The sequence below is a fragment of the Fundulus heteroclitus genome, chromosome 7 (genome assembly GCF_011125445.2).
Source record: "Fundulus heteroclitus isolate FHET01 chromosome 7, MU-UCD_Fhet_4.1, whole genome shotgun sequence".
Taxonomy (NCBI): domain Eukaryota; kingdom Metazoa; phylum Chordata; class Actinopteri; order Cyprinodontiformes; family Fundulidae; genus Fundulus; species Fundulus heteroclitus.
Window position 1 is genome coordinate 23,393,858 of NC_046367.1, and position 125,887 is coordinate 23,519,744.

Consider the following 125,887-nt stretch of genomic DNA (forward strand, 5'->3'; position numbering starts at 1 on the left):
TCATCGATTACAAAATTATTGACATCAGTATATTTTATTGGAATTGTAAATGCTGGTGAAGTGGATGCCCATATGATCCGTGTTTCATATTTTTATTAAAACTTTTTAAAAAGTAGTATTCTTATACAACCCCTTTACTTTAACATAAAATAATCTAGCAAGCTACTTACTTTACCAAATACAGTCAGACTTTGTGCAATTTCATTTCAGTATAAACTAGGGATGCACCGAGATGAAAATTTTGTCATGAAACGGAGGCAGGGGACCCAGAATTCAGCCAGACCAGCAGAGGTTCAGATCAGGTTCTTTATTAACAAAAATCAAAGACTGAGGCAAAAACCAAAAAAGACCTCACAACCAAAAGACGGCACCAAAATAAACAGACTAACGGGGCAGGCAGGACAGGAACCGACAGGAACAGGATGGCTCAGATAACTGGAGACAAGGGGGTCAAAAATCCAAAAGCAAACCATACAGAACTTGCAGGAGGAGACTCACCCATACTCAACAAGACAACCTGGCACTGATGTCTGGTCTCAACAGTTTATATGGAGGTGGAAGCAGGTGAAACCGGTCAGAGATGATTGCAGCAGGGGTGGAGTAAGGCAGGTGTGCAGAGTAAGTAATTAGACCAGACATCAGTGCTGAGGCTCAAAACAAGAACAGACAATATTTCCCTCATTGATTAATTTTGTAGTCTTCCAAAATTGTGCACTCCACACTCCAGATCAGTAGGTGGCGGAAATGCACCTTTTACGTTGGCCTGCCAATCCGCCATAAAACAACAACAGAAGAAGAAGAAGAACAGACAAATCTAAAAAGCTGACAAGCCAAGAGGACAGAAACAAACTACACACACAACTTACAAAGAAACAAAATCACTCTAAAGAAAAAACCTAAAACAGAAAATAAAGCTTAGACTAAAACAGATGACAAAACCAGATAACCTAACAGTAAATAAAAACCCAGACAGGACAAAAACTCAAAGCAAGCAGAGAACCTAAAGCAGGAGAGTAAAATGACTCAAAAATAAAACCCGAACAGAAACCAGAATATTACAAATTTGGGCCAATATCGATATCTGATATTAAAATACCTGTTATGTGCGATAACAGAGTGTTACGGCTGCAGTCAGTCCTGGCCTTATTTTCCTTGTAGGGTTCGAGAGACAGGCCTTCTGCAGGTGGTATGCATTTCCCTTATTGGTGCGCTGCTGCTTTAAAGCTGCTATGAATGCAGCAGACGGAAGGCTCTCTTCCTGCTCTCCCTCCTCAGATCCCCATTTGGTTTGGTCTGGTTTGTAGATTGGGTTTTGTTAGGTTTGTTTTGCATTTGCTTATTTCTGGTTAGTTATGGGTTTTGCATTAATCCATTTTGGTTTCTTATTTCAGGTATTCTCTCTTCAGGTTCTTATTTCTTTAGTATAATTTAATACATTTAATTTTAATTTAACCAGTAAATCCTTGTGTGGTCTCCTTTAATGTTACCCCACCAAACGAGCCTGGTGGACGTAACATTTGTGGGGGCTCATCCGGGATTTATGTGGACTAATTAGGCTTAATTGGGTTCATTGTTGTATTCAGGTTGCAGTTACATGACCCTGACTTTGTTTTTCCTGTTTACAGGTTACTGGTAGACATTTGGGCTAGTTTAAGGTGTTTGGAGCCTTACTTGATTTTGGACATTTTTAATGTTCCATTTGTATGTGGTTGGAGGTCCATGAGGATTTTGGCACATTTGTTGGAGGGGGGAGAGCGAAGTCTCTTTGTTTTGTTAGGTAAGTGCTGTGTGGTGTTGGTTGTTTTGCCAACTCCATTTTAGACCACCCTGTTTATTATTTTAGTTTGTTACTTTTGGGCTGGACTCTGGGCTGAGGGCACCGTCGTGGTTTGCTGCCTGAGAGGTTTTTGAACTGGAAGGATTTACTGCCGGCGGTATCTTGGTGCTTCAAGTGCCTTGGCTCTTGGAGGAAGGCCTGAAGACTAGGCTAAGGTTAGGCAGGGTTCTGGTCACTCAGTTAGCTGCAGGAAAATGGAGATTTGCCATTTGTTTGTACCACTCATGCACTTCCTGACAGTGTTTAATTTAAGTATTTGGTATTTTCTGACAAGTTTAAGTTGGTTTGTTGGATTATTTTGTTCAAAAATGGATACCGTGTTTTTTTTTTTTGTTTTTTTTTGTTTTTTTTTGTCTTCGCCCACTGTAGAGCTACTGGGAAAAACTTACAAAGGAGCAGATCCGTATAGTAGCTGAACACTTTAAAACTGATTTTGAAGCTGCGAGACATGTTGTGATAAACCTGTTTTCCGAGATGTCTGTCTTAAAAGTGTCTGTCTTGTGTTTGTATTGTGACCTTTGGTGTTGTGGAGAGGTTAGCCTACTTGTGGTTGGATCACATCTTGTGATGCTAGCTTTCTGAAGCAGTAACTTTTGAGTGTGGTGGTGGACCATGCTGATGGTGATCCTTTTTGTTGGCCTAGCTCTCCATATTTTGTTGATCACATGTGTTTAGGTGACTTGTTGTGGTATTAAACCACTTGATGTGTGACCATTTGTGTTGTGGTTTCAACTTTGTGTAATAATCCATTTGACTGTTGTGTTCCCTTTTTGGGTCACATGTCGCCATCATCTAAGTCATTTGTGTTTTGTCTTAATGGGTGTTTTTTTTTTTTTTTTTTTACATCAGGTTAATTGGTTTTTCAACAACTTGCATTTAGTTTTGTTTCAATAGTTCAGCTCCTTCTAGTGACTCCTTTTGCTGCTCCTTAGAGCATCCTTAGTGATAGACCAAACATAACAAGGGAAATGGTTACAGAGGTCCTAGGTAGGATCCTCTGTTTTAAGGGGGGAGGTGTTACGGTTGCAGTCAGTCCTGGCCTTATTTTCCTTGTAGGGTTCGAGAGACAGGCCTTCTACAGGTGGTATGCATTTCCCTGATTGGTGCGCTGCTGCTTTAAAGCTGCTATGAATGCAGCAGAGGGAAGGCTCTCTTCCTGCTCTCCCTCCTCAGATCCCCATTTGGTTTGGTTTGTAGCTTGTCTTATGGTTGGGTTTTGTTAGGTTTGTTTTGCATTTGCTTATTTCTGGTAAGTTACGGGTTTCGCATTAATCCATTTTGAATGGTAAATGGTAAATGGACTGAACTTATATAGCGCTTTTCCAGTCATGTTGACCACCCAAAGCGCTTTTGGTTTCTTATTTCAGGTATTCTCTCTTCAGGCTTTTATTTCTTTAGTATAATTTAATAAATTAAATTTTAATTTAACCAGTAAATCCTTGTGTGGTCTCCTTTAATGTTACCCCAGCAAACGAGCCTGTTGAACATAACACAGAGAAACTTTTTAAAACGTTTCTCTCCACCACTCATCCTCCTGAGCAGGGTGGGTGGCTCTCCATTTCTCAAGCTCGGGTTCTCTACCAGAGGCCTGGGAGGTTGAGGGCTCTTCTTCGGATCTTAGCTGTTCTTAACTGTACTTCCGAACAGAAATATAATTAGACCACCCCAAAAAAAAAAACTCAGATTTTCGAACACACCTGCAGGTAGTGCAACAGAGTGTCCTGCACTTTGAAGGAAGGCTCAAACCCACTGAGCAAACCCATGACCCAGAGGCAGGAGGCTAAGGAGACTAGGGAGAAAGAGCCTCAACCACAGCTTCCTCCTAAATGCTGCAAGACTGTAGAACTCACTGCCTCACCAAATTTATTTCTCTTTCTTGTTTTTCCACTGAGCTTCTTCCCCAGCTGTTACTGCTTGTTACATAATATTTTATATGATATTTCCTTTTTTTACTTTTCGGTGTAGGTGTAATTTTGGGCCACTTTCTTGATTTCAGAAAATAATGCTGCACTTCTGGGAGGAGACAATTATTATCTATATTTTTTACTTGTTCTGAAACAAGCATTCTTTTTCAGGTGTGTTACACAGCTGCAGAAAATATAACGATGATACTACTACTAAAACTAACAATAATAATAATAATAATGATGATGATAATATTAATAACTTAGATTAATAATTAAGAATAGCAATGCAAAACTAGCCTAAAAGTAAGTTATTGGAAACTGAACGGATCATTGCTACTTTTACAGTTTGCTTATTTATGGCTTCTACAAAATAAAATTGATCAATCAAGTAAAGTAATACAGCTCTCTAAAGAGCTTTTTAGTTATATGCCGACTTTAAGATAACACATACAAAACGACGTAAACAACCACAGCAGCAACTATCTAATATCCTACTCACCACAACGTAGAAATAAAGCCAGCGAAATCAGTAAAGTGGGGCTCCACAGGACAAATCCAGAGACCCTCATTGTGAGCGGCTACAGCGAGGTGTTCTCAGCAGACGCTCCAGACAAGGTACTGTGTGCCTTTTCAAATTAATTGAAGTGGTTCATTCTTCCTGATTGAAGGTGTTGAACAAGAGGAAGTGACTCTCCAGTAACTACAGTAATAAACTATTGTGACCTATACTATATGTGACCTATAATAGTTTTCTATTGTGATATTATATTTGATATTGTATTTTAGAATATTTAAACAAATATAAAAAAAAACCACATCACTAATATGTTGTTTTTTTCCTTCTTAACTTTTATTTAAAAAGAATAAGTAAGAGCTATATGCTACAGTTTGTGTGTCTGTGTTTTAATCGTATATGAACTGAAAAGAGTGAAAATCATTGCAGATATGGAGAGTGGTGTGGTCCGGAACTTCAGCTACACCTTTTCTGCAAAGTATTTGTGTCAATGCAAACACGTGCATTTAAATGTCATGAAACAATTTATGATTATTATTATTTTTTTTAAACAATGTATTAACCTGTGACTGCCTGGAAGTAGGCAGTAAATCTGTATTTGGTTTACAAGATTTTTGGATCATTCCTTCCATCAAGATGCTGTTTTCTCAATGTTCTCTAAAGAACTTCTGAGGCTCCTACAGAACATCTTTATACACACCGGTATTAAACATTTAGTCTATTTAGTAAATATGTGATGTCTGAAGGCTGATGGTTACACAGGAATTCACTTTGGGGTAAGAGTGGGCTGAATAAAACTCCATGCCAAACATTTTTAGATATTTATATTTTACAGTGTTTCCATTTTGGAAAAAGAAATTAATCTCTTTCAAAATATGACCCTATATGTGTTGGTCTGTCATAAATAAAACGTTGTAGTTTGTGTTTGTACAGTGACAGCATGTGACAAACAATAACAGGGCATGAATTCTTTGTAACTGCCTTGTTTTTTTTAATACTCACGGAGAAATATTTGCTTACTAAGCTTTTTTGTAGCAGCATGTGATAACAGCATTTGCTGAAAAAGAAGGGACCGAAGACATTTCATGGTCTGAGAATTTCAGAGAAGATGCAACAAAGTCAAAGCAGGAAACCCTGTGGCTTAACTTTGCTTACAGAGCAACAGCTCTTGCATTTTTGAGAAACAATAGCTCCATCTGGTGCTCATAAAAGTTATGAAACTTAAAAAAAAATAGAAACTGGCTCCTTTTCATACAAAGAACACTGAGCAGGAGTAACATGTCAGGCTTTGTACTAGAGTGAAGGTAACATCAGGGGGCGAGATAACCCCGTGAGGAAGCAGAGGGCGATCTGAGGTGATAAAGAAACCGGGTGAGCTGAGGTAAGAGCAGGCAGCGCCAAGGAGAAGCACTGTTACTGTCTGGCAGACATGTTATGTAATTCATGTAGATAACTTTTTTTTTTTTCATCTCTGAATGTTATATGAAGTCTGCCAGGACATATTATGCTCTTATTCAGAGTGTTTTAGGGTAAACTTTGATAACTCAATTAATTAATCTTTATTTATGTAGCACTATTACACTATATGAGAGACGTAGTCCCTCCAAGGAATTATGGGTCATCCCCCCCAGGGTCTGACTATTTTGATGTGCAAAAGCTTTCCTTTGAGCTCCTCCTGAATGACGGAGCCCCTCATCTAATTTAAAGGCTCAGTCCGGCCTCCCTCAAGAGGAAACTAAGTTCAATTTATGTCAACGATATCGTTCGTGTGGGGATAATCCATGTCTCATGGCCGCAGGTGAGGGTTGAAAAGTAGACGAGCAAGTAAAAAAGGAGTTTTGCTTTTTGGCTCAGCGCTTTCTTCCCAACAATGTCCGGATCTGCCGTAATCCAGAGCATCAGCCGGTTTCCTGCAGATGTAATCCATCTCTGGTTTTTGTCATCCACAATCAACTACTTGCAATAAACTCTCAAAACCAGCTCTGTGTGTGTGTGTGTGTGTGTGTGTGTGTGTGTGTGTGTGTGTGTGTGTGTGTGTGTGTGTGTGTGCGTGCTCTGTCCAGGTTCATCTAAGACGAATCATGACAGTTACCAGACGCCGACGGAGAGTGAAGAGTGCAGGAACTGCCTGACGGGAAACGGATCGGAGATGACAGACGGGAACTGGACTTGACAGGCTTGGTGTTGAATTGACTGAAGACGAGCCGGCGACGAGGAACAAACTGAGGTGAGTCTTATAGCCAGGTGAGGAGGTGTAGCTGGTCCATAGTTAATTAGAGCCTGACAGGTTTGCCTAATCAGGGCTGCACAGAGGAAGAAGGAGCCAGGAAATGCTCAGCAAGGCTGCACCATGACAAATACCACGTTGCTCTTCCTGTATCTACGTTTTGATCATCATTTGCATCAACAACCTAGAGCAGGCTTTCACTGAGAGGCTAAGTGACTTAGCTGGAACGTACTATACCAGGACTATTCAAATGGTGGCCCGTTAGCCACTTCCAGCCAGCAAATGGCTTCCAAGTAAATAAATAAAACAAAATTAGGAATAATCTGTGAAAAATACCCTAGGCCAGCAACATGGTTGAACAATGGTTGTTGTTCATTTACTGCGCTGTAGTGTCCAGATATGAGTTAGGTTTCACTTTTGTCTTCACCATTCAAGGGAGTGTTACAGCTGGCACAGAAACAGCCACCAGCATTATACTTAGGCGTTTAACCACCTCAGGCAGCTACTTCTGCTTACAGTTTCTGTTGTTGCCTAACAAAGAGCTGTTTGAAAGCAACTTAGTAACAAAGGAACAAAAGGAGGTCTCACAAAACAGAACTGACACTTCACTCACGGTGCATAACTGTTTATCTAACTACGCCCTTCCAGCACCCCTACACCAATTACCAGATAGTAAAAAGTACAACAGGTTAAATTGAAAAATAGTGAAAAAATGAGCAGTCCCATTAAAACTCCAGCCAAACAACAGACCAGTTATCCAAAGATAGAAACAGTAAGGGAAAAATGCACACCTACCGCGTTATGACAGTCCATCTATGGCCAGGCAATACCTAGAGAAGCAGTCAAGAGCTCTGTGATAACTCTGGAGGAGATACACAGGTGTGCTGCTCACGTGGGAATAATCTGTCATCTATTAGTAAAACTCTCCACAAGTCTAACATTTATGAAGGAGAAAGCTAAATGAGAGCCCTCGCTGCACAAAAGCCTTAAGAAGTCCCATTTACCACAAAACATGTGGGGACAGTAAACATGTGGAAGAAGATGAGACCAAAACTTATTTTTACCAACATGGAAATCTCTGTGCCTTCCAGAAAGTAAACTTAAAGACACTGTCTCCTGGTGGAAATATGGTTGTGGCAGGGTTTTACTATGGGAAGGATTTCCTTTAGCAAAGTATAGAAATAGTTTTAAGTCTTTTTCAGTCTTATAATAACCGTGTCATGTCTCTTCCACTTTATGTGTGTCTATCTCATAAAATCCCCTCAAAAATGCATTAAAGCTTTTTGTTGCACTGTGGCAAAATGTAAAACAGCTCAACAGGTGGGAGTGTTATGAGGTTCCAAATTACATGCAATTGACAAATGTCTTTGCATGACTAAACACTCACATTTTAACAAAACAGACGTGCCATTGGGTTATCATCCAAGGATTTAGCATCAGTTAGTGGTAAATCATTGGGGTATTACCACTTTAATAGAAGCAAACTATGATTTTTCTGGACTGTGGAGGATACCAGTGCAGTGTGCAATGTATCCAATAACTGTTCAGTCATGTCTTTGACAGAAGAAACATTTTGCTTGTATGTGTCTTGCTTATATCAGTTCACCCAGGGTTGCCTTTAGGATGGAGATGTTTCCAGTTTTGCCGCCTCAGAGCAGGAAGGTACCGGACACAAATCTTGTCTTGAAATTTTCTAAATGGATTTTCTAAATTTTTTGCTCTCCTCTGTTCTTATTGTCTTTGTTTTGCCCTAAGATGGACTTGTCTACTCCAAGTACCAACTAAACATGGACATGGTAAATGAGTGGAGGAACAGACAATCTTTCCAATTATTGCCGAGACATTTCAAACTGATTCACCACATGGTAGCTCATGGTAGAAAAAGGTATTAGTTTAATGGTAAAAAGGAGAAACTGTTCATTTCACCTTCCTATCAGGTGTGCCTGTAAACCAGACAGACAATTTTCAAAGCAAATCGAGTAGCCATATGTCACGTAGTTTAGTTTCGTTTCTTCTCACTCTCACTTATTATGTATGAAGTAATGTTACTGTTTTCCGCTTGTGGGTCATAATCAGCAGCAGTGGTGGTAAAACTGCAGATCAAATTAGAACATGGAGATTTTGTTTTTAGATTTACTATTGAGCATAATTTTGGTCTTAACATTGAATCTGCTAAAACTGTTTTTGTGTATTTTGTATCTAGGTAGGATTTGATCATTTGATATCTCTCTCTGCTACATTCCTGAAAGTTACGTGGATAATCACATAAATATATGACAATATAAAATTATACAACACAAGTTGTTTTTCTTAAAGTTCAGCTTAACTATATGTGCGGCCTTCTCTCTGATTGAGCATAAAACCAAAGGTGTGTCTGTGAAACGATGGGTGTGTCCCGGATTACATTCGCCAGGGTGACATGGACAGACTTGAAAAACTGAAAACAAAACCAGCTTCTCGATCCCAACTTGGAAAATATTTGATTGCAGCTTTAACTCAAGTTGGATCACAGCCCACATCAGGGCAGAGCACCAAGCCGATTATGTCAAATCAGATCTGGAATAAGATCAGCACAGATAACCAGTGCAAAGTACCCTAGCTACGCACTGGAGACACCCACGGGTTTGCTGGTAAGACGGCTTTTACAGATACAGGGCTTTGAACAAGTAAGAGCTTTGTTTTATCTGTTGTCGCTTTACAACCAGAAATGTCAAAGTTTTTTTATTTTTATTATTGAGATTCAGTCTGACAGAACAACAGATAACTGTGTACAGTTATTAACGGGAAGTAAAATGGTCTACAGTTTTATAACATTTTTCATAAACAAAAATATGAAAAGTGTGGCGTGCCTTTGTAATCAGCCCTCATCTCAGGCTGTGAATCACAGAACTGCCTTCTTTGTGCCGGGAGGTGATCTCTGGCACAGTCTCAAGCATTTTGCAGCCTCTAAGACCTTTTCATCCAGGACTGCCCTCTATCTCACTCCATCCATCTTCACATCTACTCTGACCAGCTTCCCTGTCCCTGCTGAAGCAAAAGCCTCTTCACGGCGTGACGATGCCACCGCCATGTTTTATTTTCACCAAACGTACGGTATGTTCTGTGTACAGATTCGAGCAAAGACAGCGTTTTTTACAAGTAGGCCAAATGGTTTGATTGTGGTCTTATCTCACACAAGCACTTTTGTCCCACATGTTTGTCGTGTGCCGCCTGAGCTAGATCCTTCAGAGATGTGACAATGTGACGGATGAACACAAGCAGAACGTCATTTGGAAGTGGAGAGAAAACGATGATTTTATGCAACACTTTTTGTTGGTCCACCTAAGTAAGTCTCAGTAAAATATATTAAAGTTTGTAGCCATAATGTTACAAAATAGGAAATAGTTTAACAGGTATGAACACCTTTTACACTTCACTCTACACCCATATAACTCTTAGGTTTTACAACACACAAACACAAATAAGATGATGATGTCACTGGGCAAAATCAGCATCAGCCATGTAAGCGATCAGCAACAATTTTACTTCCTCCTAACTTGCAAGTTTTGCATTTCCTTGTTTGCTGTGACAAACATCCCAGTGGAAGTAAGAAGCAGGGTGAGGTGGAGTCACAGGAGGCCGGCAGTCAACATCTCTATGAAGAATTGATACAAATGAACAAAAAAATCAGCACAACACCATCTCTTCCCCACAAAAAAGTGTGTTTTATTTTACTTATAATATTCAAAAGTGCAAGCAATAGTTAAACCATTTTACTTCCTCAAACAGCTAAAATGGCATGCATTGATAGAGATGGCATAAGGAGAAATCAGGAAGGGAACTTTATTCTTTACTTTTTTTTATGCCACATTATGCAGCATCTCCATAGAAAGCAGGTACAGATGCATGCTCACATTTGTGTGCATGCAGGAATGTGCAACATAAGAAAATAAATTCAGGGATTGACTTCACAGATCACATGCATTTACTAAAAAGGGAATGTGACGGGGTACAATAAAATAAAATAAAAAATTCTATGACATTTAAATGAAGTTCAAATATGAGACCTTTTTCAAGTTGCTGACAAACAATATTCAACCAATGATTTTAATCTGCAACGGAAATGCAAACAGGTCTGTACACTCCCTTTGAAACACTTCAGAAGTGTCTCCACCTTTAATGTGAGCTAACCTGTACAACTCCATCTAAAAAGATAAAAAGGAAATATTTAATGGGAAAATAAAAAGCCTAAAAGCACGTGGTCGTATACATGTATAACACAACCCATGCACCTTGCAGAAAACACCTTTTGATTTTAATATAGCATTCAGGGTTTTTACGAGGCGTCTATCAGCATGCCAAATCTTTACTTGGTGATTTCTACTCTCTCTTCTTCTCAGAAATGCCACAGGTTGGTCAAGTTTTGAAGAGCATTTCTTGATGTAGATTTCATGCTGGATTTAGGTTCTTTCTAGCACTTTGACCCTCTTCTGATGAAGCCATTGTTTTGTTGATTTGGATGTAAGCTCTTGGTTGTTGTGCTGAAAGACGACGTTCGTTTCTTTCTGCTGTTCAAAACTCTACCTGCATTGACTAAGACAGAAGTTTCAGCTAAAGAAAGCCAGCCCCAAATGCTGCCATCACCATGTTTCACTGTGGTTATGGGGCTCTTCTGCTAACATACTCAAGATCAAGACAAAATATGTTTAGAAATTAACTCCAAGAGGCTTAATCGGTTTTGTTAAGACTATAACATATTTTCAAACAGGCTTTTGAGAGACATTGAAGGTGTTTATGCACAATTTTATCAGGCCAGGTTGTATTTCCTAATTAGAAAAGTACTGCATTTTGCCAACTTACCTACTAGGATTGTTGGTACATGTACTACAGCCAGTACTTTCCACGTGTTTCAGCAGCTCCTTCAATGTTGCTGTAGGCCTCTTGGCAGCTTCCCTGATCGCTTTGCTTCTCGCATTTCCATGACTTTTCTACTCAAATCCAGTTTCTCATTAAGTGTTTTCTTCATTTCATGTTGACAGTCTTCACTGGTCTGCCTAATGTCTTTGGATTTTTTTATAGCATTCTCCTGACTGATACCTTTTTACATGGAGGACCCTCTGATATTTTGGAAGTTCTCTGTAGACCATGTCTTTTTTTTTTTTTTGCTGTGAGATGCAACTGGGAACCTGTCAAGGAAAAGCTTACAGGACTAATTTACTGTCACTTTAATTGATGGCTGGTCTGTAGTGACTCATTTTTAACAGGAATGTGAATGTGACACACAGACAAATTGCTTAGGCATAAGTGGGTTTGCGCTCCTAAAAATGGAAAAAAAATGTCTTTAATCAGGCATCATGGTCTCTTTTATTTACATTTATTCCACTTCAGTTAAAAATGAAGGATGCAAAAACATACAATGACACGTGCAATGTGTCACTGAAAAAAGACAATAAGCACACACAGAATTTTACAGTCGCTGTTTTCAAAATAAACTCAAGTTAGAACAAGGCCACGAGAAACAGGTTACACGGACGTTCACTCTCAGTTTCTCAGCAACGCGACCAACTGAATGATGTAAACTGGAAATGTTTCCAGCATCAAGTTTGAGCAGCAGGGTTGCAAAACTAATTTTTGCATGGGTAGATTTTACCTAACACTGCAAGCTTGCGTCTCAACAAAAGAAAAAAGGAAAAAAAAAGTCTGATTGTGAGAACGTCTGCCACATACCCAGATTTACACATATCAGCAGTCAGCCTGTTCACAACCGCAGAGAACTTCCTGGTTTTGTTCTTTTTTTGTGTGTGTTGTACAAAAACAGTTTCAGATCTCATGACATTTCATGTCATGATGCTGTCCTGGACACGCGAGAGGTCTCAAAGATAAAGTATAAATATTCTTTTTACATGCTGTAACATAAAACAGAAATGTTTTCAGAGCTGTGCTACCAAAAAGGTCACTGCTGATCTCAACTTTCAGTTTGAGGTTGAAAGAAAATATACAGTCGGTGGTTTTGCAAACTGCTTTTAGCTGCAAGCTAAAAAATGCTTGTTTAATTTCAGTTGATGAACTAATTTAAATAATGTATAAAAACTAAGATATTCTCAACGGCAAAGAAAGCAAACCGATTTTTTTTCCTTTTCTGTAAAAAAAAATGTAACATATTTTATAAAAAAAAAAAAATAACAGTAAAATGAACATTGCAATTTTTTACATTCTAAAACATTTCTTCATGCACGTCCCAGAGTTTAAAAAATAAAAGCATTTATTTTCCTGTTTATTTTTCTGCTTTGAGTGATTCAGAGCTCAGCTTTTGCCGTTCAGGGGGACTTGTTCTACCCAGAGAGTTGAATTATTTCCTCCTGACGTCTTTTTCTTGCACATCCTCCACACCAGAATCATTATGACGAAGAGCAAGGTGAGGACAGTCATCGCAAATATTGCAATCCATATGGGAGCCATGCATTCAGGCCCAGACAAGGCATTGACTCTCCCTGCAAAGATGTGGCAATAAAAAAAAACATGTCTCAACATTAGTGATTTCACAACAGTCCTGAGGAGAAAGTAGCTTGGCGGCGAAGAGAGCTTACCTTCTGCATCGACGTTCACAGTCAGATTTCCAGACTTCTCAACCGCAAGCTTCCTCCACCCATAAGGATGAGAGTAAAGCCACTCCTCTACTTCACAGAAGTACACGCCGCTGTTTTCAGCATCAGTCTTTACTTTAAGGTCGAATTGGCCAGGGAGTGGGTGGCCGTATCTTACAGCGATATTCTCTGTGCTGGGTTGTAAGGTAGAATTTCTGTAAGCTGTATATATGGGTTTAGCTTCAGCGCCTTTCTGCCAGAACCATGTGACCTGGAACTGGGACTCGTTGCTGGACTGTTCGGTGATGACGCAGGGAATGGAGAAATCCTCTGCAATGCTTACGTTCACCTCCAACTCTTTCTTGTCAATGGACAAATTTGTATCTGTGAGAAAATGAAAAAAAAGAAAAGAAAAGGTTAATTTGATTAAAAATTAGCTGATTAAGGCTAAAGAATCAATGAGGCAGAACTTTGCTTGCTGGTGAAACAGCTAAAGAGGGGGAATCGATGGTTTAGCAACAGGGGACATTGCAACGTAGTAGGGAATATTGCTGCTAAACTATCAGGGCAAGAAGAACTAGCTTGAAAAGTGTTAGAGACAGTGGTTAAAAGGGAAGTAGCCATATGCAGATGCAGACACAGAGAAGTTAGGTAAAACCGAGTAAAACTAATTCACACTGACATAAAGATGTAGAGATATGATGAGTCTGTGGAAGCACACTTCTAAACGATTGTTAGAAGTAAACTCAGTGTTACTCAATGTGTGAAACCCCTATCATGTCCAAGTCATCTTAGAGAACAAGGGTAATTAATATATGTATTATTTAGGTCAGGGGTGTCAAACTCATTTTGGTTGAGGGGCCGCATACAGCTTAATCTGATCTCGAGATGGCCACACGAGTAAACTCATTGTAAGATTAAATAGAACTAATAAAAGTGGACTTGTTGTTGATTTTTATATTAAATGAATTTCACTTTTACACAATATATTATGAATAACGTCAGCGTTTTTAAGAAAAGTATGTGCAATTTCAACAATACTTTTACTCAGTTAAACATTTACTTGTGCATAATGCATAAGAACTGATCACATTGGAGCACTATGGCAAAAGCAGTACTGCTCCACTTGTGAAAGTCAAATCTGATGAGCTCTTTTTGGCATTAAGACAACAATTCTTATTGGCACATTGCCAGACAGGAAACTGCAAAAAAATAAATAAAAATAAATAAATAAATAACCGGCCCCTGGGCCGTATGTTTGACACCCCTGATTTAGGTACATCTAGTCATATATTTCAGCTAGAAAATGTGCAGGCACCTGCCAAAATACTTTTACCACATTAATATAATCCCTTTTTGTATCATTACAACTACAAACCTCCCTACATTTTAATACCACTTTATGATTGACCAACAAAGAGAAGAGCATAACTGTGATCAAGAGGGTACACAGTCAATTGTTTAGTAATTTTGTTTCGAAACGGAAACCTATAAAGTGTGTCATGCACTTGTGTTCTGTCCTCTTTACCCTGAAACCCCTAAAGAAGCAGCCAAGAGGCCCAGAGTAACTCTGGAGGTGCAGCAGAGATCTACAGCAGAGATCGCATTCAGCTGTGGTTTCCCTTCACAATTATGCACTACTTTTTGGTCTGCCAAAGTAAATCCCAATAAAATACATTGAAGTTTGTTTTTGTTATGTGATGAAATGGATAAAACCATGGATGCCATGTATTCGTCTGAAAGGTGTTTGTAATTTTCTTAGTCTAAAATAAGGTCATTGGCTGGAAAAAGAAAGGCAAAAACGAAAGAGGGTGTTAAAAAGAAAACAAATATGATAATGTTAATCAAAATGAGCCAGATTTTTTTTTTTAATATTAAGAAAATATTAATTTACCAGGTTCAGTAACATCCAGGTTTGTGGTCGTAGTTTTGTCCGAGAGGAAATACCATTCTCCCTGAGGATCTTGTAGATATTCCACCACCTTGCACACATAAAGGCCTTTGTCTGAGAGTCTGGCTTGTCGAATGGTCAGCTCGAAAGCAGGCTCAGCGGTGCGTCTCATGCTGATCCGTCGGCTGTCATTCTCCTCAATCTGGGTCCCGAAAGTGACGAGAGCGTTACGGTCTGAGCTCAGAACGGTCTTATTTCCAGCTTCTTGTTGGAGTTCCCAGAGGACCTCGTAGAGAGACGGCTTAGGTGTTGCTGATGTGACTTTGCAAACAATTTGTATGTCAGTGTTGATGCTTTGTGTAATGGTGGGCTTGGAAACTAGGGCGAGTTCGCTGACTAGAAGAGGGAGAGAGAAACATGTTATGATGGGACAACGGTGAGAGGCAGGGGGAAAAAAATAGTTGCACCAAGTCAAGTATCTGCATTACCTGGATTGTTCACCATCACCTTCAGCTGGTTGGACGGAGGAATCTTTTTGTGGACCTTACCCAGAAAAACTGACACCCTACACTGGTACGTTCCCGCCTCCCTGTGGCTGGCACTAAGGATTTTCAGAGAGTGCATGACGTCCAAGGTGTTCTCTTGGCTGTTTACCTCCACTTGGTAACGATGCTGGTCCCCGGACCAGCTGATGGAACCATTTGAGTACAGCACCACAATGGTGTTTATGTTGGAGTCCTCTTTCTGCACGCTCCAAGTCAGAGTCATTGGCACCCGGGGACTGGTGACTTTGCACATTAAATGTGCGTTTTCTCCCACAGTCACGCCATGGTCCCGGCTCTTCAGTATGACCCTCACCAGGGATTCTAGGACAGAAATGAAAATGGCAAGATAAATGATGGCCTTTATTAACATTATATTTTGATCATACCCATGGAATCATCCCAGTAATGACATTTTTAGTGTGCTATCAGATTTCTGTCACTCGGTTCTATACTTTAGGATTGTGTGTGATGGAATGGAATGAAGCTTTAATATGTCAATAACACATGAAAGGGGTTTTCAGAGGCTCTCAAACTTAAATAGTAAAATGTTTTCAGTGGTATCTTTCCAGTAATTTGTTTTTTTTTACATTTTCTTCCACCTAACATAAAAATTGACCAGATGTTGACCTACAGTAGAGTAGTTGTCAATAATCGAGGTAAGTCACCTGGGAACTCTGACCAAATGTTTAAAGCGTAATGGTAATCTTGTAACTAGCCATCCTAGTATCCAAAGAGGTTGTGATGAGGTCGTGATGCCCACAGCATGACAGCTTCTTCACAAATTAATCTTCTATTGCACAACAGAACAATCTGGAGTGTTAGTAAAAAGAGTTGATGACCACTAAAATTCACCATTTCCTCCGACAGCTTGTCTTGTTTGTCATATTTTAAACTGTTAAATTGTTGACCAGACTTTAGATGAGGGCATCTTAATGCAGGTACTGTAGCTTTTTCCTGATTGGTAAGCTCTATATAGTAACATCTGCCTTACTTGACTGACACGTTCCACTGGTTCCTTGTTTTGTTTTGTGTTTTCGTTTTGAGATTGGGTTAGAGAAACAGGTCTCTGTGGTCATTTATATTCTAATTAACCAGGGTGTTGTCTAATAATAAACGTGGGTAAATGTGGCTCAGTGGGAGGTGTAGTCCTTTTGCGGTCAGAATGGTTCAATTCTAGCTTTCGCTCCAATCACATGTCAATGTACCTCACATATTTCACTTATAACTCGTATTATTCTGACTATAAGGCACACTTAAAATCCTTAAATTTTCTCACAAATTGATAGTGCACCTTATAATCCGATGTTCCTTGTATATGCTTACTGACCGATTTTATGTGGTACCATGCGCTCAGAAATCTGTCAAAATGTGTAAGTACGACTTTGGTTAGCAAGGAAGCCGCTCCACTCAATGTATATTCGAAGCATTACGATACACTGTGTCACTACCTGATCGGACCCGTGACAGGACCCCTGAGCAGTGGTTGACTTCATAGCTGTTTTGACATGAGGCTACCTTTAATTACTGTTGTTTTGACAAATTTAGATCGTGTTTCATACATGTGCATATGTAATCCTTTAATAATGCTTGTCCTGGACCTGTCTATGTCTATTGTTTGTTTGCTCATTTTAGTTTTCTCTTTGTGTTTTTGTTAATACTACAACATTTAGAATAAAAAAAAAACAAATCTAAAAAGAATCCTTTAGTATTTCCATGGGTATTGTTGTTGGGGGTGGCAATATATGAAAATTTTTGCTAAAAACAATTGGTCTCAATGTAACAACCCCCCACCCCCCACCCCTCCCCCAATTAATCCTTGTACTTAAAATAAAAGTATGGTCTTTCTACCTTTTTCAGTATGTGGTTATACCACCACAATAAAAGGGTCATCTTTTTCTTTTTTATTGGCTTTTCTACACACGTTTTCATACATTCACATTCACATAAAACGAGACGCAGAGTGTCACACCTTAACATTAATCAGCCTGTCTGACTAATCTGTAAAACAAAACATGCATTTCTTACCGATAGCTTTAACAGTCACGTTGGCACTTTGAAACTTGCTGTGAGTTTTGCCGTTGGCTTGCTTTTCAGAGACGACACACTCATAGATACCCGAATCAGTCGGAGCAACTTGATCCATCTCGAAGACGAAGGTTTCCATCTTGGAACGGGTCACTCTCACTTCACGCCCCGCAAAAGCTTCTGCTTTCTCTGTGACTCCATCCTCACTTAGATCGATGATGGTGGAGAACAAAGGTGACCGCACGGACTTGTGTTGCCAGGCGACAGAGAGCGGACCTTTGAACCCGTCCACTGTACAGGTGAGCCTTAATTTCTCTCCTTGGGAAATTATTTGCAACGTGTTCTCCATTTTGACCGACAGCCCACTCTCTGTAAGCAGATAAGGCAGCAGACATGAGTGGGTTTGACAAGATGCCAAAATCCTATCAATACCGTCATCGGTAATCTCTCATCATCAAAATATAATTTATACTCATCCACAAAAGTATTTATACTCCTTGAACACTATCACATTGTGTCACTTTACAACCAGGAATCTTGATTATTTTGTTGGGATTTTATGTGATTGTCTTGGACAAAATTGGACAGATTGGGAATTCACAGGAGATTAACATGCCCTGGTATTGCGCTCCTGAGTCCTGACTCTGCAGAACCAGCTTTTCCTGCAAGTCTTACGGGTTCTATTTATACCTGCTGTGCATATCTACTGACTGTAATATTCCCTTTGAGTCTTAGCAAAACAATTCAAACAGAGTCAGAATGGATGGAGAGCATCTTATATCAGCAGTTTTCACATCTAGCACAATTTTTCTCATTAGATTTTAGTCTGGACTGCCATTGGTTCTGGCTGTATGTTTAGGGTTGTTATCCTGCTGGAAGTTTAACGTCTGCTTCAGACACTTTTGTTGCCTCTAACATCTTCAACCATCTGCCCAACCTACTTTGACCAGCTTGTCTGTCCCTGCTAAAGGAAAGCCTCTCCACGGCATGATGCTGCCACCACCCTCCTTCACAGTGGGAATGGTGTGTTAGGAGGATGTTTACTACCTAGAGCCTTGTGCATGTAGGCAAGAACAGTTGATGTTGGTCTCGTCTGACCAGAGCATCTTTTGACACATATTTGCTGCGTATGAAAGTCAACTGGGGTCAGGACAAATGTCGGCCACACTTTTCGGAGTTCAGTTGGTAAGAAATTCTTAAAGCCATGCAGCACATTCAATCAACATCACGGTTAACTATTACTTTGTCTTACCATCTAAAATCATGACAAGATATATTGAAGTTGTTGAAATGCAACAAGACAAAGGAAGCATGGCGTGTGAAGGACTATGAATACTTTTGCTAGACATTGTCTAGGAATTAAGATTACTATACGCAAAGGTTTATTTCAGACAGTATGAGTGCTTTTCAACCAACCTGCAGTTGAGACGCGGACCACCTGGGGCTGGGAGTCCTGAGCTCCTCCTTGTTTAAAGTTGCCTTCTTGGTCTCTCTCTTCCGGCCAGGCCCTGCACACATAACTCCCTCCATGTGTTGTTCTCACAGGCTTTAACCTGAGTTGGTATTTGCTGTTCTCAGTACGCGTGGCTCTTAGCTCCCCATCTCTCTCTTGGTCACTGTATGCCGCCGTCACGGTCAGAATGCCCGTAGGGCCGATTCGGACCAGCTCATTTCCTTCCCAGAGCCACGCGACGGAGAAGAACCGGCCTGCGAGGTTCTGTGCGCTGATGCTGCAGGACAGCAACAGCTCCTTCCCCTCCTGCACGGCATTCTCTGCAGAAAGACTCACCGCCAGGGCCGACGTCTCTGTCACCATTACACAGGGGAAAAAATTATTTAAAAAAACCAAACACGCACTTCTTGTCGAGAAGTTCCAAATTCGTGAAAACAAGCGCTAGTTTATTTAAAGGGCCCTAATTAAAGTAGGTTGAATGATTGCTTCATCTTACCTTTAGGTTTGACTGTCAGAGTAATTTCCTCTGCATCCTTCTCAGCGATCTTGTACCAGGAACGATCTGGATCTTGAATCCATTCCTGAGCTTGGCAGTAGATCTGACCCTGGTCTGACAGCTCAAGCTTAGTCATCTGAAGCCTGTAATCAGCATCTCCTAATTTATCTAAGCGAATGGCTTCCTCCCTGTAACGCTGCTCAAAGCCCTGGCCAGGAGTCAGTGTGAAATCTTTGTCCAGAGAAATGATCGGTTTAGCTTCTTCAGCCCCATCTTTACGCAGATACCAGATGAAAGACAGATGGACGTGCTGGATGGTGTTGGTGGATGCTTGGCACGTCAAAGTGAGAGCTTCGCCTTCGTTACGGGGCAGCGAGGTGACGGACTCACCAGATGTAACGCTTAGGGAGTTGTCGATCACTGTGTTATTGCAACAAAAAAAAAAGAATGATTGTAGCATTTAGATTTTATGGACATAGCTTAAAAAGAAGAAGTGGCAACTAAAATGATCATTTCTTACCTTTAACAACTGCTTTCACAGAGAAGACTCCATTTAAAATAGATCTTGGCTTGACTGCGGAGCATTCATATTCCCCTTCATCCTCCTTGCGTAGGTTTTTTATTTCAAATATGACTGAGTTGGGACCAACGCGTGTGAGGGAAATATCGCCTGCTTCTATGCGTCGCAGAAAACGAGCATAACCAAAGTCTGGGTCTTCTGTGCTGATGATGTTGAGGAAATGTGTTGGGCGTGCAGGACTCGCCATGTAGAATTTAAAATCCTTATCAGAGTTTTCATTGGGGAAGCCGCTTGTGCTGCAGGAGATGGAGAGCCGAGAGCCAACCACACGGTACAGGGGCCCAGGCTGCATCTCAGTGTTCACATCAGCCTCTATGGTGCAAAGCAAAGAGAAAACACAGATGGGGAGGTTAGCAATGGGTAATAAGTGATCAGGCTTTTGAAATAACTGGTAACAGAGACGTTCTCCTGGCAGCATTGGCTATTAATATAGACTTATTGAATAGACAAATATGAGGCAAACGTAGAGAAGACAAAGCAAACACTTCTGGGCTTTACAAGAAGTGGTCATCGGTTACAAAATTAGTCAGTGTATTTTATTGGAATTTTAAATCATGGTGACACAGGCGCCATATGATCCATGTTTCTAATTTTTATAAAAACATTTACTCAAGCACCAAAACAATCTGTTGGGCTACTTAGTTTAGCAACTACAGTCAGACCTTCTGCCATTTCAGTATAAACCCATCTGCTCCGTTACGGTCTCACAGGTCTGTTAGAGAACATAAAGAACAAACAGGAACAGGAAGTCCAGCGAGCGCACCGGACAGGTCATGGGCAAAGTGGTGGAGAAGCTAAACGCAGGGGATTGGGTTATAAAACAACCCCCACCGAAACTGGAAAGCATACGGCACAACGTAACAAGACATGGTCGTCCACATAAACTTAACAGGCCCATGGAAACTCTAGAGGAGCTGCAGATATCCACAGTTCAGTCAGGAGAATCTGTCGACTGAGAAGCTATTAGCCGTGCACTCCACACACATCTGACTTTAATGGAAGATTGGCGAAAACAACCCCGTTACTGAAACAAAACCATGAAAAGTCCAGTTCATGTCCAGACTGAAGGTGCTGTGGTCAGATGAGAGCAGAGCTGAACTTTGCAGTCTACATAAAAACCACTGTGTGGCAAATAATAATCAATGCACTTAATGCACGTTGCCCTGGTGGAAAGATCATGCTGTGGGGTTGCTTTTCTACAGCAGGGACAGGGAAGCTGGTCAGAGTTTATAGGAAGAAGGATGGAGATGTTAGACGCTGCAAGTCATCTAAAGCTTGAGGTTTGTTTTCCAGTAGGTCTCTAAATTTACACACAGAGACTTCCCAGCAAGCATCATAAATGACACATATCAGTGTCTGTGTTTCAACAGGAGTCTGAATCAAGCCTGACTCATGCAGAGCCTTTTACTAGTGTGTGTGTGTGGTGACAGGTATGGATTACATCACCAGACAGGAAGTGCTCTGGTGCAGAACAGAACTGTAACTGGACCACCCCAACAAAAAAAAAAATCACTGACTTTCCGAAGCTGAGTATTAGGAACACACCTGCAGATATTGCAGCAGAGTGTCCTGCAATTTGAAGGAAGGCTCAAACCCACTGAGCAAACCCATGACCCACAGGCAGGAAGCTAAGGAGACTAGGGAGAAAGAGCCTCAACCACAGCTTCCTCCCAGATTGCTGCAAGACTGTAGAACTCACTGCCTCACCAAATTTATTTCTCTTCGTTGTTTCTCCACTGAGCTTCTGCCCCAGTTGTTACTGCTTGTTACATTATATTTTATATGATTTTATTATTTTTTCCTTTTTTTCACTTTTCGGTGTAGGTGTTAATTTTGTCTACTTTCTTGATTTCAGAAAATACTGCTGCACGTTTGGGGAGCGTCAAATTATCACTTAATCTTATTTATATTTATTATTTTGTTACTTGTTCTTACGGAGCCCGGTAGAGCTCACTTTAAGTGATATATTTTTTTTCAGGTCGTGATAATTTGTGAGCACGTTTCCTTTAATTCAGCCCTTGAATTAATAAAGCGTGAGCACGTTTTCTTTTAATTGAGTCCTCGAATTAATAAAACGTGAGCACGTTTTCTCTTTTTTTTTTCTTTTAATTGAGTCCTCGAATTAATAAAACTTATCCGAGCACACGTTTTAATTATTCGTGGGTGCGTTTTGGTAGATCAAGATCTCAAATATACTATAACGTGCTCATGTTTACATGTGTCAAGACAATATTGAGTGCACCTTTAACATATTGTGGCCACGTTTAAGTAGATCGTGCACACAATGTTCTATAACCATGTTCACTAAATTGTGCTCTCGTTTGAGTAAATAGTGCACTCGTTTAATAAATTGTGCCGTCGTTTTACTATGCTTAAAATGAGAGCTCAATTTAGTAAAATAAGCTCACATTATAGCACAATATGGTAAATTGTGCACACGATTTAGTAAAACGAGAGCAGAATGTAGTAAAACGAGCGCACATTCTCTCAACATGCAAAACATTTTGCGATGACCCCTCTAGGGCTCCGTATGTTCTGAATATTACAATCAACAACAATTCTTCTCAGCTGCATGACACAGCCGCAGACAATATAACAGCTTGTTACTACTGTAGTAGTAGTAGTAGTAGTAGTAGTAGTAATAATAATAATAATAATAATAATAATAGTACTAATAATATGTTTTGGTAAAAAGAAACTTTGTTGGAGGTCATTTCTTAACTTTTTTCCATTTACCTGAGATGAGTCATCAACATCATCAATGCAAATGCAGCTTTAAAAGCATTTTATTAGCAACTTTGCGCGGAGCATCGTCACTTTTACAGTTTGCTGAAATGCGGCTTATCCAACAAATAGAATTAGTTAGTCAATTGAAGCAATATAGCTCACTAAAGAGCTTTTCCCCGACTTTTAAACAGCTGGCCGCAGACCCATAACGCCAAAAGCAACCGCACCAGCAACTGTCTGTTCTCCGACTCACCACAACGTAGAAACAAAGCCAGCAAAGTCAGTAAAGTGGGGCTCCACGGGAATAATCCAGAGACCCTCATTGTGAGCGCCTCTAACGAGATGTTCTCGGCAGACGCTCCAGACAAGGCACTGTCTGCCTTGTCAAACTAGTGGAAGTGGTTCATTCTTCCTGACTGTAGGTGTTGAACAGGAGGAAGTGCGAGACTGTCGCTGCATTCACGACGCCCTTCAGGTCAGTGCATGCGCAGCGAGCAGAAGCAGGTAGGGGAGTGGTGAAGCTCCGTAACATTTCGGAGCAGAGCAGAACAGGCACTTCCTTTGGTTAACTTGTAGAGCGCGCGCGGTGGTCGGAAAACTAGACGAGCCGCAAACGTCACACACAGTTATAGTTCTGTTTTTATTTACAACTACAGTACGCGGCCGTGGGCGACACCCTCATCCTTATGTCTGACCTCTGACTGATAATAATAATAATAATACCACCGTGGCAATAATAATAAATAGTGGCGTGGTGACGTATTTCCAATAGTCGGTAAAACGGCGCGTTGTTTGATCTTAGTTGCTAGGTAACAGCGGAACCGGCTCGACCTATTTCTCAGCGGCGTGACAGTTTGGTCCGGGTTCAAACCACTGAGCTATATAATACGTGGTTCAAACCCCCCCTCTCTCTCCCTCTCACCCTCTCACGACTAAAACGTGAAAACAGTGCGACCTAGTGGCGATATAGGAGACATACAGCTTCGTGTCACTGGCGCCAGTGGATGTAAACTGTGCGCTTTGTGTCCTTAAATATATTTGCAAGCAAGAATTACGTCTGTCTGAAAAAAAAAAAAATGTAATTGCCGAATAGGCACCTATACGTGCAGACTGAAGTATACTATACTTTAAAGGAGTTTTTTTTTGTTTTTCATTCACTTAGATAGGAAAACAAACATAGAAGTGGAGTTCTAGCGTGTAAACCTCCACTGAAAAAGCAAAATGCCAGAATATTGCCAATGACGTTGGTTTAAGAATAGTGTTTTGTTTATCTCAGTTTCCACTCAATGTTTTTGACCAAAAAAAAAAAAAAAAAATATATATATATATACTGTATATATATATATATATATATATATATATATATATATATATATATATATATATATATATATATATATATATATATATATATATATATATATATATATATATATATACAGAGGCATTTCAATAAATGTAAACATCACCGGTTGGTTTTGTAATTCAATTCAAGAGGTCAAACCAAAATTGAATTTCTCTGGGAATAAGAATATTCTGTATTAGCAACGAATTACTAATAGTCTGCATAGATGCTATGTCATGATCATGTTATGGATTACACAATCACGGGAAAGAGCAGTGAGTTGACAGTGAGCAGACAGTTATTCACACCCTCAACGAGGAGGGCAAGCCATGAAAGGTCATGGCTAAAGAAGCTGACTTTTCACACAGCATTGTGTCCAAGCATTTTTATGGGAACACTGAGTGTAAGAAAAAAATGTTGTATAAAAAACAAGTGCACATGTATCATAGCTAAATGGTCAAAATATTGTATAATAAAGCCTCTTTTTTAAGAGTTTGGATATTTACAAGGCATGGACTCCAGCCGGGGTTGGTGGTTCAAGAGGTACCACATATTGTATCAAGAACATAGGCTACAAGTGTTGCTTTTTTTCAGATGAATATAAAGTTTGCATTTCATTTTAAAATCAAGGTCTCAGTGCTCAGGGTGATGGCTGTAAGCCACAATCACCAAAATAAACAGAAATGAACACTTAAAATACACTTCTTTCTAACCAAAGGTGGGTCGTGCTTTTTAAAGATATAATTTACTGGTATGCACCTGCAAGTATGCACCTGCAAGTTTAAGGACTAAATTAAACTAGGCTTTAAATGTCACTTTTAAGATGAGTTTACAAGCATGAATTATTTTGTCAAATACATTTAAGTTGACCATTTTGTTTTAAATTGAGTCAGTCATTTGAGACAACAGAGAACATCATCCTCATCACCATTTATTTATTTATTTATTTATTTATTCATAAACTGCTTTACAAACCAAACAACAATCAAAGTGCAGTAAAAGTGAATCACAAATAATATAGAAAAAATATGCAAAAAAAAATACAATACAGGGTTGACAATATAGACAAACAAATCACCAATAAGATGCACGGTGTCAAAAGTTTTGGAGTTCATTTGATTTCATATTTATATTCTTAGTGTTAGGACTTTTAGTTAATTCATTGTAAATTAGGTTATTGATTTTTTTCTGTTAGATTTCTTTCCTGTGTTTCTGTAATGCTCAGCAAAGGAGAGATCTCCATAATTCAGCCAAACACTGTGTTTCGCTTAAAAAAACTTTATTTATGTAAATAATAATAAAAACAACAACAACAAAAAAGCATTACCTGCTTCAAGAAGAAAACTGTCCAGAGGGAAGCAGGGCACAGTTTGTGTTGACAGCAGACTGAGTGATGTGGGAGATGATGACAGACTGGGCTGGAGGCAGGGAGCAGGTCCGAGAGACTAACGGGGTCATGTACGGAAAAGGCAGGCAGCAAACTGGTGGACGGATCCAGAGGGCAAGGAAGGAATCGTCGTCGAGAGCAGACCAAGGTGGTGTCCAGAGTCAGAGAGCAGCTGAGGTATCCAGCGAGGCCAAGGTGAGACAGGGAATCCAACACCGAGTAAAACGGGTCAGAACAGGCCACACTAAACGCTGGACAGCACCTCACACCAGGCTGGAAGATAATCTGGCAACTCATGGCTGTCAGAGGCAGATATAGTATGTGATTGTGGTAACAACTACATGAATTTTTGTTGATTTTTCACGACTTTTATCTTATGGACTTTGGACTCCATTCCTCATCCCTATTAGTCTGTCTGCCACTTGAATTCTCACCTATTTTCCTATTCCAAATCTCTAACTTCTGGTACTTTTGGCCTTTTTCTCTATAAATATGAAACCTCTTAGTTTAATACATTAAATACAATGCATTTATGTTTTTGATTAAATGTTTACTCTTACATTTTACATGACCATTTTTACAACTGCCAATGTCCAAATTCCAAACAAAAGTTAACATAAGCCTCTTATTTAATGTCATTTAGGCACAATCATAAATATCTAGCCATTTCAAATATAGCAAAATAATATATGCTGATCCATACATTTTTAAGTATGTTCACTAAATATTAAATGACTTAATATTGATATTAAATTATATTAAAGAGACACTTGTAAAAGTATAATTTTCAAAAGTTTTAAAAATTCTCAAAGTAGGGTTATTTATTAGACCAATGCCTTTTTGACTCATTAATAAACTCTGCCCTTAACATCTGTAGTTCCTTGATCCTCCACCAGAGGGGAGAAGACACTTATCGGATTGGACGCAGCAGAATTACCGTGGCGTTTTGGTTAACCCAGTTTGCTGCCGTTTTAGGCACAGTGATACCTTGATCATTAAACCAAGGATGAGGTACTCTCAAGTTTCCTGTTATGTGGATTTATTGGCTTTCAATCTGATACAACTCTCAGTGGACCAAAACCAGCAGATGGCACGCCTCCCCAAATCATCACTGATAGTGGAAACTTCACACTGCAGCTCAAGCAATATGGATTCTGAGCCTCTGCATTCCTCCAAATCATAAGTCCTTGACTTCTAAACGAAACACAAAACGTACTTACATCTGAAAAGACAACATCTGACCAGTGAGTCAAATTTAGATGCTTTAGGCACGGTCTAAAGCATGAAACTTTGACTCCACCTGCTGTTTAGACCAAGTGAATCTCTCCAAACCTCTTTAATGGGTTGTGCCTCTCATTTATCTCAATAGTATTATAATCCATGTTGCTTTTGAACCTTTCTATAGCTCACATTTTATCCTTCAACTTAATTTCCCTTTGCTTAGATACACAACTCTGTGTACAGCCAGCTTCTTTTGTAGCAACTTTTTCTGGCTTTACCCCTTCTTGTTCAGGAGGTCAATGGCTGTCAAGTCAACAGTCTTCCCCATTATTGTGTAGGACATGATATAATATATTTGTCTTAGTTATCCTTTTTTTTAGTATTTGGTCCAATAAAATATAACATTTTTCTTAGATACTTTATGTTGGATTCCACAGCTGTCGGTCATAATCATCCAAATCAGCAGAACTGCTTGAAATCCCAGTGTGTAATGAATATGTTTGAGATATGAGTTTCGCTTTTTGAAGCGAATTACTGTAAGAAATAATTTTTCCAATCATATTCTGATTCACTGAGATGCATGTAGGAATTCACATATTTTTGTAGTGGATTATGTGATACTCAGTGTTGGACTGAACATGTCACTTGATGAAACTGCCAAAATGAAACTGTAATGTTGATTTTGGTGCTTTTCCATTACTGAAAAAAAGTAATTCCCCCTTAGTGGTTTTGTTAAGAGGTCTTAAATAAATCTCAACACCAGAGCGATAAGAAGAGTAAATACAAAATGCAGTTTTTAAATAGTGATTTCAGATGGAGCCATAAATTCTGCTCTTCTGCCAGAAAATCCAGAAGGAGAGTGACTGGCCATCAGTGTGTGACCTCAAGCCCTACAGCCCCAGCAAATCAACCATCAAAATGGATCAAAAGTTAAAATGCAGGTTTTGGCATTGCTTTGTTAAAGCCTGAACCCAAATTTGGATTGAGATTCTCTGACATGGCCATAAATATGTATTCATCATGTACAAAAATCCTCTAATGTGGCTAAACTAAACCGATTCTGCAAAGAACAGTGGGCTAAAATATGTTTTTTTAATTGCATTATAGTTAAAAACATGCTTGTAATATCTGACAAATTGCTTATCCTGCCAAAATGGAAGGAATTAGTAGCTTGAGGTAGTAAAAACACAAGATGTGCAAACCTCCCGTTAGAGGTATAGGCTGGTTGCCCTTGAAGAAACAAGCATGCTTCTTAGTTGTCGGTTATAAACTATCCAGCTCTTTGAAGGCACGTAAAGCAGCCAAACGCTTTTTTTTTCTTCAAAAAGAGGAGTGTTGGGTAAGTCAGGGGAAATTTACTCAGCACAATAGAAGAGGAAGTATTTAGAAAAAAAAGCTTTGCAATGCACGTACGTTCCTCATAGAACAGGAATAGGAAGTATGAAGAGGACAGAGCAGAAAAAAACCCAAATCCTCATCTCAAAGCGACACAACTGCTCTCAGCGTGAACCACAGAAGTCTGCTTTGTTTTCTTCTCCCTCTACGAGCCCTCAGGTGCTTCTGAAGCTGCCGAGCGCTTTTCTTCGGTGGAAACTGCGTCTCTGTGGAAATCGCTGGCGGAAAGTAAAAGGATGAGCGACTCGCTGGAGAGGACGACGGACTGTCCGGTGCTGACACTCGCAGATGGGTCCAGTCAGACAGAAGAGAAAGAGAAGCTGGGAGGCGCAAGCGAGCTATGCTGGCAAGATGGAGGCCTGGCTTTGGAGCTGCAGAGAGGGATGGAAACCCTACGGGTGAACAGAGAGCTGACCGACGTGACCCTCTGTGTTCAAGGGCAAGACTTCCCGTGTCACAGGGCCATTCTGGCTGCCGCCAGTCAGTATTTCAGGTAAAAACAGTCCGTTTTCCCCAGTGAAGATGTTGCGATGGGACTTCTGGCTTCACCGACCCAATGTGTGTCTGAACAGGGCCATGTTTTGCAGTGGACTCAGGGAGACTCACGAGGAGCGTGTGGAGATAAAAGGCTTGGACAGCGGGACCATGCGTTCTCTCCTGGAGTACACCTACACCAGCCGAGCCCTCCTCACACACTCCAATGTCCAGAGAATACTGGAGGCTGCCAGCCAGTTTCAGGTACAGCAGCTTGACCTTTTTTACAAAGCTGTTGAAATGTACACCTCAAAACGATGTTCACATTGGGGTCAGATCCCTCCGTGCTTTAATTGTTCCAATTTTAAATGGGGCCGTCTATGTGCTTTATACCGACCAGGCGTCATTCCATACTGGACAGTGGGACATTTGTTGCTGCTATGACATTCAATGCTTCCAAGTATCTTTTATGTTGTCTACATAAGTCTGTTGTAAGTAAATTTAGTTATGTTATTTCTATAAACGTCATTTAGCTGCAGGAGGTTGCGCAATAACTTTGGTTTAATCAGGGTTCATGATCTATCATGTTTCACAAGAGTCAACTGGTCGATGCTGGAATTAGAATAAAAATAAATGGAAACTAGGTGGCAAAGTTTTCATACACCAATATAGAAGTGTTTTAAATTATCCATGAGATTTGTAACATGATATTAGAATACTGATTTATAATTGGTTTTCGTTATTCATAAAAACTAGAACGAAAAACAATTAGAAGTTCTTTACATGTCTTTGCGCCTAAAAATTGACCAAATTTATACTCAACGTTGGTAGGAATTCAAATTTCATTTCAAAAGCTTACATGTTTGGAGCTGTTTACTTTGTTTTGGTAAAGGGTCATAATATGACATTATTCATAAGAGACGTTTGATCCGAATGGAAATCAGAACCAAAATCCACAGAAATAGGGTGCAACACAGAGTTTGCAGAATGCAAGGCACAACTAAATTAAATGATTTATTAAATATGAGCAGTTTTATTATACTTTATCCTCATAACTTATCCCAAAAAATGTAACCAAAAAAAAAAAAAACACTCCTTGGTTTAAGTATATATGTATGAAAAGGTTTGTTTACAGGAATGAAACTAAGAAAGCGACCAAATGACATTGCATAGTTATGAAATGGGGTTACGAACTTGTGAAAGAACGAAACAACCTGGACACAAATGAGATTATGACGATCCATGTGTCAGTGTCTCAGGTAACAAGCCAAGACAAAAAGTCTGAGAAATGTTATGCATGTTAAAGCTGCACTGTGGTTTAAAACAAAGCCTCATTTTAATTTTTGAACCTCTACAACAAAAGGTTAAGTTTAGAACATTGTAAGTGGCTTATTTCGGTTTGATCAAAGTGGGTTTTAGACGGCTGCATTACTTTAAGATGTCTAAAAGTTATCTTTTGTGTGGTTAAATACGTAACATGAATAATTTGCGAAGGAAGTAAAACACTAGTTATCGCTTTTCAGCTTTGGATAAACAACTAGAATTAATAACCACGATTAATTTAACGGTAAAAAAAGGCAGTGCCCAATAGTACAAAACTAAAAGCAAAAGAGTACATTCACAAGAGAAAGTCATTCTACTTAACTTTATTTGAACTCATTTAACCTATAAATTATCTTCTCACTTCACATAATCGCTTTCCTGTTTTGGGAGACAAACGGTAAAAGAGGGTAAAACGTCAGTCACCCTGAGAGGGAAGTGAAAGTTGGCTGTTGTTTACACTTAGGATCAGTTTTCCATCTGCGTTGACTTTAACTGCACAGCTGCGCTGTTCGGCAGAGGAGGCAGGTGTTTGTTTTTCTGTGTTTCTATTTTTGCAGGAAGCTATTTTAATGGTAGTATTTGAAAAGGAAGGACACAATCATTTCGGTTGATTCCTCTCGCCGTTTCATGGACTTGGTGTAACCGTGAATCGTGGTTCAAGTTGCAATCAGGAAAGACTTAGAATAGAGTATGACATCATGTATGTGGTGTAAATTACTAAAGACAAATATGATCATGCATGCCACATTATGGATAATATGTCGAATCAAAAATGATCAACATGTTTGTCAGCCTAATAAATCAGATCGGTATTTGATTTTTTCCTTAAGAGCAAAACTCCATTTTTATGTGCCATGATTACGAAAAATGTGCTCAAACCTTAAATACATTTAATTTAAAGAAAAAAATAGCTGTTTTACCGTACAGCTATTTATTCGCCACGATGGCTGACTGAACTAAATTCAATGCGTGATATTCGCAGAAATTCAGAGATGAGTGAACCTTTGGGTCCCTAAAGACAGAACCATAGAGGCACATGGCCGGAAAAAAACAAGCGGAAACAACAAAGTCAGTCACACGGGTGGGCAAACGCATGGAAATAAAATCAAAAACTTTTTTCCATGTCAAAGCAAAACTAATCAAACAACACAGCAGTTAAAAGGTGGAAATCGTTGTAAAGACTCGATTCTTATAACAAGTACAGTTGAAAAGTTTTGGTTGTTGCATTCGTAAGAAATACCTGAAAGATTTCTGTAATGCAAAAAAAAAAAAAAAAAAAAGGAACCTGATCCACAATGCTTGTGTTATAAGGGTTTGGGGGATTTTTCTACTCCTAGACTTAAAGCGTGGGTTTGAAAAAGCTACGGGGGGAACAAAGACACCATCATGTCCTCCCGAACTATTGCTAGCGTCATTGTTGAAAATCAATGTGCATTTTATCTTGCATGCAACAATATACAAAATAATGTGTATGGTTCTAGATGGACTGATTTCAAAAGAAAACAAGACGCTATTTAGTTAAAACGTCCTGAACATGGTCATTTATTTACAAGTTCAAGAATTACAGTGCACAAAGTTGTTGTGGCCACTCTTGCTCCAGGAAAAGTATGTTTATTTTTGGATTACATTTTATCATCAACGGAAGATAAGCAACATATTTTTATGGGTCAGAAACTACATCAGAAACAAATAAGGGAAAGGTCAACTGAAACAGTGAGTATGCAGAGAATGTAGTATGCTTAGGGATGGAGGCTGAGTGAGATGCATAAAACATCTATGCCATGGATTTTATGCTCTTCCATTGGAAAAATTTGTGAAATAATTACAGTTAGCACGGTTGCCTTGCAGCAAGAAGGTCCTGGGTCTGAATCTTGGCCGGGGCTCTTTCTGTGTGGAGTTCGCATGTTCTCCCTGTTCTCTTTGGGTACTCTGGCCTTCTCCCACATTCCAAAAACGTGACTGTAAATTGGTCTCTCTAATTTGCCATTTGGTGTGAGCGTGTTTGTGCATGATTGTATCTCCTGTGTCTCTGTGCTGCTCTGTGATGGACCAGCAATAATATACCTCGACTCTCGTCTATGTCCGCTGGAGATAGGCACAAACCCCCACTATGTTTTTCAACCATTTACGTAGCAATGACTGGGAACCCAACTGGATGAACCAGCAATGCTGACAACTCACATCCTTTTGCCAAGACCACAAAGCAGTGGGTTTGCAATATCCTGATGCTGTGGCACATATCTGAGCTAAAATGCAAAAGCAAAGCTTTAGTGGAAGTTGTTGGGACAACTGCCCCCCACTGGCCAGTACGGCAGCTGGGTCCCATGTAGGCTAAACGCTGATCGGACAACAGACATTGTTGACAAAGGAGTCCTACTAATTTTATATGGCAAGTGCACCTGTTGCTTGGGCGTCAAGAGATGAGACAGGTGGTACCTGCAACCAAGTGCTGTTTTTATTTTATTTTTTATTTTAATTCATATGAAATGACACATTACTTCACACTTATATAAGGCTGCTGTTTGTGTTGCAATTTATAGCTTGTGTCAAGTGAAAGCGGTTTCAGTTTTTTATTGTTTTTTTTGTTAGCTCGAGACGCTCTATATATGACAGGTCTCAATAATTCTGTCTCACGAAGCTCAAACAGGGGTAAGATAAAGGTGACTTCAAAACAGATAAAATACATGAATATTAATGGATTTTGTTGCCCAGCATCCAATCCATTTGGAAAGCTGGTTCAAAAATACCGTTAAACAATACATCTCATTTTATAGCCTGTGTGTTTTTATCTTAGCGATGTCAGTTTAATACGCACTGTTGCTGTATCAGTTAGAAATGTTTATAATACATAGACATATCTTCTGTTTTTCAGTTCCTCCGTGTGGTTGATGCCTGCGCAAGCTTTTTGAGCAACTCTATTCATCTAGAGACCTGTATAGGTATCCTTAATCTGGCCGACAGCCATGCTTTGCCCCATCTGAGGTCCAGGGCCCAGGACTTCATCACCTCTCAGTTCTCTCAGGTGGTCCAGCAGCCGGACTTCCTTGAGCTACCAGGCGAGTCTCTGGAGGCCATCCTGCAAAGGGACGACCTCGACGTGAAGTGTGAGGAGTGCGTCTTTGTAGCTTTGATGCGCTGGGTGAGAGCCAAGCAAGATGACCGCTATCCATTACTGGCCAGCTTGCTCTCGCATGTGCGGTTGCCACTGTTGGAGCCGTCATACTTTGTGGAAAAAGTGGAGTCAGATGAGCTCATACGTCGCTGCACTGAGGCTTTTTATTTGCTGCAAGAGGCCCGCATTTATCATCTTTCTGGTAGAGAGGTTGGTATCCCGTAAATGTTCCCCAAAGCCTTTTAAGATTACAAACTATTTTAAGTGCTTCACAAACACCCATCTCTATCATTGACCTATTTGTAGGTGGTCTCCGAGCGAACCAAACCACGAGTGCAGCACTTTCTGTCTGAAGTTTTTTTGATCATTGGAGGATGCACTAAAGACGAACGCTTTATTTCCACTGTCACCTGCTTGGACCCTCTGAGACGGAGCCGGCTGGAGGTGGCCCGCCTGCCGATGACAGAGATGGAAGATGAGTCCCAAAACAGGAAATGGGTGGAGTTTTCTTGCATCACTTTCCACAACGAAGTTTACATATCAGGTGGGAGATCAATCAAAAACTTCCATATATGATGCCACCATCAATTTTAGAATTAGCTTAATGGTAACGCTAGTATTAAAATATTAAAGTTTTTTGCTTGAAAGTACACTTTCTTTACTGGAAGTGAAATGCGATAGTTGAACTGATAAATTCAGAGTTTACAAGAGATCAGCACAAACAGGAAGATGAGGTGTCATCCGCAGTAACAGTTACTGTGGTTTAAGGCGTCTCCCAACCCGAGGAACTGACATTTCAACTATGGGTATTTTAACTGCCAAGGATGACGCACCCTGCAAAAGTCAAGACAAAGTCATGGGGCTGTTGACACTAAACCTGGACAAGAGCTCAATCGTCTATCAGGGCACCAGGACTAGTCTTTAATCTACGTGTTATAATTAATCAGTATTAAGAGGAATATGTATGGTCTAAGTAGAAGTTGCCATTTTTCTCATATGTTTTGGTTACTGTAGGTGGCAAGGAGACCCAATACGATGTTTGGAAATATAACGGCGCCCTAGACAAGTGGATCCAAATTGAGTCGCTGTCAAGTGGACGCTGGAGACACAAGATGGCGGTTCATGGCGGAAAAGTGTATGCACTAGGTGGATTTGATGGGGTTCAGAGACTTGCTAGTGTGGAAGCCTATGATCCTTTCCACAATCGCTGGAAACAGGTACTACAAATGTGATTCAAAACTGGCACTGTAACTACATTTCCCTTTGCACTAAAAATGTTTAAATGCAAACTCCCCAGAGCACGGATGGTGTTGGCAGGATGTAGAGGAATTGCTCTGGGGTACACCAGAAACACAGTGCAAGCTCTAATACACTAGATGGAGAGTGAAAGTTTTAAGCATGCACAAAACCTCCCTGGCAGTTTAGTATTTTGGTTGAAGAAAAAGGGGTAGAGTTTTTTTTTTCTCCATTCACAAATTGCTTGTTTTTGCATTTTTCTGTCACACCCAAATGTTTCAGTTAATACGACAATTTCTAATACGAGACAAACATAACCTGAATGGGCGACTGTGGCTGGAGTAGTTGTCTGGCAATCAGAAGGTTGTGGGTTTGATTCCATCTTCCACATGTCAATGTACCCCTGGGCAAGGCCCTTAACCCCAAGTTGCCTACCGAGCTGCGTTTTGGTCTATGAATGTATCTGCGTTAGTGAGAGCGACTGGGTGAATGTGGCTGTAGTGTACAGCGCTTTGGGTGGTCAGCATGACTGGAAAAGCGCTATATAAGTTCAGTCCATTTTAAAAAAGCAGTTTTAAATGGTGATGTAATTTATAACACACTCATGATTTTAAGTCATGAGTTATTTCAGAATCAAGAAGTCACTCAACGAGAACCTGTCTGACAGCAGGAAGTAGGCTGACAGATCTCAAAAAGTAACGCATCCATGACCTGACCTATCCTCAAATGGAACAAACGTGGAATGGTGGTAAACCTTCCTAAGAGTGGACCAGCAACTAAAAAATAATCAAAAATAACACCTAAACTACTGCAGGCCTGACATGCCTTGGTTAAAGTCTGTGTTCAAGGTTCAGCAATAAGAAAAACACAAAACAGGCCTGAGATTCATTTCTCAAAAGCCCTTTCAATGATCTACACAACCTTTGGCAAAATGCTTTGATAAACAGCAAGGCAAAGGTGAAACCTTTTGAAAGTCCTGTATCCTGTTACATCGGGCTTAAAACTAACACAACATTTTAGAAAAAGAATATCCCACTAATGATCCAACGTGATGCTGGTAGGGTAGTGGGTCTGGGGCTGCTTTGCTTCTTCAGTACTAGGAGAACTTGCAGTAATTTATCCATCCACAAACTATTCCCACTTATCCATGCAGGGTCATGAAAAGTGGGGGTTTGCGACCCTAAACACAGCTGAAGAATGATTCAAAATACACCCGCAGGTCTACTTATATCTGAAGGGCTCAAAACGGTATAATCAAAACCTAGACATAAATCCAACTGAGACGCTGTGGCTGAAACAATTATCACTAACGGCTGATGCCAGTCATGATGAAAAGGGTGGTACTTTAGCTTTAAGGGGCGATTTTTACATTTCGCTTTTTTAAATAGGACCAGGTTGATTTTGATAGTTGTTTTTTTTTTTCTCTCCTTAAAATAAAAAATTCATTTAAGAACTGTATTTTTTATTCACCCAGAGCCTTTAGGATCTGTGTCTGATATTTAAAAATGTTTGATCATTGGAAACACTTAAGTGTGACAAAAAAGCAGAGCCAGAGGAAATCTCCAAGGGACAAATATTCTCTGAAATTAGCTATCATAGAATAAAAAGGATGACTGGCCAACCAGGCCTCATTTCAGTAAATAACCTTATGAAGCTATTGTAATAAATGCTCTAAATAGTAGAAGTATTGTCCGTTTTTGACACTGCCACAAAAAAAAGAAAAAAATAACAAAAACACAGTGCTCAGACCCCCCAGTGTATAGAGATCGATGTGCAATGCACAGGAAAGGTGCATACACCCCCTATTTGTGCACATAGGCTGGTTGTTGGGAAACCCAGAAATGTTTTGTGCAGTTAAAATGCAAGATGTATCTGGTGACAAAAAGGAGCTGTAAGAAATGCAAACAGATATGTACTGTGCTACAGAAAACCACTAACCTGCATCTGCTCTTGCTGCTGATAAGGTGATGAAAGATGAAAACAGTAATGGTCTTTACTAAGCCACAGTAAGGTTAAAACTGACGCAGAAACCTCCTATACGTAGAGAAAGTTCAGATTATGGGGTAAACATCCTAGTGCTGATGTAAAACTTGTGGCCATTGTCATTGTGGTAAAATGACCAAGAGCATAGTAGGGTCTGAGTAGTAAGTGCAAGGGAGGATTGAGGTTACCCTGCTAAGAATCTTTGCAAATGAAATAAGGGTAGTCAAATTTGCTGCAATCCAGCAACGTTTGCATGACCATTTAAATCCTAGAGACATATGGGTGGTCTTGGTCCAGGAAAAAGATCACCTTTTATTACACCTGTGTGTAATAAAAGATTCTTGCAGAGACAATATCAAGCTAATCTGAAAGGTTTTGTCCCTGAATCGTTTTAACATTTACTGAAATGCTCTTGTTTAGTGACCTATCTGATGTATTTTCAACAGGTGACACCTCTCGCAGAGGGCGTCAGCTCCTTTGCTGCAGCAACCTTTGACAAATGGATCTATGTGATTGGTGGTGGCCCTAATGGAAAACTAGCCACAGATAAAGTTCAGTGCTGGGAACCAGGGACGGACAGCTGGGAACTACGGGCACCCATCCCTATAGAAACCAAATGCACCAATGCTGTTACATTCAAGAACTGCATCTACATAGTTGGTAAGTTTGAAGCGTAAAAATAGTTGAATGTTACCTAAAATATAAACAAGGATATGATGCAAGATTTGGGAAGTCTGGTATTTAATTCAAATGGCACAAAAACTATATTAAAATGTAAAATAAATACATAAAAAGATTGAAAAAGGGCACAGCAAGACTCGGATGTACAAAAGTCATACGTTAAAAAAGACAGCTGGATGAAGGTTGGAAATATTCAACTTTAGGTCAACTGGCAAAAAATAAAAAAGTGTATAAAAAGCTTTTAGATAATTTTAGAAGAACAAAAAGGACTATGTTTAATCAGTTCCAGAAAGATTGAAAGACTAAATAAAACGTTTTTTTTTCAATTAAAAAAACTTCTTTCTGCAATCATTTATGATGTCTTATACTCAGCATTGTCCAATTCTTCATGCACTATGCACAGTCTGTAAAACAGTCATTTTGATACTGAGAACATGTGTGTGAAATGTGACACCACATTCAGAAATGCTAGTTGGCACTTTAACATGCAATAGAAAAAAAAAAAAAAAAAAAAGATTCTGATATGCCATGACAGTTTTGAGCTCATTTCTGTGTAAAATGTAAATGACATGTGGATTGATTCAAAATGCAATGTTAGAAATTGTTTGCTAGCTTGCCTCGCTGACTGAAAATTCACAGCACGAAAGCCTGTCTGGACCTCCTTCACTGCAAAGGTTGCGACTTGAATTTGCAACGCCGTCACAGACACATTATCAAAGGCTGCATTCCTCTCTGAGGAAGTTCTGCTTTTGCATTTGCTCAACAGGACAGCCAGCATGCACAGGTGCAAAAGTGGAACACAGCCATCGTCTCAGGAAAGGCAAACCCTTATCTCTGTTGTATGCCAAACCACATTTTCTGCAAATATTACTGCAGCAAGAGTCCAAACACTGCGATATCTTTCTCTCAATCCAGAAACGTAAGCCAGCCAAGATATCATACATCCTGAGTCATTTAACATGTATAACTAAGAAGTCTAAAACGTGCTTCAAAGCATGTATCCTACAAAACTAAATCTAAGTTTATGGTAACTGAGGTAAATATGGAGGGGCTACAGAGATTTTTAAGAGGGATCCAGAGCCTTTTGGAAAACGAGGTAAGATTGTTGAATTGTGGAAATATTTCCCCCACTTTGCTACCCTTTGCAACTGGCTATTTAAGGAAGACAACACAAAATGTGAAAGAAGGTGCTCTGGTCAGATGAGAAAAAAATGTAACTTTTTTTTTAGCTCACACTTGAAAGCTCTGTGTTGCAGACAATTGACACCACGAACGCATCATGCCTAATGTGAGAACAATTAGTAGAGCCATCTGCAAAAATAGTTCAGTCAAGGGACTGAATGCAAATGCCTGCCAAACCATTTTGGATTCTTATTTGCAGAAATACATTATCTTCCACCTAAAAAATTATCAATTATTCTGTGTGGGTTTATGACATAAAATGGTAATAAAATCCATTAAGGATTAAAGCTGTTACATAAAAAATGGTTAAAAATAATTATTCAGGAGGTTTGATTAGTTCTGCAAGGAACTCATTTATTGATCAAAATAAATGAATCAGTGGTAATTCACTAATGGAGTTAAATCTATCACAGCTGGCTGGAGGGTAAGAGGACAGCAAAAAAAACTGTGGTTCAGGAGTACATTTTAATTACAAAATTAAAACAAAGTTAAGTACATGTGGGTGCTAGCTTACAACACAGTTACAAATGTTTAACACAAACAGATGAGCTGAGGTAGAAAACTAGTAGACACTTCCTTAAGAGCGGAGTTGCCGATTTCAGTAGCTTGTATACTTTCTTACATTTCCATTAGCTCACTGTGAACTCTACTCTGCCTTTCCAGGTGGGGCCATGCACGCCATGTACTGCTACTCCCCCCTGTCCGACTCCTGGTCCCTTGTGACCCGTCTGGGGGAGAGGGCCAGTTGCGCCATCGCAGCCTGCAACAACAAACTTTTCATCACAGGGGGACGGGACAACAAGAACCTGGTGATCTCCACGGTGATGTGCTGGGACGTGGATCGAGGGGTGTTGACCGAGGAGTGCGTCCTGCCGATGGGGGTGTCCCACCATGGCAGTGTGACGCTTATGAAGTCCTACACACACATTCACAGAGTCACACCACCGTCAGAGTGTCAGTGACACAAGCCTCTGTGAAACCAGACTTTATCTTTGCTACAGCGAGGAGCTACTTGAGACGACGCGGGAAAAAATGTAGCTTTCTCATTCACTTGCCACTTTACAATGAGCTGTCACAGTGTTCATACTAATATAAGCAGCGTAGTGATTTTTTTATTGCTCTACTCTTTGATAACATTTAGTTTGTTTAAATAGTTCTTGATTTTTCTGCTCTCTGAGATATGAACTATGTTAAAATGTGTTTTAAATCACACTTCAGCAGTAAAAATGCATCTTAACACACTGAATATAATTGAAAAGAAAATAATTTAGCAATTCAATTTAAAAGGCAAAATTGACTTTCCTCTAAAACAAGGTTTTGGACCACTACAGTCAGAGTCCTTCTTGTCCAGTTACTGTTGATTCTTTAACGTCTTCTACTACACAACATAATGTAGAACAAAGCTTTCAAATAAGTTTACAAAATAAAAACAAACAGTGTGTAACAGAATTGAATTACCTAATTGCATTGGTCCTTGACACCCCCCCCCCCCAACTAAAATTTGATAATAATACTAAAAAAAATCTCGAGAACATTATTTGTATTTTATTTATTTATGTATTTATTTGTCAAGAGACAGTGCACATTAATTAACATCATACAATGTAAATGTGCTCAAGTTAATGCAATTAAGCAGATTTTCATCAGTAGCCCCTTTGGCAGTTGTTAAAGACAGCCTAGAGTTAAAATCACAGATCATTTTACAAAAATGCAATACAATTACGCAAAAACAAAAACAATACATTTCATAACATAAGGAAGGGCAGAGCCATTTTTGATCATATGGATTCTAATGGAGAAATTGTTGACTTGTTGATTTTACTCAGTTCTTTAGTTGAGTTAAAAGTGTTCAATATGGGGCATCCCCTTATAGTAGTGAGGCTGACATGAGGCATTGGACCATAGACATAATATAAGAGTAGACGCGTCGTTGGGCGGGCTCTGTCTATGCTGCGATGCGTCAGAGCGTCCGCCATGTTAAATGTGGCAAATCTGCAGTTACTCAGTCACTTAAACAGTATCAGAGGGACTTTTTTTTTCTCATATTAGTAATTTTACCTCTTTAATACTCCCCCAAAAAGTTTGTTCCTAAAGTTTCACATGTGACATGGTTTTATGAAATAATGAAGACCACAATGTTTAGATTTAACAAATTGATCCTTATATTCATAACACATACACAAATACACACACACACACACACACACACACACATACATATATATATATAAATCACACAGCTATTTATTTGGCTTCTTTATAATACTTGAAAATCTGTATATGCACATCTATGTCTAAATACAGTAGTCTGTACTGTATGCAAGCTTAAAACCTTGGTCTTGCACAACTTTTTCCTAGTGTTGCAACTCTGCAGCTTTAGTGTGTCCAGTTTTGCAACATGGTGCAGCCTTAGTTTATGGAAGGCAGATACAAGTAGTAAAAACAGCCCGAATACATGTCCATGCAGCACAGGAATGAGGCATCTTCTCTGATCCACGTTCACTACAACAGAACTTAACTTTTTTTCTGCCACATACAATATGGCGTTGACATGCGAACCTGCGCCCAACGACCCATCTACGTATATGATGTCTATGCATTGGACCATAGACGTACCCTGCATTGACTGCGGCGCATACGTTACGGCCGCCATCTTGGAGAGGTCAACCTGAGGATACCAGCACAAGGATACCAGAGGTGAATTCTACAGTCTTCTAAGGTTTTCTCAGCAACCTGTCAGTAAAACGACACAACCATGGCATGTCATTGCTTAATTTTTAATCCTTTCCAAAAAAAAAAAAGTTTAAAAAAGGAAACTTGGTTTGTTTGTTTTATTTTGTTGTGTTTTCTTTTGTTTCGTGTGGTTTTTAATCGCAAAGAGAATCAAAGACAGATATCAGTCCAACACTGTTTTCCAACATATATTTATTTATAATTATGTATAATTGATATGAAAATAAAGAAGCTTTTTCTGCTGGACACAAAAATGGCTTCCTGAAAAGATGAGTGTAGCTTATTATTCTGGTAAAACCTGGACTCTAAGGTAAAACCTGACACAATACAGGAACAGTGACCGTTCTATTTCGTCATTGTTAATCTCTGTTAAAGTACTTAACATATTCCTCTATCAAAGTCTCACTAAAGTGTGAGAACATTCCTTCTCTTTTAAAAAGAGAAAAAGACGTTTTTAGGACAGTAAATGAAAACCTATTTTTTTCAGCTGTCTGAAATATACCCTTTCCCTCTCAAAGCATGTGAACAAATTAGTCTAACAAGGTTTTTTCTGTGTTTATTTCTCTCATCAAACTCCTGTGAATTTGGAGATTACAAATTACAAATACATGTGCCTAAGTGTGAGGACATGCAAATTAGTCACCCTTAATGTTAAATTTATTAAACAAAATTCAATCCACAGAAATTCATCCACACAGAGGGTTTTTGTAATTCACACAGAGGGGATTGCACTCCCAGAAGGGAGTATGTTGAAGAGAGCTATAAGCACCTTGGAATACCACAAGCAAATGGCAACCACGGAGAGGCTACAAGGAAAGCAGCAACAGCCAAATACTTGGCTACGAGTAAGGCAAGTTCTGAGAAGTCAGTTCAATGGCAAGAACAAGGTCGGGGCAATCAACAGCTATACCTTACCAGTAATCAGATGCTGGCTATAGAAGGATATTCAGACCACTGATGTTAAAACATGAAAGCTACTCACCATGCATGGTGGATTTCACCCCAAACCCAGTATCCACAGGCTATACACTAAGCGCAATGAAGGAGGCAGAGGCCTAGTGAGCATCAGAGCCACCATTGAAGATGAAACATCCGAGCTCCAAGAATATATCAGGAAGATGGCCCCAAGGTATGAAGCACTCAGTGAAAGTCTCAGACAATGGAAGCTGGAAGAGATGGACCTGACAGTTGGTTGACAGTTCGTCCAGATACAAACTGACCTAATTCAAATAGTAAATTCATCCATGTTATCAGGTGTTTTCCCCCAGTTATTGGTCTCATGACGACGTGTTTATGTTTTCATGATGTAAAGCACTTAGCACTACTTTGCTGCTGAAATTTGCTATACGAAACAAATTAATTTTACTTGACTTCTCTCACCTAAAATCTTAAAAATATCTCCCAAATCAAAATTCTATCTGAACTCTACTATCCACACCATAAAAACTCTATCCAAAACCTGAACTGACAGAAACTCTCCGACAAACACCCACATGCTGACTAACTACTGAGTCGCTTAAATGCTTGTCAAAACCCACAGGCATTCTGAACCACTTCCTAAATTGGTCACGTGGTACGGCTGGGCAGTTGGTTTTAAGTAAAAATTTTTAGGTTTTACGTATGTGTAGCTTCAACAACCTCTGCAGTCACATACCTGGCGAGCAGAGTGAAAACTAACTGTGCCTTCAAAAGAAATTTCACCTGAAATTTCTCCGCATCCCAGACATGATTCGTTGGTGTGTCCTCGTCTGGTCTACTTTCCCCTGCTGTCTGGGTGAGTTTTTCTGCTTCCTGAGTCCAATCAAGACAACACTTGTAGTCTATATTTATGTATTCCAGTCCATTTTGGTTTACTTTTCTTTGTACATCTCATTTGTATGCATTCTGTGGTTGGCTGACATGCATATTAAAGCATCACTCAGTAACAATCTTACCTTAATATATCCTTTTCTAAGTCTCTGTTGTCACGATTTGTTCTGATGAACCCGGAACATAACCACACACACTGAACTCGTTTAAGGCTTTATTGAAGATGTGAAGGTAGTGCAGGATGAAACCAACAGTATATACTCAGCTGGAGCAGGAGGATGGAGATGGCAGGAGCAGGTGGACCCAAGGTGCTGTGCTGTGGAGCCAGGCGAACGCTGGGAACCAGGAAGCCTCCAAGGGAGACGATGAGGGCGCTAGGATTGAGGAAGAGCCAGCAGCACGGCATGATCCAGCTGCTGATTTGTCCCCTCTTTTCTGTTCCATGCACTCCTAGACTGTTACAGTTTCTAACTTTTGTCGTCAGCGTTCACAGTGGCAAATCAAAATCACAATTTAGATTTTTGGCAAAATTGCATAGCCCTAACAATGAGACAGATACAGACTTTCAAAAGGCCAGATACAGCTACATTAGACAGTTCAAGTTACATTAAAAGTTGAAAAACGTATCCCTGTCTTACAACCTTACATGATCTCAAGGCATGACTGCTGAATGCTAATGGATTAGCGAACGCATGCACGTAACAGTCAGTGTCGATACAATTAAAAAACTCAAATATTGGCCCGAAATATTCGCTGGCTAATATATCGGTTGACCTATATTTTCAATAGCTTGCGCTGTGCAAGGGCCGTTTATTACTGCGGCGAGCTCCAGCGCATGCCAGTGACTAATACACACACACGGCCAACAGAAACTGGGCCATCCGTCATGTTGTGCCATTACGCATGCTTTAAGTTAATTATAACTCTCAGTCTGTTAGGTATTGTCTGGTGAACAGCAGCTCAATCAGCTGATATTAGGACAATAATTGAAAGAGTGATTCAAGCACTGGCGTTCTTATAACAGCAAACTGCCCACATTTGAAATAAATGAGTGACAACTTCTCTTCATGCGTAAGAATACATTAACAGAAATAAATGAACATCCAGAGAACACCATTATAGAGAAATGTTACTTACCTGAATCAACACTATATTTCAAAAATCCTCTCTACTAGGCTAGTAAAAGTATGTTAAACTACTAAGCAAAATTAAGATTAAAAGAAACTTAGAAACTATGTACAACCAAAAGATAAAAAGTAGTGGTTGAAAACTATCACCATGAGAATGATTCTGTGAATCTTGGGTTCCCTGCAGATCTAAGAGAATTAAAGTTCATCTTAAAGAATATGGAATTAGGTTAAATTGGCTTAACTAATTTAGAGCAATATCCGTTATGTGTTCCATCCATTCACAATGCAAATCCAGGTTAGATAAAAACATTTTTAAGGAAATAACATTTTAAATTGCATCATTACATCTCCATCCAGCATTACAATATGCTGCCGAACTCTTAGTTTCTAAATGCATTCTTGCACAAGTGACCTCTGCAGAAATCAAATTCTGTACACACAAATGTTTAAAAAAAAAAACATACTCAACAGTACGCTGTGACTTTCTCCTGTATTGTTTACACTTCAATGGTTTACTTTTAAATCACTGCTGCACCTCACACTGTAATTTAAATTTACTGTAATTTACAAACCGTATTCTTGCTCAAATGCCCTCTGCACAATCAATTCTGCACATACAAATGGTTTTAAAAATGCTCACCTGTACACTGTGACTTCTCCTGCATTGTCTACATTTAAATTGTTTAGTTTTGAATCACTGCTGCACTACTGTAACCCAATTTTACTGCAATTTACAAACTGTATGCAACGAAATTTCGTTCTGTACTCACTCTGTGCATACAAAATGACAAATAAAGTTGTCTAAGTCTAAAGAATTAGTTGCTAAATCAAAATCAATAACCTTTAGGACTCTTGGTTTTTATCAATGTAATTAGTTCTCCCGAAAATAATTAAGACTCAAACTGGTAACTTAAGAAGCTTGACGTGTCGGGCACTTCTGGGCCAAGTCTACGGCAATTTTGCACTCACTTTAAAAGACTTTTAGGCTATATTTTATTGGAATGAGTGGACCGAAAAACACAAACAATAATGTCCCATCAGTGTACAAAACCCTTATGGAAATAAAGTTTGTTTTAACTGTAAAACACACCCAAAACCAATGTGCATAGCATTGTTTCAAAGCTCACTAATGCATAGCTTAACCAAAACACAATAAAAGTGAATCATCTGAAATGATTAAACCCAACCTGACTTTCCATATAATCTATCTGCCAAAACATCTGCCTCTGTGACTGTTCGGTTGACTTTGGGCAATCCGGTCGAAGGAAGGTGGTTCTTTGGCCGGGTCGGCGAGCAAGAACTCGCAACAGAGCCTAAGTTGTTTTGAAAATAAGAATGGCCGAATATTTTTGTGTCTAGATGCACAAATCTGTTACAGTCATAGCCCAAAAGACTTTGAATTGAATCCAATAGGGCTTCATCTAATGATTGACTCTGGGACACTGCATACATGTTTTCAACTAAACAAAATTGAAAACATGTGTTTATTTCCTTCCACTTCATAAGTATCCATCACTTTGCCTATGACATATAATCCTAACAAAATACAATTAAGTTTGTGGTGGCAAAAGGACAAAGTGTGAAAAAGACCAAGGAGTAAGAGTCTTTGGTGTCGGTCTCGTCTTAACTTAAATCTTAGACCTGACATGTTCTGTTCTGTACTTTTTCTAGGCATTTTATTCCATTTCTCCCTGACATGCTGGATGGTGAATGTGGTTGCAAGAGGGAACATGCTCTGACGCACGCGCAGATCAGTCAGACAACCCTAATCCAAACTGCATCAGCTCTGAAAGACACCAATGCAAACTGTTAAAAACAAGAAAAACTCTACCGCACCTCCAGCTCTGCTAGCTGAGGTCGTTTACATAAGCTAAAAATAACACAACAATGCTCAGCGATAAGTTCATTATCAATACAAATGTAACGTAATTGCATCAATCATTTCAACACAAACATTATTTTTTTTTTATAAAATAACTTTTTACTCATCAGCCTGGATTGTTCTGTAGCATTTTCTTTGGATGACGGACTTGCTCAGCCAACAGGTGTTCTAACAACATACCTACCCGACCGATCCATGTAGCTTATCAAGGAGCACCATGGCAGGAGATTTTGACAAAGTAGCTCAATTGTTCAGAACTCCGATCCAGAAATTCATGATACTGGGTTAACAGTGATGCATTATGCATGAAAGCCGACAGAATTTTAAAAGGAAGTACAAACAATCAAATGCAATTGTGTCAAACCTGAGTTTGCCATGCCAGCACTTTCATTCATCATGCCCAATTTGGCAATTTGGCAGCAAGATGCTTCACATCTTCTAAAAGTCTGTTATGAAAAGTGCACTGTTTTCTGCCATCATCTCTTGGGTAGCAGCATCACTTAAAAAAAGACTTAAAACAGCTCAACAAGCTGAAAAACAAGCCTCGCTCTGTCCTGTGGAACCACTGAAGATGATTGTGCAAAACAGAATTCTTCGTAAAATTAAGAATATTACGGAAAACCCTGACTATCCTCCTCAACAGACCAATGTCTTCTGTCAGAGACTTCTTCAGATCTGCTGTAAGACAGACCACTACATGAGATACTTCCTCCCCACACTCGTCAGTATCTCCAATTTCTCTTTAAAGAAACTTGTATAACTTACAACATTTAATTTCTTTTTAGAATTATTAAAGAATTTTTTATTGAAAAATAACTGCCGTAAATCTAAAGGAAATGGAGAATAATTATACTGAGACTGTGCAAAAGTATAGAACAACAATGTTCTTTATGGCATGTGACTTTTAGAAGATCTTGTGATTTTTCCTATTCAGATCTTTATTACATTTTTATCTTTCACAATTGAATAATCGTCATGCTGCCCAACTGCTTTTAATAATGAGTGCCAATCAGAAAATACAAGACAAATCTTAGTTTTTCCTTAAATGTTTCTTGCCAGTTGTTTAAATAAGCAAATCCTATAAGAAAGAAATTTTGTTTAAGTTGCTTATACACTACATTGTTTTCTAAACATATTTTAAAATTTCCCCTCTCACTTGCATTCTCTTTCTAGTTGCAGGACAAACTACAAAATATGGACTGCTGGGGCAGACAGCCATCTTCAATACAGGCATCAAAACACAACCCGATGATATTCTGTGGAAGCATAATGAATACAAAGCAGTGGAGTTTAATGGAAATGAACAGCTTTCCTTTGGGTCATTTGAAGGCCGAGTCAGTCTCAACTGGCATTCTGCAGATCTGACCATAAGCAACCTCCGATATGAAGATAGTGGACTTTATGAGCTGGAAACATTCACTGACAATAAAATAGATCGTAAATATTATAAACTGGAAGTTATTGGTAAGTTGTTTTGTTTGCTTTATGTACATTTCTCAACAATTTCTAAGATAAATGTTGAGTAAACTGTATTCTTTAAGTACATTTGGTTTTAGTGAGAAGGAGTACAGAGGGTTTTTTGGTATTTATTTTATACAAAGTTTGCATTTTGCTAGTGAGTAGGTTCCTACCTGGTCAAATCAGGAAAATTATGTAGCTCAATTTAGGTATTTTCTGGGTTGGGATGAAGATGATACAGAATAAAAAAAAACATTTTTACATTTCTAGACATTTACATTTACATTCCTTATCTCGCTATGTTTCTCATCCAGTCCTTCCATTCATCCATTTATCCTTCCACTCTGTGCTGTCCTTGGTTTGTATAGGTTCCATATTTGAACCTGTCTACTGTAGATTTTCCATACATTTATATGGTAACTGTTTTTGTTTTATTATAGTTCACAATCTAGCTTAAAATGGACAGTCATCGGAAACCTTGAGACATGAAATGTCTGCTATGTTGATCTAAAAATGTAGGAACACTATTGTTGAATTATGAATAGATAGCAAAGGGATTGATGCTGACATGTTAACATGAACTTTAAGATAAGGTAGGACTTTATTAATCTCATGATAGAGAAATTCATCCATTTCTTCAGCTCTTTTATGGTTGAGAAATATAGAACACAATTAAGAAAGAAGCAGAGATATATAGATAATATAAAACAAATCAAGAAAAACTAAATATGTATTTGCAGACACGTGCACAGATTTTTACTACACACATTTTTTTTTTAGTCTTGTTTTCTTGTTTCTTTCTTCAACACACAGCTGCAGGCTGACGCAGGGAGATTGTCGCTGAAATAAGAAATAAGAAAGCCAAACGAGAGAAGTCTGTTGTGTGACAGGTTCAAATTTGAATAGGATATAATATAAAATGACTATTCTAGACCAATCTCCACATGTCACAATGAGCGTCTAAACTGGCTGGTCTGAGCAACGCAGCTCAAAACAGGAGGAGGGAAGGTTTTGAGAAATGAGCTATCATGAATAACATTAGCTCTGGAGAAACCGTGGATCAAGACAGTTGGTCAAAAGAGGTGTCGATCAAAAGAGGAAGTCCTAGATAACCATTTTGAAATAAGAGTGATTAAAATAGAAGTCTATGGCAGGAACTACATGGCTTTGAAGTCGAAAATACTTTCTGATGGGCCATCGGTGACCCGTTGGCAGTAAAGGGGTTAATAACAATTATTATTAAATGATTCAACTATAGTTCCTTTATGTGATGCTGTTTATAGTCTGTAAAACATGTTTTTTTCTGTTGATTGATTATATGTGGTTTGGAGAAAATAATTCATCTGTCTTTATTGCAATCTCCTGTTTGCTTTTCTGCTTTATTTTAGACAAAGTGGCCAAGCCTAACATATACTGTAAGATGAACACCTCTGATCTATCTGGAGAAAAGGCCACTCTGACATGCTCCTCACCATCCAGTGATCCTCAGTCCTTACTGACGTTTCAGTGGAGCTCAAACACAACCAGACATTCTGGACCAGAGTTAATGATATCCCTTGGGGAGGAACATGACAGTCATATGTATAACTGCACCGTAAGCAACACACTTACTCAAGAATCCGCTACGTTTAGTGCCAAAGCCTGCTACCATGGTAAGATATCAACTTTACACCTCTATGGATATTTTGTTGAGCAAGCACAAATACTTTAGAGGTTGATATTCATAGTTTGATGATCATAGATTTAGCAAAGAGTTAATTCTTGAAAAAAAGTGTGATTGAACCTTTTTTCTTTGTAAGATGTCATACAATTTGACCAAATTATACATTTCTTAAAGATTTTGCTTGTGTTTTTTAATGTTTCCCTTTTATTGCAGTGTTTTTAATCAGACTGAGATTTCCTCAGCAATAGGAATCGCTATTATAGATGTGGCTAAACAGTTTACTGTTGGTTTTGACATTGCCTTTTCTTTACAGATAACAAAAGTCAAGTTGTACCGATTGCTCGTATTGTAGTTACCATTCTACTACTGATTATTGCCCTGACGGTCTGCATTGTCTTTGTACGACGCCACCAAGGGGACACAGTGGGATAAAAATTAAGGGTGAGAAAAAAAAATACTAATAATTTTTGCGTAAGCCGGATATAGTTTTGTGTTATCTCAAGAAAGTTTTGCGTTATCCTGGGATAGTTTTAAGATAAGACTTCCTTTATTGTCCCGCAATGGGGAAATTTGGATGTGACAGTGGCAAACACACAGACAACTACATACAATTATTAGCGATGAAAAGAGGAATAAAAAATGGAACAAACTAGTCTAATCAAAATTAGCTTGAAAGAAACACCAGAAGTGGGAGTTAAAAGTAAATACCAGAGTAAATATTACACAGTGGAAAATATTTAACAGTGGAAAAGACACTAGGCTATTTACATAACACACAATAATACGATATGCAATGTGCATGATAGTGCAGCAACCTTCCGAAGAAGCTAAGGCGTGTACAAGTTATCTTAGCACTTTGGATTTTGACCCCAAAGAACAGGCAGATGAGAGTTTTGTGTTAAGGAAGCTGGCTGGTCAAACCTGGAGAAGTGCTGGTTCAGCTTATTCACCTATCTCAAGTCACCCACAGTCTTTGTGTGCGACTTGCATTTGTGACCAGAGATGGTTTTTAGGCTTTTCCAAACATCACTGATGTTATTGTCCTGCAGCTGCACCTCCATTTCCTTCCTGTAGCTTTTTTTCTTCTCTGATCTTCCTCCTCAGTCTTTTCTGAACATCTCTTCTTAATTTCCAGACCTGAAAGCCCTCTTCTTCTCCTTCAGCAAATTATTTCCAGACCTGAAAGCCCTCTTCTTCTCCTTCAGCAAAGACACACAGTGGAGTCCACACAGAAGTCTATATAACCTGTGCTGTTATTTCATCGATGTCCTACCCATGACGGTCACACAGCAGAGGCAGACAGGCTTGTTCGACAGGCAAGGCAGGAGGTCAGTGTCCAGAATTCAGAAGCCAACGGGAATATCCGACAGGGGCAAGGCAGGCAGGAGAAACAGAAACAGACAGGTCGATAACAGGAGGTGAGAGCAAGGAATGCTGGATGATCTACTCTCACTAATGGCTTCCAAGAATCTGGCGCTTACACACTGGGAGAGCCAGGAATATATAGTGTTCCTCCCAGGTGCAACAGCCCCCAGTAATCTGAGCTGTCACAGGTGTAATCACTCAGATCTGAAGATCTGATTGCAGATGAATCTCAGGGAGCAGGGAGTGATGTCATGAGACTGCAGAAGCAGAGTCACAGGCAGCAATCATTACATCGGTTATCATCAGCAAACTAGCCTCTCTATACAGTTTCTTGCATTTCATTAAAGTATCCAATTCCTGCGCTTTATCTCTTAGTGTCATACATTTCTCATGATCATAGATGGAAACGCAGGTCTATATCTTCTCTTCCAGGTATGCCGGCTTCTCATCGCCCTTCTCTTTGGCTTTTCATTCTTATCACTCTGGGGATTTCTGGCCAGGCTGCCATTACAGTGGATGGGTTGTTAGCTAGAGCTAGTTGCAGGTCCCTGGAGTAAACAATAGGCGCATGTCAGCTTCCATTATCTCCCAGAACAAATCCTGTGTAGAATAAGATGAGCAGCAAAATTGGCCAATAAATGGTTAGATCCATAATTAAGAAAAAGTGAAAAGAAAAAAAAGGAACATACACACACAACTTGATTAACAGAAAAAAAGATAAAAGTATAGAAAACTATAGACAAACTTTTTACATAGTTTTGTGATATCCTGAGAACGTTTTGCTTTATCCTGAGACAATCCTCTACTGCCTGTATTTATATTATTTCGGGGTCAGTTTGCTGTAGCACTGCAACAATAGAAGACACGTGTACGGGAGAGCTTTATAGAGTCTTATTTTGAGATCGGCTTCAAATAAAAAGATATAAAGTCAGTGCTTAGCTGTAGACATGGTTTTCATATAAGAGGGAGACATCTGAACAGGATTTTCACTTCGAAAGGACTGTCTTGTCCATAATGAGCCTCTGGTAGTGTGCAATTATCACTAACAATATTTTTTTTTTGTTAACAGGATGAACTAGATGACACTGCACAGGTGTGGAACGCAAACAACATTAGGCCATCCAAAATGCAAACGTCCCTAGTGGACAGCCAAGTTTTAGGTATGCATTTCTAGATCTATATGGGACAGGAGACTTCCTTTCACCCAGTGAGGATGGTCATGTTGAACTACGTGAAAGTCAATGAGTCTTCACACTGACTGTACCCTGTGATCCAGATTTATATGAACTCTGCAACATTTTAAAGGCAGAGTCCCATCTCAATCTACCAACTGATCCATTTCACGCTGTAAACTTAAACATGCACTTAAAATAATCTGTCAGAGCATCTCCGTAAAGTCAAGGTATAGAAAATGGGTACAGGTGATGTAATTGTGAATGCAACTACTGTTATTTCATGCAGATACTATCTACTGTCTAGCTTTGTTACATGTGATGGCTTCTGTTTCAGAATTTGGATGCAACTATTTTGTCAATAAATATTACTACATGTAGTAATAAACATGATATTTGTGTGTGGCAGGGCAATGGCCCACAAGAAGACACAATAAAACAGATGTATTTGAACAGATACAATCATTGATCTAATATGCTGGCATGGTTAACAATTTTATTTTATTTTATTTTACTACCTGTCTGGCTGTGTAGCACTAAGAATTCTTAATGAGAGACCAACAGATTTACATTCACAAGTGGAGCAATACTGCTTTTGCTATAGTGCCTCGCTTGATGTATATGCAAAAAACCTTTTATTGTATATTGTTTTGGGATTATCTCAAATTCAATGGACACAGAAATGCAAAATGCAGTATTATTTAACACAAGATACATTTAGTGGCTACCAAAGCTAACTATAGGGTAAAACTGTAAAATAAAAATGGTATCTATAAACACCTGGATCCAAGCAGTGTGTGTTTGAGAGTGTACTTCTATATGTAAGGTTTGTCCATTAAAGTTGCACGATTTTGTCAAAAATGAAAATTGCAGTTTATTTGGTCCATAGTTCCAATTGCAATTTAATTTTTACTTTTTTCTGCATTAACCACAAGCACCAAAGATGGCCTTTAGATAAAAGATATTTGTAAACAAGGACTATTTAAACAAGAAATGCAACTGGTTTTATAAAACAGACTATCATTATTCAAGATAATAACTTTTAATTGAGTTGGACATCAAACCTTGTTGAACATAAAGTGCAACCAACAAACAAGTCAATGTATTACATAACTCATGCAACTTCTCCTCCTTTTGGCCCCTTCATTTGATTACTGAGTCCATGTGAAACGTGAATTTATCCACTGTGAGCTCAATAAAGTCTATCTTATCTTATCTTATTAAAGAGTTTGACCGATACTTAATGCTATGATGAGATTCCTGAAAGTTTCTTCTAAAAAAGTATTATCATATAAACTCTAACAAAAGTAATAAAATTACATTATGTCACTGCTACAAATCTCTTCTCTTCCATGTGGAGGCAAACCCTCTTTAAACAAATTACCAACACCTAAAGGACGTGTCTTATCCCTTAATTGTTACCTAGCCAAAAATTGCAGACTGCTGCAATTTGGAAATTGCCTTTTTTAAATTACAAATGCAATTAGTTGTCCAGCCCTATTGTCCATAAGAGACAATAGTGTCAAAAGTGGTTGTGAGAAGCCAAAGACATGCCCCCCAGGATGCCAAGACAAACGCTGAGGAGATCAGAACCCCAAATGTCTGAAAGGCCTCCAAGAGCACAGGACCCCAAGAAGGACCAGCCTGGGGATTGCTGTATCCCCAATCCCAGAATAGGGCAGAGGAAAGGAAAGCCCTATGAACCCCCCCCCCCCCCCCAGCACCTACAGCATGAAATAAAAAACATTTTCCTGACCAATAAAGGTAAACATAACTAATCAAAATGACAAAGAAAATAACAGCATTAAATAGCTGAGTACAGTTATGCTTTAGTCTATGACTATAGAGAACCAATTTGTCTTAAAATAAGACAAATAAAATATCCATATAGTATCCCACACACTATCTGAAGAACTTTGGCTCCTACGAGAACAAGGAATAAATAAAACTAATATAACACTGACATCACACAACCCAATATATATTGAAAAAGCTCTGTGGTTTATAGGATGTCCAATCCAAAGTAGTCACTTGATAGTATGGTGTTGAACTCACTATGACACTCAGGGTATTATTTTGCTGACACAAAAGACAGAAAAAGCAGTGCAGAGTCTGAGCCTTTGTCCTGCATTAGTTTGTTCTGCATTTTTAACATAACGCTGCTGCAGATGATTACATGTCTGCTCTTGTTGGGACAGCATTATAGTTGTGGTTACCAACAGTTGTGCCACTCTTTGCCTGTTGGCTATTTAGAGTGATACAGAAACAGCACACTGGTTTTGTCTGACAATTTTTCCTGTACCTGTGCCATGGGTAGTGCAAATCAGCCAATGAAGTCGGTATTTCACATAAGATTCCTATAAAATATTTGTATGTCAGTGTTTTATGTGGTTCAAGGGCAACAGAGGAGTCTTGTTGTGTCTATATTTCTCCTGCAGGGTGCGACAGGCAGACGCCCAGTTCTTCTGGTGAACTGCCAGGTAGCCATTCTTCTTCTTCTTCTTCTTCTTCTCTTTTTTTTAATGGCGGTTGGCAAACAACTTATAGGTGCATTACCGCCACCTTCCAGAATGGATCAGACAACCTATTATATCCTCTCTAAAATACCCGTTCTTCTTAGAAAATTAAAAATACTCCAGAAAACTACATCCCCAGACAATCTCTGAAACAATTCCCTTATGTCTAATTTATTTTTATTTCTGCCTAACTCTCTACGCATCATCTCTCTTTCTTGAGTATATTTATTACATTCTAAAAAAAATATGTTGGACTGTTTCTAATTTGCCACAATCACAACACCCTGTATTATGCTTATTAATTATTTTAAGAGTACTATTTAATCCTGTATGTCCGAATCTTATCCTAGATATAATATCTTCTTCTTTTTTAATTCTATTACATTTTCTTATTTCTCCAACCTTTTTTTGAATACTATAATAAAACCTACCAGGTAGCCATTCCCCTCTGCTGCACCTTTCTGTGGCTTCTGCTGGTTAGTGATGAGAACCAGGTGGACTCAATCCCCCAACAGTCAGAGAGTGCAGGTACTTTTGGTGTGACTGACCTGTCGCTCCTGTTTGAAGAAGTGCCACAGCATGAGAAGCAAACAGAGCTGGATGTAAATTCATGTAAATGCATGTAAATTCAGAACTGCGCAAAAGTTTTCTACAAACTGTGAAGGACAGCCGGTAAGCCCCACAATGCTGTTGCTCATTTCCTGAATCTCATCGAAGCAGCACATGGACTCTGATTGATTGCTGTACTGAACAGTTTTAATATTCAAATCAAGCGAGTAACTTTAAAAAAAAATTACACTTGGTGTTTATTGTTTATGGCAAAAAGTGAAAATGAATAAATGTTGAATAGAATTTTGACTAAAAATATATTTAACAATATGTTGATAAATATGCCAATTTATTTATTAGTGTTGAATTTTACTATAAAATATTTGCTATTATACTTTTGGAATAATTGGTTTCAAGGGGTGGAAATCTGTTTGATTGTTTTACAATGTATTTATCTTGTTAATTACTGTGAATGCAGTAGGCATTCACAGTTCTTGAGATCCTGTTTCTCTTTATTCTTTATTATTATTCCTGTTTATTCTTCCAAATGCGTTTTTACTGTTTAAACTTTGCTTCGCTTCTCCTCCTACAATTTTTCTCCGATTTCAACCATTCAACTTTTAAACTATTCAGCTTCTTCTGGAATGGATGGCTATGTCTTTTTGTACTTTTAACTCTTCAACTTTTTAAAATATTCAGCTTTTTCTGCAAATTTTCAGCTTTTTTTCTCCCATAGGAAATGAATGTAATTCACTAAAATTCCGCTCATTTCAGCTGCTTTTTGACAGCTTACTGCTTCAGCCTACTTTCAGCTAGAAACGCCATTCAACTTTTAAAATGTAGTGATATCTTTCAGCTATTATGGTCTATTTCAGCTTTTTCATATCTTTTACCATTTTCATATAGTACCTCCTTAAAATAATTTTGGCTTTTCAAGAAATTCAGCAAATAACATGCGTTGCTATGGTCGTCAAGGAGGCAGTTATAGAGTGCGCACTCTAGAAATTCAACAAATTCTTCATCTCCGAACAACTTCTTCTCACTCGCTCAATTTTCAACCTATCCACATAAATTATACATCAAAACGTAGGAATTTTTGTCTGGATTAAGGAAATGTAACTGTCATTGGTGTAGCATCTATAGATTTTTCGCAAATCACCTCAGAGCGACACAAACCCGAAACCTCCCCCATTCATTTCCTATTGAGCGGTTTGGAAAAATGACGTCTGAAAATCCAAAACATCACACGTTTTCGCATCGTCGCTACTCCTAAACCGTTTGATGTACAGGCATGAGACTTTCACATATGAATGTCCCAACCCTTCTGGCACTCACAAAAAAGGAATTTTGTGGATAACTGTTACGGTTTTTCCGCAGGAACAATTTGTTCGGGAGTAGCGAATGTGCAAAATCCTGAAGATGCTTTGGACCTCCATCACCCCAAATAATCAACTTTTTTACATCGTCGCTGTGCCTACACCGATTTTTGTACAAACATAAAAATGAGCAACATAGTCCTCAAAAGCCTGCTGATACTCACAGTGAAAGAATTATTTTGATATCTCTTATACTTTTTCAACTAGAGCGATTTGTTCGGGACCGTTTATAGAGGATTTTTGAAATTTCTTAAAAATTTCCTTTACATCATAATTTTTTACGCCTTTATTAAAGTTTTTCCAGCAAAAAATGATAGCTTTTCTTCTTTCCCTATCCGTTACGAACTAAACGCAGAAAAAATTACGTCTCTACCATTTAGGGATCAGGAGATATGAAGCGTTGTTCGGGGCAAAGTTCTCCATTATAATCCAATGGGACTTATTGTGAGCAAAGTGTCTGCACTTGAGTAGACTTGCCCCCTGCAGGTGTGTGAGTGAGTTTCCATGACGACGGAACTCTGAGGGCCAGTGGGAGAGGATCAATTGAGATAGAATGGCAACTTTCGATGCTCACCGCAGTTGCTGTGATTAATGTAGGAATCTGAAATTCGCACAGTCACTTCCTCTTGACATTTTAAAATTTTCAAGTGACTTTCAGCTATGTGTCATTTTTCTGTCCCATTTTAGATGTCACATGCTTTCCTATTGGGCCTTTGCTTCCAACAGGACCTGGCATGATGCCCAGACACGACCCAATTGGCCAATACAGCACCGCCCACCTGTGGGAAATGGCGCTACTGACCATTTTGGTCAAATATTGAGTTCTGGGCCCAGATGTGGTGAGGCTGAGTTGCTAAAGGAGGCCAATCTGACCCATGAACTTTGGTGACGTTTGGCGGCATTAAGTATTGGCACCCCTATTTGAGGCACTTCCCAGTACAGGATTTGGACCAAACTGACAGAGTACAATCACCCGGTGATCCTGAGCACAACCATGTTAGCGGCTAATGGTTAGCATGTTGCTAATTGGAAGTAGCTCTAGGAAGCTCGGACAAACTTCTGCTTTACAGAGTCTGTACCTCCTTTATACAGAATGCTCCACAATAAGTTTGGGCCTCGTCACGTAAAGCATCTCCAAGTTAGGAGGTGTCAAACATCCAATGCTTTTCAATGGGGGCGAAACCCCTTATACTCCCTAGAAATGCAGGCCCACATATGGCTACAGTATATTAAAGTTTGAAATTCTACTTCTGCTTTGTTAAACGATTCAGTGTTTAGAATGAGTTAGGAAATGTTTGATGCCTTTCCCTCAGTTTTTTCTTCTTCTAATCATGCAGCTATTGTTCTTTCATGTTTAAATTCTTCAACTCTTTCAAATTCTTCAACTTTTTCTACTTCTTCAACTTTTTCAACTTCTTCAATGCTTTTCAGCTATTTTTTCTCTTCTTCAAAGATCTTCTGCATCTTTTGCTTAACCATTCAGCTATCTGCATTCACAGTGCATTTTCGCAGGAAATGCAAATTTTTCTAGTTTCAAAATGTAATGGATGTGCTTCTGTTCCTTTTTAGGTTTTTCACCCAAATAACAGGAAGGCTAAAAACTATGCTGACCATCATACAAAAGTAAAGATAGATCAGCTAAACTGAAGGCTCTTTGAGTGAAATCCAGTTAAGTTTCATAGTAGAGAAACTATCCCTTTCAAGTGGGGAATGACACCGTAACCCAAACTTGACAAGACTTGACACCAGTAGCAGGTTTTTCCCTTCTTTACCTTATCAAGAGGAGTACTTAAGGTGGCTGGAGATGGATGAAAGGTGTCAGAGCATTGGCTCACCTGAGCGGTATCTGACCAGAATCTTGTTCCTTGTTCGCTCAATTTCCAAGCTTTCCTCGTCTAACTCATCGCTTCACCTCCATAGATCTGTTCCTGCTCCTGCCCGGTTCTGTCGAGCCTCTCCTTGGTCGTCATCATTCTGGTCCTCCTGAAAGTTCTGAATCCCTCAAGCCTTCCTGGTACCCCAGTCGATCGAAGCGCTTCCTGAACTGCTGCCGTCCTGCAGTCACCATCCATCCTGTCCACCATCTGACGGGGAACGTCCTGCCAGACCTGGAACCTCTCCTCTGCTTCTCACTGATCACCACAGCCAGACTAACTCCCCCCGGTTCTTTACATGCAACTCTCTCCATAGGTCTGCCTCTGTCTCACCAGCCTGTCCGTTGTTGCTGCTCACTCTCCTCTCTCCTTTGCTCCAGTCTGCAACCAGAGAATCCCAGCCAGCCAGATTTCACATCCACATTCATAACCCCTCCCTCCCCCCGTTTTCTCAATAAACTACTTAAGCCGTTTCTCTGCCTCCGCATTTGTTGCTTCCAGGTCATCATGGAAAACTAGATCATGACAGTTCCTGTTTGTGTTTGTAATGTGACAAAATGTGGAAAGATTCAAGAGGTATCAATACTTTAGTAAGCCAGTGTATTTAATAGCATGTGTGCAAACATTTGTACTGTCAGTCACATTCGGGGAGTTGTGTGTTGAATCATGCAGTGATGATGCATGCAATGATTTTACCTGTACATTTTGACTGATTCCTCGACAGTCTGTACTGTATGCAGGTCATCAGACAGCTGGAAATGTACACCTTGCAGCAGTAATTCACTGGACTCCAGGGTGGTTCTGTGATGGGATGCCACCTGTGAAATTTCCTCACTCCTAAATATTTCCACTGTCAACTGTCAGTGGTATATCATCAACCTTAACTTTGTACTTTTTTTGCTATTAATGTCATTAAAATGTATAGAATAAAATGATGCATTTCCCTCTTTAAATACAGGGAATGAACACACCTTAATATAACATGTGACACTGAAATCTTCAGTGAAACTAATTAAATAAATTCCCTGAACAAAGTTTCTGAAAATATTATGCATACATTAAGTCAGAAATGTCATCAAAATGGACATAACTGCCTATCTTTTCCTTAAATTTAGTTTTTGTATACAAGAAATCTTGCCACAAGTCAGTGATGTAGAAATTGCAGCGTCCATAGTAACCACCCAACAGTAGAACATGTAACATTCTCACATTTTTCTGAGAACACATTTAAATCTTTGGCAAAACTGATACAAAAGATTGTATCAGATCGTTAAGATTCCCTGAACAAAATTTCTGGAAAATATTATGCCTACTTCTTGCTAGAAATTTTTCCAAAATGCATGTAAATGCATATGCTTTTGGTAAACGTTGAGTTTTCCATAAAGTATGGGGAATCAACTTAATTATTTTTAACAGAAATTAAGATAAAGAAAGGACTTAATAAAAGGGAAGCAGGAAAATCAGGATTCCGTGGTAAATATGTACCCCCCCCCCCCCCCAATGAGTGACAAACATTTTTTTAAATCCCTGTTTAACGTTAAAGCAACTGCAGGCTGAAGGTAGGAGAGGCCTTTAGGTGGTTCTAAATAATAAACAACAAGTGCATGGAAGAATAAAATGTATTTGACTAAATTCTTAAAGATGTCATTAGAAGAAATGGGAATAGGTGATATATGGAGAACTGTAAATAAATTGACTTATAATACTCTCTATATACAAATTAATATTAGCAGTCATACAAGACAGACAGTTTTAGGTTAAACATGGGCACTCTGAACAATGAAACAGTGGTGGAAGAAACAAAATGGAATACTCTGAACAGGACAACAACAGAGAGGTAGAACCAACAATAGTATAGGATGCGCTGAAGGCAGTAATGTGGTGAAGGCTAATAGCTTAAACAGCAGGGATTCTTTTTAAAAAAAAGTAAAAAGTGAAAATTGCTTAAATGTTAAGGAAACTCAAACAAAATATATAAATACGAAGAAAAAGTAAATACATTAGCAAATCCAAGAAATAAACATGTATTTTATAAACAAGTTATTACAAAAGAGGTCATACGTACACAGAACCATTGGCAAAACCAATATAAAAAGTCTAGTGCTAAATACAATAGAAAAACTTAGAGAACCAGACAAAAATGAGTTCAGAACCGAGAAAAGATTGAAAGCAAATTTCAGGAATTCTGTAGCCATTATATTTGCCAACCCCTTCAGAGTAACAAGTGTAGAATGAAGAAAATTAAGAAATGCACTTTCTTGAATCAGGTGATATGATTCCATTATATTTTGTGAAATACTATTTATGATGGCAATAAAGTAAATAAAGGGTCATTCTGTTGTCGATATTATATGCCGATATTGCATAAACACAGAAAGTAGCGGTAAAACTATGCAGTCCTGCCTTTTCATTTAAATCCACCAGCATGACCCTAACCTAACATATCTGCATGAAAAACACTTTTTACTGGTCTTGTAAAAATTGTATTCAGGGTCTTGTATTCTTGTAGAATATTGAGTTATAATTAACTTTTAGCCAAAATGATCAAAGTTGACATAAAATGCTTGAAATCTATTCCTCTCTGTGTAACGAACATGTAACAAATATGAAATTCACTTTTGGATCAAATTACTGCAGCAATGTTTCCATTAAATTCTAATTTATTGAGAGATTACAGCAGAGGTATTTTGGGCTAAAGCAAAGCAACTGTGTTTTTTTTCTCAAACCAAATCAAAATAGTTCTGCAGGTGGAATTTTTCGGGTGGCTTTGTTTGGTTTTCTGTGAGTCTTATCACTCCACAAAAACGTTCACTAGTCCAACAAGGACACACGGTGAAGGCAGAAAACAGCCGGAAGGTTGAATCCTGCTCTCTTTCAGAGTAAACGCAGAAATTTTGGAAACGACCAAAAATCACTTTGAATTACTTTTTTCTGCACACGCTCATTGAGGGAACGATTATTTGTTTCCCGAAGCTATTCTGACGAAGTTTAGACAGTTTGAATAACCTATTTGCTCCATTTCCGGTGTAAATTCCACCGGAAGCGCTCAGGTGCGACACAGGTAGAGCAAGGACGCGAGCTCTTCCCTGGATTTGGCAGTTTGTGTCGCACATTACCTGGATTTTAAACTTGAATTTTTCTTTTTCTTTTTTAGGGGATACGTATGTTTCAAGTTGGTCCACGTTGGTTTTAAGTAAAATGTTCGAGGTTTTACGTATCTGTGGATAGCACCGGCTTCTTCTGTCGCCTACCTGACGGGCAAAGTGAAAGTTAATTGTGCCATCGAAAGAAACTGCACCTGGATTGTCTGGGGCACACGATGGCTCTTTGGCGTTTCCTGATCTGTTTTCTGTCGCTTCTCTGCGGTCTGGGTGAGTTTTATTGGCGTCTTGTGTCCAAATAGGACCACAACACTCATGTTTTCCCCTTTGGTTTAGTTTTGTTTACACATGTCTCGGTTAGACCTTTTTTATGGAATCTGCTGCTGGCTGGTCCTACAGTGGCTTACTGTTAAGCTTTTAACCAGATACATTTGATCATAATTTATTGAGGAATTACAAATGAGTTAATCTATTATGAGACATGTAATTCCTGGCGAAAAGAGGCGAAAGTCACTGGTTCAGATCTCAGATTTTGTGAAGAATTTCCTCCTTAATGTAAGGGGGGACATGTTTTTTTTTGGGTGTCATCCTTGATAGTACCTTGTCCTTCTCATCTCACATTAACAACCTTACTCGCTCTGCTTACTTTCACTTACGCAATATCAATCACCTCCGCCCCTCTCTCTCTCCCCTGGTTCCACCTGCACTCTTGTTCATAGTCTGGTCACAATCCATTCACAAAATTCAGGCAGTGCAAAACTCAGCAGCTCGCATCATTTCTAGAACCCCCTCTCTCCATCACATCACCCCAGTCCTGCAGCAGCTCCACTGGCTACCTGTCAAGTTCAGAATTCAGTTCAAAATCCTCCTACTTACTTTTAAAGTTATTCACAATCTCTCCCCTCCATATCTCTCTGATTTACTTCAAATTTCTACTCCCTCCCGCATACTTAGATCCTTCTTCTACCACTCACTTAGTTGTTCCTTCAGCCCGTCTTAGCACCATGGGGAGCAGAGGTTTTTCTCAGTCTGCGCCCACACTCTGGAATTCACTCCCCCCTGACATTTGCAATAGTCTTTACCCTTGTTCAAATCGAAACTCAAAATCCACATGTTCAAAATTGCCCTTTCATTATGATTTTATATTACTTTCCTGTGTGCAGTTTGTGTTGTTTCTTTTAACTATGATGATTTTGCTTTTACAATTTATTGTTTTTACCTGTACAATGTCCTTGAGTGTTTTGAAAGGCGCTTGAAATAAAATTATTATTATTATTATTTTTATTGTTATTATTATTAATGTTGCCTGAGTAATCCAGCTAGTGATCCATGCATGTTAAGTTAAATAGTGTTTTTTATTTTTTTATTTTAACCATGTGCTCAATTGGTAAGAGAATATGCATAAACAAGTCAAAAGTAACATGACACCATAGTATTAGATTTTGTTTATATATATATTACATGTCAGAAATATTACTTGACAACAGTACAGAATAATGACGCTCTCGTATGTTTATGTGTTCTTGGACGGTTTAGACCTAAGTTTTTTACAGGTCGTAGACAGTCATTAAATCCAAGCTGCACTTAGCAACAGTAGGCGGACACAACAAACGTGGGAAATGAGGTGTTTAGGTCTAAAATGAAACTACATGCAAGACACTGTGTGTGGAAAACTACATTATTGCGCGCATCCCTCTGGACGCATCATCCCCTTGGTTAAACATGGTGGCAGTTTCATGTTGTGAGGTTACTTTCTTTATTGTGGACAAGGAAGCTAGTCAGAAGTTATGGGAAGATGGGTGCAGGGCATTTCTGGAAGAAAACCTGTTGCATAAGACTTTACATTAGGGTGAATGTCAAGTCTCATTCCAACAGAAAAACAACCCCAACGTACAGCCAGAGGTAAAATATCTGGGTCACTGTACATGGTTTGATCTAAATACTGCAAAGGCTAGACCTCAGTCTAATTTAAAATCTGTTGAAAAAATAAGTTCACAGATGTTCTCACTTAAATCTGACAGAGATTGGGCTGTTTTGAAAATATGAATGGATGAATATTTCAATCTCTAGATGCACAAATATGTTGCAGTCATAGCCCCAAAAGAATTGCAGCTGAAAATTACAGTGAAAAGGGGTTTAACTGATGACTGACTCTGGCACACTGTATGAAAATGCAGCTGACACTTTTCCAATTTTATGTAAACAAAGTTGAAAACATGCATTTGTTTCCTTCCACTTCATATGTATCCATCACTTTGTATTGGTCTGTGACATATAATCCTAACAAATTTCAATGACGTTTGTAGTGGTAAAAAAGACAGAATGTGAAAAAGCCCAAGGGGTAGGAGATTGTATGTGAATTCAGTCCTGTTGTTAAAGTCTGTCTCTTGGTAATCTAAATCTGCTACCGTCAAAACCAGCAGCTTTTCAGCAACTGTATCAGGTCTGAAGGATCAAATTCCTGACAGTTTTTGCGTGCTTTTAATAGCCAAGCCAAAGATAAAGAAAACAAACACCAATGCAACACATGGTTTACATTCCACTTGTGTGACAAATTTGGGATCAGACAAACCGTCAAAACTAACTGCTTTTAAGTTGTGATTTTGCTTTTATCTCATAGCAAAGTCACTGGTTGAAATCCCAGCTGTTCAAACCTGTGTAATATTTGCATGTTCGCCCCTTACCTTATAGTTGTCTGAGTTATCCAGCTGGTGATCAATGCTTAAGTCAAATGGTGATTTTTATTTTGACCATGTCTTTAAGGATTATTCAATAGCCCTGACAACGTACTGTAGAAAACAAATGCATCAAAAAATGAAATAGCCATACCTTGGGGTTGTATGGTAAAAATATTGATTGGAAATAGATTACAGAAAATGTAATGTTTTTATTAGTTAACCAGGCATTTGATAACCATACGTGCATTTTTATGTTAGTATTTTAGTTAGTGAAGCTATAAACATTTTAGAGATGCTGCAATCCAAAATTTAGAATATGGATCAAAAGCCACATATCTGAAATAAAATTATCATAGTTTTACGATTTATAGTTTTTAACTCTGACAAAAGGAAATTTAGTCATTAATCAGGTTTAATATCGCTTTGTAATATAATTAACAAAATACAGATAACAATTTTTATGGGTTGCAGTAATTAATCACTATTAATATATTTTTAAATCTTTATGTCTGACTAGGGCTGAACGATATAGAAAAAAGCATATTGATAAAATAGAAATCATATTGATTGATGTAGATAATTATCAACAAATTCAAAACAAATATTTTGAGGGCATTTTATGCTGTTGCTTAGTGACCTATTTTTAGATGCAGAACACATAAACACTGAATTCAAACTCAACCCTTTATTCAATCAACTTTTTACCAAAAAAGAAAAAAACACCTGTTCTCTCTGATCTCTGTGAAGGGACGGGGCTTGGTGACAGAGCATTCCTGCGTCTGTGTTTGTGATTGGTTGGAAGGATGTAATGATTGTAATATCAACCTACATGGCTAAAATGCATAAGGAAGGAAAACTTTGATTCTATTAAACTCTTTATTGACCCCTTTTTCTATCATCGATACACGTCTATCAATCGATATATATTATTGTTGAATTATCGTCCAGCCATCAATCCAACTCACTTTTCCGAAACATTTAGTGATTTTTCTCTCCTCGGTTTAGTTTGGCTGTAAAATGTTGGTAGAACGGTTTGAAAAGTCAATTCATCCAGTATCTGTGGATGGTCATGTCATTCATGAGAGGAGATGAAGTTGCAATGTGTGTATACATGAGAGACTTAGAGAAGTAACACCAAACAGCTTCATAAAATACATTTTTTATTTTAGTGAAAGGAAGACAAAAAAAAAAAAAAACATGATGGTGATACTTTTTCAAACTGTTTTTCACCACTTCTGTTGGTGATGTTTGGCATCTAGCACTGATAACTGTTCTAGCAGTCTCTGTTTTTATTCTATTATAAATGTTTCTATGTTTATCTGGTGTACATACATGTGTTTTGTGATTTAAAGTTTTAACTCAGACAAAAGGAAATTTAGTCATCAATCAGCCTTAATATGTTTACTCATGCCCAGCTGCTGCTGGGAACTTGCCTCACATTTCAGGGATATTACTGAGCTGAGTGAACGCTGGCACGACTTGCTGCCGCTGCTCGCCGGAATTTTTGTATTTGCTGCTCCCTGCCTTTGCTCACCGGTAACTTTTTAACCGGTAACTTTTTAACAGACAGTGCAATTGTTTTTAACGGACAGTGCAATTGTTTTTTACTGAGAACACGGCCACGATTCATCGGCACTACAGGTTGTGTGCGTCCCAACTAGGCTACTATCGGTAGCTCACCTGTCCTGCCCCGTTTTCAGCCTCACCTGACGTTTTTTAATAATGTGGACCGACAGGACATACATCCTGCTTGTCTGCATCTGGATATTTCTACTGCCCGCTCACCTGCAAGTGGCGGGTTTGCTGCAGTATTCAGCCGCTGACCTGCTCCGGCTCCGCTGTCACTCGCCCGGACCTGCGCCCGAGGCACTCCACCTTCACCCGGACATCACCTTCCAGCCACGCCGGAGATACATCCACCGAGGATCTCGCCGGATTTCCCACCACAACGGTTCAACAGCAATAAAATCCATCTGGTCCAGCTCCCGACGGGGGATTCGTCGCCCTCCATGCTCCACCAGCCGGGCTGTCGACCACAGCGTGTTAGCCCGCCTAGCTCGGTCGGCTAGCACCACCACCAGCTGCAACAACACTGCACTCAACTTTGCTCTGCTTAACATCCGCTCACTGACAAGCAAGGGACATCTCATTCAGGACCTCATCACTGACCGTAAACTGGACTTTCTCTGTTTAACCAAGACCTGGCAACAGCCCCAAGAATACTCTCAGCTCAACGATTCCACTCCTAATGGGTTTGTTTACATCTCTCAACCCCGTGGTTCCGGGCGCGGAGGAGGTCTCGCGATAATTCATCGCGAGAATTGGAAAGTCTCGCCGGTATCTGCGCCAGTCTCAAGCACGTTTGAATCCACAGTCTGCAAGCTGTCTGGCCCAACTCCAACCATCATTGCTGCTGTCTACCGCCCCCCAAAACCGAATAGTGCCTTTTTAACAGAGTTTGCCGATTTTCTCACCCACCTATCCTCTCTATCACCAAACTTAATCCTACTGGGTGATTTCAATATCCACATGGACAATACCAATTTGCCTCTCACCAAAGACTTTACTTCCTGCCTAGAGAGTTTTGGATGTCAGCAATACACCACTACCCCCACACACTCCAAAGGACATATTCTGGATTTAATCTGCTGCTCTGGCGTCATCCCTCACAACATAACAGCTGATGAACTCCCCATAACTGACCATTTTCTCCTCTCATTTGAAGTGAATATTACCCTCTCTATCTCTAAAACATCCCGCCTCATATCCTTCCGGAACATAAAGAACATTGATCCCTCCACCCTTATCTCAAGTATCCACTCTTCCTGCCTCCTTGACTTCAATAATCTGCTAACCCCTGATGACCTGGTCATCCACTACAACACTGGTCTCCATAATATCCTTGACTCGCTTGCTCCACTAAAAAATAGATTTGTTTCTTTTTCCGTCTCCGCCCCCTGGTACACCCCAAATCTCCGACGCATGAAAACCAAAGGACGGCAACTCGAAAGACTTTATAGAAAAACTGGTCTCACTATACACAAAGAAATGTACAATAATCACATTATTCACTATAAGGACTCCATTGCCAGCACTAAATCACAGTATTACTCGAGCTTAATCACTGCCAATCAACATAACTCTAAGTCACTTTTCTCTATACTCAATAATACTATCAAACCCAAGGACTCTTTCCCCCCGCACCTTTATACAACCTCCTTCTGCAATGACATCATGTCATACTTCACAGGAAAAATCAAGAACATTCACCAAAACCTTGGATCAACGGCTCATCTCAGCACCTCACCAGATCTTCCCTCGCCTACACAGTCGCTCTCCTCCTTCCATCTTCCCACTGTCTCGGAAATCACAGAGCTCATTCGGAAATCCAAACCATCCACCTGTCAACTGGACCCCTTCCCAACACAACTTGTCAAAACCTGCCTCCCCTCTCTGGTTCCCCTCATCTCCGCTATCATCCACACCTCCCTCACCACTGGAACTGTCCCTACACTTCTCAAAACTGCTGCCATCACTCCGATTGTAAAAAAACCTGGTGCCGACCTGATCAACTTCAACAACCTCCGTCCTATCTCCAATTTACCCTTCATTTCCAAAATTCTTGAAAAAACAGTTGCCTCCCAGCTCCATACTCACCTATCTGCCAACAGCCTGTATGAAGAATTTCAGTCTGGTTTCCGGCCACTCCATAGCACTGAAACAGCACTCATCAAAATCACCAATGACCTCCTCATGGCATCTGATTCTGGACTACTCACCATCCTCATCCTCCTCGACCTGAGTGCAGCCTTTGACACCATCTGTCACACCACTCTCCTCAGTAGGCTTTCTTCCATTGGCATCACTAACACTCCGTTGGACTGGTTTATTTCCTACTTCTCTGACCGCACTCAGTACATTCAACTGAAGACCCTCAAATCCACCCCCTCCCCCCTCACCTCAGGCGTGCCCCAGGGCTCTGTACTCGGGCCCCTCCTCTTCATCATCTACCTCCTTCCCCTTGGCAATATCTTCCGCAAATTTAACATCCAATTCCATTGCTATGCTGATGACACCCAGCTCTACCTCTCCACACAACCATCGTCCTCTCTTCCCCCCACCTCCCTCACAAATTGCATCTGTGAAATAAAAGCCTGGTTCACCAAAAACTTCCTTCAATTAAACAGTAGTAAAACTGAGGTTCTCCTCATCGGCACCAAATCAACTCTTTCCAAAACTGACAGTTTCCCACTTGTTATTGACAGTTCCTCCATCTCCCCCTCCCCCCAGGTTAAGAGTCTGGGTGTCATCCTCGATAGCACCCTATCTTTTCAATCCCATATCAATAACATTACCCGGTCTGCCTACTTTCACTTAAGAAACATCAACCGCCTCCGTCCCTCCCTTACCCCACACACTGCTGCCATACTTGTGCACAGCCTTGTCACCTCCCGACTGGATTACTGCAACTCTCTCCTCTTCGGCCTTCCTCAGAAATCACTCCATAAACTACAACTGGTCCAGAACTCAGCTGCTCGCATCATAACAAGAACTCCCTCTATCCACCACATCACCCCGGTCCTCCAACAGCTTCACTGGCTCCCCGTGCAGTTCCGCATTCAATATAAAATTCTCATGGTGACATTCAAGGCCCTTCACCACCTAGCCCCCCCTTATCTGTCAGGCCTCCTGCACATTCCCACCCCCTCCCGTGCTCTTAGATCCTCATCTGCTTTACACCTGTCTGTCCCTTCCGCCCGTCTCACCACCATGGGGAGCAGAGCATTCAGCCGCTCTGCCCCCCGCCTCTGGAACTCTCTACCACCCCTACTTAGAAACACGGACTCACTTCAAAATTTTAAATCACAACTCAAAACTCATCTGTTTAAGACCGCCTATTCTCTTTAATTATCAATTTCCCTGTCCCAGCCTCGGTATTTATTTATTTTTTATTTATTTTTTAAATGTTTTTTGTTTTGATTCTGTTCCTGACATTCTGTTTTTTACCCTTCTGTACGGCGACCTTGAGTGTCTAGAAAGGCGCCTTTTAAATAAAATGTATTATTATTATTATTATTATAATATCACTTTGTAATATAGTTAACAACATATAGTTAATTTGCTGCAACCCATACAAAATTGTTAATCACTAGTAATATTTTTTTAATCCAGACTAATGAGGAATAACCCCCATCCAACCACTGTGATAACTCAATAAACCACTGTGATAACTGAAATAAATATTTGAGTGAAGAAGTAAAAATGAAATGTTAGACTTTAGTCTAATAAAAGCAGGAGTTACTAGAAAATCAATATCCTCCAGCCCGGGACTTATCCTGACCAACAATATAGATGAAACAATAGGATGTCATGGCCAGTGTTAAAAAAGAATACAACCACCTCTGATTTACAGTATTTAGATCTTGAGGCCTAAAAATTGGCTCCTTTAATTTAAATACCCAAACAACTCTGACCAACACAGACAAAATGCCCTCTGTATGATATTATAGCTGTCAGGCACTAATTACAGTTTTTTTCTACTGTAGAGAATAGTGTTATATGTTAAAGTTAATTAAGAAATGCTTAAGGCTGTTATTGTGATGGTCTGAACAATTCTGTGTTAAGTTATTCTGCTTCTTTGAGACTTTTAGAGATGCCTTAGTTGCGTCAGGGTAAACGACCTGGACAGGAGCACAACAGGGCAATGTACTCTCAACATTGTTTTCGCTCTGCACACCTGAGACTTCCTGTACAAGACAGACTCCTTTCATATGCAGACATACTCAGAGGACTCTGTAATCGTTGGGTTTTTCAGAGATGGACAGGGAACTGAGTAGAGACAGCTGGTGGACCGCTTTGTGGGATGGCATGGAAACATCATCTCATCTGGAATGTAAATAAAACAAAGATGATGATTGTAGATTTCAGGAGAAACAGGATTAGATCAAAAATATTTCCATCAAAGGAGAAGAAGTGGAGATGGCGGAGGAGTAAAATACCTCTGTTATCCCAACAGACTTGACAGGAGACACAACCATAAAGCTGTATAAAGAAAGAGATAGAGTGTATTTCTTGAGAAAGCTTAAAGTCTAAGTCTCACGTAAAATGTATTTTAACGCAGATGCATTCAACTAGTCACCAGAGTAAAGAAATGTATATTATATGTGAATTATGTGCGCCATTTGGAAGTAATTTCAATAAAACTTGCTCTATATGCGAATGAGCCCGAACATTCCTCAATCGGCCGATCTGGTATGTAACGTCACACACAGAACGAGTACCGTGCATCCGGCAATAACACTGTCTGCTAACACTACGACTTTCCTCGCTCGCAAAGTGTGAATTGGATAAAACACTTTTGTCACTGCCGGCAATCCAGTCCATTCGCGTTTCTTTTACAAATTTATCCCATTTCCTTCTGACCTTTTGATCCACCGGCCAAGTATGTAGCGCTACTTTCTGGCCTGCATTAGACCGCGGTGAAGTTGGTTTGACAGCACAGTCAGCAGAGCACTCTTGAGAAACAAAAATCAAATCAGATTTGTTGACGGTCCCACCGCATATGGGAGGAGGGAGCAGCTGAAAGGACGCTGGCCGAAATCGGAGTCTTCAACCGGATCAACCGCGAACTAGATCCCGCTGACTCCGCGGAGCTTGAATGTCCAATGTCAAACCAACTTCACCGCGGTCTGCACTAGGCCTATAAGCGACACTACAGCCAGCAACTACGCACCTAGAAGGCATTTTATCTTGTAATTAGTTCGCCGATATTTTTTATAAGCGCTTGCTCAAAGTACACATGGATCCGCAGATTTGGTGTGTGAAAGAAGATCCCGGAAAACATGCATATAAATCCTGGTTCGCTGTACCGGTTGTACAATGTAAACAATGTGTGTTTCTATGCAAGTTCGATTCGCGCGTTCTCGGTGTTCCTGAGCTGACGTCACACTGTCGGAAATGGCCGATCGTAAACGGAGGCAGCACTCAAACACGAAATACCATAATCGGTGTAAAAATTTGCAATATTTCATATTTAAACTTAATTTGAATACTTTTGATACATGAATATTCAAAGTTATTCAACGGTTTTCAGGATATTTTTTCGGTGCAAGACTTAGACTTTAAGTCTTTCAGCGTTGCAGCACGTAAGGGTCTCTGTCAGACTTTAAAAAATAAATAAATATTGGCCTCCTTGGCTAAGTCTCAGCAAATTCAACTTGCCACAACACAATTAGGAGTTGTTGGTACCTATTCCCTCAGCGCTGTCTCACAGGCAGCTGCCTCGTCTTGAAGTCCCTGCATGCAGTCAGAGCGAAGAGAGCGGACAGGAGACCTGCTCTGTTTTCGCATCGCAAATGTGTAGCGCATGCACAAAGCTGCAGATGATTCCGTCCTGGATTACAAAGCGGGATATGAATATAATAAATATAATTTTTAATCTCTCCTTTTTTCTCTGAAACTGTTGCACTAAAATAATCACCTGATTTCTACACAGCTTGAATCACTTTAATCACCTCATTTAAAGTGTGGCACTGAGTACTGTCATTTTGGTAAAATCCGATGTATGCACTGTGGATTCAGGCAATTCCGACGACATTTTAAAGACAGTGTTGACCACCTATTCAGATCTTTATCCCATTTTAATATTTCACAATCTAATTATTATGTTGCCAACCTCTAGCGTCTGCTGAAAGTCTTCAAATGTCGCATCAACTTGAACCTGTTCCCATAAGAATTACGTCCTGCTGAATGTTTGGAAGTTGCTGTTAATAATTAGTTATAATTAGAAAATACAGGAAAAGTTTTGTTTAAGAAGCGCTATTATGGTATTTTAACATTTGTAGGCTACATTGATCTCGTAATATGTTGAACAGATTCAAATCCAAGATATTCATTAAATGTTTCTTGCCAAACATTTGAATAAACATATAAGAAAGAGAGACATTTGCTGCTACACTACATTGTTTTGTAAAGTGTACTAATCACATATTTTAAAATGTCCCCTCTCACTTGCATTTTCTTTCTAGTTGGTGGACAAACTACAAAATATGGACTGCTGGGGCAGACAGCCATCTTCAATACAGGCATCAAAACACAACCCGATGATATTCTGTGGAAGCATAATGGAAACAAAGCAGTGGAGTTTAACGGCCAAGAACAGCAATCCTTTGGGTCATTTGAAGGCCGAGTCAGTCTCAACTGGCATTCTGCAGATCTGACCATAAACAACCTCCGATATGAAGATAGTGGAGATTATGAGCTGGAAACATTCACTAACAATAAAATGGATCGCACATTTTATAAACTGGAAGTTATTGGTAAGTTGTTGGGGTTTTTTGTTTTTGTTTTTTTTTTACATTTCTCCAACAATTTCTGATAACATTTTTTAGATAAAAATTGAGTAAACTGCATTCTTTAACTTTGGTTTTCGTGAAAACCCATACAAATGGTTTCTATTATTAAAAAGTTTCTATTATTTTAGTGTATAGGTTCCAACACAGTCAAATCAGGAAAGTTATATAGCTCACATTAGGCATTTTATGTGTCGGGATGAAGATCATACAGAACAAAAAAACAACATCTTCACATTTCTAGACATTTGTTTTCTTACATTTTTGCCTTCATTAGTAGTCTAAAGTAATACAGCATAGTTTTTCTTATGCTAAAAAACATTCCATGAAATGTAAATTATACTTAAAATAATATTTTTTTGCAAATCAGATACCTAATTTGGTTTCAGTAGACACTGGTATGCAAGTCTGTGAGTAAAGTCACTTTAGTTTCACTCTTAGGTGGTTAATGCAATCATTTCACTGTCCACAAAGTTCTACGTTTGGCTGCCTCGGTTTAGGCTTTGGTGCTATCATTTTACAGTTTAAAAGGTTAAACTATCCTTCTTCTATCACAATTTCATCACAATATTAATCTTCACAACAGCAAAGGACTGTTTGGGTGGAGTTGTCGGTGGTGTATAAATTATTAGGTGTTATGGATTAAAACTTTGCTTTCCGTTAGACCCCTTGAATGGACTGTTTACTTCCCTTTATCCCAGCACCTGATTCAGATCTTAGTAATTGAGATCATAAAGCTTAGGGCGATAGGTGGAGACAAGGTAAAGTTAGAGAAGGAGGTAAATGTTGGTCAATGGTTTTTGTTGCGTTATCAACAAAAACATTGCAATGTTGTTTTATTCTAATATTGTTCAGTCCTAATTATTACAGTCGTTTAGGTCTTGTTTTTAGATTTTAGTGTTTGAGTGGTACTCTAGTAAGACATGTTCACGGCACCCCTCCTCAAACACACTGTCCTGATATAGAAATTAGTTTTATCTCTCAATAAGTTACCTGTAATCAACCTTTGAATCCTATCATACAGAGAACTTGCTAAGGGTTGATTTGGCAAGGATCTGTTTAATGCAATGTCACATTTCGTAGAATTATGTAATTTTTTTATTATTAAATGATGCAGCCATAGCTCCTTTGAGTTATGTGCTTTATACTATTTAACATATATTTTTGTTAAATTCGCTATTTTCTGTTGATTGATTTATGTGTGTTATGAATAAAATAATGTGTGTATCTTTTTGATATTGGAATCACTTGTTTTCTTTTCTGCTTTATTTTAGACAAAGTGTTCACGCCTGCCATATCCTGTAAGATAAACAACGCAAAAACCGCTGATCAGTCTGGAGACAAGGCCACTCTGACATGCTCCTCACCATCCCGTGATCCTCAGTCCTTGCTGACGTTTCAGTGGAGCTCAGACGCAAACATACATCCTGGTGCAGAGTTAAATATATCACTTAGGGGTGAAGATGACGATCAGATCTACAGGTGCGCTGTTAGCAACCGACTCTCTCAAGAGTCTGCAACGTTTAGTGCTAAGGACTGCTACTCTGGTAAGACATCAGCTTTACACTTTTAAGCATATTTTCTTTAGCAACTACAAATACTTTAGTGGCTAATAGTCACAGTTCAATGCTCATGTTTTAGGAAAGAGTTGCTGAATATAAGCAAATAAAACGTATGTGTGATTAAACCTTTATTTGTAAGATATATTGCACCAAATGATAAATTGTTTCTTGATTTCTTTTTTTCTTTTTTCTAGTCTTTCTTTTCTACTAGTGATGTGGTTTGAAGTTTTAATTAGATTGACGTTTTCCTTAACAATGGGAATCAGTAATGAAGATGTGGGTGGATGTGTTTTTTTGCTTTTCACCTTTTTTTTTTTTTTTTCCTTTACAGATAAAAAAAGTCAAGCCGGACTGATTGCTGGGGTTGTCGTTGCCGTTCTAGTACTACTACTACTTATTGCCCTGGTGGGCTTTTGCATTGGTACAGTTATAAATAACAATAATATCTCAAGTAGCTGAAGCTGGCATGATAAAGTGGTTATCAGAAAATGAGGTTCTTTAACTGACATCACACCAAATGTCAGTTAAAGTCCAGTAAACAACACACACGAGAAAAGCAAATAAGTCCATAAATGATGTTGTGGTTTATAAATCTGAATAACATGGAATAAGTAATGAGTTCATGAAGAAAAGAAGCCATAGAGAGCCTAGAACGAGAGAAATCTGTTCACGCTTGGAAAGAAACCCTGCTGTCTATCATTGCAAAATAATATCAACTGGTTCAGTCATAATTGCTCCCCTATTAACAGGTTTCTCATTTCATCAAGGTATTACACAAAACGTATCCCATGATGGGTTTGGTAAAGAAATGGCACCGCACATCATCACCAAAACAGTAATCTAAACAGTAATCACTTAAACGGTAATCTATCCCACTATCTGGTATAGATTTCCTGCCAATAGCCTCATTAGTAATGTACGTACTGAGGAAAAACATTGACATCTTTAATACTTATATTCCTTGCTGTTTTATTATTATGTCTTAAACATTTGAACGACAGATAGATGAATGGAGATTAAAAAATCGTTTTGTATGTCATTACTATTAAAAAATGTATCAAAAAATTGTTGATTAGGTTATACTTTTTTTCCCCCACAGTGGAAATTTGTCTTGGACTACATGTGCTAAAAAGATCAATTCAAATCAAATAAAAAACTGCCACCATAAAATGCATTAAATAAACATCAAATACACATATTACACATTACACCACAGTAAGTGCAGAAACAAAAATATGTACTGCACAACAAAAACATAAGAACAATTGTTGATGTGCTATATTAGTGACAGACACCTCTACATTTATTGAGTTTATAGTGGCTTTCTGAAACTTTACCATGCTGCTGTTTTTTTGACTACAGTAAAAAGGAACAATCCGAAGAAGACAGATGTGGAAAATCACTTACCTCATGGTATGTATCAGTACCTTGTCTGAATCATGAATGTAACCAACAAAACATAACATTTTTGTTCATTACAGTTTTTTGTAGTTATTAATTTATTGACGTAAAAAAATAACTGATAAGTCTTTCTTGCTTGATAAATTGTATAGTAATCATTGAAATTATATTGCAACAATATGAAGCCCAAAATGTACATTATGCCACAGAATCTTTTTTTGTAAGCATCATAGAAAATGTCCTGCTCATTCTTAGTACATTTTCTGTGGTGTTCTGCTATTAAACAAAGAAGCAGTTCAACAGTGAAACATGAGGAAAAAGGAATCATTTAATCTGTTACTATCGCGTTAATGCACATTTCTCATGAATGTGTAGAACAGTAACATGTTTAAGCGTCATTGTGATTATTTATTGTTCCTAGCTGTTTTTATTGTGTTGTATTTTTCCTGTTGTATTTTTCCTGACACAGACGAAAATGAGGTACTTCTAGAAGGAGAACCTGCATTTTTTAATAACCAGGCTCCTGGCCAGTTAGACCCAGGTAACAATGATGCTATGTATGATAACAAAAGTAAAGGCAAAGTTTATGAAGGAGCATAAAGCATTTAGCGTTCGTTTATGTTCATCCTGAGATTATCAGTTTTTCTCTGCTCATAATTCACCATACTTCACTAATTTTACTAACCATACTAACATAGTTGTTTCTGTTGCAAATTACTTGATCATTATTCAGATGTCAAGGTTAGAATTGAATGACAAGATGATGTTTTTAATTTTTCAATAATCTATAAATTCATCAGTAACTGAAAATGAAAAAAGCTTCCAAATTAATATCTGTAGCAAACTCTTTTTTACATTTAAATGTTATACATTCAGTAGAGTTATGTTTTATTTAGTTATTCTTCACCTGATTATTTTTTTCCAATTCCTTTCCAAAAAATGTTTTGAAAACTTTTAAAAAATGTTGACAATTGTAAACAACCCCTTAACTTTTTTTTATTGTATTAATTTATTACTGTAAATTACACTAACTCTTTTTTACTTGCTAACAGGCAAATAGAATAGAAAAATAATCATTGAAATTTATAACAATATAAAGCCTAAAATTCACTTTCTAAAACAGTTTGAATTTAAGAATCATGAAAACTTCTCAAGCTGATTCATAGAAAATCTTCTGTGGTGTTCTGCTATTAAACAAAGACACCGTTTGACAGTGAAAGATGAGAAAAGGGAATTACTTTTTTTGTTTTTTCTATGTTGAATATTTGTTAGTGTCAGTTTCATATAAATGACTCTTGCATGTGTGGAACAATGACATTTTCACAGATCATTGTCTTTATTTTTTGTCTCAGAGCAACGGGGAAGAAAAATGCACCTTAGAGAAAATGGTATTAAAATATTTAAAAAAATATTTTCTTTTATCAATAATAGGTTGTAGAATAGTTTTGCTGATTGCAACCTACCTTTTACAGATGAATTCCAGGCTTTAATGAATGAGCGTAGAAAAAACAGTGAGCAAAATGTACACCAAGGTAATCTGTTTTTCTCTGTTCATAATTCACCATTTTTCTTTACATCACTGAAATTTCTCACTGAAGAGTTTTTCTAACTAATTTTACTAACTTTACTAACATGATTGCATCTGTTTTCAATTTTATTTGATGATTTTCAGATGTTTATTATTACTTCCTAAAGATTTGAACGGTGGCTAAAGATAAAAGCTTTGTTTAGACATTTGACTTGCTATGGAAAAATATTGTCTTTAGGGGAAAAGTATAGAGCTAAATCGGGGTCATAATGTTTGTTAAAAAAAAACTGATATTGGAAAAATAATCATTTGAAATGGGGAGAAAAAAAAGATTTGAAACTGAAAAAAATAATTTCAAAACTATTTTTCAGATTCAAGTAGGTTTTCTTTTAATACTTTCAGAATTTTTTTTTTATTTTTATTTTTTTTCAGTTTTAAACTTTTGGCCCTGTTTTGTTATGGAGGTGGAACCTAAGATAACGGGTGTAAATCATGACTGACAGCTCAACACGGGGCTGATTCCATGATTCCACACCCCTGTTATCCGAAGCCCCCACCACAAACAGGGACAAAAGTTTGAAACTGGACAAAAAAAATCCGAAAGTCTAAAAAAAATATTTTTAAAAGATTTTCAGTTTGTTTTTTCCCCCCTCAGTTTCAATTTTTTTATATTTTGAACAAATATTATGACCCTGATTTAGCTCCATAAAAAAGTATTTTGTTCATAGTATTCTAAAATGTACCTAAAATCAGTTTACGCGCTTATGTTTATGTGTTTCAGCCCCACAGAGGCTTTGTGAAACGTAACCATGATGCTGTTTCCAGCATCATTGTGATTTTAGGGTTTTTAGCAATTTCCAGTACCAATATGTTATATGTTTTCAATTTTTTTTAGTGAAATCTTCTGACAATGAGAAAAGGAAGGCTCTTCTGCACAGAGACTCTACAATGCCCTCTAAACAGACTCTTAGCCATTTACGTCAAAGCGGTGATGAACCTTATCCAAACCACGAAGGTAAAGTCTGCGTAAAGATGGAGTTGATTTAAAAAAATGTAGCATGAGTGTTACAACTGAATGAAAGCACAGAGCTTACAGTGTTGGAGGAAATGTTTTTCTGTACAAATGATGACAAAAAATGTGTAATAAAAATGAATTCAGGCATCCGCATGCATCTTAAGTTGCAGAGTACATTTTCACTCACTGCATCAGGAATCAGACTTAGTTTTTGCTATTTTTTTTTTGTCTAGCAGCAACTTAAGCAAATTAACGAATAAACAAATTATGTTTTGTTATATTACTAATTATTACAGCTATAATTTTGCTGACTGTGACTCACTTTTGACAGATGGCACCAAAGTTTCTATGAACGAGCTTAAAAAAGCATATTCATATAAATGTGACGTTCATTCCTCATCTCCATCATTATTATCGTTATTGTTTTCAAGACAGAATTTTGTGGGTTAGAATTCATCTTACTATGTGGCTTCAGTGTTACTTAGTGTTTTATTTTTGTCTTTTTATTTCAGAGAAAAGCAAAAACGAACACAGTGAAATTTCCTTTTCTTCCCCTGTGCCGGAGAAGCCTCCTCGTACTTTTTCCGAACGTCATGCAAAAGAAAACGGGAAATCTTCAGAAGGTGAGCCCAAAGATGCTGTGGAGGATGAGCCTTCAGGTTCTGATTGGAGAGAAGAAAATGCTGAGTCATCAGTTGGACATGGTGAGTATACAATACATGAACTAAAATAATGCATTTTTCCCCGATGCTACTAACAGCCATAAATGTGCTTAGGTAAAAAAAAATAATAATACTTCACATGCTTAAGAAGAGGACATTTGCTTCTTTCTCATACTTCAATGAGAAGTACTGTGCAAAGTCTTTCTTCTTGATATTTCTGATTTGTGCAGCAGTTTTAATAAAAAAATTTTTTTACAGTGACTCAGAGCATTTTTTATGTCTCCACAGTCTCCATAGTTGTTTGAATAAAAAAGCTGCCAACACCTCCCTCCTTATTGAACTATGCATGACACCCAGGTGCCTGGGGAAAAAAAAAAAAAAAAAAAACTTTTGTTAAGAAATGTATTCAACTCTATCACTATGCTTTTAGTCTGAGGCATATGGTGCAGTGGGCATTGCTGAAACACTAGATCACTAGAGAGCACTCTCTGTTAAATGTTAAATGGTAAATGGACTGAACTTATATAGCGCTTTTCCAGTCATGCTGACCACCCAAAGTGCTGTACACTATAGCCACATTCACCCAGTCACTCTCACTAATATGCACACATTCATACACTGAGACGCAGCTCGGTAGGCAACTTCACCACTCACTTTCGATGCATCCTAAGCCTCAAACCAGAGGCGCAAACTCATTCCATTCTTTTTTTTACAGGCGGTCTAGAAGAAGGTGGTCTTTCTTTTAAACTTCAACTCTCAGCTCCTCACAGACCTCAAATTTTTCATTGATAAGTCTCCCATTTATTTAGAGACTGTAGGTCCAGAAAGAAATTCTTGTCTTAATAGATTTGTATGAAGAAAGTATCCTCAAGTCATTTAGCAACCCTAAAACGCAGTTTCAGCTGCCACAGAGTCAGTTCTAAAAAGACTTACTACTCACTTACTGCTCCAGATTTTTGGCTCTCCCACCGCACCTCCTCCTACTATAGACTGCCCCATCTACATGAGGGAAGTGTTTGGGGGAGCTCATGAGGTCTAAATGTTACTCAGTGCTGGTAAACAGCACGGACAACCAACTTCTGAACAACCTGGCAAACCGACATCGACATGTTTTGTTTTTTTAATCAGGAATACTCTTTAGTATATATTTAAAAAATTCCAGGGAGCTTAGAACAAGATTATTTCAATTACAACTATAAAAAAGACCTTCCTGGACACGACATAGGTTATACATGGCGAGCCTCAAACAATCCCCATAAGCCCAGGACTTCTGAACTGCATTTCACAAATTTGTCAGGTTGGTTATTCGACAAGAAATCTCCTTTTTGCCAAGATTTCTCCCTTCAAGAATTTACAAAGCAATGCTACAGAAAGGGTGCATAGAGCACTGATGTTGTGGCACAAACTCATTACTTCCCAATTGAAGGCCACCAACGCCCCACCTGTCACCCTGTAATATAACCAGCTAGGAAAATTGGCCGCACTACAACATCTCTCATACAGGCTGTGGAATATAAAGGAGTGTTTTCATCTGAAGTGGGGTCCATATCTTCTGAAAATAAAAGGATCAACTAAAATTCAAGACAGGACTGTCACTGGGACTGAGAGATTTTTATCGTACAGGGAGATCCACATTAATTATTGTTGACCAGCCTACTTTTTTCTTCTTTTACATTTACTTTCATTTAGAGATTACAGTATAGTCCCACTTTTCCTACTTTCTGTTGTTGCTCTGTGGCAGACTCTGTCTAATGTAACAATTGCTGACAATAGACAGTGGTGTTTTGAAAAATTTATTAAATCTGAAACACACAAAGAAAATTATTTCAGCCAAGATAAAAAAAAAGAACCACCTTTCCCCAACAACCAGTCACGGTTTTCACAAACCTTTTTTTGCATGCTCTAAATAAGATTTAAAAAGCACCTGAAAATGCATGTTTGACTAGTTTGATTACAACAGTGGAGCTTTATGTAATCCAAGCCATTGTATGTGTTCTCTCGTAAATATTTTCACTAAACCGTCTTACTTGAGCAAGCTGGTCCTGTTAGTCTGCTGTCTTGAGACAAGAAGCAATATGATCCAACATGTCAAGAATCAAGAAGCTTTATTGTCATTATGTGTTGGCATAGTGAGATTTTCAGTATACACATACAGTAAATACACATAACGCAAACACAACAAGACATGACCTTCATGTTTTTTTTCTTTTTAAACAAGTTGTTTGTACTGCTCAAATACATCACTCCCTGGGGTGTTTAAGCATGCATATAGTCTTTAGCAGCTAATGGACTCATTTTCAGGACAACATATAAACAAAATCTGACACCAGACTTCAATACTGTAGTAATACACATTTGCAAGTGAGAGACAGTATAAATGGCTTTCAACAGATCGGAAACCTGTGTAACCTGTATTTTTTTTGTGACACTTGACAATCTAAAATTAGCTTTAAGGTGTTGTTCAAAGTAAAGTGCCAAATTTAGTTTGTAACGATCCCTTCACTGTGTCAGTGGAGCGTAAACCGATTTTGGTCTTTACCCGATATTGTTTTCTTTCATAACCCTCCTCTCCAGTTTGAACATGATGGGTGTATTGACGTCTTTCCTGGGTTCCATTGTCAGATTCTTTAAGTTAAAGTGTGGGAAACTTTCAGTGAGTTTTGTCTGGAGATTTCTTTTATGCAGTTCGATGACACCCACATGCTCATGTTCAGGCAAAGCCCAACACGCCTTTGCGTGTAACAATGTTTACAACTCTTGGTCCCATTCAGTGTTTGTTATGCATTCAAGATGGCAACTTGCTTTTACTTCTCTTGATCCCTTGGTATGGCCAAGGAAAGAACATTATGTGGAAAGGCTGAAGAAGCCTCTCAAGATATTTGTTAGTAAATTAAAGCTTCGGCTCAAATTATCAATTGGTCCTGATCATACTTCCAGATTCATTAAATGGCTTAAGGAGAGGAGAAGCATGTGAAAAGAAACTCAAAATGTTTGAGCCAAGTCAAACAATTACAAAGACAAGCCTACCAATTATTTAGGAACTTTATGTTAATTTCAGAATTTGATGAGTGATAATGTATCTAAATATGTTATGTTCCTGATGATTAGCAAAGAGAAACAAATGTTGTGATGCTAATAGGGCTAAAACAAGAAACATCAATTTAAAAGCATCAGCTTTAATGTCTGTGAGGAAAAAAAGTGTTTTATAGTGTATTTTAATAGATATGTTATCAGCTCTATAATGCTGTTTTGGCAATATTCTCTTTCTCTATCCAAGATCAGATGAAAAAATAAATTGATGCAACTTGACTAATCTGACTTTTAATCCTACTTTAGCAGCTCAGGATTTTATCCAAAATATTTTAATAAAAAGTGGCATTTGTTGTTTTACTTCTGTCACTTGAAGTTAGGTTAATGAGCTGTTTCACTATTAGCTAATTTGGAAAACAAGTTATTTGTGTTGATTCTAATAAATGGAAGTACCGTAAATCACCATTTAATTTTTAATGAAATTCAAAGAAAGGTTGGGCTCTTTAGCTCATCCAAAGTGCTCTGGTAACAATGTCTTAATAAGAAAACAGTAATCTCAATGCTGAAGCAAACACACTGAAGGCATCAGCTTATTATTAAAATAAAATGTTTATATTAATTTGTTTATCAAATAGGGTTAATATTGATAAAATTATAAATAAGCTCTAAATGTATTTAATTCAACTTTTATGCTATAGTTTAGGTGTAGCTTTGTTCCTGGAGCAGTTTTTTTATCTGTGTTTTATGTTCAGACCAGAATAAAAATGAAACACAGCAGAAATGTGTTTCCTCTTCCAGAGCCTTTAAAAACACCTCAGCCTTAACACATTTCATACTATTAAAAAAAGTACAGATTGGATGTAGACGACCTTAGAAAAGATAAACGTTGAGGAGAAGGTCATCCTCTAGACTCAAAGCATGGATAGGATTCATTATTTGGCATGCTGGGCCACCAACATGAACACACATGAGCTGAAATGCATTGAACCAATGGTGTCTCTCAGCTATGTTCAGATACTACACTAATTAAACCAGTTGTAAATTATTTACCACAGAAACAGTAGTTTTGTGTTAAACATGGCAACTGATATTTTTGATTGAATTTACACCCATGATTGGGGGTGGGGGAGGGGGGGTAAAGTAGTGTTTAACTTTATTTTCCTTCTGTGATTTTGAAAATCCAGACCAAAAAAATAAAGAAAAGGATAACGGTTTATGTCCTCTGGAGGTTCTTCCAAAATCCAACACCATCCAGTCTATGAAACAAAAGGCGAATGATGGAAAATATGCATGCGTAAGGTGTTAAGAAGCAAGTTTTAGGTGATTCTGCAGACTGAGTGTCATGGTTTTTAAGTGTTTGGCCAACATGCAGAACACGATCAGGAGGCAGAAAGCAGTTTATTTACAGGCACGGAGACACACGAAGATGGAGGCTCACTACGTGGGGGTCTGACGAGGAATCACAGGGAGGACGGACCAGAGCGGGCGGCCGACAGTGATCGGGAAAACATGACCGATGCTCTGCGGAGGGAAGGAGACAGGTTAAATGGGGCTAGAGAAGGAAACTGGCGTAACATGGGTGCGCTTACCGCCGGGTTCGGGAAACCTAGCGGGGGGGGTAGTGGAGGACGGATTCAGTGGAGCTCATCTCTGAGGTGGAGCCAGGTGACTGAGCGACAGGTGAGCGGGTAGATGGGATTTGGCAGAGGTCCGAGCAGTACCGAAGCAGGAGGCGGTGGCAGTAAGCAGCGGGAGAAACCAGGGAGGGTGCCGAAGGTGAACTGTTGTCCGGCTTGGTACCACCAAGGGGGCTCGAGGGGATTGCCAGAGCAAAATCTGAGTGAAGGGGTTCCTGGGTTTTGACTTGAGACTTCAGAACTCAGAAGAGTGTCCAGAGAGTGATCCAGTGCATTAAGCGATCTGCGAGAAACAGGAAACACAAGTTAGCGCTGGGAACTGGTAAACTGTCGAGAGACAGTGGCCACTGAAGCGTACCACAATGGTTTAACACTCTGGTGTCTTCCAGCTGACTGCCACCAGCTTTTAAGCTCCAGCCCCGGAGCTGCTGAACGAGCCGCAGGTGCGCACCACGCCCACCTGCCAACTGCAATCACCTGTGAAGGGAAGAGCAGAGAGCAGGCAGTGCAGACGGCAAGCTGCACAGCACTGCCTGTAGAATCCTGGCAATGAGAGTCCAAATCATGAATTAGCTGCTTTGTGCGATAACCACAGCAAACACACATGAGCAAAATAATCAGTTTTAAACTTTTAAAACACTTTTATGAACAACTAAGTTTTAAATTACATATTAATTAATTAATTAATTTATATATTTGACATAAAGAAATTTTAAAATATTTTTTACGTTAAACTCATCATCTTAATTTCTTATTATTTCTATTTATTCTGTCAGCATTTTGAAAAGGCCAAGTCATTGAGTGAGTGAAAGTATAAATCACTCTGCTTCTTTAAACTGCTGTATGTCTGTCATATCAGACTTACAGCAAGGTTGCCCTTTGTACTTTGAATGATCTGCATCTTATCTCTCAGCATTTACTGATATCTAAAGTTTATTCTAGCCTTTTTTCTGTATTGTAGTATCAGCTTTCAGCACTAGCAGGGTGGTTGATTGGAAGTCATTAGGTTTGCATTTATCGCTTTATAAGTGGTTGTCATTGTGTCACCGGTGTTACAGTAGAGAACGTTTTTGACCTCTGCTGTGTGTTTCTGTGAGACGGAGTCAGCAGTAGCAGAGTTGAGGCCCAGCTGTTTGCTTTAATCCACTCAGTGTACCTGTTTTTCAGCCTTTTGTGTCTTTTCAACCTCTGGGTGCAGCACAGCTTTCATCTGGCCTCTTTGTTGAGATAACTGCCATGTGAAAGATAAAGCAACAATTGGAGGAGTCAGAGTATAAAGACAGTTGTTTATTATTAGGGAGTGTACTTCAGAAAACACAAACTTTGATGTGCTTTGAAGGGATTCTATATAGACCAACGCAAACTAGGACTAGTAAAGTGGAACAAAGTAATACAGTTTTCAACATTTTCATAAATGATAAAAGAAAAATGTGCCTTTTTATTTCTATTCAGACCTTTTTACTCTGCTGGCCCTGGATAACCCCCAATGCAACAATAACTTTGGAAGTCGGATTAGTATATCCCCCTGTGTATAATTTGATCTCTAAGTATAAATACAGCTTCCCTGTGCAGCCATCTCTCAGCCGTCATTAGTGAACAAGCAGCATGAAGACTAAAGAACGCACCAGTCGGGCCCAGGATATAGTTGTGGAGAAATACAAAGTAGGGTTGAGGTATAAAACGGTATCCGAAGCTTTGCTCTTATGAAGCATAGTTCAGTCAGTCTGGAAATAGAAAGATTAAAGCACCACTGCAAACCTACCAGGACAGGACTCTCCTTATAAACTCACAGGTCAGGCAGGTCAGCCAAAAAAGCAGAAAAGAGGTCTGCTGCCAAAGCTCAGGTGACATAATGTGTGAAGAGGACAGTTAGATTTCCACTCCCCAAATCAACCTCCTATGGAAGAGTGGCAGGAAGATGTTTGTATTTAAAGAAAGCAATAAGTCATGTTTGCTGAAATGCAGCAAAGCTGTGAAATTGATTTATCTTTCTGATGTCCATATTTGATATGGACATCAGATGTACATTGGACAACCAATGTACTGCTTCGGTGTGTTAGCACAAGTGCTAGTTTTCAACACCAGTCCATGGGGGGCTTTTAGGACAAAATCACAATTACAAAAAATCTAGAAAAAACAACTAGGATTTACATGAACAGTGCAATCAACATTACTTGTGATTCATGAAAGACGGACTAATCTATTTAACATGGCCTATATCACTTCCGTAGACACTGATATAAAAGCCCTCGGACTCTCACTCAAACTTTTTTATCTTTTATCTTTTGCAGGCGCTAATGTGAAAAAAGCTGTGCATGTTTATTGTCTGTTGTTTGTCCTGTGTACTCTAAGTCGGAGTGTGTCCTGATAGGAATTTTACAACAGTAACACGTGGTGACAATAAAAAATCTTGAAACTTGAATAAAAGAACAAATCTGTCATGACTTCAACCACTGTTTTAATCCTCTATTAATTATGTTATCAGTCTGTTGTGTAAGACCAGGGGGGCATAAACAACATTTTCTTTTATAGCAGAAAACCACACGTTGTTTAGAACATAGAGACACATAATCCCTTCAGACTGAGGCTCAAGTAGACGGTCTCAGTGAGCTCTGAGATCTGACAATAAGAGAAGAAAACAATGGCGACACATGCTCGTTTACACATTTAAAAGTTAGGATGCGTAACCTCCTTTTCATAAAACGGAAGCTGTTCAGTTTTGGTTTGAGGTTTTTACATATGTTTTTTTACTTGACTTTGAAAATTGTAATCTTTATCAAGTAAAATACCCAAATATTTAATTAAACGTACTTCTGTAACCATTTCATCGTTTGGATTAACCAGAAAAGCACTATCTGACCTAGCAAGTATACTTTCTGATCTAAAAACGTATCAAAGCTGTTTTCTCTACATTTAAAGTCATATGTGACGATTCAAGTTCTTGGAAACATTGACTAAGGCCTTTGTAAAGTGCTACCTTGCGAGGATGGACACATAAATAAGTGTGTCATCGGCATATAGCAGGCAGTTAACACCCTGAGAGAAAGTGCTCTGGTCAGATGAGACCAAAATTTAAACTTAAACTACTAAAACATTTGTGGGGGGAAACTAAAACCCTCATGTCACCCTGAACAGTCCACTCCTTCAGTAAAACATGGTGTTGGCAGCATGATGTAAGAGGTGTGAGAATGGTGCAGAGATTCTCCCTACAGCAGAATAACAAAACTAAACTTAGCCAGCGCTGCAAAGGAATGGAGCTCATTGTTGTCGTACAATTAATGCCAAATATTGTAGAAACAGCCTTGAGATCTTCGGGAAAACATTTAGTGACAACAATCTTTGTGATTTTTGTTTCTAGGTGTAGATTTCGACACAAGTAAATGGCACTGATTATAATCAAATTTAGAGAACAAGCTTGCTTTGCTAATGAAAGTAAGATATTAGTTTAGTAATTTAAAAAGTTATTTTCAGTTTCTAAAGTGCTTAGTAAACAGTCTAACTTAAAATGGCAAATCAAATATGTGTGGCGAAAATCTAAAGTAATGAAAGCACCAATCGCAAATTTAAATATTTTGTTACTGTAACAAATTATTTTGTTAAATTATATTTTTACCATCATGTGATAAGATTGCACAGTGCCACAAAATAGGTTTTAATCACATTGCAGGAGACAGCTTGGGCATAGTTTTGTTTCTTACAACATGTCTGTATTATAGGTTTAAAGAAAACAAAGCTAAAATTAGCAGACTTTCATCTCCTGTCTCACCTCGTCTTTATCATCCTGTACAGATGGCCAAAAACAAGAACCTGCAGAAAACCTGAACAACAAAGAGGATGATCCTGCAGACTCTAAGGAGACCAACGAGACTTCAACCAATTCACCTGATGAATATAGTGAGTACATGTCAGCTTAAATGCAGTAAAACTCTGCTGTTTCTCTGCTGTCTTTAGAAATGAAACTTCTTAAAGGAATCACCACTCCATGTCAAAATTACTTGCAATCTTTCAAAGGACACAAAAGTATTGAATTTAAATTTTCTGGTAATTAAAACAGACCAGCAATGAAAAGTTAATCTGTTGCTTTTAGCTGCTTGTATCTGTATCTCCCTTTTATGTGTTGCAGGTCCAGAGAAACCCATAAATCGGTTTCAAAGACCCCCGTCTGGTCCTCGAGTTGCTCCAAAACCAAAAATCCTGCCAAAACTCCACACAGAGCAAAAACTGGGTGACGAGAACATGCTAGCAAATGTTAACAAAGAGCAAAGTTTAGAGAATGATCCTGCTAGCTCTGGGATAGAAACGGAGGAACCTGCTGCTGCGTCAGATAATCAGAGTGAGTAAAAATTAGCAAAAGACAAAACTATAAAAACTCCTTTATTAACAATAATTTTATATAATTTTATAAAATATGTGATTTAACCATTTAAAGTCTGATACAGGTAATTTTAAGGAAACGTCACATTTTTTAAAAAGAAAATCTTTTTTTTGATTGCTTAAGAAATATAAAAAAATAAACGACAGTCTTTCAGTTGTTCTTTGTATGGTAATGGTGATTGCTGAAGACAGGATGAATCTCCTGTAGCTGTTCTAATGAAGAGGACGCGCTGGGTTGTCCACAATGTCCTTCATTTTATGAAGAATCCTTCTTTGCAAAATCATCTCTAGAGGTTCTAGAAAGGTCCCCAGAACCTAGCGTGCCTTCTTTATGTTTTTTTTTTTTTTTACCTTCTTCAGTGAACTGCTGTGCAAGAAAATATCGTCCGTTGGCCCAATATGGGAATAATGCTGCGTTCCATTTACCTCAGAACTCGAAACTGGGAAGTCGGAGATTACGACTTATCCGACTGATTGCATTCCAGTTTCCTGCTTGTGTGACTGTTGGAAAAAAACATGGACGCTCGCACCAAAGCCATGGTTAAAGGTTTAAATACAGACAACCTGAGTCACAGAATGAGTTTTAAAGTGCCTTTTTTTGCAAAATTTTTCTTTTTTCTTAAGCAATGCTGAATTGTTTAACTGAACATGAAAGCTTAAAAAAACAATAGGTGTCGATTGTTGATTGTTCGGAGCTCTTTAAGCCCTACTGGTAAAACAATAGTAACGATATTGGCACTGTTCTATGGAGTACTTTCTGCATATAAACAGCACTGAAACATCCCATCTTATAAACACTAAAAAGTTGTACTTATACGGCTGACTAAATGTTACATTAATTACAGAGTATTTGTGTTCCAGTATCAGTATTTGTGTTTGTGTATTGGTGTAAAACCACAAAGTAGAGGGGATGTTAGGAACCATTTAGATAAAAAAAAACACTTGACAGATGTTTTATATTCTTTGATGAAAGTATATTTATTGTATTCAACTGAACAAGTGATTAATGAACTTAGCAGCATAAACAAGGATCTTCTCAATATAAATGTATTCAGCGACAGGCCCTGTGAGTTTCTGTGCTTCTGATGATTTTGCATCGTTTTATCTTTGGTCTTTAACTAGAGCCAAGTGGGTAGATGCCATGGATTTTGTCTAGTTTCTTGCCAGCTTTTGTTAGCTTCAGTCTCAATCTTCAAAAACAAAAACATGATCAAACTTTTTAAGGCACAAAATTCTTCATTCTCGAACTAACAGTTTATCAGTAAAACAGTAATGGGGGTGTGCTGTTTATTGTGCTCCTTCACAGCTTACATTTAACGTTTGGGTTGTTTCGTACCGTAGGTTTTATGAACCTCGGAGAAAACATTAAATCAATATTTGGAAAGGTTCTGTAAATGAAAATTCTAATCTCTTACTGCTATTTGCTCCTTTAAACTCCTCCTGATTCAATGTATCAGCTTTGCAACATTCATTAGTAAAACATCAATTAGCAGACTTTCATCTCCTGTCTGACCTCGTCTTTATCATCCTGTACAGATGACAAAAAACAAGAACCTGCAGAAAACCTGAACAACAAAGAGGACGATCCTGCAGACTCTGAGGAGACCAACGAGACTTCAACCAATTCACCTGATGAATATAGTGAGTACATGTCAGCTTAAATGCAGTAAAACTCTGCTGTTTCTCTGCTGTCTTTAGAAATGAAACTTCTTAAAGGAATCACCACTCCATGTCAAAATTACTTGCAATCTTTCAAAGGACACAAAAGTATTGAATTTTAATTTTCTGATAATTAAAACAGATCAGCAATGAAAAGTTAATCCGTTGCTTTCAGCTGCTTGTATCTGTATTAGGGCTGGACGATAATTCAATAACAATATATATCGATCGATAGACATGTGGCGCGAAAGGAAAAAATAGGGTCGATAAAACTTCGATAGAGAGTTTTCCTTCCTTCCTTTCAGCCTATCATATTTGTTGATGCTACAGTCACTACTTCCTCTTGACCAATCGTAATCGCGGACCCAGGAACGCCGTCACAAAGCGCCGCCCTCTCAAACCACAACACAGAGCACGTGAATATGTCGCAGCAAGGAGCGGCGAGGAAACGGTCCCAAAACGGGGTTTTACTAGTTCGCCAGTCTGACAGAAATAAACCACAGTGATTTGTAAAACTTGCAAGGAACCGGTAAAAACAAAGTCTGGTAACGCAACCAACTTGTTTTATCTCGTAAGCCGCTCACACCCGCAGTAGCGCAAGCTGTGTCAGCCCCGCACGACACCGCGTCATCTTCTGGAAGTTCTTTCAAAACGAAGCAGGTACAGCAGCTAAACTGGGCTCCCTTCTTTGTGATAAAATTAAAAAGCGTCTAAGCGGCATAAGGACATTACGCATGCAGTAACATGCTTCATAGTGATGTATATGCTGCTGTTTTCTGCATCTGAAAAACCTGGCTTCAGCAACTACTCGCCACTCTTGATCCGCTATATAACGTTCCAGGACGCAAATTTTTCTCTAACAGCGCTCCCTAAATTGAGCAACAAGTGCAGAGAATCTGTGCAAAATGAGCTGCAATCTGTGTCCTTACACGCCACAACCTCGGACCTCAGCCCTGCATCAGCCTCTCAATTATGAAACCTGAGTAGTAACTAGTGTACTATTCCCACCTAAATAGGCTATTTTATTTATTTATTTGGTATATTTATTTTGGTCATTTTACTGGTCACTTTAGTTTATTCTTTGGCATTATTTAATAACATAAGTCAGGTCTCTTAAGTTATTTTTCTTTAAAAAAAATTCTGTTATGGTTAAAAAAGTTGGTTAAATAAAGATTTAATTGGAATTCTGTGTTTGTGTTCTTTATTAAAATTAAATCATTTAGCAATATCATAAAATGTCCAGGCAGAGCTGCACATAAAATATGGTTTTAAATATTTTCAATAATTATCGATATCGATCAATATGCATTTTTTTTTATCGATAAGCTTTTTTTCTATATCGTCCAGCCCTGATCTGTATCTCCCTTTTATGTGTTGCAGGTCCAGAGAAACCCATAAATCGGTTTCAAAGAGCCCCGTCTGGTCCTCCAGTTGCTCCAAAACCAAAAATCCAGCCAAAACTCCCCACAGAGCAAAAACTGGGTGACGAGAACATGCCAGCAAATGTTAACAAAGAGCAAAGTTTAGAGAATGATCCTCCTGACTCTGGGATAGAAACGGAGGAATCTGCTGCTGCGTCAGATAATCAGAGTGAGTAAAAATGAGCAAAAGACAACACTATAAAAACTCCTTTTATTAACAATAATTTTATATCATTTTATAAAATATGTGATTTAACCATTTAAAGTCTGATACAGGTAATTTTAAGGAAATGTCAAATTTTTTTAAAGGAAAATCTTTTTTTTTGGTTTTGGTTGCTTTAGAAATATAAAAAAATAAACGTCAGTCTTTCAGTTGTTCTTTGTATGGTAATGGTGATGGCTGCAGACAGGATGGATCTCCTGTAGCTGTCTGTCTTACAGCGGATCTACAGAAGCCTCTGACTGAAGACACTCTGTTGTTTTACAACAGTCTAATGAAGAGGACGCTCTGGGTTGTCCACAATGTCCTTCATTTTATGAAGAATCCTTCTTTGCAAAATCATCTCTAGAGGTTCTAGAAAGGTCCCCAGAACAGAGCGTGCCTTCTTTATAAGTTTGTTGAGCTTCTTAAGCGAACTGCTGTGCAAGAAAACATCGGCGGTTGGCCCAATATGGGAATAATGCTTCGTTCCATTTACCTCAGAACTCGAAACTGGGAAGTCGGAGATTACGACTTATCCGACTGATTGCATTCCAGTTTCCTGCTTGTGTGACTGTTGGAAAAAAACATGGACGCTCGCACCAAAGCCATGGTTAAAGGTTTAAATACAGCCAACCTGAGTCACAGAATGAGTTTTAAAGTGTCTTTTTTTTGCAAAATATTTCTTTTTTTTAAGCAATGCTAAACTGTTCAACTGAACATGAAAAATTAAAAAACAATAGGTGTCGATTGTTCGTTGCTCTTTAAGCCCTACTGTTAAAACAATAATAACGACAATAGCACTGTTCTATGGAGTACTTTCTGCATATAAGTACTGTGCTTCTGATGATTTTACATAATTTTATCTTTGGTCTTTAACTAGAGCCAAGTGGGTAGATGCCATGGATTTTGTCTAGTTTCTTGCCAGCTTTTGTCGGCCTCAGTCTCGATCTTCAAAAAAAAAAACATGATAAAACTTTTTAAGGCACAAAATCTTTATTCTTGAACTAACAGTTTATCGCTAACACAGTAATGGGGGTGTGCTGTTTATTGTGCTCTTTCACAGCTTACATTTAACGTTTTGGTTGTTTCGTACCGTAGGTTTTATGAACCTCGGAGAAAACATTAAATCAATATTTGGCAAGGTTCTGTAAATAAAAATTCTAATCTCTTACCGCTATTTACTCTTTTAAACTCCTCCTTATTCAATGTATCAGCTTTGCAACAGTCATTAGTAAAACATTAATTAGCAGACTTTCATCTCCTGTCTCACCTCGTCTTTATCATCCTGTACAGATGACAAAAAACAAGAACCTGCAGAAAACCTGAACAACAAAGAGGACGATCCTGCAGACTCTGAGGAGACCAACGAGACTTCAACCAATTCACCAGATGAACATAGTGAGTACACGTCAGTTTAAATGCAGTTAAACTCTGCTGTTTCTCTGCTGTCTTTAGAAATGAGAATTCTTAAAGGAATCACCACTCCATGTCATAATTACTTGCAATCTTATAGAGGATACAAAAGTACTGAATTTTAATTTTCTGATAATTAAAACAGATCAGCAATGAAAAGTTAATCTGTTGCTTTCAGCTGCTTGTATCTGTATCTCCCTTTTATGTGTTGCAGGTCCAGAGAAACCCATAAATCGGTTTCAAAGAGCCCCGTCTGGTCCTCGAGTTGCTCCAAAACCAAAAATCCTGCCAAAACTCCCCACAGAGCAAAAACTGGGTGACGAGAACATGCTAGCAAATGTTAACAAAGAGCAAAGTTTAGAGAATGATCCTCCTGGCTCTGGGATAGAAACGGAGGAATCTGCTGCTGCGTCAGATAATCAGAGTGAGTAACAATGAGCAAAAGACAACACTATAAAAACTCCTTTATTAACAATAATTTTATATCATTTTATAAAATATGTGATTTAAACGTCACATTTTTTAAAAAGAAAATCTTTTTTCTTTGATTGCTTAAGAAATATAAAAAAATAAACGACAGTCTTTCAGTTGTTCTTTGTATGGTAATGGTGATGGCTGCAGACAGGATGGATCTCCTGTAGCTGTCTGTCTTACAGCGGATCTACAGAAGCCTCTGACTGAAGACACTCTGTTGTTTTACAACAGTCTAATGAAGAGGACGCTCTGGGTTGTCCACAATGTCCTTCATTTTATGAAGAATCCTTCTTTGCAAAATCATCTCTAGAGGTTCTAGAAAGGTCCCCAGAACAGAGCGTGCCTTCTTTATGTTTTATTTTTTTTTTTACCTTCTTAAGCGAACTGCTGTGCAAGAAAACATCGTCCGTTGGCCCGATATGGGAATAATGCTGCGTTCCATTTACCTCAGAACTCGAAACTGGGAAGTCGGAGATTACGACTTATCCGACTGATTGTATTCCAGTTTCCTGCTTGTGTGACTGTTGGAAAAAAACATGGACGCTCGCACCAAAGCCATGGTTAAAGGTTTAAATACAGCCAACCTGAGTCACAGAATGAGTTTTAAAGTGCCTTTTTTTGCAAAATCTTTCTGTTTTTTTTTAAGCAATGCTGAATTGTTCAACTGAACATGAAAGCCTAAAAAACAATAGGTGTCGATTGTTCGTTGCTCTTTAAGCCCTACTGTTAAAACAATAACGACAATAGCACTGTTCTATGAAGTACTTTCTGCATATAAACAGCACTGAAACATCCCATCTTTTAAACCCTAAAAAGTTGTACCTTTACAGCTGACTAAATGTTACATTAATTACAGAGAACTGCTAAAAACAGTCAAAGTAAGAGGTTTTACTGCTACTTGCAGGAACATTGAATGTAAAAGTTAGGTATGATCTTGTTACATTGACTTTAGAGTTGAAATTTTCAACTCGAGGACAAATGGAACACAGTGTTGCCTGTGTAGGCGGACACTGGCTGGGACAAAAACTAATATTTTAAACTCAATAATGACACCAACAAAAATAATCTATACTATCCTCAATAATGTGGAAAAGGCAATGAGTTATTACCAATAAAGATTAAAAAACAAATATAATCAATAAAGTTACAACTATGTGTTTGTGTATTGGTGTAAAATCACAACATAGTAGGGAAGTTAGGAGCCATTTAGATTAAAAAAACACTTGGCCGGTGTTTTATATTCTTTCATGAAAGTCTATTCATTGAATTCAACTGAACAAGTAATTAATTAACAGCAGCAAAGTCATGGATCTTTTCAATGGATGGATTCTGACTATTTCTTGCCAGCTTTTGTGAGCTTCATTCCCATAAAACTGGTTAAGACAACAAATTCTTCATTTCTTGAATTAACAGTTTGTCATTGCTAAAGCAGTAATGTTTAGTTTCTTACAACATTTCTGTATTAAAGCTTTTACAAAAAGAAGAAGCTAAAGGCAGCAGACTTTCATCTCCTGTCTGACCTCGTCTTTATCATCCTGTACAGATGACAAAAAAGAAGAACCTGCAGAAAACCTGAACAACAAAGAGGACGATCCTGCAGACTCTGAGGAGACCAACGAGACTTCACCCAATGAGCCAAATGAACATAGTGAGTACACGTCAGCTTAAATGCAGTTAAACTCTGCTGTTTCTCTGCTGTCTTTAGACCAGTGTTGTATAAAGTACTGAAATCTCGGAGTAGTACTTCTCCAAAATATGACTTTGGTAAAAGTCCAAGTAACTGACTGAAATGTTACTTGAGTAAAAGTCTTAAAGTATCTGAAATGTCTTGTACTTAAGTATAAAAATTACTGTAAAAATAGATGTATTCAAGTAATGTAATGAAAAGTATAAGTAAAAAGTAAAACAAAGCACATGCAGTTCGAATGACATTTTTTAGTCGTTCAAACTGCATGTTAAATTCACTTAAAATAATATAAACAACCAAGTGCAGGAGAAATTTAGATCAAGTTTAGACAGAAAATACAACCTTTTTGTAAGCTTTCAGTTTTCCTTCTTCAAGCAAGGTCATTGCTAAGCAACCAACACACAACCAAGTGCAGGCAAAATTTAGACCAGGGGGTGTATACTAAGAACATGGTTAAGTGATAAACCAGGCTTAGTTAACCTACAGGAAGTGATAAACCTGCTAACAGATACACCTGCAGGCAGACCAGCTGACAGCTTTGCTAGGGCCCGGGACAACGCAGTCTATTTGGGCCCCCCCCTCTACACCTGCTGCCACCACACACACACACAAATCTCTGTATTTTATACTGGATATTTTCAACCCAGCTATTGAATTTGATGATCTTTTCTTCATAAGAGAACAGCAAGCACTGCAGCCACTGTATATCAGCCAGCCCATAACAATTTTTCCCTTCCATTGCAGGAGGTAGAATATGTTAGATACTTTGGGAATTCTCTGCCCTCTGAATCTGCTAGCTCCGGCCCTGGTTTATACTAATTTATTAATGGACAGTGTGGAAATCTATGAACAATAAAACCAATGTATATTGTGTTCCTTTGTTTTATTTGTCTTTATCCTAATTCTAGAAGTAGCAATAGTCAAATGAATAACACTATTATTTTGTAGCACCCTAATCATACTATTATAACTACGCAAAGGTCTAAACAAGAGTAGCAACTGCCTCAAATGGTCGAAAATAAATCAAAGCAACAATAACAACGAAATAATGGTAAAAGTGACACTCTCACCTTTTTCAGACGGCTGTGGCTAAGAATCTGAATTTTTATGACCTAAAGTCTTTGTAGCAGTCTTCAGAACTCCTGCCTGGCACAGAATATTTACTTTTATAAAAGAGATTAGGTTTTTGTTGATAAAATGTGTTATACCTCAGAATTAAATGCTATTTTGAGATATTAGTGTTGGTTACTTACATTTCTCAAGTTCAACAATTCAAAACTCTCTCTGCTGCTTCTGTTCAGAACTGCACTCAGCAGCTTTCACCTATTTTAGCGCAGATAATATTTAGTTTCTTAACTGGGACTAGTTTCGTAGTCTAGTATTAATTGTGGTAACGGCTGTATCCTAATTAAAATCGAAACTGAAATCTCGTGCTCCAAGCACGTACGCTCATGCACGCACACACGTAATAGAAAACAGCCAATCAGGAAGAGGGAAGGTGGGATTTAGGACAGCACAACCAATGAGCTAGTGGGTAGCATTAAATTTTCTGATAGTTAAGAGGATCTGTGCATAAATTTAATCTGTTGCTGTAAACATTTTGTGTCTCTGCATTTTGCTTTTTGTGTTGCAGGTTTAGAGAGCTCTACAAATAAGGGTAATGATCCTCCAGACACTGAGATAGCACCTGAGGAATCTGCTGCTGCTACTTCTGATAATCAGAGTGAGTATACGTGAGCCATAAACAAAACTATAGTCAATAGTTATGAGTATTTGTGTTTGTGTATTGGTGTAAAACCACAAAGTAGTGGGGATGTTGGGAACCATTTAGATAAAAAAAACACAGCATAAACAAGGATCTTCTCAATATAAATTTATTCAGTGACAGGCCCTGTGAGTTTCTGTGTTTCTGATGATTTTGCATCATTTTATCTTTGGTCTTTAACTAGAGCCAAGTGGGTAGATGCCATGGATTTTATCTAGTTTCTTGCCAGCTTTTGTCAGCTTCAGTCTCGATCTTCAAAAAAAAAAAAAAAACATGATAAAACTTTTTAAGGCACAAAATTCTTCATTCTTAAACTAACAGTTTATTGCTAAAGCAGTAATGGGGGTGTGACGTTTATTGTGCTCCTTCACAGCTTACATTTGACGTTTTGGTTGTTTCGTACCGTAGGTTTTATGAACCTCGGAGAAAACATTAAATCAATATTTGGAAAGGTTCTGTAAATGATAACTCTAATCTCTTACCGCTATTTACTCTTTTAAACTCCTCCTTATTCAATGTACCAGCTTTGCAACATTCATTAGTAAAACATCAATTAGCAGACTTTCATCTCCTGTCTCACCTCGTTTTTATCATCCTGTACAGATGACAAAAAACAAGAATCTGCAGAAAACCTGAACAACAAAGAGGACGATCCTGCAGACTCTGAGGAGACCAACGAGACTTCACCCAATGAGCCAAATGAACATAGTGAGTACACGTCAGCGTAAATGCTGTTAAACTCTGCTGTTTCTCTGCTGTCTTTAGAAATGAGAATTCTTAAAGGAATCACCACTCCATGTCAAAATTGCTTGCAATCGTTCAGAGGACACAACAATATTGAATTTTAATTTTCTGATAGTTAAAGGATCTGTGCATAAATTTAATCTGTAGTTGTAAACATTTTGTTTCTCTGCATTTTGCTTTTTGTGTTGCAGGTTTAGAAAGCTCTTCAAATGAGGGTAATGATCCTCCAGACTCTGAGATGACACCTGAGGAATCTGCTGCTGCTACTTCTGATAATCAGGGTGAGTATACGTGAGCCATAAACAAAACTATAAAAACTAAAGACTGAAAAACTATAGTCAATAGTTATGAGTATTTGTGTTTGTGTGTTGGTGTAAAACCACAAAGTAGTGGGGAAGTTAGGAGCCATTTACATAAAAAAAGACACTTGACAGATATTTTATATTCTTTGATGAAAGTATATTCATTGTATTCAACTGAACAAGTAATTAATGAACTTAGCAGCATAAACAAGGATCTTCTCAATATAAATGTATTCAGCGACAGGCCCTGTGAGTTTCTGTGCTTCTGATGATTTTGCATCATTTTATCTTTGGTCTTTAACTAGAGCCAAGTGGGTAGATGCCATGGATTTTGTCTAGTTTCTTGCCAGCTTTTGTCAGCTTCAGTCTCGATCTTCAAAAAAATAAAAAACATGATTAAACTTTTTAAGGCACAAAATTCTTCATTCTAACAGTTTATCGCTAAAGCAGTAATGGGAGTGTGCTGGTTATTGTACTCCTTCACAGCTTACATTTGACGTTTTGGTTGTTTCTTACCGTAGGTTTTATGGACCTCAGAGAAAACATTAAATCAATATTTGTAAAGGTTGTGTAAATGAAAACTCTAATCTCTTACCGCTATTTGCTCCTTTTAACTCCTCCTGATATAATGTATCAGCTTAGGTGTATTAAAGTAAACCTTTCTAAATAAACCATTTAACTTTCCTTGTTTATTTCTCTGCCAAACCTGTGGTTGCCTCTGTGTCAGTTCAGTTAACTTTGGGCATCCAGTTGGAAAAGGCAATGAGTTATTTCCAATAAAGATTAAAAAATAGAAAATTAAATAAAGATACAATTATTTGTGTTTGTGTAATGCTGTAAAATCACAAAGTAATAGGGAAGTTAGAAGCCATTTAGATTAAAAAAAGCTTGGCAGGTGTTTTATATTCTTTGATGAATGTATATTCATTGTATTCAACAGAACAATTAATAATGAATTTTGCCACAAAAACATGGATTTTTTCAATGCATGGATTCTAATTCTGTCATCCTTTGTCAGTTTCAGTCTCGGTCTTCAAAAGAAAAAAAACAACATAAAACTGTTTAAGACACAAAATTCTTCGCTTCTTGAATTAACAGTTTTTTCATCGCTAAAGCAGTAACCGGGGTGTGCCGTTTATTTAGCTTCTTCATGGCTTCGTGCCTTTGTTTGTTTTGGTTGTTTCATACAGGATGTTTTCGTAACCTTAAATCATTTGGTAAATGATTATGAAACACTATGTAAATTAAAACTTTAACTTCGTACGGCTATTTGCTTTTTTAAAATCTTTGTCACTTATACGAGCTTCACAACATATCCCTTTCACACTGCTGCATAAATAGCTTTTTTCTAATGGTGTTCGGAGACGTGATGCAACAGGAGAATAACCCACCTTGCTGCGACTCAAATGTTGCAGCAAAGGCCTAATAGTCGCATTCCTTCATCTTACATTACACTTTGGAGATGCTTTACTCACCTTAGATCTGAGTTGGATAAGACAGAAAGTGAAACTCAAGCCATCACTTGCTGCCTGATGCATTTGTCTAATAATTATTTTACCACTTGGGGGCACTCATGGAGCATTGAAATCATCCTTGATGGTTAGTTTAGCTTTTATTATTGGAAGAAAAAATAAGATGGCAACATCAGGGAAAGGTAATGTACATAACTATAATGCAGCTGCAACCTTTGTATTTCACACCTTTGATCTCCAAGATACATGAACCTTTTACAACAGGACCTTTATAAAATGTGACACACTTTGAAGACAGAAATTGATGTTACACCAAATTGTTAGATTTTCACTTCCCAAATATGCCTTCTAAGGAAAAAACTGTCAGGAAGATCCTGTGATCCTGTTTTTACAACAGGATCACAAAAAAATTGGGACACACTGACTTTGAAGACATGAAAGAAGACAGAATCTGATGTTCCACAAAATCTCCTGTATTTCCTCAAGCTTAGACCAACATTGTAGGTTGTTTAGCAAAACTCAACCAAACATGACAAGATATCAAACAAGGTGTCGGCTGCTTAATGAGAACCAGATTTTTTATTTTATTTTTTTAAGAAATATTTTTAGCAACCAAGTACTTCCTCTAACATCACCTTTATGCCTCTTTAGTCTGTTTCTGGAGGGATTATATATATATATATATATATATATATATATATATATATATATATATATATATATATTGCTCTTTTGAGTGGTTGTTTAAAGGCAATTCTTCTTTGCGCATCTCTCTATTCAGAATAACTTTTCTGAAGCCGTCGTTGTTTTATTCAGATTAGCATAAACCATAAACCCGAAGCAGCTTTGTTATTTTTATTATGTCCTCAACTTCAAAGCCCTCAGATTAGATTATATCTCCTATAACAGAATATGGAACCCCACACAATAGGTTCAGCTTCAGCAGTTTTCCTTATTGTTTATTCATGATGTTCTAGTGTTTCCCGATTCAGAAAAGAAAAACACTTATTATGAATGAGTTTTCCACATTCGGGAATGACTAACATTGATCAGTTTTGACAGGTTAAATTGTATTTACACGAGCATGTCGCAACCTGGAAGACGGACTCAATTTGATTACCCTTAATGCACTCCGTTGCTTTGTTTGGAAGTGGGCTTTTTTGGCTTTGTTCACTCCTGAAAAGTCCATGCAGTGAGATTTCATTGGAATACTCACAATCAAGTGTTCAACATATTTGCAAATTCTTAGCAGATGGGTTTAAGCAGAGCTGTTACTGTCTGTTTCAGATTCGCAAAACAAGAAAGTGGAGAATGAGTCTGCAAAAGCAACCTCTGATGATGATGTGCAGCCACCGCCTGCGGCCAATTCCCCCTTGAGCCAAAAGTCTCCATAGATTTTCACACAAACAAGGCATCAGCTCAGATGAGCCTACAGAAAAAGGTACTGGAGAATCTGCCTCATTATCCTCAGAAGAACCAGAAATAAAACAGAGCCAAATTCACCCGTCACCACTTTGGAAAGGGCTGGTTCAGAATCGGCTGAAGACGAGCACAAGCCCCATGCAACCACAACTGAATCAGAAGTGGAGACCCCATGAAAAACGGACAAACACCATCCAGACAATAACAGCGGATTACACCTCCCACCCACGAATGGTCTCAAGGCCAACAAAATCAACACTAGACGGTAATGCTTTCACTAGACGGTAAGACTTTCCAGAGCTTATGAAGCAGATGCAGTCGAAGTGGAAGAAGAAAAGAACAAGGCCAGGCAGAGCAGTATAATCTTCTGACGACCAGGATTAACCAAAGAGCCAAAAATATAAAACGAGAGCTTTAATGAGGATAAAGATGGGCAAACTGTTGAATAGGCCCCCATTGTTTGCAGCCTCTCAAACAACATGGCAACGGAGACTGATTCTATGAAAAGGAGCAAAAGCCAAAAAAAGAGAAGGAATGAGGAAGGGTTTTGTTTTAAAAGGACCCAGGAGAAGTATTCTACACTAAGCTAAAGACAGATGTGCACTCCATCCATCTAGTTTTTCATTTTTTCAACGGGGCCTTACAAAAGCATTCATCTCCATAGAATGTATTTCGTCACATAACAACCACAAGCTTCACCAAGTTTTATTGGGATTTTTGTATAGATGCATTGAGATAAAGAGGTGTGTAACTTTTCATTTTTAAAGTGAAAGGAAACCATACATAATCTTTTTTTTTTTTTTTTAAGATTGGGGGGGGGGTTGAAAATTGTGCCATGTGTATGACTATAGCCCACTGATGTTGATTGTTGAACCAGATTTTAGCTTTGCACATCAATATAAACATGCCATTCTGTTTTTCAATAGTCAAGCTCAGTTTGGATGGAGAGTATTTGTAGAGATACATTTTTAAGTCTTCTTAATCAGATTTAGATGTAGGCCCTTCTAACACATGTACATTTGAGCCTAAAGCCTTTTATCATAACACTGACTGTATGTTTAGGATCGTAATCTTGCTGGAAGGTCCCAGTTTCAACTCTTTTGCAGCCTCTAAAAGATTTATATCCACCCACCCCCCAACGAACCTTGACCATAACGGTCAAGGTTCATAGGGAAGCTGACCAGAACCCTGTCTTACCGACGGAAAGAAGTCCCAACATTTTTCCACATTGTTTTAATTTTCTGCTTCACGTGCCTTTTGCATTTAGGCCAATATCTCTATTTTGCAAAGGGATAAAAAAAAATGGAAAAAAAAATTTAAGGGGTATGAGGATGACAAATAATTTGCTTTAAAAACTCAAATTCTGATAATGCCTTTAAAGTGAATGATTGTACACGCAATTGCAGAAATGTCATGTTTGTGAAAGCTGCTTGCTATGGTGCTATAAGGTAAACTCAGGACAGAAGTACACATTTTTGTACATTCAAAGATCTCAACGATCTCTTCAGTCTTTTCAAAATTATTTTAGAATTACACTTTATGCTCTTAACTTTATGTCTGAATGTTTAATTTTTTTAGGTTTACAGTTTTATGATATGTATTTCTATATTTTTTTAGGCATGTAGAAAACCATAAACTTTATCTATTATAAAGTGATGTGATGACCTGATGACCTGGTAACCCATTGGATCTAGAATGGACACCTGGACTGGTCTGCAGCTATCCTGTATCATAAGCAATAAGCTGCATTTTACTTGGCAGTCTGACGTCTTTCTACAGAAACCAGCATTAGTTTCATTGGTAGTGTGAGCTTCAGTCCCTCGTTCCCACACAGGGCCAATCTACACTTCCCACGTCTATTAGTGGACTTTGGCCATGACCTTGTTGCCACTTTGCTACTTCATCTTCCCTGGATTACCTTTAACAGATGCTGCCCAGAGCAGGCTGGGAAAACGCCCCACAAGAGCTAAAGTTTTAAAGATGTGCTGGCCCAGACGGTCAGCTAACCATCATCCTTGAGCAAACCCTCATGCTTGTTCACTTTCTTGCTTTTCTTCAACTTTATTGATTTGTCGATTAAAATATCCCACCCACTGGCGGAGCATGACATACAGGTCACCCGTCTTCGGTCATAATGTTATGCCCAATAATTTTACCCATTTCTTGTTATGTGCAAGAACAAAGGTTTTTAAGAATAAAGTTGTTCCATAAAATGCCAAAATGAATAATATATTGCAATAATAAAAAGATAACAAGGAACTTCTGAAACCTTTTGCCTCCCAATGAAGTTATGAAAGTGTTCATATTGACTTTGCATGTGTTTCGTTACTTCAGTTGTCTCTGCTTGCATTAGAAAAGTACATTAAACTTGACGTTTACTGTATCATTAATGTGGATTTTTATTTCTCTTGCTGCTGTTTTTATTGTGAGTGTTGTAAATGTAGTAAATGCTTTAAACAGCCCCACCTACTGGAAGTGCCTGTTTATGTTTCCCTTGGATGAAATTTCTATAAAACAAATTAATATAATAGTGATGCACAATCTTATATATGTATGTATTTGTATAGTTTCATATATTTTAATAAAGTGAATTTAATAGTTACTAATAAGCATATAATTTTTTATTGTAATCTCTGTATGCCAAATAGGCAATTTTTCTCTTTAGAAAATAAAATCTAATAAAAATGGAGTGTGCGTGTTTTATTTACCATTAGTTCATTCCAATATGCTGAAACATTTTTTTTAAACTAATATATCAAAAGGGAGTTATTTGCTGCATAATTTTGGAAATCTGGACACTGAATATTTTAACTATTTGTGTGCATATTTAAGTGCCACAGCAAATATATATATATATATATATATATATATATATATATATATATATATATATATATATATATATATATATATATATAAAGAGAACGTCATGCTTATGTTAAAGCAGGGCAAATGTTTGTTGTTGCTTGCATTTGCTTTTTTTAAAAATATAACACCATGGTAATCCGGATTTATTTTAAAGGTCATTGGGTTCAGGCTGTATAATGGTAAATTTCAATTGATTCAAATGTCTTTGAAAATGAATTTCTTTGAGTAATTCAATCGTGTATTACATAGTTTCATTCCACAGGGATATATTTTAAGCATTTATTTACATTTTATTATATAAGACCAATAAAAATACAAGTTTCAATACAGAAATACTGAAAGGTATGTCCACATGCCCTCAATGCTTTGTCAAGGCTTTATTTGGATGAATTATTGCATTAATGGAGTGCTGCATGGCTTGAATAAACGCTGGGAACACATTACTGTGTAACAAATCTATCCTATAGAACTGAACTTCAGAAATACTTTTTGAGGATATTTAAATACATTCTACATTGTCACACATTTATCCTCAGAAACCAGAATACAGTGGATTTCAAAGAGGACCGATTTCAAAGAGGACCCGAATGTATGACATACATTTTTTTTTATTAGATTAAATATTGTTAGAAACATGCACTAAAATAAAATAAGCATTAAAATACAGTGTTTGACAGCTTCGACCTGCAACTCAATATCCTGTAGTGCACAGGGATGACAGAAGAATTTTGAGACGCAGTAGTGTTTCCACCTCAGTAGGGGGCAGTGTTTACCAGTCTTTACCCTTTGAAATTTTTTTTTTCCCCTTGTTAATTTAGACATACATTTATTCTCTTTAAAACACCATATTAACAAGATGGTTACAGTATAGCTTATTTAGGGCGGTTTGGATAAAAAAAAAACACATTAAGAATGAAGTGTTAAAATATCCCATCAGATGAATTTATTGCAGTGCATTTTTAAAGTCTGAACACTTCAGATACGTGATATTGCCTTGAGTCATAGCCTGTGTGTTGATGGGGTGTTGTAGGCCTATAACTGCATTGTGAGAGCATATATGTGGGATCTAGGATATCATTCTGAGATGTTCAGACCGATTTCTGCCATGCCCTAATGATATATACGTCCACTTAAATCAGCCAGTGCCATTACATCTTCAAAACTACTTATTTCGCAAGGTCTGCACACCTATAGTTTCTGCCGGAGAGAAGAAGGCTGACGCATGGAGAAACACAACGGATCAGCCAACTCGACCACTCTTTGATATGAGTGCATGACAAGCTGGTGTAGATTTGGGAGGGCAGTGGTTGGGCCGTGTGAGAGAGTCGTGCATGATTAGTTTAGCCTCTGAGTCACTGAGAAGTCTGTGATCTGCTACCACCTGCCCTGTGGGTTCAAGGCACACGAACAGAATGAACAATATCGTGTTTCTGCGGCCACAACAAATACCGATGCCTTATTGGAGTATAGAGTTATTTTGCGGGGCTCTGCCTCCTCAGATCCCAGTCCTAGAGAGGCTCTGCAGTTATATTGATGTAAAAAACTGCTTTAGTCCTTTTTAAAGCACAAACAAAATGATCTGGGGTTCACAAAACATTAAACAGCAATGTGCTTTTTTTTTTTTAAGATCAGGGCAAGATTGCACTTCTTTAAATTTGTTTATGCCCTTTTGTCCTTGTTGCACTAGAAAAAAAAAAGAGTGCTAAAAGAAGAATGGGCTCCCCTCCAGAAGTGCCTTTTATACAGGGGCTTATTAGCATGCTGGGTTGTTTAAATTGCCTCCTGGAGGGCTGACGTGAAATCGAACAATATCCCCTGGCTTTAGAGACTACAGCCCCACGGCTTCTCATTTATTTTTATGCAGAGTTAGGACAGAGCTTTGGCATGGCTCCGCTGAGGAAGCCGAGCCCAGGGAGGCCAGGTCTGGGCAGGTCAGGACAAATCAATTAATATCTGCTCCATGAAAGTTCTTGGCTATTTCTTGGCCATTCTTTGCTGTGACAGTACAACCTGGGCGCCACCGTAACGATGCGGTTGTGCTGTTAAATATTTTTAAGACACTATAATGAAATAATAGCCCTTTATTTCCCATCTCTATTAAAACTAGACTTGTATTTGGACTTCACCTCTGAGGACTGACAGCCAACATTGTTGATTGTCATTGGTATTATTATAGTTTATTAAAGGTCTCCCTCTTGGGTGATTATTTTTATGACCGTGCTTTTCCCGTCTCCTGACTCTGTGTATTTTATTTTTCTGCAAACATTTGGTCATGATGTAAAATTCAAGCTTGCCCGAGGCAGAAAGATTATTACGGCCATAGGAGTAGCCAACAGTGGAAACAATCGCTAATAGGTGCTCAAAGTGGGACAGATAAAATGGACGTAGACTCAAGAAGTGAGAGTTATTTGTATGATCTCAGTTGTCAAGCATAATTATAGTTACTAAGAATTTGGGTCAGGACATCAACTAAATTTCACGCATAGTGAGCGCTACAGTGGACAGCGATTTAAAAGCTGTATGTAGGAGTGTTGGCCGTACAGTTGACTTTAAGCCCCTTTGTTGGACTTCAATGTGTCACATTGCACTGATTTAATCTGATTTAATAGTCAATCAGCGCACAGTGATTATTATATCAATAGCATCAATAAACAATAGAGGACTAATGTAACTGTTAAAAGTTTTCTGCTGATTTTATCTTAGGAGGAAATTGTCAGTATTCATTTGTCGATTAAATAGGACATCTCACATCACCGGCTGTATTTTTCCTGAATTTGTTTCTTTACTCACTTCAAAGTCAGTAAACGTATCTGCAATTTTTGGTGCTGTTACTGATCTTACTATTTTTGTGTTTTGTTTTGTTTTTCACATGGCAAGATTGGAAACAGTGTGACAGCAGCTTAACAGTTAGGACTGTGGTCCAGCTAGTGTACAGCAAAAAGACCTGCAGGGAGGATTATGTAACCAATATCTAATTGAAATTATATAGCGCTACTAACAGTGTGTATTAATATCAAATGTCAAATGGGCAATAACATTTTTAATCAAGGTGGACTTTGAGGAGGAACTCTCAAAATATTAAAGTACATCCCTGTCGAGGAATGGGATTGAAGACAGAATAATCCATTGCTCCATCAGCTGAGAACTCTGATGCTATAGATCCGGCTGTAGCTAAATACACTTAGGACAACATACAGCAAAATATCAATTCCCCATCTGTCTCTCAAGTTCTGTCCCACATGCCAATTATTCTGACGTGTTTATGTAACGCCATTGTGCGTGCTCGGTCCTTCATAGTTTCCGCTTGCTGGCTGCTCATGCGCACTTCTAGTGTTTATGTATCCGGTTAGCTTAGCGGTTAGCTTAGCGGTTAGCTTTGCCGTTAGCCGTTCATTGTAGCTCCACTGCTCTCACCATAGACTTTGAAAATGGCTGAGAGTGGCATGAAGCGAACCACGTTCATGTTTGGAGAAGAAAAGGAAGGCCTCAATAGAAAGAAATAAGACCAGAGTGGATTTGGGAGATTTTCTTTTTCAGGCAGTCTTGTGCATGCACAGTTATTCAAAAAGGGGCTTAAGAAACCTCCGGAAAATTGGCGACTCTACCTTCAATGAGTCCAGTTTTTGTTTGTCATACTTATTTGCCATTTATAATATCTATATTATCAGCAAAGAGCTGAATAAGAGTCTGAATATTTGTTGCTCTAAATATTAGAAATTAGTCAAACGTGTGCTGTGTAAATTTAGCAACAATAATTGAATCTTTCACAGTTTTTGCACAACATATAATATGAGTTTCTTTTTAAAATACATATTTCTATTTTAGACACATGTTGTCCACCTGAGTGAACATGTGGAAATTCATTTATCTGTGCAAAGAAAATGATGTTCTAATATTTATAATGCATAAAGATAAGTGACAACACTCTCTTTAGACTGTTATCATTCAGGCGTGAAAGGGTTATATCTGCTCAGACTATAGAGAGAGATTCACACATCATTAACGTAGTCAGGTGCAGTCATTTTAGGATCTTATCTGCTGTTCAGTGAGTAGAACGCGGTTTAGTGAATACGTCACTGCTGCCAGACTCATATTCGGTGACCACAATATAAACACAGGTTATTAGACGGCCTGCAGGCTGAGTAAAGGTGTGCACGGTGGCAGCCATGTTTGCGTGACTCTCATGGTGCATTCCTTCACATAGTAACAGCCAAAGCTAATTAGACAGATACTCTTTGTGTGGCCTGGCAGGAGCTGGGACACATATTTTTTTCTGTCATCTGTCTTGACAATTATTTCCTGCTGGAACTTCAATAACTAAATATTGTTTTTCTTCTTGCTCAGAAAGAATCTTTTAAGTATTTACTTGTTTGTCTTTAGGGATTGTCCTGAATATTTGGTTATACAACATGGTTATACACATTGAACAGACATAACATTATGACCACTTGTCTAACAATGTGCTGGTCTATGTTTTGCTGACAAAACAGCCCTGATTCATCGAGGCATGGACTCCACCAGACCGCTGAAGGTGTGCTGTGGTATCTGGCACCAAGGGCAAATTGAGATCTCTTAAATTAACGGGACAAATCAACAACTAAAACTTGTGCTCTTCCAACCAATTCTGAACTATTTTTGCTTGGTAGCAGGTCACATTATCCCCTGAAAGAGACCAAAACCACCAGGAATTGCTGTTTTCAGAAAAGTCTGTAAATAATCTAGAATAAAAAGATCCTTTATAGTCCCACAGTGGGGAAATGCAGGTATTTACAGCACAAAAAAAATCTGTGGGCCTACAGTTATTAAAAATAAGCTCCATATGCAACACACTGCAATGCACAGTTGCAGTAATGCTTCTATCAGAAACATTATTAAATGTCGATTGCATTGTCTGGATTGGACCACATGGGCCGGCCGTCGCTACCCTCAGGCATCCTTGAGCTCTCGCCACTCGTGACCCTGTCGCTGTTTCATCACTGTTCTTTGCCGCTGTCCCGATTAATGTCCTAATCATAGTTCCAAAGAACCCAGATAACTTGTTGGACATGGCTAAAAGTAGACTGTTAATATTGGTTGATCATGTAAAATAAAAGTATGACTTTGTAATATGGGGGTTTATATCATACTCGACTGATCAGGGATGCATTGTACCATTTGTTGATTAACTATCTCAACAAATTCATGCAGGATTCCTTAAATGTATGCTATATGTCTTACATGACCACATTATCTTACTGGGTGAGAACGTCCATGATGTTCTATTCGATCCACTTTATATAGTGCAAAATAGCAAATGTTGTCTCAAAGCACTACACAAATTCAGTCCAGTCAGGCTGACAAATTCAAAGTCATCAATTACATGCATTGCAGTTGATCCTAGTTATCAAACAATGCGGAGAGGTTCAGTTTATTATTCAAATTGGCTAAAATGTTTTCTATCTCGGAAAACAGCATCCACTCCTCCTGGACGAACATGTAGTGATATTGGACAGTTGCTTGCATTGTGTTGTTGACTATGCAGCAATTCCTCATCCCGAGCAAGCATGTAGCGACAGTTGAGAGGAAAACTCCCCTTTAACAGGAAGACATTTTTAACAGAAACACGCTGGGGATTTCTTCCTCTCACACAAAAATGAACACAGAAGCACTGATCCAGGAGTAGCTTATATGTTAAAGAGAAAGTAGAGACTGGCAGTTGTGGCTCCTTTAGTGGCTTTAAATGACTAAAGTAGAAAAGACATGTCACATTTTTTTATTCCCAAAAATGCAAGTTTAGAGGACTCAATTGGACTTAACTAGTCTATAAACTACAAAGCATAAAATATGCCTAGGTAGGTATCACCAAGGACTAACACGTTATTTTTAACAGATATTGTATAATATGTTACAATATCAGCATACACTGAGAGAGTTAAGGGACTCATTTTCTTTTCACTGAGAGAGCTTGTCTGGTCTCTGGATATTGTTTACTGTAGACCAACTACTTTTTTTAAGGAGGTAGATGTTTCATCAACCATAGTTACTTTTTTTGTTTTATAATTTCATTTTACTGTTTATCTTTATAGTGTTGCTTAAATGTTAGTTATTTGTATTTATCATTTGGGTGTAATTTAATTTAACAATGAATGTCATAATGAATGTCGATCTGCAGATAAATAAACTTGCCTTGTCTTTGTAAAAAAAAAAAAATAAATAAATAAAAAGATGGTACCTTCTCCCTTAAAATGTACTTAAATTAGAATCATGAGCTTGTAGATTTATTTAGATTCAGACCTACTGCTGGCAACAGAGTTGGCACGGTATTTCCCAAATACAAGTTTGAGCGATCTGGAAAAATTACGTCATCATCACCGAATCTACTTTGAAATGTTGGAATGAGACAAGACCATAACATTGACTGTGGCTGTTTTTCTCTCTACATTCACGGTTACATGTTTCACTGGACCTGAACCAAACAAATGTTCCAGCACCGTCTCCTTGCCTAGTGTAGATTTGTGATTCATCACTAAATATCACTTTCATTCAATCATCCACAGTCAATGTCTGCTTTTCTTTAGCCCTGATGTTAAGCGCTGGAACATTGTTTTGATCCGTCTAGCAATGGTTTAAGTCACCGTGCTCTTTATTTAAATCTAATTTCTTTTTACATATTTTCTAAAGCTCGGTCACAAAATTGAACTTTTGTTGCCATCAATTGGTATTATATTGCTTTTGTAGCAATAGTTTTACTTTCCAGATGTTTTCAGTGTACTGTTCTGATATCTTGTATTAATCCAATGTTTTTGACGTGTTTTGTAATTGCAGAAAAAATCAGGAGCAACCAGTAACTGTTGACCCTAAACTCTTAAAATAAAACCTTCCTGAATAAGCTTTTGAATGTTTTGATTATCACATCAAAAAAATGTATTAATTAATTAAAACTAACTTGCTGGGAGCAGCCAGGTACCCTTGGGTGCATGTATCCCAGTCCCACTGTTCTCTATCTGTCTGGCCTTTTTATGTCATGCATAGACATGTGGCTTTAAGTAAATAATAATCACTCATCACCTTTACATGCATCTTATACATAAGTACTGTGGCATATATAAATGTGATCTTCAACAGCGTGCAACTGATTTTTGGATTCCCTGGAAATTTCCATGACAGGAGGCTAGTAAAACAGACACTGTATACACCGAACATAAGTGGCACAACTACATCATTTATGTAAATTCTACTTAAATACTGTAGCTATAATCATATTATTACATGATGTAATCTCATGCTACCACATGCTGGTGCTCTGTCGGCACCAATGATGATTAACTTGCCTCAGCATGTAAAGCGCTTCCTGGTAGACAGGACAAATTTTCCAAGTAACTCAGCAAATATTTATGTGACTGCCTTGAACCTCTAGCCGGAGCTAGTCAAGAAATCCTTAAGTCTGGGAAAAGAAAAACAAGCAAACAAAAAAGAATGAGACGATGACATCAGTACAGAAGTAAGATCCATCTATACACCGTACAATTAACACCTTTCATACCGGTACTCATGCTCTAAATGTAACAGGGGAGGCCATCATAAACAACACACATAATCCAAAGAATTGGCCGGACTTGATGTTTTACCAAATGTACCAAATGCTTTGTTAGTTCACATTCTGTGCAGTTTACAAGAGAAGGGCATCTTTTTTCTTCATATCTAAATGCATACATCACATTTTCCACTGATAAATTAGATTTTGTTTTTTTACAGTGACAAATTGTTCTGTTCTTAAATAAAAATAGCAACATGGTTTCATATTCTACAAAATAAAAGAGCCAAAATATCTTCAACAAGTCATAATTTCATAGCTTTATACTTTGAATCGTACTGATAAGTGCTATATAACCTTGCCTTGCCTTGGATGCATCTTTGTCTAAAAGCTTTTCCTCTGGACCTAGGAATATATCAATAATTAGTACATTTGTGGATTTTGATGCTGTCAAATTGTACATGAAGATTTTTAATACTGATCTGAAAATGAACATTCCCCCTTAAATTTTTATCTATCAATATAAAAAAGGTGAAACAACAGCAGGTCCACCTTTTTATTTTAAGCTTCTGAGAGTTATATATCAATCAAATTCCTCCTGAGAATGGACATTGCTTTTAATATAAAAAAGTTTAAATAACAAAACATTTTCACTTTAATTTACACCCAGCGCTCGTGTAATGAGCAAAACTCATCGTTATCTGCTCTCACACTTTTTTTGTCTGAAGAAACAAGAACCATATGAGTCCATCTGTCAAAGATAAGCCCCACCCGAGATGTTGAACATTCTGACTCCTTGAAGAAAACACATTTTTAAACAACTCTGTAACCGAGAAAGGAATGATAAAGCTTTAGCAGTTTGAAATGTATGCTTTCAGCACCCCCGACAGACAGTTTCTACAAGCCAGCAGAGGGAATAACTTTGTTTTTGTTTTCAGTTGTCATGTGTTCCTGTAAAAAGCCATTCTCAGCAGTCAAGTTGCTCAGCCGCGAGCTTTTTTCTCGGCTCTTTATTCAAACAAGCTGCCTGTCAGCGTGCCACACTGACGTCTCTGCGCTTGTGCACTTGCGCAACCTGACACAATTCTCCTGGGGGCCCAAAATGGAAAACACTCGCAGCATATCGCCCGCTTCGTGTTGTCTGATGGGAAGATTAAAGCCAAACAAAATTCACCGTCTTTCTGGTGAGAGTGGGTCGATGGTGGGACCACCGGAGGGGAACAGCTCTCTCAGCAATGTCATCAGATGACATTATCATTGATCTCCCACTCTGGTCCCCTGTCTGTCTTCTCGGGCCTGCCCTGAGCTGTCAGTAACGTTTCCCGTGGCTCCCTGCTGCCTATCGTCTGAGAAGGGAGATAAGAAACCCTAATGACTTCACCAGAAAAACAGACCGCTTCCTAGTGAGCAGTGATGCATCTCTGCCTCTGCTGAAACAAAGAAGAGATAATATATTGACTTCTGTTAATGATGGGGAAAATGTTTTTACTGCGATGTGTCTGGGATACAGATCGAGAGCAATCTTGTCCGATTTGTGGTCGTTCTATTTTTTTTTTGTTAAATACATTTCTCCATGTAGAATGATAACAGGGTAATCCCCCCTCTCTCAGCCACAATGCCAGCTCGGGTGAATCCGTCAGAAACAAGCAAAGGTTTCAGCAAGATAGGTTAAAAGGACTGAAAAATGGTCATAAGAAGCTTTACGTTAATCTCTTTACTCCTCTGCCAAATCATTTGTATTATGCAGCATTACTTTTACCTAAAGCAGACTTTTCTAAAAAAAGAAACAGTGCCAGCGAAAAGTACTCATACCATTTTTCCTATTTCAAATGTTGCTACACTACAGATTAACTTTAAAACCAATTTCGGTCTAGTTTTCTTTGTCATGACTCACAATTATAAGGTGAAAACAAATGTTCAGACATTTTTGTAAATGCACAAGACATCTTTAAGTATAAGTATTCCAACTAATGGCTTAATAGTTTGTTGAAGGGCCCCGGGCATCTATCATAGCCTCAAATCCTTTAGGTATGTCTCTACAAGCTCTGCACATCTGTTTTGGGGTATTTTCTACCATTCGTCTCTGCACATCCCCTTGCTCAGTCTGGTTGGATGGGAGGCTTCAGCACGCAGATATTATTAGGTATTAGGAACTACACAGGCTGCTCAGTTTGTTATTTGGCTGTGTGTTTTGTTGTGTTGGAAAATGAATTGCCAGAGCACTCTGGAGACGGTTTTCTTAAAGAGACTCTCCATATGTGATGCTGCCACTACCATGCATCGCTGTGGAGACGGTGATGAGCAGTACCTATTTTTCTCCAGACGCAGTTAGAGCTATAACTATTTGGTCTGACAATAGCTGAAGTGCATTCTGGCAGCGTTCAAACAGGCAGCCATGTGCCGTCTAGTGAGGAATGGCTTCCATCTGGCCACTCTACCACAAACGCCTGGTTAGTGGAGTGTGTTAGCAAAGGTTGATTGTCTGTGTTCTCCAAGGTTTCCTCCCTTGCTCTCATCTGAAATCCCTCCACTGTGAGACTCCTAGAGTGCTTACCCTAGCGACCGGCACCTGGGAACTCCTTTCTCCTAGAGTCTTTAGTCACCTGCCTTTCCACCGTGCAACGCTCCACCACATCCTTCCTAAGTAAATCCACTCCTGGACTATACTCTCCACAAGGACCCTTACCACCCGAACTCTGCTCATTCCTCCCTTGTATCAAACCTCCATCTCCAAACACTAACAACAAAAAATGAATTCCCATTCCCACAATTCCCTCCGCTTAAATTGCTTCACTCAACTCTCCTCTCCCTGCCCAGCAAACCACCAGTTACAGTTAAAGGAACCAAGAAGCATTCTGAAGCATTGTATTCAATAAACCCCTTTAAACCTTTTTAAATGTCTCCTGAGACTTTCTTGCATGTGGGTCAGAGGTTTGCTTCAGAACATGATACCCAGATTTGTGCCTTGACACAATCCCGTCTCGGAGGTCAACGGACAATACCTTTGACCTCATAGCTTGGGTTCCACTCTGATGTCAACTGTGAGCTCTCTTATATAGACAAATGTATTGTGTTCTGATCCATGTTCAGTGAATTTAACACCGGTGGCTTCCAGCGAAGAAGCAGAAGCATCTAAAAAAGAAAAAGATGAACCTGAGCTCAGTTTAAAGAGTCACAGTACATAGAATGTATATGTATAGTGTGTTTAGATGTTTAATACATTTACAAAACTTTGTAAAACATAGATTTAGATTTTTCATGACTGCCAATTTTTGTGGAGATTTTTTTTTTAAGAAAGCTATTCTCAAATCAGCATTAAGATTACCCTGTAACATAATAAACTGTAGACATGCTGTATGGGGTGTGCATATTTTCTGACCACTCTGCCTAGATGGGAAACCTATTTCAAAGCAACTCTTAAAAACAACTAAGACCTAAAAAAAATCAACATAGCATTATTTTATCATTACCAGTTGGGTATTTTTGCAGAGTCTATAGTTGTTTACAGTGACATATATGTTCTGTCTGTGGTCCATTGGTATTTTTTCCATGTGAAACACATGTTGCAGAATGGAATATATCAAGCAAATTTGGGCATAGAAAACCCAGTCAAGGCCTAAAATGTTATATTAGTTCAAGCTAAATAAAATCAAACACAGCAAAAGTTTTAGGGGTGCAACAATACATTCAGCTGATGACACTTTAACAACCCCCTTTTTTATTTTCCCAAATATAAGGAATTTACAAAGCAGAACCGTTCTCTTAAAGAGCTGTAATCAGTTTATTATAAGTTTTCAGGCAGGTATCATCTAAAGTGGTCCTGAAACCAAACATAGAACTGAAATTAAATATACTTGTGTGTTCTTAAAAAAGTGTGAAATTCTCATATATGGTAAACTGTATTTTAATAATTAGCATTTAAGTACAAAACCATGGAGCTAAGTTTTGATCAATATAAATGTTTCAGATTTTGAAATGAAATGGATAGTAGATCTTGTCTCCATGAAGCTTACATACAACATATGCTGTTGTGTGTTATTAAGGTGAAATTTCCTTTTGGCCACTCTGGTTCAGAGTACACATAATGAAGGCAATGAACAAGGGTTCCAGTTTTTTTCATTGACACATGCAGGCTCAAAACTGGAACATTTATAAATCTCCACTTTGGCCAAAGTTTTTAGGATCATTCTTATCCTTTTCAAGTTTCTGTAATGAACCAAGATGCACACACTGAATTTAGAAGGGAAACTGTACCTGTTCTGCAAAATATGAGTTTTTGAAATTAATATGATGAAATATTTTTCTAAAGATTTGCTTAATCTGCAGTAGATCTACACTGATTTGATTTGTGTCAGTTTGGGCTAAAAAGAAAGAAGTTTGGACCAGGGACTTGAGTTAATGGGATAGTGGGACTGTTTCCAGAGCAGATCTCTGACATTTACATGAACTAACTCTGACACTTTTTTTTATTAGTGTTTACACTGCCTTTCATTTTAAATTATCTTCTTACAAAAAAGTAATTGGGTATTTGCACTGAAAAACTTATTGGTTTGTGGTCTCTCTTTTTTTTGCAAAAAAAAAAGTTTAATTTGAAAGTGAAACTGGAAATTTTTTCAGCATTTTAGGGAACAGAAATTATTGAATGAGAAAGTAAGACAGTAGGAAAATAGGGGTGTAACAAGATCTTGTGGCACAACATCTTGCAGTGTTTTCTTGCAAAACAACAAGCTAGCATACATTTGTTTGGCTGAATTAGCACTGAAAACGCCCTCCACCACATTTAAACAATCTGAGTTGTAAAACCTTTTGTAAACAGCTTATAAGCCACTGTAAGAAAAACTGTGAAACATCACAGCTTTACTTTTAATTCAAAGGGTGAATGTGATTTCTTATCAATAATTAACAAACTAAAAAAATGCTTACTGCTTGCACATTCTTTCAAACAATTTAGGGTTTAGTAAAAGTTTATAAAATTTATGAAGGTCTATTTCAATGTTTGTTTTTTGGGCTGGGCACATGATTAAGTGAGCATGCGATTCATGGTTTCAGGAAAAAGGCTATTAAACTGTTTTTGAAGGCATTTGGATTCCATTTGATCATCACAGCATGGAAAAAAACATAAAAACTGACCTCAAAAATGTTTTGCATACATGCAATACATGTTTGCATACATGTTTTAATAAATATTTAGGCTTAAGTTTTATTAATTATATATTCTAATATTGTGTTTACTCTGCCATGTCTGGACTAGGCCTAAGTCTTTCTCTTCAAATACAAATAATTTTAACAGGAGTGGTAGCCTAGTGCAGAGATCACAAAACTTTTCAGCTTGCAACTCCCAAAAAAACTGGTCAATGGCATTTTTTATTCTCTTCTTTTTTTGAAGGGGGGGGGGGGTTATGAGAATATTGTTAAATTACAAGAATAAAGTCATATTTTTTTAAGAGCTTTATAAAAAAAAAAAAAGGGCAGCCATCCCTTTGTGGAGCATCTAGTTAAAGTTATAGCTTCATATCAGTTCCAAAAATAAGAAACATGCTGAATCTTTTTAGCACATAAGCATCAAAACATCTTGAGAAACCCCCTGGGGTGTCCCAGCCTCCACTTTGGGAACCCCTGGTCTAGTGGTTAAAGCAGTGCACTTTATCCACTCTAGAAGGCTGCAAGTATCCGGTTCAAACCCTGCAGATTGCCACAATAGCTCCCTGAGCAAGAAACACTGCTCACTAAGGGATGAGTTAAATGCAGAAGACAATGCAATGTCTTCTGCAATGACACATAAAAATGTCTTCTTCTTTTGCTTTTATATGATTAAGATATGAACACTTAGAGCTAAGAAAACATCAATCAGAATAACTTTCAGCAAAGATTAATATTAATTTGCTACTTTCTGTATGATAAATGTTAAGAGCGTTGTTACTTTTGCATTTTTTTAGCAAAACAATTACATTACCAACACATTATGTTTTAAAATGTTAAGTCGAACACTATTTTATTAGTTGTTACATCGCCAGTGACCACCTGTGATGCAGGAAGGAAGTCATTTGTCAATTAGGAGGTTGTTGGTTCCACTCAAACTTAACCCCAATCCATCACATGTTCTCAAGCAAGTCACTGGACCCGACATTGCCCATGATCTCCAAATATGTCTTAGAAAGAATAAATTGGACTTGTAACATAAAAGGCTCCTTGGGTGGACAGCAAGTGTGGAAAAGCTCAAAAATAAATCAGGCCTCTTTACTGTTCTAATTTTCCTCTGATGCGGTCGCCTTGGACCCTGATGATGAACAAATGCTCCCCATATGTCTTCTCGCAGATCACATGCCTCCGTTATTTAGACGCTCCAGGCTTAATGCGTTCATGCCTGATCGACGTATGGTGGCGTTTTACCCAGCTGCGTCCGAATGCGCTTCCAGTAAGAGCTGCAGATCTAACGCTTTGCAGAAGTTTTAATTCCTCTTAAATATTTCCATTCTGTCATTTTACAACTAAAATTGTCAGTATATTTTTGGGGGGATTTTATGTGACGCAACGACAAATCGCTGGGAAACAGAAACACTGTTTTCCTGGTGAAACAAAGTAGCGGCATCATCATGCTGTGGTGATACTTTACTTCAGCAGATGCAGGAAGGCTTGTCAGTGGTGACGGCAAAATGGATGTAAAACTTCAAGCTAAATCCACAACAGACAGTGTCATTTAAAGTGGAACGCACCTTTCCGTCCCTCAACCTTTCTCGCCCTGCAGAAGACTTCTTTATATGTTCCATAATGTTGCATGGATCTATGGAGGAAGAGGGAAAAAAAAACTCATGTTTGAGTTCACTCTGTGAAACGGAGTGTTTCTGTATGTGAAAGCGAGCGTTGCGGCCAAATGTTCTAATTGTTTATTTGTGTCTGTTTAGCTTGATGGCAGAGTGTCACTTTGGTTTCTCTCATCTGTCTGTGAAGGGATGATTCATGCAGACAGCCCCGCAGATTGTGCCGCAGATTAATCAGTACATGCATGTTGCATTGTGAAAGGTCGTTCATGCGTGGATGCCTGAGAGAGGACTACACGTATGTCCCTCCGTGCATGCAAAGGTTTGCTCCGGTGTCCGAGCGCACATTGCTGGTGCATGTAGAATGGGATCTGGCATGCCTTTCTGCACCCATGGTGGGCCCCTCTCCGCCAGATGGATGGTCTCAGCCAGTGTCAGCAAGGTGACAGCTGGCTGGCCTGGTCTTTCCTGGCTGCAGGTCTGGATCCTGTCCTCTGACGGCTCCTGACAGTTTCTGATGGTTCCCCCCCCACACACCCCCCCGCCCCACCTCCAAGCTTGCATCATGGAAACTCCGAGTTTACTAGAGGAGTCAATGATGTCTCGCCGCGCGCTTTTAATGAAATGTAAATGATATGAGCCACTCCCCGGTGGGATGACGCCTGAACTCATAATGGCTCTAAAGGAAGTAGCCAACCGACGCATGATTGAATAATTAGACTGTAAAACATTCTTCACAGAGGGGAAAAAGAGTAATAGCTGAGGTAAGATAACATGTCACGCTTCAGATTGAGAAGCAATGAGGAGTTATGCACCGTATCCAAAACCTCATTAGGTAAGCAACACACACTGTCTCAAAATCTCTGGTGAAGGTCATAAATTAGGCTTATCTAGGCTACTCCTTTCACCTCTCATATCTACCCAGCTCTCCCTCCTGGCTCCTTAGTTCTCTCTTTGCTTCTTAAGTGGCCTGAGCTTCGCAGTCAACTTGTTAGAGAGCCCAACGATCTGTGGGCAACCTGGGGACTCTGTTTGGGGACTCGTCAGTCCACGCGAGTCATTATTTTTTTGGTCTCCGCGCAGGAGGCGGCGGCAGGTTTCGGCAGGACGGGGATGGGGATGGGGATGGGGGGGGGGGGGGCTATGATAAACCAAACTCGTGCTAATGAGACAGCTCCACGGGGATGAGAGGAACACACACGGAGCAGCTCAGGAGACGTCTGCTGGCCTCCCAAAGGTAATTCCCTTAAATGAAAAGCAGACCGTGCGCTAGTCATTGTTGCACTGAGGGGGTGAGGATGAATAGAGATGGGGTAGTGTTTCAACGCACCTCCCCGCGCTCTTGTTACAGGGCAGAGATGAGCGGAGGCAGAGGTACAGTGTGCATGCGCTCCCTGCTGATGCTCCTTTTTTTTTTTTTTTTTTTAACCCAATTATCCTTGGCTAGAATGACTTGTGTTACACTGGCCGTGTCACGCAGCTTTGGAACGGGTACTTCATCCTATCAAGGCTCTTTCATTTTTCAAATTAGGCGCTGCCTTTTGCTTCCAGCCAAGGACGCCGGCAGGACTGAAGTTCTCTACATCTGGGAGGCATTAGAGACACATTGAAGAGGCTCATTTGGGGGCGCTTGTTAGCTCACCTGGTGCTTTAAGTAGGACCATTAATCCCAAGCTACTTAAAGCACGATCCGCACTTCACGTGTGTCTGTTCGATGCAGAAAGACGCAGCGTTCCCCGCTCCAGCCATCCCTATCAAAGTGTCCGGAAAAAAAAGTGAGGTGGACCTAATACGCTTTCCAGATGTTCTCTCCCTACGTTTCGTTTAATCCGGTACTTCTGCAGGCCACTGTCCAGCCATAAATCACAGACTGCATGCGACAGGATGGGAGAATAAGGGGATGTGGCCTCGATGCAGGGGCTACATGCTTGATTCATGAGCTCACAGCAAATATCTTCAGAGCACAAGTGAAACAATTAGCTGTTACCTTAACCCCAGAGGCCACACAGCCTCTTAAAGGGCTTTAGCATCCCAGCTATAAGCTCCAAAGGCCCAGCTCAAAGCCACAGGGACAGCAGGGCTTAATAAGACTGATTTGGTTTTATGTGGTATTCTTGGATGACAGTCTACCACAAGTCGCTGCACAGTGTTGGTAACAGCTCATGGCTTTATTTGGTCTGACCGGTGTCAGAGAGTGATCACGTTGAACAGATGTCCGATAAAATGCTCTGTTCTCATCCATCTAATGTAGATGTGCTGCGTGACGAAGGCTGCTATTAATCTCTATGAAGCACTGGGAGATCTTTTCCTTCGACAACCCAAGCCAGAATGGGATCCCAGTAAGAACGGCACCTAAAAAACACAACCTCGGAGTATTTTATTGAATCTGAATGCAGTAGACCGAATCAGACTAGCATGTCATAGTGAAGTTGATCGTATCCAACAGTCTTTACCCTAACACCTCAAAATAAAATAGTGTAACTGATTCCCTAATTGTTAAGTAAAGTCCATATTTCTGGCCTATATGCCAAACCTTTGCAAGGCAGAAAACTATCATTGCACACGATGGTGGCAGCGTCAAGCTCTAGAGAGGCTTTTCTTAAGCAGAGACATGGAAGCTGCTCAGGGTTGATGGAGAAATAGCAATAACAACGGGGCAAGCTGAAAATAATTAGTAAAAAAAATTACAGGGGCAGCAAAATATTCAAGAATGGGGCAGCAGGATGACGACCCTGAACATATAACTAAAGCTAGGTTCGAATTAAAGCATCTTTATAGGTTAAAGCGGCCCAATCATGGTCCGGATCTGTATCCAAGCTTTAAAATAAGTATTTTTAAATGGTACCATGCTGACTGGGCTTCAGCTCTTGTAGAATGGGGGGTAGGGAGCACTTCTCACCAACTCTGGCCGGCTGTCCTGTCCCTCTTGAAGAAAAGCCTTCCCACAGCATGATGCTTCCACCACCGTGTTTGATGACAGGATGGTGTGTTAAGGCCGTTAAGTTAGTTAACCACTACACATTGCGTTGAACATTTTTTTTCCAATTCACAACTAGCCACAACTTTGTTGGTCCATCAAATAAACTCTAAATAGTTTAAACTATGAAATAGTCGAAAGTGTATGAAAATCTGGGCTAAGCACGGTGTACTAACTGCAAAGACTTTGTTGAATGGAGCAATTCTTCATAAACACGTTTCGTCCTGTAAACACAAAGTAATTACCCGGCGTGTAATTTGCTGATCCTCTTTTGGCCGTGCCGTGACAGCTCCCACCCAGATTTACTTTGTGTTCCTGTATCAAAGACCTAGATCCGGATCCAGAACAAATCACACAAACCCAAGATGGATAAATTTGACTCTAAGTTTCCTCTCCAACTGTGATTCAGTTACGGAGGCCGTAGGGAGATCATGTCATTCTAAATCTCCGTCCTTCTCGAAAAGAATGTCACCTCCATCCTACCTTTTTTCTCCCCAACTCTTATAAACGGCCACTGGCAGGTCTGAGGTCTTTTAATGCGCAATCCATCTGTTCTCCGCCTCGTGTGCGAGAAATGAGCCGATCCATAATCTGTAGCTTCGCTGGGAAAGGTGATCTGACGTGGTGGTGAGAATGATCGAGCTGGTGTTGGGGTTTTATTTTTCTGGAACGGTTCTGTCTGGCTCTGATATCTCACTAAAAAGGGGGGGGGGGGAGGAAAAAGGGCATAAAAGCAGTTTGTTTTCCAGTGATCCGTTACTCACACCTTATTAGATGTTTCCTAACTAGCTCCCTGCCCTTTGCATGTAATGACGTGTGAATTGGAAGTTTAACCGTGTGAGTGTTTTCACACCCAGCTGTTAACCCCCCAGTACAACAAAGGAGCTCTGAATCATATTTCCCTGCCGCTCAGGTCAATAAATATGACTTGCACTGCAAAAACAGAACTAAAAATAAGTTAAAAAAAATTTGAAATGACTGTATTTGTCCTTGATTTGAGCAGGTAAATAAGACTATTTGCCAATGGAATGAGATTTTTCCACTTAAAATAGGAACAATTCATCCCCATCATCTTATTTCAAGTGCAGGATGTCTAATTATCTTATTTTAAGGGTACAAATACTCATTCCATTGGCAAATAATCTTATTTACTGGCTCAAATCGAGGACAAATAGACTAACTTTAAGAACATTTTACTTGTTTTTAGATCCGTTTTTGCAGTGTGGGAAGTGGTTGTTGAGCTTCGAACTACAGTTAGCAGGTCAGGAAAAATTAATAACAACTAATCTCAGAGTTTAAGCCATTACAGGGTTTCCCCTTCAAAGCTCGTAGATTATAATGAGGTTTGAAAGTCGGTGCAGCTAACTCTGGATCTCCTTAGCGACAACACGAGGCTTGACACTGTCGTCTCTGGAGAGAGCCATCTCTTCTCTGCCAATAATAAACCCCAGAGCGGCTGGGCGCATTGTCATAAGATCGTCCTGTTATTTATTCTATACAGATGACTTGCATGTGTTCACCACTGCCCCTGCCCTCAAGGTTACAGCTCTCATCTGCACCAGAGGAGCGATGGAGAGAATTGGCAAGAGTGATAGATATTCTCTCAGCTGCAGCCACTAAACACTGTCTCTCGTTTCCCATCTAGCACCTCGCGGCGAGGTCCAAACACCCGCAGCAAATGACTTCCAGAGACCCTCGTGTGAGAGGTTTTGCTCCTTCTCGTCCTGTTTGGGTTCGCATCTTAGATTAAAGGAAAAAATCAGAGGTAATTCGAGGGAACACCTTCACACGGCAAACGGCTACAGTCGCCATCGATGGGAAGCAAATACGGTGATGAATAGCACGTTTTCCATATCAAAGGGGTGAACTTGGTCTTCGGTGTCACTGTACCTCGCAGGCGGGCAATGAAGGGTCTGACTGATAAATGAGGGAACTAATTAGAGGAAGTAGCCCTGTGGTTCTACAAGGCAGCTGGACACCGAGGCCCGGGTCTCATGTCACCAGGTTTGCAACATGAAGCAGTAGGGATGCGCACGGGCGCTGGCCCCACACTGATAGACAGTAAGCCATTCTCAGCATTCGCTGCATGTGAGGAGAGGCTTATAGCAGCCACTCGCATTCATCATGTGCCCAGTAAGTGTCATCGCCGGATCTGGCGCGCATATAGCATGCAAACAGAGGTGAAACCAAACAAGAATAGGTCATAACCTAAATTCTATCCCCAGCTTCCTGCCTCGCATTCAGCTCAGCTTCTGGCCTCATGTGCACCAACTGCTTTGGCCATCCTTGAAGGTCTATTTGAAACAGGCCTCTGAAGGGTCCCTGCTAGATACACTGCCTTGCAAAAACGTCCAGACCCCACAAAAACTTCACATTTTATCATGTTGCAACCCAAAACTTCATGTATTTTTCATTGAGATTTTATGTCTCAGACCAACAAACATTCTAGGGAAGTGAAAAGGATAAATGGTTATGCTAATGTTTTGCAACTAAAAATCTGAAAAAGTGGTAAGCATCTGTATTCATGTCCCCTGAGCCAATCAATATCTTGTAGAGACCCTATTCTATTGGGGTATGTCTCTCACGGTTTTGCACATCTAGGTACTGACATTTCTGCCTATTCTTCTTGGCAAAATAGCTCTAGCCCAGTCACATTGGATGGAGAGCATCCGTGAACAGCAATTTTCAAGCCAAGACTTTGACTAGGACACTCGCACATTAATATGATTTGACCACTCGGTTGTAGTCGTGGTTGTATGTTTAGTGTAGCTGTCCAATCCTTAGGAATGCCCTGTGTTTAGCTCCATCCATCTTTTTTTATGCTGTACCTGCCATGTTTTACTTCGAGAATGGTGTGTTCATGGTGACATGCAGTACTGGCTTTCCGTCAGACGCAGCGTGATCTCTGCACTTCTTCCAGAGTGACCATGGGCCTCTTGGCTGCTCTATTTGCCAGACCTGTGTTTGTTCTTGAGCTGGACGATATAGGAAAAAAAGCATATCACTATAACAGAAATCATATTGATTGATATTGATAATTATCAACAAATACAAAACATATATTTTGAGTGCAGCCCTGCCCATTTTATACTGTTGATTAGCGACCTATTTTTAGATACAGAGCACATAAAATTTAATTCAAACTCAACCATTCATTCAACCAACGTTTTTTAAAAATATAAAAGAACGCGTGCTCTCTGAACTCTTTGAAGGGGGCGGAGCGTTCCTGGATCTGTGTGTGCGATTGGTTGGGAGGTTGTAATGACTGTAATATTGACCTATGGGTAGAATGCATAATGAAGGAAAACTGTTTTTCTATTGAACTTTTATTGACCTTTTTTTCTATCATTGATATACGTCTATTAATCAATATATATTGTTACTGAATTATCGTCTATCCCTAGTTTGTTCACTAGTATTCTCGAACTTCTAGTGTTCTCACTTCTAAAGCCAGTTGATTGCACTAGATTTCCTTTAGGTGGGTCAGAATAAAGGAGAGCAAATGCAAATCCACGCCACACTTTTCACATTTTCATTTTTCAAACATGTTGAAAACCATCTATCATTTTCCTTTAACGATAGCGCAGGCTCAAAACAGGCACCAAGAATCCTTTTATATTTCACTTCCGAGTTGTATTCCAGGAAAGATTTTACTACATTTCAGGTCATTGGCACAGTTTGTTAGAGAAATGTTCATATTTAATCAAATATGTCAATAGCAAAAGCCATTTAGAGGGAAGGAATGGAGCACATTTGTCTCCTAAAGTATGGACAGTTCCGCTGGGAATAATATTTATCCGCGTTCCCTCCACTGACATTTTCTTTTACTTTTTAACAAGCTCGCGGAGACACATAAAGCTGGGCTCGTCTAGAAGGAGGTTGATGCAAAGCTCTGGATTTTCTCCCGATTCTCAGAGAAAATTCTCCAAGAAGAAAGCATATTGAGAACTAATCAATCTAACATGTACAATGACTTAAAGTTGTATAAACATACATGCATTTAAGGGGATTCATCTAAATAATTTTATTCTGCCTAAACACATGCTAAGTCATGCTCTGTTTTGCTGGTATTATTATGTCCTAAAGTTTCTTTAGCTTTTTTTTTTTTTCATTTCATCAAGGTTATTTCCTCATTGTATCATCATTCGTAAACACAGTGCTTTTTGTACAAAATAAACGAAATACTTTGGTGGTTTGCTTTGGCTTAGAAATATGTATCCATTACAAATGGGCTCCTGATAAATAAACATATGCCTGCGAGATCCTCAGAGACTCGGGAAGCTCAGACAGAAACAAAGCCACAGCAGTCACAGAAGAAAGAAGAAAATCCTCCACACGTCATGTGCTCTCACTGTATCCATCAACTTGAAAAGGCCGCTTTACAAAAGGTGGATGAAATATATGCATTTGGTCTGTGGATTTGACTTAGAATTACTTGAACCCATGCCGGAGCATAAATCCATCCTTTCCTAATCCTGTTGTAACACGTAAACAGTCTCCTTCTCGGATGACACGCCTCACACATGATGAAGTATTTTTCCGTTTTCTCCTTTGTCTTGCAGTGAGCTGTGCTTTCAGAACCTGTTTTTGTTTGATTTTGATGTAAAGTCAACAGATGGTGTTTGTTTAACTCATTCTGCAAATTGGCTCGTGCTTTCTCTTGCTCCAGCGATGCCAAAATGGAAGGTACAGAACCTTCTCTGGACTCCTGCTGGTGTCTTGGTTTGCTTCAATATAATTGATTGCTTTAATTAGGCGATGATGGGTTACTGCTACCAAGGTAGACAAAGGTTTTAAATAGCTTTGGATTAAAAGAAAATCACATCGTACAGTTCCTATGGTTCCTCCAGGATTAACTGGAGTTTTCTTTGAGTGAAGCATAGAGTTTTCTGAAGCTGCACAGTACTGGAAAGCAGGTTAAATAAATTGTGCATTTTGATTTAGTTGACCAGACAATAGTTTATTCAATTTATTTTTCCAGCATGTGTTCAAATATCCCTTATTCTTTGTAGGACACTGTGCTTTGGATTATAGGACTTGAACTGTTCTACACTTCTCATTAAATCACATTTATCTATTGCTATGTCGTGCCAGTACTCAAATGTCTTCTTTACCAATGCAATGCTGATACTGAGCTTTCCTCTTATATTTTGTATTTAATATTGTTCTTTTATTGCACATATTATGTGTCTTGTTAGTTGGCTTTGCATGTGTGTGTGTGTGTGTGTGTGTGTGTGTGTGTGTGTGTGTGTGTTTTTGAAGCGTGGCTCCATTTTTAAGTACTTTCCATTGGGGAAACTTAGTTATGACCGACCAATAAAAATTCCATTATGTGATTTTTATTGTATTCCCCATCAGTGGCTCCTGCACAATGGTTTGAATAAATGCATCTCCACTGATCCCACCCACCCAGGCAATGCACTGTTTGCCCCTCTCCCATCAGGTAAACACTCCATAGGCATTAAATCAAGAACTAATAAACTCTGAAACAGCTTCTTTCCAACAGCTGTGAGGAGAGATTGTGGTCCATCCTATGTTACTTCTGTTATTGCCTATTTGCACACTATTATTCTCGGGAATTTCAAATTGCACATTTCTTTTTATGAAACCTCAGAATCACTGCACATAAATTACCTTATTACTTGAGATTCATGAAGGAGGAACTAATCCATGTAACATGGTTCATATCATTCACAAAGGGACTGATATCAGAGCTCTCAGACTCTGATACAAACTTGCATGCTCTAACGTGTGAAAAAAATGTAAATACTTTGTGTGTGTGTGTGTGTGTGTGTGTGTGTCATGTTATTTAAGATAAAATAGACTTTATTGATCTCACAGTGGAGAAATTCACGTTTCACATTTGTGTGTATCCTAAGCCGGTGTCTGCCTCAAAGGTAATTCCACCATGGTAAAACTTGGTGACAGTAAAAGATTCTTGAAATGCTGTTACTTCATGTTAGTCATGACTCCTTTCCAATCCTGCATTGAAAGAGACTTCTCATGTTTTACATTCTGTCGTGGTAAGATTTTGCAAAAACCAACCCCTTTTCCCTGATAGCCACATCGGCCCTGCAGCCACGGAAGGCCGGAGAGAAACAAAATGTGGCTGGTACCTGTGCCCACCACTGCTTTTCAGGGCGTCTATGAGTCTTCTCATAAACACGCATGTACTAACCCAGTTGTGAATATTGAAGCAAATATAACGTATCCTGGCTGTAGACGGCCTTTGAACATGAT

The 125,887-nt window shown here is 38.7% G+C and overlaps 4 protein-coding genes across 11 annotated transcripts; 3 read left to right on the top strand and 1 right to left on the bottom strand.

Annotated features, from left to right (window-relative positions):
- Window positions 1–11,804: 11,804 nt before the first annotated feature.
- On the bottom strand, window positions 11,805–23,580 carry LOC105938267 (immunoglobulin superfamily member 2). Its single transcript, XM_012879947.3, has 9 exons — window positions 23,019–23,580; window positions 19,979–20,350; window positions 19,459–19,878; window positions 18,926–19,315; window positions 17,510–17,878; window positions 15,428–15,805; window positions 14,943–15,335; window positions 13,052–13,432; window positions 11,805–12,955 (listed from the first exon to the last, which is right to left on the bottom strand). Exons 1-9 carry the CDS (start codon window positions 23,086–23,088, stop codon window positions 12,768–12,770), a joined length of 2,961 nt encoding a protein of 986 aa, XP_012735401.2. The 5' UTR covers window positions 23,089–23,580; the 3' UTR covers window positions 11,805–12,767.
- A 3,968-nt stretch (window positions 23,581–27,548) lies between these two features.
- klhl6 (kelch-like family member 6) lies at window positions 27,549–39,596 on the top strand. Of its 2 annotated transcripts, none has more exons than XM_012879940.3 (7): window positions 27,549–28,606; window positions 28,701–28,851; window positions 32,783–33,232; window positions 33,329–33,566; window positions 34,037–34,239; window positions 36,688–36,901; window positions 38,768–39,596. In XM_012879940.3, exons 1-7 carry the CDS (start codon window positions 28,350–28,352, stop codon window positions 39,064–39,066), a joined length of 1,812 nt encoding a protein of 603 aa, XP_012735394.2. In that variant the 5' UTR covers window positions 27,549–28,349; the 3' UTR covers window positions 39,067–39,596. The 2 variants fall into 2 exon arrangements, with proteins under 2 accessions (XP_012735394.2, XP_012735392.2); XM_012879938.3 differs by having other exon boundaries at window positions 27,551–28,606; window positions 28,686–28,851.
- Window positions 39,597–42,125: 2,529 nt separating this feature from the next.
- On the top strand, window positions 42,126–52,101 carry LOC110366437 (SLAM family member 9). Its single transcript, XM_036138695.1, has 5 exons — window positions 42,126–42,611; window positions 46,832–47,122; window positions 48,505–48,768; window positions 49,093–49,220; window positions 51,214–52,101. The coding sequence occupies exons 1-4, from the start codon at window positions 42,563–42,565 to the stop codon at window positions 49,209–49,211; spliced, it is 723 nt and encodes a 240-aa protein (XP_035994588.1). The 5' UTR covers window positions 42,126–42,562; the 3' UTR covers window positions 49,212–49,220; window positions 51,214–52,101.
- Window positions 52,102–60,563: 8,462 nt separating this feature from the next.
- On the top strand, window positions 60,564–100,057 carry LOC105938278 (sporozoite surface protein 2). 7 transcript variants are annotated; one of them, XM_036139217.1, is made up of 20 exons: window positions 60,564–60,692; window positions 60,786–61,002; window positions 71,438–71,728; window positions 73,036–73,308; window positions 73,655–73,744; window positions 74,686–74,736; window positions 75,194–75,265; window positions 76,077–76,112; window positions 76,197–76,256; window positions 77,148–77,267; window positions 77,780–77,971; window positions 88,507–88,611; window positions 90,010–90,219; window positions 91,546–91,650; window positions 91,880–92,089; window positions 93,683–93,787; window positions 95,460–95,549; window positions 96,195–96,299; window positions 96,527–96,616; window positions 99,397–100,057. In XM_036139217.1, the coding sequence occupies exons 2-20, from the start codon at window positions 60,951–60,953 to the stop codon at window positions 99,501–99,503; spliced, it is 2,364 nt and encodes a 787-aa protein (XP_035995110.1). In that variant the 5' UTR covers window positions 60,564–60,692; window positions 60,786–60,950; the 3' UTR covers window positions 99,504–100,057. The 7 variants fall into 7 exon arrangements, with proteins under 7 accessions (XP_035995110.1, XP_035995109.1, XP_035995111.1 ...); XM_036139216.1 differs by lacking the exon at window positions 60,564–60,692 and having other exon boundaries at window positions 60,699–61,002; XM_036139218.1 differs by lacking the exon at window positions 60,564–60,692 and having other exon boundaries at window positions 60,699–61,002; window positions 88,564–88,611.
- The last annotated feature ends 25,830 nt before the right edge of the window (window positions 100,058–125,887 follow it).

Coding starts and splice junctions, on each gene's coding strand:
- LOC105938267 (XM_012879947.3), bottom strand. CDS start 23,088: ATGAGGGTCTCTGGATTATTCCCGTGGAGCCCCACTTTACTGACTTTG. Junction 19,316..19,458: donor TCTGACAGTCAAACCTAAAG/GTAAGATGAAGC, acceptor TAATGGTGACAG/AGACGTCGGCCCTGGCGGTG. Junction 15,806..17,509: donor CGTGACTGTTAAAGCTATCG/GTAAGAAATGCA, acceptor TTTCTGTCCTAG/AATCCCTGGTGAGGGTCATA.
- klhl6 (XM_012879938.3), top strand. CDS start 28,350: ATGAGCGACTCGCTGGAGAGGACGACGGACTGTCCGGTGCTGACACTC. Junction 28,607..28,685: donor GCCGCCAGTCAGTATTTCAG/GTAAAAACAGTC, acceptor GTGTCTGAACAG/GGCCATGTTTTGCAGTGGAC. Junction 36,902..38,767: donor GAACTGCATCTACATAGTTG/GTAAGTTTGAAG, acceptor CTGCCTTTCCAG/GTGGGGCCATGCACGCCATG.
- LOC110366437 (XM_036138695.1), top strand. CDS start 42,563: ATGATTCGTTGGTGTGTCCTCGTCTGGTCTACTTTCCCCTGCTGTCTG. Junction 42,612..46,831: donor TACTTTCCCCTGCTGTCTGG/GTGAGTTTTTCT, acceptor TTCTCTTTCTAG/TTGCAGGACAAACTACAAAA. Junction 47,123..48,504: donor TTATAAACTGGAAGTTATTG/GTAAGTTGTTTT, acceptor GCTTTATTTTAG/ACAAAGTGGCCAAGCCTAAC.
- LOC105938278 (XM_036139217.1), top strand. CDS start 60,951: ATGGCTCTTTGGCGTTTCCTGATCTGTTTTCTGTCGCTTCTCTGCGGT. Junction 73,309..73,654: donor TGCTAAGGACTGCTACTCTG/GTAAGACATCAG, acceptor TTTCCTTTACAG/ATAAAAAAAGTCAAGCCGGA. Junction 76,257..77,147: donor TGAGCAAAATGTACACCAAG/GTAATCTGTTTT, acceptor AATTTTTTTTAG/TGAAATCTTCTGACAATGAG.